This window comes from Tamandua tetradactyla, chromosome 8 (assembly GCF_023851605.1).
Source record: "Tamandua tetradactyla isolate mTamTet1 chromosome 8, mTamTet1.pri, whole genome shotgun sequence".
NCBI lineage: Eukaryota > Metazoa > Chordata > Mammalia > Pilosa > Myrmecophagidae > Tamandua > Tamandua tetradactyla.
This window is the reverse complement of record NC_135334.1, coordinates 103,004,292-103,126,187: the sequence shown is the minus strand read 5'-3', so window position 1 is coordinate 103,126,187 and position 121,896 is coordinate 103,004,292. Positions and strand designations below refer to the sequence as shown.

Below are 121,896 nucleotides of genomic sequence, written 5' to 3'. Positions count from 1 at the left end.
GTTGGTGGGAGTATAAATTGAGAGCGCCATTTGGAACATGATTTATCATTACCTAGGAAAGTTAAAAATGCACTTGCTCCACAATCACACAATTTCACAACTAGGTATATATTCTAAAGCAGTGTTTGCTTTTCTCTCTTTTTAGCTAATGAACTACAACAGGATATGATAGAATTGAACAGAACAGAATAGAAATAGAAAATATCAGAGTGTTTTGCTGATACTTAAGTTTATATATATTGTTGTATTAGTCTTTTTGGATAAGAATGTCTATAATATTGCTTACAATAACAAAAAAAACTGAAAAATGACTCAAATACCCAACAATAGTAACATGAGAAATAGATTGTGAATTAGTCAAATAATGGAATAGTTTACAGAAATAAAAATGAAAGAAGTTTGTAGATTAGTCCCAAAATGGAAAACTGAATAAGAAGTGACAATAAAGGAACTACTGCTACACACACACAAAAATGAGTAAATATCAAAAGTATAACATTAAGTAAAAGAAATGAGTTGCAGAATACAATTGGTATGATTCCCTTTACACAAAATGTAAAACTAAGCAAAACTAAACAATGTATTGTTTAGGTCTACATATATAGGTGTTAAACTATAAAGAAAGGTCAGAGGTTTTCCCCAAGTGGGAGGGAAAGAGAGGGAATGGGAAGGTGTACAATGCATGTTTCAAGGTACCAGTGGTAATGTGTTATTAACCTGGGTGATGGGAACACACATGATTTTTTCTTAAATTTTTTCATTTCGGTAATACATATGTATCACAGATTTTCCCATTTTATCCACTTTCATGAGTACAATTCATTGATATAGTAATTATATTCACAATAGTTTACTACCATCACCACCATCCATTACCAGAACTTTTTCATCATCCCAAACAAAAACTCTGTACCAGATAAATAATAACTTGTCATTCTTCCCCCTCACTGTTCCTTTCTTCCCAGTGCTGGTAACCTACAATCTACTTTTCTCTCTATGAATTTGCATTTTCTAGAGATTTCATAGTAGGAGAATCTTTTATGTCTAATTCACTCAATATGCTGTCTTCAGGTCTCATCCATGTTGTAGCTTATATCAGAACTTCATTCCTTTTAACGGCTGAATGATACTCTGTTGTATATAAATACCACATTTTGTTGACCCATCCATCTGTGAATGGACATTGGGGTTGTATCCCTGTCTTCTGTCACATGGCAATGTCTTCTTTGTGACTTCTGTGTCTTCCAGTTCTCTTTATAAGGCCTCCAGTAATATGGATTAAGACCCATCCTGATTCAGTTGGCCACCTTAACTAAAAATAACAACTTCAAAAGATCTTATTTACAATGGATTCACACCCACAGGGGCATGGATTAAGATTAAGCACATATGTTTGTTAGGATGCCAACTTCAATTTACCACTGAATTCAAGTCTGATAAAACTCTTTTTTTTTTCCATCTCAAAAATTACCTTTATTTTTTCAGTTTAGGAGAATAAATACATATAAACAGTTTCTGTACTTAGAGAAAAGGACTTTTAAAGAATCAGTCTTGATATACCGAAGTAATTGGTCAATGACAAGCACTAATTCTGATCTCTTCAAAACAAAATAGTAGCCAACAAAGAAAGAATATGATTTATTACAGAATCTTCTGGGATTCTGCTGGCAAAATGTGATTGTGGGAAGCTTGGAGATTTCATTCTGGTACACTTATGTACAAATGTATTCATAATTTTGATAAATTCAGTAATTCCATCACAACATGCATCTTAGATAACATTTTCCATAATAATAGTCTCCTTTCTTCCATAATTTGCAATCTGTAAGGCCTGAAATATAACAATATAGTAAATATAAGAACACAACTATTTGTTAAAACTTCCTAGCATTTATCAATTTGTTAAAACTTTTATTAAGAGTTCACACAATTTTCTGCAAGTGGTACATGCTACACAATCAAAAGCATCATTTACTAGCAACCAGATGAAACTGTTCTATAACATAAACACAGCGCTTCAGTACTTAATGATAAAGAAGTACAGAATCACCAAACAAATGTTAGTATTCTCATTTCCATGTATTAACTATAGAAAAACTCTTTCTTTTCAAAAATATAGGAGGTGAAGTGGTCTACTGAGAATGAAGGGGTAGTTTGGGTAGAAAGAATTAGAAAAGTAGCAAAGGCTCAGAAAATTATTCACAAAGAGGAGGAAGTATATCGGTGATGGTACCTGAGGCAATTTTCATGGGCATGTAGGTGTTTCAGTTTGCTAAAGCTGCTGGAATGCAATATACCAGAAATGGTTGGATTTTACATTGAAGATTTATTGGCTTATAAATTTACAGTTCTAAGGCCATGAAAATGTCCCAGTTAAGGTATCAACAGGGCGATACCTTCTCTGAAGAAAGGCTTCTGGCATCTGGGTTCCTCTTCAGATAGTAAGGCACATAGCCAGCATCTGCTGGTCCTTTGCTCCTGGGTTTTGTTGCTTTCAGCTCTTGTTTTCTGTAGGCTCTCTCTGGGAGTGTCTCTCCCTTTTTTCCTCATAAAGAACTCCAGTAAAGGATTAAGTCCCACCTTGAATTGGGCGGGTCACATTTCAAATTGAAATAACCTAACCAAAAGATCCTATCCACAATAGGTCAGCATCCACAGGAATGGATTAGAATATGGCATATTCTGCGGTATGTAACAGCTTCAAACCAGCACAGTTGGCAAAGTTGTTTTTTCTTTTAATGAGCTTATTTTAATGAACTTTTAAAATTTTAATAGTTTTGTATTTGTTTTAATTATATGAGAAAAAATAAACTAGCACATCAAACCTAATATTTCATGGTTATTACTTAAAGCAAAAAGTGATACTTAAAAATTAAAGATATTCAGTAAATATTAACTCAGGTGCTACTTGGATATGGCAAAAATCATTAAGGTGATACTCAAATACCTTACTGATATTTGCAAAGTTTTTATTTAAATAAAGTAGCCAAAGTACGATTTGGAAAATGGGAGCACTATGAGGTAAAAAGCATTGTGGGTGGTGCAGAGATCCCAACTGTGCTTGAAATCCTAGCTTTCTAGCAGCTCAGACCTTAATTTTTCATTGAGAAGCCCCTGTGTTTTCATGTAGAAGTAGCCAAAAATGATGAAAGAAGCAGATTTTCCTGAATAAGCAAAATAAACTAGAAAGTGAGAGCTAAAGTGAATTATTTTTAGAACTCTTAAAAAAAATTGTGGCAACATATATAATGTAAAATCTACCATTGTAACCATTTTAAGTGTATAATTCAGTGGCATTAATTAATTTTATATCAACACCTTACATTACTAAAACTTTCTTGTCACCCCAAACAGAAACTCTGTACCTAGTAAGCAGGAACTCCCCATTTGCTCTTCCCCCAACTCCTTGTTAACCATAATCTACTTTCTTTCCTATGACTATGCTTTTCCTAGATATTTTATGAGCAGAATCATACAACATTTGTCCTTTTCTGTATTTGGCTTATTTAACTTAGCACAATGTTTTCAAGGCTTATCCATGTTGTAGCATGTTCAGAACTTCATTCCTGTTCATGGATGAACTGTATTTCATTATATGAATAGATCACATTTTGTTTATCCATTCATCTGTGAGGGACATTTGTGTTGCTTCCATCTTTGGGCTGTTGTGAACTGTGTTGCTGTGAACATTGGTGTACCATTATCTGTTTGAGTCCCTGCTTTCAGTTCTTTGTGGTATATACATCTAAGAAAATTGCTGGGTCATAGTATTTCTATATTTAACTTTTTGAGGAACCTGTAGTTAATTCTTGAACTCAGCAAGCAATTCCTGCCACTCTTGTTGGGCTTACTGCTTATAGAAAGAAGACCAAAACATTCATAATCACAATAACTTCATAGGTGCAATTATAAAGGTGTGAACTCCATTATGAGAAGAGTTGGGAGTTGCTAGCCAGCAGAGCTGAGAAGACACAAGCGATGATCCTTCAGTTTGCTAATATTTCCAGAATGCAATATACCAGAAGCGGATTGACTTTTTTTGTAAAGGGGATTTATTAGGTTACAAATTTACAATTCTAAGTCCATGAAAATGTCCAAATTAAGGCATCAATAAGAAGATACCTTCTCTGAAGAAAATTTGATTCAGTCCGGAGTTGCTCTGTCACATGGGAAGTTACATGACAATGTCAGCTGTTCTTTCTTGGCTTCTGTGTTCTAGTGACTCTGTCAGTTCCTTCCGCATCCCCAGACATCTGTGTCTTAATTTCATCTCTCTGACCTCCATGTCAGCTCTGAGCTTTCTCTGTTTTCTACCTTTTATTCACTTTATACAGGTCTCCAATAAAAGGATTAAGACCCACCTTGAATGGATGGGGTCACATCTCCATTAATCAAAAGGTCCCATCCACAATTGGGGTAGGTTTCATCTGCATGGAAACAATCTAATCAAAAGGTCCCACCCAAACAATAGACCTGCCCCCCACAAGATTGGTTTAGGATTAAAAGAACATGGCTTTTCTGGGGTACATAAAAGTTTCAAACCAGCACAGGTGATAATACTTCACTTGGTGGGCGGAAATGAGAAGCAGAGGGAAGTTACAAAAGGTACAGGAAGTCATAAAGAGTTTAACGTGTGTGAGATGATCAAAAAAGGCCTTACTAACTCTGATGAACCCATAGCAGTTGATTAGGATGCCTGAATTTTCATAGAAGTAGTCAGAGTCCCTCTTTTTCACTCAAATTTTAGAAGATTCTTTTTAAATTGTGATATCCTCTGGGAGGCATGAGTCAGGAAGAGGTTTTCATTCCTCAAATTTGTTTATCATCCAACATAGACTCTGGGACTGGGTCATAGAATAAAGAACAGATTTATTTTCATAAGGGCAGCCAAATATCCAGAGCCTGAGGTTGCCAGGAGTATTCTAGGGGAATGTCCCAGGTAACAGGGGACACTGATTAATTAGAGTGGAAGTGACCAGTTTCCCAGAAGGGCTGACTCAATGAGGACCATACATGCATTCATTCAACAAGTATTTGTTGAGTGTACACTATTGCCAGGAGCTGTGCTGGGTGTTGGGAATGCAACTGAACAATATAGACATGGTCTCTACCCTCAGGGAACTTACACTAAAGAGACTTATATAAGTTAGTAATCCCATAAGAACCCACTGGAAATGTCAGGATGAAAATAACAAAGACTTTAGAGACAGTACTGGTTTTGGCTCACTGAAAAAATGTTCTTATATTCTCACTATGTTGTTTCTTTAGGCTCTCCACAGAGCCAGGCAGTGAGGCTGCTATGCCCTCACATTTGAAAAAATGCTTCCAAATTGCTGCTTTCCTAGAAATATCTCTGATTGCCACTAATCCCAGGCATGACTGTGGGAATGCAAGAATGCCTTGATGATAATATCCACAGGCTTTTTCTTAAATTTTAGCAAATATATACTAATTTGTTCAATCTTTTGAATACTCTGAATAATGGGCTGAAAAAGTAACTGGATAGGCATGCAAAACTCCAGAGTTCATATTCGTTCAGATTTTGATATCAGAATTAAATCTAGCAGATATCAGTGTGTTCTAAACTTGGGTTCCAGAGTCCTCCAGGTCAGTAGATACCATTTCTTCAAGATTGTCCATATTAGTGAACGGAAAATTTGTAAGTATGGGCCCATCAGATAAATCTCACCAGATTCTCTCATTGAAAGTTAAGGGATCTATAGATCCTTTGAAAATTCTTCCACAAGGGATAAAAAAAAGACAGTAAGGACCGTAAGAGTATTTATGGATGACTTTGTGTAATTATCATAGAATCTGATGCAGTATGACATAAAAACACTGGCCTAGGGGTCAGAAGATTTGTTCCCTTGTTACCAGCTACATGATGATCATGTACATGACTCAGCCCCATATGAGCCTCAGTTTACCTATTTATTAAATGGGAGAGAGGATCCTTCTAATTCCTACTTCATATGGTTTTGTGTTAAATGATAAGATGTGTGTGAAAATGTTTTAGAAATTGCAAGATGTTATGTAAAAGCAAGAGTATGAAGGGCTGACTTTCAGCACCCATAGTAGGTGTGCGTTCTTGGTCACTAGATGGAGCTTTAGGATTCAAGGGAAAGATAAGCCAGTGATAGTTGCACTACCTCAAGACCTCTAGGAGGATTTACTTCTTTGAAACCAAACAAACAAACAAAACAAAACAAAAAAACTGTTGCATTTCACGAACATCCACTTAGTTTTTCTTTGTTTTTTATTCAGATAAAGGCTCAAAAAAGAGTTACGGCCATCCATGGTTTCTTATGACAAATTTTCCACCCGTGAATCCATGGGATATTTCCTTTTCATTTTCTTTATGGTAAATTCAATTTGTGGAAAATCCTAGTATTATGTATAATCAATTATATATATTAATTGAGAAAATAAAACTTTCCAGGAGGACATAAGGAAGAAATTACTTTTGTGTTATTAAAAACAATCCATTGTCAATTCTATGGCACGTGGCAATGTTGTTAGAGGATTTTTTTATACACAGGCAGGGTGAGGAAACACATTGTCTAACTTTGGTATGCACTTAGGATTCCTGCTTTGGATTTCCTAACAGCATGCTCTGCAGTTCTTAACCGGTGCCCTTTTTTCATTCTAGGGCTACGAAGGGAAGAATCTGATTCATTTAAAAGAGCCTGATCCTTACTCCAGAGTACCCCAGAATGGTTTGCAGGAGGAGGAATGATAAATGGAAAGACACGCTGCACTTGCAGGTTAGAGGATCAGAGTTTCACTGACTCATGATGTGTTTGAAGGGACAATTTTTGTCCCTTTTGCAGGCCTCAGTTTCTTTCTCTAATTTTGACCTATAGCCCCATCCTCCCCACCCCGCGCAAATACACAGAAGGTTAAATGGTCTTTTGTTATGAAGCTTGAATACCAAGTGACCAAACACAGGTCCTAGATCCTGAAAGGCAAAGTTTTGCAGGAGCACAAACTCTCAGATATATTAGATTTTCAACCAAAATTTATTTGGACAAGATGGAATCTTGATATTTCTCTCTACTGGAGCCCTCCAGCTTGTGTTTAAGTCCTGCAGCAAAACATGCCTTCAGAAAACAATGAACATGATTTTTCTGCCTACAGTTTCAGAGAGCAATATAAATGCTAAGACCCATTGTCAAAACTGGCCAATTCAATTGTCAAGTACTGTTCTGCCAAATTTCCTTGATTCTATGATACTCCCACAAACCCACTGTCCTCATTCTTACTTTAAAAAAAAATAAGGACGTGTATGTCTTATTTAAAGAAGTGTTGACATTCCCCTGTTACTTGACAAAGACCGTATATTCTTTTGCCCGATGCACTCAATAACCAATTTCTGAGACATGGGTTTCAAAGGGATAGTTTCTTACTAGGTGCATAATAGGAGAGCAGATGGCCTAGTGGCCCAAACTCTGTCTCCTGGAACTGCAGTAATTCAGAGAGTTTTATTAGAGAAAAAATAGCAGGGTTTAGGATAATGAGCACAGTGGCCCCAGATGATATAATTAGAGGTGATCTGATTATTAAGCATGTGCAGATCGAGTACATGCTTAGTCATAGACTGTATGAAAGAAAATGGCGGAATGAGGTATAGGTGACTTGTAGATTAAAGTCTAAGCTACTGAACATGTCAGGTGGGACCACTTTGGTTAGATCCAGTCTCAGTTATCAAGATAACTTTAGATTTGGGTGGGTTAGTTCTGGGCTCACCCAAAACCCTTCATTAATAAACATTAAGGGCTGTCTTTAGTGATTACAAGACTCTAGAGTTGAAAAACTGGATAATTGGGTAAAAATGAAGGTTAGTAACAATGTTTGTACAATTAATTACAGGGGCAGAAGATAAGGGCTATACAATCATTATCAGAGATCAAGGCAGCTGGATTACAATTTAGAGATTTCTATTCCAATATACTAGAAAGCAAAAAAGATATCTATAAAATGATTCAATAATCAAAATTATCCCTTAAATCCTGATTTTTCAGTTACACCCTCACCCCCCGAAAAAGCTATTACTAAATTAAATGGTACTTCCTGCAATCAGTGGTCTTTTTTTAATTGAAGAAGTTATCTAGGAAAGTTTTGTTTTGTGTATTTTTCACACCTGGATGCTCAAAAAGCACCCCACCCCCACCCCATTACTGGGTTATTGGTGTCTCAGATGCCAACCCCCGACCCCCGCACCTCTACAGGAAGGCATTTCTTCAAATATGCTGACAGAGAGACGGAAGATTGCAGGTTATAAAGGATGAAGCCCTGCTAGGTTCCTTCACTGCAGTTTATGAGAAACAGCTGCCTTTCCTTGTAGAGGCACTTGTATAAGACTTTCCTCTCCCTTCCCCTGAGTCTAATAACTAACCAGGCCTATTCACCTGATTCAAGTCATAGCAAGATGGAGCCTCTGCCAGCCCACTTTAAGTATGGCTGTCCCATACTAGTAATGGGATATTTTCCAAAACAATGCAAACAAGCTCCATTGCTGATTTCATTAATGATCACAATCCAGATAATTTTCTCCTCTCTTTGTTTTCCAGAAGCTGCTGTTTCTTCTTAAAGCTTTCAGGTAGTGAAGTCAGAAACTGAGCAATAGACTCCCTGCTGCCCAGTTCAAAGCTTCTCAAATTTTAATGTATAGACGAATCACCAGGGGACCCTGTTAAAATGCAGATTCTCACTCAGTAGTTCTTGGGGGTGTGGCTAGGAGTAGGAGGGGCAAATACTTTGTATTTCTAAGAAACTCCCAGGTGATGCCCTAACTGCTGGTCCTTGGACCTAGCTGAGAGAAAAGCCTTAGTTCATTTTTATCTCTATTTCCTGTTTCAAGCTGCCACAAGTAGGATGAGGAATACCTTTTCTAATGTGATCCTCAGACACTGTCAGACATGAAGAATAAGTAATGATTTCAAAGTCCATGGAAAATCATAAGGTCACATATTCTATCTTCTGAGTCAACAGTTCAGTTTGGTAAGCCATAACTCTGAATTCTAATTTATTGCAAGCAAAAGTATTGAGAATAGACCTTTAGTGTGCACACACACATAAAACAGAATTCAAGCAGACCTGCTTTTTCTTATCTCATGGCAAAGCCACTGTCTCAAGTTGTTTTTTGGCTGTTGCTGTTGGCAACTGCACTCCATTTAAGTAGGAACCTGGTTGGGACTGGATTAGAGTCTGTGTACCAATTTCTCTGTCTTTCAGTCCTCTATGTTCTTCATCTTTATCCTTGCCACCAGGAAAGCAGGTCAATCATTTCTCTGAAATGAAACTCTTTTAGATCTGGAAAAATTCCAGGCTATTCTTAAATATTGTGAGGAGAACTGCTTTTTAGAATTGCTTTACTGAATTTTTAGACCAATAAGTCGGTTCATTATATGTTGCTTTGGATCTGCTATTTTGATAATTTCTGTTTTCTTGGTTAAACTGTCAATTCATCATAGTTGGAAATCATATCTTCTATCTTATGAAGTGACAAGGTTGCACATGATCTTTAAAGTCTTTGAGCCCAATTTCCTCTTTAATATTTGAATTGCTGCAAGCCAGTCTCTGCTTGAAACCCTTTTTGGTGATAAGGATCTCACTACTTTACATTCTATCCTTAGCAAAGCTCTGACTGTTGGACAGACTTTCATCACACTGGACCAAGAGTTTTCTTCTGTGGCTTTTGTCCATTAGCCCAATTTTAGTCACTGGGGACAATTTCATTGTTTTGTATAGAATATAGACAACTAATGCATTTTATTAAGTAACTGTCTTTTCAGGTTCAGGACTTGGGGGCTCTCTGTGCCTCTGAAAATTCCTCACAGGGCAAAATAACCTTCAACTCCTGTCTTGGGGATAAACCAGGGCTAAGATCCAGAGCTACGTTTGCCAGAAATGCATGAGCCAACGTGAAGTAGGGAAGTTGTTGGTCATAAGGACTTTACCCTGCTTCGTTACAAGGGCATAGGATTTCCTGCATTGCTTTCTTAAATTCAGTCTGACTTAAGCTTTAAATGAAATGCAGGATGAGGATTCATGATTACTCATGGATTTTCACATAACTAGATCATTGGATAGGAATCTTAGAAATGGCTCCAATTAACAAAATACTTTTTTTCTTTAGTTCTCACCTATATTAAAATTTTTAAATTGGCAAAGTTGGGCTTTAGTTCTCTTCTCCTATCCCCTATATGTAACTTTCTACCCTCCCTATTTTATGCTCCATGGATGGCCTGGTTTTCCAAGACTTTCCCCTCTCAATATTGCCTATCCTTCTAAGCTTTAGACCATTTATGACGTCTTTCCTCATCAAAATTTATATGTCCTCTGTTTGATTCTCTCAAATCTGCTTAATACAACTTCACATCAGACATCTTCCTCATTATATGGTACTAGCTCTATTTTTTTTGAACAATAATAATAATAATAGCTCTTGCTGTGTGTGATTACTAATTATAACTACTTATTTTGAACCAGGCATGGTGCTAAGGGCTTAAGAGACATCTCATTTTAATGTTCACAACAACCCCATGATGTGGGAATTATTATTCTCATTTTACCAATGAGCAAGCTGATCTTCAGAGAGGTTAAGTAGTATGTCTAGTACTGCATAGCTATTACATTGGAGAGACAAAGTTCAAACCAAGGTCTCTATGACTGAAGCCCATGCTCTTAACCAGGCAGTCTTCTTTTCTTTGATCAACCAATAGAGCAGTAGCTTATCAGTGAGATTCCTCAGACAAGACCTGATGTGTTCACCTTGAACATAACCTTCCTACCTCACCAAACCACCTTGCTTATCTCTAAACTGTCAGCTCTCACTTCTTCCACTCTTCTGTGCTGAGAACTTCTGGCTTCTGCAAGCACAAGAATAACAAGTATTTGTTATTTAATTACAAGGAATTATTATGGAATGGGAGGAGGGATACTAACAAATCCCATCTGGGGCCAATTAAAAAGAAATATGTTCCTGAGTGTATGTGGTTTTCTTTTCTCAGGAAAGGAACAATTCCAACAACTCTTTGGCACATGAAGCATGGCATAGTTTAATAGAAGCCAGGTGACTGAGAGATCTCTATGCTATTTCTGAGAGAGCAAGATGGTTCATCACTGTTAATGAAGGGGAAATGAAATTTCCCTCAGTGTTGGCCTTGGGCAAGCCGGGTAGATGCACTGTAGCTGTGTCTGGATTTGCTATATTTCTTTTTTATAGGACATTTTCATGAAAGTCTTTTGGAGCAAATGAAATAAAAAAATGCCAAAATTCCACTTTCATGATAAATGCATCAGTTTGCGAAAATTCATAGGGTTTCCCAGAGTGGCCAACCACAGCGGGGAGCAACATCTGGTTGTCACACTGTCACAAGAGGAGAGAGCAGTGCTTGGGCAAAAGACAACATAGAATGTTCCTCAAAACTGGATGGAAGACATGCAGTTAGATTGGAGCTGTGAGGTAACAGAACTCTCAAAGCCCAGGAAAACACTGAGCTGCATAAGGTCATTGAACTGTAACGTGTTCTTACTTTTCCTGTGTTACCTTAGCAATTTTGAAACAAATATATGCATCAATCAGAAAAATATGAACTTTCAGAGAGATTGTTCCATGTTTTCAGGATACATTAATACTTTTTAAGAAAAATAAATAAACATCTCTGTTTAGGTTGGCTAATGCTGCCAGAATGCAGTATACCAGAAATTGATTGGCTTTTACAAAAGGAGTTTATTAGGTTACAAATTTTACAGTTCTAAGGCCATGAAAATGTCCAAATTAAGGCATCAACAAGAGGGTACTTTCACTCAAGAAAAGTCGATCATGTCTGGGGTTTCTCTGTTACATGGAAAGACACATGGTGATATCTGCTACCCCTTTGCATCCGGGTTTCATTGATTTCAACTCCTGGTACCAGCGGCCTCCTCTCTGAGCTTCTGTCTGTCTCCAAGCATCTCTTAATGTCTGTCCTTGCCAAAATGTCCCTCTCTTAAAAGACTCCAGTAAGTGGATTAAGACCCACCTTGAATGGGCTGGGTCACATCTTCACAGAAACAGCCTAACCAAAAGATCCCACCCATAAAATGTATGCATTCACAAGATTGGATTAAAATAGCATGGCTTTTCTGGGGGGTACATAAGAATTTCAAGCAAACACAATCTCCATCCTTCAAAATATATTTAGCTTAAGCCCTGTTATGCATGAAAGACATTTTCTATTCATTCATTTATCCATTCATTCATTTGGCAAATGTTCCCACTGTGCCAGGATCTGGGCTGTGTGCAAGAGATATGAAGAACAACAAGACACTCTCTACCATCATGAAGGTCAGAGTCAAGCAGAAGAGATTCATAAATAATTGTGGTCCAGTGTGCTTACAGCAGGGACCTGAGGAAGGACACCTAACCAGCCTACAGGCATCCATTAAAGCCTCATGGCAGAGGTATTCCCTGAGCTGGCTCTTGCAGCATAGTCAGCAGATGTCCTTCAGAAATCTGTATTTGCACAATATCCTCTTGCCATGTAATAAGAGAAGAATTGAAAAGACTAAGTAGATATCGTGAAGGTGGAAGAAGAAGGAGGAGAGGAGAAGGAGCAGGAGGAGAAAGAAGAGAAGGAGGAGGAGGAGGAGGAGCAGGGGAAAAAGAAGGCCATGAAAAGCAAAGAAGAGGATGAGCTGATGCTATGACTACTCATGGGGATGAGAGATGAGCCTCGAGTCCACCTGAGATGAAGAGTTGGAACTGAAACCCCTTTATAAAGCTGGAACCATCAAAGAACTATGACCTCACTTAGGGTAAAGTAGAAAAAAATATCTACCTACCAGTACAGGAAGATGACAAAGAAAATAGGTCTCTCTGACATAAGTTTGGGATATGAATTTGGGTTACAGGCAGGCCTGTAACTGCCTGCCTCACTACCCCAGTTGAGAAATTAACAAAATGTGATGAGGCCAGTGATTTCTCAAGCAATAATATCCCTGAGCACCTGACAGAAGCAACCACTCTGACAAAAAGACAAATGCATTATTAGAGATGAAGAGGGTCACCTTCTGGTCTGAAATAAACAATTCATTAATTGCATCTAATTAATGACACGGCCTTAAATGTATTTACTATATAAAAGTTCAATTGAGTTATTAAATACAACTGTAAAAATCAGGGTCCATGGGTGGTTCAGTGGTTGAATGCTTGCCTTCCATGCGGGAGACCTGGGTTCAATTTCCAAACCGTGCAGCACCCCTCCCCCCAAAAAATCTATACATAGTAGATTTATAAAAAGCACATCTCTCAGTAACAGATAGCTTAAGGGGTCAAAATTATAATAATATTGAAGATTTAAACAATCCAATTAGCAAGTTTGATCAAATATGAAACCTTGTACCCAACAATTGACTACTTGCCAGGTCACAAAGGAAATCTCATCAAATATCAAAGAATCAGTAACATGAAGAACATGCTCTCTGACCACAATGTTATAAAAACTTGAAAATAAAAGAAAATACTGAAATTTCCCTATACATTTTGAAATTAGAAAGAGAGAAGGAAAAATGCTTCTAAAACAATGCAACAGCCAGAATAGGGTAAGTTATGCTGCAGTAATGTACAGACATAAAATATCTTAATATCCTAAAACAGTGAAGGATTATTTCCCCCTGATGGTACATTTTTAATGGTAAGTTAACAGGGAGCTGCGTTCCATATTTTCTGTACGCTGAGGCCCAGGCTGACAGAGCCTCTATCACCTGGCATACTGCCAATGCAGTGGTGAAAGAAAGGAGATGTGACTTGAAGTTTTCTGCCCCAAATTGACTGGGATATATTGAGTTATACACACCCACTAAACCACCCATGCACCCTGATTTTTACAGTTGTATTTAATAACTCGATTGAATTTTTATATATTAAATACATTTAAGACCATGTCATTAATTAGATGCAATTAAAGAATTGTTTATTTCAGACCAGGAGGTGACCCTCTTCATCCCTAATAATGCATTTTGTCTTTTTGTCAGAGTGGTTGCTTCTGTCAGGTGCTCAGGGATATTATTGCTTGAGAAATCACAGGCCTCAGATCACGTTTTGTTAATTTCTCAACTGGGGTAGTAAGGCAGGAAGTTATAGGACCATGCACATAGCCCAAAAGACATGTTCTTAATTTTAACCCATTTTCCTGTGTGTTGTGAACCCATTTGTAAATAGGACCTTTTGAAGATATACTATCAACTAAGGTGTGGACTCATTTGTGAATAGCGTCTTCTAAGATCCTATGTATGTTTGACCAAACTGAATCAAACTGAGCCTTAATCTCTATTTCTGAAGTCCTTTATAAGCAGAAGAAATTCAGAAACAGTTAGTCAGAGAAGGCCACACAGGAAGTAGCCAGAAGTTAGCAGAAACTGATAATGCAGACACAAGGAGAGAGAGAGATCATCATGTGACATGAAACAGAGATGAAAGCCAAGGCACTCCAAAGATTGCAGCAAGCCAGCATGAGAATGTTATAGACTTAGGGGAGAAATCATGATCGTACTGATGCCCTGATTTTGGATGTCTGGTTCTTAAGAACATGAGACAATAAATTCCTGTTATTAAGCTTTCCAGTGTGTGGTAGTTTTCAGAGTAGCTCTGGCAAACTGAGACAGTGATATACAACACTTCCACTCATAATCTATTGGCCAAAGTACATTCATTGCAATGGCTGACTTCAAAAGGGTAGGATCCTGATCAGAAGGAGAACTGAACACATCAGTGATTAGCATTAAGGATTACTGCAAAGAGCAAATAATAGTGAAAATTAGGAAATAGTTTTACTTTAAAAATTATGAAAATATACCATATTAAAGCTTGAGGGATGTAGCTAAAGAGGTACTTAAAGTGAAATTTTTTTTTATTAATTAAAAAAATTAACAAAACATTTAGAAATCATTCCATTCTACATGTACAATCAGTAATTCTTAATATCATCACATAGTTGCATATTCATCTTTTCTTAGTACGTTTGCATTGATTTAGAAAAAGAAATAAAAAGACAACAGAATAAGAATTAAAACGATAATAGAGAGAAGAAAAAAAAAACCTATACCTCACATGCAGCTTCATTCAATGTTTTAACATAATTGCATTACAATTAGGTAGTATTGTGCTGTCCATTTCTGAGTTTTTATATCCAGTCCTGTTGCACAGTCTGTATCCCTTCAGCTCCAATTACCCCTTCTCTTTTTTTTTTTTTTAATTAACGGAAAAAAAGAAATTAACCCAACATTTAGAAGTCATACCATTCTACATATGCAATCAGTAATTCTTAACATCATCACATAGATGCATGATCATCGTTTCTTAGTACATTTGCATCGGTTTAGAAGAACTAGCAACACAACCGAAAAAGATATAGAATGTTAATATAGAGAAAAAAATAAAAGTAATAATAGTAAAAACAAAACAAAACAAAACAAAACAAAAACCTATAGCTCAGATGCAGCTTCATTCAGTGTTTTAACATGATTGCTTTACAATTAGGTATTATTGTGCTGTCCATTTTTGAGTTTTTGTATCTAGTCCTGTTACACCATCTGTATCCCTTCAACTCCAATTGACCATTATCTTACCCTGTTTCTACCTCCTGCTGGACTCTGTTACCAATGACATATTCCAAATTTATTCTCGAATGTCCGTTCACATCAGTGGGACCATACAGTATTTGTCCTTTAGTTTTTGGCTAGACTCACTCAGCATAATGTTCTCTAGGTCCATCCATGTTATTACATGCTTCATAAGTTTATCCTGTCTTAAAGCTGCATAATATTCCATCGTATGTATATACCACAGTTTGTTTAGCCACTCTTCTGTTCATGGAGATTTTGGCTGTTTCCATCTCTTTGCAATTGTAAATAACGCTGCTATAAACATTGGTGTGCAAATGTCCGTTTGTGTCTTTGCCCTTAAGTGCTTTGAGTAGATTCCCAGCAATGGTATTGCTGGGTCGTATGGCAATTCTATATTCAGCTTTTTGAGGAACCGCCAAACTGCCTTCCACAGTGGTTGCACCATTTGACATTCCCACCAACAGTGGATAAGTGTGCCTCTTTCTCCGCATCCTCTCCAGCACTTGTCATTTTCTGTTTTGTTGATAATGGCCATTCTGGTGGGTGTGAGATGATATCTCATTGTGGTTTTGATTTGCATTTCTCTAATGGCCAGGGACATTGAGCATCTCTTCATGTGCCTTTTGGCCATTTGTATTTCCTCTTCTGATAGGTGTCTGTACAAGTGTTTTTCCCATTTTGCAATTGGGTTGGCTGTCTTTTTGTTGTTGAGTTGAACAATCTCTTTATAAATTCTGGATACTAGACCTTTATCTGATATGTCATTTCCAAATATTTTCTCCCATTGTGTAAGCTGTCTTTCTACTTTCTTGATGAAGTTCTTTGATGCACAAAAGTGTTTAATTTTGAGGAGCTCCCATTTATTGATTTCCTTCTTCAGTGTTCTTGCTTTAGGTTTAAGGTCCATAAAACCGCCTCCAGTTGTAAGATTCATAAGATATCTCCCTACATTTTCCTCTAACTGTTTTATGGTCTTAGACCTAATGTTTAGATCTTTGATCCATTTTGAGTTAACTTTTGTATAGGGTGTGAGACATGGGTCTTCTTTCATTCTTTTGCATATGGATATCCAGTTCTCTAGGCACCATTTATCGAAGAGACTGTTCTGTCCCAGGTGAGTTGGCTTGACTGCCTTATCAAAGATCAAATGTCCATAGATGAGAAGGTCTATATCTGAGCACTCTATTCGATTCCATTGGTCGATATATCTATCTTTATGCCAATACCATGCTGTTTTGACCACTGTGCTTTCATAATATGCCTTAAAGTCAGGCAGCGCGAGACCTCCAGCTTCGTTTTTTTTCCTCAAGATGTTTTTAGCAATTCGGGGCACCCTGCCCTTCCAGATAAATTTGCTTATTGGTTTTTCTATTTCTGAAAAATAAGTTGTTGGGATTTTGATTGGTATTGCATTGAATCTGTAAATCAATTTAGGTAGGATTGACATCTTAACTATATTTAGTCTTCCAATCCATGAACACGGTATGCCCTTCCATCTATTTAGGTCTTCTGTGATTTCTTTTAACAGTTTTTTGTAGTTTTCTTTATATAGGTTTTTTGTCTCTTTAGTTAAATTTATTCCTAGGTATTTTATTCTTTTAGTTGCAATTGTAAATGGGATTCATTTCTTGATTTCCCCCTCAGCTTGTTCATTACTAGTGTATAGAAATGCTACAGATTTTTGAATGTTGATCTTGTAACTTGCTACTTTGCTGTACTCATTTATTAGCTCTAGTAGTTTTGTTGTGGATTTTTCCGGGTTTTCGACGTATAGTATCATATCGTCTGCAAACAGTGATAGTTTTACTTCTTCCTTTCCAATTTTGATGCCTTGCATTTCTTTTTCTTGTCTAATTGCTCTGGCTAGAACCTCCAACACAATGTTGAATAACAGTGGTGATAGTGGACATCCTTGTCTTGTTCTTGATCTTAGGGGGAAAGTTTTCAATTTTTCCCCATTGAGGATGATATTAGCTGTGGGCTTTTCATATATTCCCTCTATCATTTTAAGGAAGTTCCCTTGTATTCCTATCTTTTGAAGTGTTTTCAACAGGAAAGGATGTTGAATCTTGTCAAATGCCTTCTCTGCATCAATTGAGATGATCATGTGATTTTTCTGCTTTGATTTGTTGATATGGTGTATTACATTAATTGATTTTCTTATGTTGAACCATCCTTGCATACCTGGGATGAATCCTACTTGGTCATGATGTATAATTCTTTTAATGTGTTGTTGGATACGATTTGCTAGAATTTTATTGAGGATTTTTGCATCTATATTCATTAGAGAGATTGGTCTGTAGTTTTCTTTTTTTGTAGTATCTTTGCCTGGTTTTGGTATGAGGGTGAGGTTGGCTTTATAGAATGAATTAGGTAGTTTTCCCTCCACTTTGATTTTTTTGAAGAGTTTGAGGAGAGTTGGTACTAATTCTTTCTGGAATGTTTGGTAGAATTCACATGTGAAGCCATCTGGTCCTGGACTTTTCTTTTTAGGAAGCTTTTGAATGACTAATTCAATTTCTTTACTTGTGATTGGTTTGTTGAGGTCATCTATTTCTTCTTGAGTCAAAGTTGGTTGTTCATGTCTTTCCAGGAACCCGTCCATTTCATCTAAATTGTTGTATTTATTAGCGTAAAATGTTCATAGTATCCTGTTATTACCTCCTTTATTTCTGTGAGGTCAGTAGTTATGTCTCCTCTTCCATTTCTGATCTTATTTATTTGACTCCTCTCTCTTCTTCTTTTTGTCAATCTTGATAAGGGCCCATCAATCTTATTGATTTTCTCATAGAACCAACTTCTGGTCTTATTGATTTTCTCTATTGTTTTCATGTTTTCAATTTCATTTATTTCTGCTCTGATCTTTGTTACTTCTTTCCTTTTGCTTGCTTTGGGATTAGTTTGCTGTTCTTTCTCCAGTTCTTCCAAGTGAACAGTTAATTCCTGCATTTTTGCCTTTTCTTCTTTTCTGATATAGGCATTTAGGGCAATAAATTTCCCTCTTAGCACTGCCTTTGCTGCATCCCATAAGTTTTGATATGTTGTGTTTTCATTTTCATTCACCTCGAGGTATTTACTAATTTCTCTTGCAATTTCTTCTTTGACCCACTCGTTGTTTAAGAGTGTGTTGTTGAGCCTCCACGTATTTGTGAATTTTCTGGCACTCCGCCTATTATTGATTTCCAACATCATTCCTTTATGATCCGAGAAAGTGTTGTGTATGATTTCAATCTTTTTAAATTTGTTAAGACTTGCTTTGTGACCCAGCATATGGTCTATCTTTGAGAATGATCCATGAGCACTTGAGAAAAAGGTGTATCCTGCTGTTGTGGGATGTAATGTCCTATAAATGTCTGTTAAGTCTAGCTCCTTTATAGTAATATTCAGATTCTCTATTTCTTTATTGATCCTCTGTCTAGATGTTCTGTCCATTGATGAGAGTGGGGAATTGAAGTCTCCAACTATTATGGTATTTGTGTCTATTTCCCTTTTCAGTGTTTGCAGTGTATTCCTCACGAATTTTGGGGCATTCTGGTTCGGTGCATAAATATTTATGATTGTTATGTCTTCTTGTTTAATTGTTCCTTTTATTAGTAGATAGTGTCCTTCTTTGTCTCTTTTAACTGTTTTACATTTGAAGTCTAACTTGTTGGATATTAGTATAGCCACTCCTGCTCTTTTCTGGTTGTTATTTGCATGAAATATCTTTTCCCAACCTTTCACTTTCAAACTATGTTTATCTTTGGGTCTAAGATGTGTTTGCTGTAGACAGCATATAGAAGGATCCTGTTTTTTAATTCATTCTGCCAATCTATGTCTTTTGATTGGGGAATTCAGTCCATTAACATTTAGTGTTATTACTGTTTGGATAATATTTTCCTCTACCATTTTGCCTTTTGTATTACATATATCATATCTGACTTTCCTTCTTTCTACACTCTTCTCCATACCTCTCTCTTCTGTCTTTTCATTTCTGACTCTAGTGCTCCCTTTAGTATTTCTTGCAGAGCTGGTCTCTTGGTCACAAATTCTCTCAGTGACTTTTTGTCTGAGAATGTTTTAATTTCTCCCTCATTTTTGAAGGACAATTTTGCTGGATATAGGAGTCTTGGTTGGCAGTTTTTCTCTTTTAGTAATTTAAATATATCATCCCACTGTCTTCTAGCTTCCATGGTTTCTGCTGAGAAATCTACACATAGTCTTATTGGGTTTCCCTTGTATGTGACGGATTGTTTTTCTCTTGTTGCTTTCAAGATCCTCTCTTTCTCTTTGACCTCTGACATTCTAACTAGTAAGTGTCTTGGAGAACGCCTATTTGGGTCTATTCTCTATTGGGTGCGCTGCACTTCTTGGATCTGTAATTTTAGGTCTTTCATAAGAGTTGGGAAATTTTCAGTGATGATTTCTTCCATTAGTTTTTCTCCTCCTTTTCCCTTCTCTTCTCCTTCTGGGACACCCACAACACGTATATTTGTGCGCTTCATATTGTCCTTGAGTTCCCTGATACCCTGTTCAAATTTTTCCATTCTTTTCCCAGTAGTTTCTGTTTGCTTTTGGAATTCAGATGTTCTATCCTCCAAATCACTAATTCTATCTTCTGTCTCTTTGAATCTATCATTGTAGGTATCCATTGTTTTTTCTATCTTTTCTACTTTGTCCTTCACTTCCATAAGTTCTGTGATTTGTTTTTTCAGTTTTTCTGTTTCTTCTTTATGTTCAGCCCATGTCTTCTTCATGTCCTCCCTCAATTTATCGATTTCGTTTTTGAAGAGGTTTTCCATTTCTGTTCGTATATTCAGCATTAGTTGTCTCAGCTCCTGTATCTCATTTGAACTATTGGTTTGTTCCTTTGACTGGGCCATATTTTCAATTTTTTGAGCGTGATCCGTTATCTTCTGCTGGTGTCTGCGCATTTAGACAGATTTCCCTGGGTGTTGGATCGAAAAGTTTGGAAGATTTTTCTGTGAAATCTCTGGGTTCTGTTTTTCTTATCCTGCCCAGTAGGTGGCGCTCGTGGCACACGTTTGTCTGCGGGTCCCACCAGTAAAAGGTGCTGTGGGTCCTTAACTTTGGAAAACTCTCGCAGTCCGGGAGGTTCGCTCGCCGAAGCGGCTTGGAAGAGTGCGAGCCGGCCCGGAGTCCGAATGCGGGGAGGGTCGCTGGCCGCCGCCGTCCGGGAAAGCGCCCATCCGAATTTCCTAGTCGGCCCGGGGCGACAAGTGTGGTGGGAGGGCGCCAGCGGCAGCGGCCCGCCCGGAAGAGTGCACGTTCCCGGGGAGTCACGGGTTTGGAACGGCCCCCCCCCCGTCACCGTTCTCCGCGGCCTGGGGATTTCCGATCCGATTCTCTCAGTTGGTCCGGGGGGCCGTGCGTTGTGTGGGTGCCAGCCACCGCAGTTTGAGGGGACCGCCTGTCCAATTCTCCCAGCCGTCCCCGGAAGGGGGAAGGGAGTGACTCCGGCCGCTTGCCGCCCCGCCCGGTGAAGCCCGCGCCCCTCGGCGATCTCACCGGAGTGGGTTCTCTCAGCCAGCCAGCCGTTCCAGGATGGGGTACGCTGTCTTTTTTATCTCTGTCATGGCTTTGGGAACTGTTCTGTATCGTTTCTACTCCCCTAGTAGCTGTCCTGGAGGAGAAACTAAGATCCGCGCGTCTTACTAAGCCGCCATCTTCTCCAGAAGTCCCCTAGGCAACTCTTAAAGTGAAATTTTTAGCATTAAATGATTATAGGAGGAGTGCTGAAAAGTAAGGTGCTAACCATCTAATGTAAAAAAAAATAAGGTAAAATAGAGTAAATTCCTGAAAATAGTGGAAAAAGAAAATAATAAAATAAGTAATATGTTAATAATGTAGTCATAGAAAACACACACAATGTAAAGTATCCAAAAGGTAAATCTGCTTGTTGGGTTCCTCAGAAGTAGACTCCTATATGAGTTGTTGCATGCTGATAATTTAGAGAAATGTTTCCTGTAAAAGCAGGTTAAGAGGGTAGTGAAAACAAGTCAGGGAAAAAGAAGAGTTGAGAAAATCTAATTAGTTGACACAAGCTATGCTAAAGGTCTAGAGAAGTTGTACCAAGCATCAAAGAAGAGGCTTAACACAAAGTCAATCAGCAATAAAACCCTAGACAAAAGGAGAAAATGACCTTCAGAGTTAACCTGTCAAGATAATCAGATGCCTAGGCATCAGCGAAAAATTACAGGTAATACTTTTAACACTTGTAAACAGGAAGATATGGCTCAAGGGAAGAAATTAAATCTTCAAAGGAGACACAGAAATTGGAACAACTAATTTAGGAAGTTCAAACAAATCTCCTAAATCAATTCAAGATGAAAGACACATGCATAAAAAGATAAAGGATATTAAGAAGACAATGTGTGGGCATGAAGAAAATTGAAAAGTATAAAAAGAAACATAAATTATGAGAATGAAAGGCACAATAGCAGAGATTTAGAATACACTAGAGGCATACAGCCGCAGATTTTAACAGGTGGGAGAAAGAATCAGCAAATGAGAAGCAAGACAATTCAAATAATGCAGTCACAAGAACAGATAAAGGAATAGAAAAAAATGAACAGTGTCTCAAGGATTTGAGTGACAGCATGAAGTACACAAACATATGTGACATGGGTGTTCCAGATGGTGAAGGAAAGGGAAAAGGGAAAGAAAGCATATTTGAGGAAATAATGGCCCCAAATTTCCTAAATTGTCTAATGAAAGACAAGTATACATGTCCGAAAAGTGAAACATACTCCAAACAAAATAAATCCTAAAAGAACCACTCTGCGACACATACTAATCAGAATGTCAATTGTTAAAGATAAAGAGAGCATCCTGAAAGCATCAAGAAAAAAGCAATTCGTCATGTACAAAGGAATAGCAATAAGATTAAGTGTAGATTCTCAACAGAACCCATGGATGTGAGAAGGCAGTGGTATGGCATATTTAAGGTTATGAAAGAGAAAAACTGCCATCCAAGAATTCTTTATCTGGCAAAACAGCCTTCAAAAATGAGGAAGACTTTAAAAATATACACAAGTAAAAAGAAATTGAGAGAGTTCATCAACAAGGGACCAGCCTTACAAGAAATACTAAAGAGATTTCTCAGCTGAAAGGAAAAGAAAAGAGAAGCATGGATGAGAGTATAGAAATGAAGATTATCAGTAATGGTAACTAAAGTGGTAAAAAGAGAGGTAAAAATAAGATACGACATATAAAAATAAATGGTAAAATAATTGAAGTAAAAACTACCTTTGTAGTAATTACATTGAAGATTGGCAGAATGGATAAAATAGTATGATCAATATATATGTTGCCTACAAGAGACTCACCATAGACCCAAGACCACAAATATTTTGAAGGTGAAAGGTTGGAAAAAGATATTCCACACAAACAATAATCAAAAAAGAGCTTGGGAAGCTATATCAATATGGGGCAAAATAGACTTTAAATACAAAACTGTTATAAGAGACAAAGAAAGACACTACATATTAATAAAATGAACAATCCACCAAGAAGAAATAACACTCATAAATATTTACACACCTAACCAGGGTTTCTCAAAATACATGAGGCAAATATTGGCAAAACTGAAAGGAGAAATAGACATCTCTACATTAATAGTCGGAGACTTTACACACCATTCTCATCAATAGATTAACTGGATGGAGGATCAATAAGGAAACAGAATTTGAAGAATATGATAAATGAACTAGAGCTAACAGACATGTACAGGACACTGTACCCCCAAAAAGCAGGAAATACACTCTTCTCAAGTACCCATGGATCATTTTCCAGGATAGGCCACATATTAGGTCACAAAATAAGTCTCAATAAATTTTAAAAGATTGAAATTATACAAAGCATCTTCTCTAACCACAATAGAATGAAGGTGGAAATCAATAGCAGACAGAGAACTGAAAAATCCCCAAATATATAGAATTTAAATAAACACACTATTAAACAAGCAGTGAGGCAAAGAAGAAATTGCAAGGGAAATCATTATCTTGAGATGAATGAGAACTAGAATGCAACATCAAAACTTATGGGATGCAGTGAAGGCAGTTCTGAGAGGGAAATTTATATCCCTAAATACTCATTTAAAAAGAAAGAAAGAGCTAAAATCAAAGACCTAAGTGCATACCTTCACAAACTAGATAAAGAACAGCAAACTATTCCAAAGCAAACAGAAAGAATTAACAAATATTAGAGTAGAAATAAATGAAATTGAGAATAAAAAATCAATAGAGAGAATGAACAAAACCAAAAATTTGTTCTTTAAAAATACCAATAAAATTGACAAACTCTTAGCTAGACTGACAAAAAAGGAGACACAAATAAATAAAATCAGAAATGATAGAGGAACATTACTGCTGATCTCACAGAAATAGAAAGGCTCATAAGAGGATACTAGGAATAACTGTATGCCAAGAAATTTGGCAAGCTAGATGAAATGGACACGTTCCTATAATGCACGAACAACGTTCACTGACTAGAAGAAATGGAGGACCTCAACAGACCAATTACAAGTTAAGAGATTGAATCAGTCCTCAAGAATCTCCCAACAGAGAAAAGTCCAGGACCAGGTGGTTTCACAGGTGAATTCAACCAATAATTCCTAGAATTAATACCAATCCTGCTCAAACTATCCCAAAAATTTGAAGAGGAGACAATGCTACTTATTTCATTCTATGAGTATGACATCACACTAATACTGAGGCCAGATGAAGATACTGCAAGAAAAGTATATTATTATAGACCAATTTCTCTTGGATTGTAGACGCAAAAAAATCTTAACAAATACCTGCAAATTTGAATCCAGCAGCACATTTAAAGAATGATACACCATGATTCAGTGGGTTTGTTCCAGATTTGCAAGGGTGACTCAACATAAGATGACCAATCAATGTAATCTACCACATTAACACAATGAAAAGAAAAAGGACATGATCATCTCTATTGATGGAGCAAATGCATTTAACAAATGAAGCATGATTTCTTGATAAAAACATTTAGTAAAACAGAAATAGAAAGAAACTTTACCCACAGTAAAAATCATTCTCAATGGCAAAAGACCAAAAGCTTTCCCACTAAGATCTGGAACAAGACAAGAATGTCTACTGTCACCACTGTTATTCAGCATTGTCCTGGAAGTTCTAACCTGAGCAGTTAGGCAACGTAAAAAGATGAAAGTCATCCAATTTGGAAAAGAGATACTAAAACTTTCATTATTTGTAGATACCATGATCCTATATATATAGTCATGAAAAATCTACAACAAAGTTACTCGAACTAATAAACAAATTCAACAACATGGCAAGGTAAAGGTCAACACCATCAACACAACATCAATAGTGTTTCTATACACTAAAAATGAGCAATTTCAACAGAAAATCAAGAAAAATTCCACTTACAATAGCAGCTAAAAGCATCAAATATCTAATAATAAGTTTAACCAAAGATAAAAGGATTGTACACAGAAAACTACAAAACATTGCTAAAAGAAATTAAAGAAGATCTAAATGAATGGAAGGACATTCCATGTTCAAGTATTACAAGACTAAATATCATTAAGACATTTACCTAAATTGATTTACAGATTCAATGCAATTCCAAATTACAATTCCAACAGCCTATTTTGCAGAAATGAAAAGGCCAATTACCAAATTCATATGGAATGGTAAGGGTCCCTGAATAGCCAAAAATATCTTGAAAAAGAAAAACAAAGTTGGAGGTCTCACACATCTTGACCTTAAAACATATTACAAAGCCAAAGAGGTCAAAAAGCATGGGTAGTGGTACAAGTATAGATATATTGACCAACAGAATTGAATTGAGTGATCTGAAAAGACCCTCAGTCTATGGCCAATTAATTTTTGACAAGGCTACCTAGTTCACTCATTGGGAAAGAATAGTCTCTTGAAAAAACTGGTACTGGGAGAACTGGCTATCATATGCAAAAGAATGAAAGAGGACCCTATCTCACAGCATATACAAAAGTTAACTCAAAATGGGTCAAAGACCTAAGTATAAGAACCAGGAGTGCAAAACTCATAGAAGAAAGTGTAGAGAAGCATCTTTAGGATCGTGTGTTAAACCATGGTTTCTTAGACTTGACATCCAAAGTACATGCAAGTAAAGAAAAAATAGATAAATGGGACCTCCTCAAAATTAAAAAAAATTGTGCATCAAAAGGCTGTTTCAAAAAAGAAAAGACAACCTACTTAATGGGAGAAAATATTTGGAAACCATGTATCCTCTAAGGGTTTAATATCCAGAATATCATAAGGACATCCTACAACTCAATAATAAATGGACAAACAATCCATTTTAAAAATTGGCAAAACTTGAATAGACATTTCTCCAAAGAAGCTATACAAATGGCTAAAAAGCAAATGAAAAGATGCTCAATATCATTAGCTATTAGGAAAATGCAAATAAGAATCAAAATGAGATATCATTTCACACCCACCAGAATGGCTGCTGTTAAAAAAACAGAAAGCTACAAGTATTGGAGAGGATGTGGAGAAATAGGAATACTCATTCATTGGTGGTGGGAATGGAAAATGGTGTCGCCACCATGGAAGACAGTTCCGCCATTCCTCAGGAAGCTAAATATGGAAGTACCATATAACCCAGAAATCCTGCTACTAGGTGTATACCCAAGAGAAATGAAAGCAGGGACTTAAACATATATTTACACACTTATGTTCATAGCATCATTATTCACAGTTGCCAAAGAGAGGAAGCAACCCAAGTGTCCATCAACCAATGAATGGATAAACAAAATGTATTATATACATACAATGGAATATTATTCAGCCATAAAAAGGAATGAAGTCCTAATGCATGTGACAACATGGATGAACCTTGAGGACATTTGTTGAGTGAAATAAGCCAGACACAAATATTGTATAATCTCACTGATATTGACTATTATAATAAGCAAACTCATAGAGTCAGAATCTAGAATATAAGGTTAGGGGAGAGATGAGGGTTCGAGAATGGGGTGTGGATGCTTAATTTGTATAGAATTTCCATTTAGGTTGATTGTAAAGGTTTGGAAATGGATGATGATAATGGTAGTGCATTACTGTGAGTGTGATTAACAGCATTGAATTATATATGTGCATGTGCTTAAAAGGAGAAAATTTAGGTCTATGTGTTACTAGACTAAACATTAAATAGTAAAATATAGGACTGTATAACAAAGTGAACCTATTGTAGTTGATGGACTATAGTTAATAATATAAATACAAGAATGATCTTTCATGAATTATAACAAATGTATGGACTAATACAAGGTATTAATAATAGGGTGATATATGGGAAAGGTACACCAAATGTAAAGTATGGGCAATGGTTAATAGTACTATTTTAATAATCTTTCCTCAATGATAACCAAGGTAACTACTGTTAAAAAAAAAAGGTACAATTACAGAATAGTGCTATCATCAATTGTAACAAATGTTCCAAACCAATACAAGGAGTTGGTGGTGGGGTGGTATATGGAAATCCTGAGTTTTATTCATGATTGTTCTGTAAACCCACAACTTCTCTAATAAAAAAATTTTAAAGAAAATATGGAATAACATTTTTATGATTTGGTGAATCTTTTAAATTCTTAAGCCATTAAAAAATTCCCTTGGCTTATACATTTGTTGATTTTTATTCACAATCTCTTTTTCAATAAATTTACAACCTCATCCCTATTTCCAGTCTGATTGTACAAATTTGAATTGGCAGAAAGTTCTGGAATAAATATTTCAAAAGGGAAAATAAATAAAGCTGTGAAATGAAGTGAATGAAACAGGTTTTATGAAGGTGGAGCAAAGTGGGAAATGATTTGGAGTAAGCTAAAACTTTTAGCTGAAGTTCTTTCCATTTTCCTTGGGCTTTGCTCCATGTTTAAGGGTGCACTTAAACTGTGTGTAGTTGAAGTTCCCATTTTTGTCCATGAGGGCTTCTCTATGCAGCTTATCCACCTCTTTGTAAACTAGTTCCCCATGGTTGTCAATAGCTCTTTCAGATAATCCTCCTGCATGGTGCCTGTTGCTTTTTCATCAAAGTAAGCAAAACTATTTCCTATATCATCTTCTGGGTCTATTCCATCTAACTTCTCACCCAACATGGTGAGAAACATTGTGAAATTTATGGCACCCAGAGCCTCATTCATCATAGCATCAAGGTCTACATTAGTTGGATTCTTCTCCAGAGAAACAAGTATACATATTTTCCCTGTTAATGAACCCATCTCTGTTATGATCGACCATGTTGAAGGCCTCCTGAAGGAACTCCTTAATCTGTGACTGGTCAAGCATGCAAGCACGCTGGATGTTGCATACTGAGGGTGCTTCTTGGTTGTCTTGGTCTTTGCCTTTTTACTTGATGTGCTTGGTGGCTGTTTAATTCCACCCCAGACTCAGGAAGTAGGTTGCCTTGTGCAAAATGAACAGAGGTGGTGGTGGTGACCTAAGGAGCACCCCTTAAACCATTTTTTGCTTCTTCAATTCTTAAACAGAGAAAGAACAGAAGAAAAGATTAATAAATATGACTCCATTTAAAAGCAAACTTCTTTACAAAAATAACAGCACTGTGTGTGAAGATGAAATATTTTTATACATGTGAAGCAGTAAAGCTTTCCTGTGCCTGACACCTATTAAGTACTACTAGATATTTGCTATTATTATTTCATTTCTAGGGTATTTTCTCCCCACAATAATAACAATAAATTTATTTTTATAATGTTTTTAAAATTTCCTCTTTCCAACTAAGATATTATGCATGAAATGATGTAATAAATGAAGACTGTTTATCTTCTGAAAAATACAATGTGAAAGTGAGTATTTCATTCTTAGCCCAAGATGGCAATTATTTTAATGCTGGAGTCTCTTCCATGGGAACTAGTCTTCATTTGCATGAACTCTGTAGCTTGTGGTCTTTTCTTGGTAATGTTAACATGGAGCAAATTCCTTCTGGTGACTTATCTTGTGTGCCCAAGAATGCAGCTACTGGCGTCTCATAGGAATGTAACTATTTGTCTGGCATTACCATGCTGCTGGAAGCTGAACTGGTTACTGTGAAAACCAGGAGCTTTCCCTCTATTCACTTTTGACCCTGGGTCAACACTTTACTTTTCCATCTGGGCCCTGCCATATTTATCCCTTGCAGCCGCTGAAATAAACAAGTGAACTAGTATTCTGGCTTCTATGTTCAACTTCACCAAAATATTGGTGTAATCAGAAGAGAAACATTTGTAGAAACTCTGGAGATCTTAGCTATTCATCATTTGACAGATAACAATCAGATGATTCTGGCTTTGAGTGGATCAAGGAGGTGAAGGACTTTTTTTTTTCTTAATGCCATTCCTCAAAATGCTATTATTTCTGGCTGCTTGGCTGAGACCCTACAGTTTTAAAAGTTCATTTCTCTAAACTCAACCTCTCCGGATTACAAATAAACTATTACCATGCACTCCTTAAGCAGCAGCAAAAGCTGTTTTTGCTTCAACCCATAGCACAGTTCAGAAGGTCAGACGTGACCACAGCATCTCCTGTTATTTCAGGGCTTGCATGTGTTTGCCTTGGCTCCATTTCCCTGGCATTTGGTTTCCGTTATTTTTTCATGGGTTTGGCTTGCAGGAATCAAAGAAACATATTTTTTAAAGTAAGTGAAATTCGCAAAAATGAAGTGTTCTGAACTGGGAAGGAAGGCGTGCATCCCAGGTTAAGTTCAGTAGCATGCCCCTGAGCTGCTTGCGGCCGGAGGGCGTCCCACGCTGCAAGGCTGGCCAGCATGGTCCTCCTTACTCCGCAGCCAGTTTCCAGCGCGGCGCAGCTCAGCTGTCTTGGTATCTACTGAGGCCAAAGCGAAACACCCAGGAGAGCTGAGGGCCTCCCTTGATGAAACGTTCCCATTTCAGCCTCAGTTGCAGCAGGTTGTTTTCAATTGGAAGATCCTGAGATTGGCCCAATACTGTGGTTTGTTTTGGTTCCTGCTGTAAGCTCTGGGCAGAATTTGTGTCTGGGAAATAGGCACTGACTGTGTGAAACCTGATTAAAGTTGCTACTGTGGGGTTAAACTGGCAGCAAAGAACTCAGGGCCAGATTTTATCAGCCTGCCCATGTGACACAATAAAATCTACAGTAGGTTGTGTTGGGAAAGGGTTGGAGTGTAATATAGTGAGTGGCTCCCAAGCTTTTCTGCACCTTGGAATCCCCTGGAGAACTGCAAAAATTAGTGATTCTTGTCTCCCATCTGACATGCTTGTGATTTAAGTGATCTGGAGGGTGACCTGGACTTCGCTGTTTTAAGAGATCCCTAATTTGAGAATTGCGGATGTAGGGGCCAAGAGTCCGAACTTTGAAGTTCACAGCCCTGGTTTGAATTCCAACCTCAACACTGAGCTGTGTGACTTTGACTGAATCATTAAACCTTTCTGAGCCTCAGTTTTCTCATCTCTTATAAGGAGATGATATTTTCTCCCTTATGTGGTTGTTTTAGAGAGTCAGTATAAACATGCCACATTTTTTAACACTAAAAACGTTGCATCAACAGTCAGCTGGGTAGCAGTGCCAACTCTGCACTTTGTGGTCATGTATTAGAGGAACCCTGTGGGATAGACCTTACTAGTCTGGATTTTGGAGTTGTACTGACCCGGGTTTGAATCCTGACTCCACTATTTGACCTTGGGCAAATGTTTTGTTGTGTTCTCCTTGTGATAAAATGGGAATGTGTTCTTACCTATAGACTTGATACAAGGATTAAACAAGACAATGCACTTCTCATTCAAGTTGAATGATATGGAATTAATTTTTTTGGTAGGTCAAAAATGGTTGAATATTGGGGGTGTGATGGTGGCTCAGTGGCAGAATTCTTGTTTGCCATGGCAGAGACCCGGGTTCGATTCCCTGTGCCTGCCCACACCAAAAAAAAAAGACTGAATATTAGCAACTTAATGTCTTCAACCTAATATTAAGTCTTCAAAAACATTATTATTAGTAACTATTGTTATTATTTTTACTATTGATCAGTATGACCTTGAGGAAATTAGTCAACCTCAGTTTCCCCATCCATAAAATGAACACAGGTTTTGCCTTCTTCATAGAATTGTCATGAGGTTTACATGAGATGTTGTTTGTGAAGTCTCTGAAGATTATAAAATATGAGAACATTATTATAATTTAGAAAATGTTCTTGGAAACTGGGCAGCTCTCGTACATAATGGTAAATATTCTTAAAGAGCTAGAGGGGTCTGTTTATTGGGCAAGCCACTGCGGCTCAGCAGGCAGAGTTCTCCCCTGCCATGCTGGAGACCCGGGTTCAATTCCCGGTGCAAGTTAGAGGGGTCTGTCTGTCATAGTGTGAAATTTAGAAAGGGAACTGAGCCATATGGAGTTCACTCTTCAGGATTCAGACAAAAAATCGTTTTAAAAACCTACTCTATGTTCAGCACAATTGTAATATCGAGTAGAATAGAAGAGGAGTGAAGTCTGTGTCTCCAGCCCAGAGCAAATTCGCACTGGGATTCAGGAGCTCTATCTCACTGACTGTGTAGAGAATAATAACTGACGCATATCATACTTATCATGTCCCAGATTCTGCTAAAGTTCCCTATCTGCATTGTCTCATTTCATCTTCACAAAGTCCTATTATTATCCTATTTTTTCACAGGTGAAGAAGCTGAGGCACAGAGAGGTTCAATGATGTGTCCACATCAAGGCATAATAGTAAAAGACATTCGATAAATGATGAGTACAAAAAATGCTTGTGGTAAGTGAACATGTATGACTCTCTTTAAAATTATAACCAATAATACAATATTTCATCTAGACCTCTTTTGTGCTTTTTACCATTCACTTTTAATACAGAACTTTTAACTAGTGCTTAAACATTTCTTGTGTAAAATGTCTAATGGCTTTTGCTGATGACAGATTACCCGTATATTTTGGTTCCTAACCTCATTTTCATCCCTGACACTTTGGGTGGTCTTGGGTAAGCAAAATAACTTCCCCATGTCTATACTTTCTCTACCTTTAACAAGGATCTAATAATACCTCCCTTGAAAGCATACTGTGGGGGCTAATTATCATCAAACATTTTTTTTTTTTTAATTCTGATGCAAACTAGAAACCCAAAAGGCCACCCAGACTCCAGCCCTGTGGTGAAATCTCAGATTCTTTTGGAGAGAGACAAGAATATTGCTTCTTGGTGGGCCTCCAAACCCTCTTGCCATCTGTTCTTTGCATAGGGCAGTGCTGAGACTCTTTTTTCACTTGCAGCATTATTTGGGATAAGTTGCCATAAACACCCTGTGGTCAAGGAGTAAGTGATATCATTTATTATAAAGGTTTTTGGGAAATACTTTCCACTAATAGAGATCATTAAGGCAGTGATGATGTCACTTAATATGCTCATGGTCCATAGGGAGAATACTATTCTGCATAGGAAAAACTTACAAAGAATTTATGTTTTTTAAGGGTAGAGACAATGACTTCTGTGGATTCTAGAGCCTTGCCTCTCAAAGTATGGGCCACAGTCTAGCAGCAAAGGCATCACCTGAGAACTGACTGCTGAATCAGACCCTGCATTTTAACAAGATCCACAGGTGATTGGTAAAAGCATTAAAGTTTGAGAAGCACCACTGTACTTCTAAGTAACAGTGATAGCACAGTAAGTGGTAGGTGGGAATCCAATTGAGGTTGATCAGACGTTCCTTCCTCTTTGCTACAAGGTCTCCTCTGTAGATAATGCAGAGAGTGTCTGATTTATTGCTCAAGTACAATCTGACTGTCCTATAAGCATTCTGACCATTGCCACTGCAGAGGGGTACTAAACTTCAGTTCAGGAAACTTCTGGATAAAGGCAACTTGTAATTTAGTGTTTGTGATTGTGATGCATTTTGATTTGCTGCCTTCATGTTTTTTTTTTAAAGCCTAAGATATTTCCTTATCTGAAAAAAGGAGCATGTGTGAGAGAGAGAGAAAAGGAAAAAGGAAAAAGGGAAGGAAAGAAAGAAAAGCAAACATTTGAGGAAACCAAATACTTATTTTAATACTTCAGTCACTCATCCTGGTTGTAGGGTAAAAAAAGAAATTGTTAACCTTTAAGGGTCGATGCTTTTTTCTCACTGTTTTGTTTTTAATGAAAATCCTTCTGAAATGATCGAACAATATCATGCAAAGTGTCTGTCAAAACAGAGTTATTTCTTTTTGAGATAGTTTGTACTATAGCCAGAATGATCTTTGGAAACAGCAAACTTGAACTCCTGATGAATTACTTTATTTAGGCAATGATCATCCATGACTGCTAACATCACAGAAAGGAAAAATGACAATAAATAATTCGCCTACCAATGGAAGTACACAATACCACCTAGGAAATAGTCTTACCAACAAATAGAACCTGAATCTCATTAAGATTCTATAACCCTTTATCAATGTACAAGAAACATGGTGTCATGGTTAGGTTCATGTGTCAACTTGGCCAAGTGGTGGTACCTGTTTATCTGGTTGGGCAAGTGCTGGCCTATCTGTTGCAATGAGGACATTTCATAGAATTAAATCATGATAATGTCAGCTACATCCACAGCTTATTACATTTGTAATCAGCCAAAGGTCTTCTGCAATGAGTAATGCTTAATCTGATCACTGGAAGCCTTTTAAGGTGGATGCAGGAGAGACAGGCTCTCTTCCTGTCTCAGATGGTGAGCCTTTCCTGTGGAGTTCATCCAGACCCTCCATTGGAATCATCAGCTTCATAACCTGCCCTGTGGATTTTGGACTCTGCGTTCCCGCAGTCATGTGAGACACTTTTATAAATTTTGTACTTGCGAGTGTTCCTGTTGATTCTGTTTCTCTAGAGAACCCTAACTAATACATCTTGGTACCAGGAATTGTTCTTAAGAAACAGGATCTTAAAAATGGGTTTTTATGAATGGTTTTCTACTCTGATTGGACTCAAAGACACTAAGGACTCTGATTCCCACAATCAGAATGACACTCCCAATCCATGGAGTGAGTTGGCAAAAGAGATAGTCAAAATATCACCATTCGATTCTCCTAATGCTTCGCTTGTATGAAGCCAGGCTCTGGGGGATAATGTTTTTGACACCTTTACAGAGTTTTGTAGAAATACGAGGTATAGAAATGTTGGTTGGTTGTTGTTAGATACACTGGCTACATTAAGGAGTGAAAGGGATGGGCTTAAGGCTTCAAATGAGAAGCTTAAGCACTGTCTGACAGAAGTAGATATTTCTATGAGTATCCTGAAGGAAAATCTTATTTTCTGTAGCTGTAAACTTGAGATCTCTGAATATCAGACTCAGAATCTTATTGTTAGAGTAACAACTTTACAACATAAACTGAAATCTCAATCTTGCATGATGTCTGCCATTAAAGTAAGGGCATTGATTGGAAAGGAGTGGGACCCTGAAAAATGGGATGGTGACGTATGGATTGATAATGATGTCGGGGATGAGATTGAAACCCTAGATCATGCTGAGTCTTCCCTAGATAATTCTGTAATAGTCTGCCCTGAGGACATAACTGCCCCACCTCCAGCCTGCCTTGAGGAGCTGGCCACCCAACCTCCTCCTGAAGGGATTAGCCCTAGAGTGATTAATCCTGTTTCACCAGATGAAACTGCAAATGAAGGCCCTGAAGCAAATGGCTTGGAAGATATTTCTAATTCTTTTCATGACCCACCCCCGTCACCCCTCATTTCCCCAGACCTATAACTAGACTAAAGTCCGAACAGGCCCCTAAAGGTGAGGTACAAAGTATCACACATGAGGAGGTACATTATACTCCAAAAGAACTGTGTGAGTTTTCCAATTTATATAGACAGAAATCAGGGGAATATGTGTGGCAATGGATTTTAAGGGTGTGGGATAATGGTGGGAGGAATATAAGGCTGGATCAGACTGAATTTATTGATATGGGCCCACTAAGCAGATTCTACATTCAATGTTATAGCTCGAGGGGTTAGAAAAGATATTAACAGTCTGTTTGGATGGTTGGTTGAAACATGAATCAAAAGGTGGCCAATATTACCTGAGGTTGAAATGCCAGAACTGCCCTGGTATAATGTAGATGAGGGGATCCAGAGGCTTAGAGAGATTTGAATGTTAGAGTGGATTTATCATGCAAAGCCTGCTCTTATACCCCAGGAATGTCTGGAGGATGCACCTTTTACCAGAACAGTGAGAAATTAATTTGTGAGACTAGCACCATCATCCCTCAAGAGCTCTGTGGTTGCACTTTTCTGTAGGTCAGATATTACCGTAGGAACTGCTGTTACTGAGCTGGAATCCTTAAAGACAATGGGGATGACAGGATCCCAAGTTGGCAGAAGCCAGGTGGCAGCTCTTAATCACCAAAGACAGAGTAGACGTGGCTATTATAAGAGACAGCAAACTCAAAGCAGGCATCAAAATTTTATGACTCGCAGAGATTTGTGGCATTGACTAGTAAATCATGGGGTACCTAGAAATACAGTAGAAGGGCAGTCTATGAAATTCTTGTTAGAGCTGTATAAAAAAAAAGAGTTCTAGGTCAAGTGAACAGAAGTCTAACCTGAATTACAAAAACACAGAGTCACGGCCCCTTAATCAATTTCCAGACTTGAAATAGTTTACAGACCCAGAGCCTCTTGAATGAAGGAGAGGCCAGGTCCCTTTGGGGGAGAACCCTGTTACACTGCCATGGTTAATCTTCCTCCAAGCCTTTCCCAAGGAGACCAACAGCCTTTTACCAGGGTAACTGTTCATTGGAGAAAAGGAAATGATCAGATAATTCAGGGATTATTAGACATTGGTTCAGAAGTGACATTAATTCCAGGGGACCCAAAACGTCACTCTGGTCCACCAGTCAGAGTGGGGCTTATGGATGCCAGGTGATCAATGGAATTTTAGCTCAAGTCTGTCTCACAGTGGGTCCATTGGGCCCCTGGGCCCATTCTGTACTTATTTCCCCAGTTCCAGAATGTATAATTGGTATAGACATACTGAGCAACTGGCAGAATCCCCACATTGGCTCTCTAACTTGTGCAGTGAGGGCTATTATGGTGGGAAAGGCCAAGTGGAAGCCACTAGAACTGCTCCTACTGAGCAAAATAGTAAAGCAGAAGCAATACCATATTCCTGGAGGGATTGCAGGGATTACTGCCACTCTTAAGGACTTGAAGGGTGCAAGGGTGGTGATTCCCACCACATCCCTATTCAACTCTCTTGTTTGGCCTGTGCAGAAAACAGATGGATCTTGGAGGATGACAGTGAATTATCATAAGCTCAACCAGGTGGTAACTCCAATTGCAGCTGCTGTTCCAGATGTGGTATCATTGTTTGAGAAAATCAGTACATCCCTTGGTACCTGGTATGCAGTTATTGATCTGGCAAATGCTTTTTTCTCAATAGCTATTAGTAAGGACCATCAGAAACAGTTTGCTTTCAGCTGCCAAGATCAGCAATATACTTTTATTGTCCTACCTCAGGGGTATATCAACTCTCCATCCCTGTGTCATAATCTTGTCTGCAGGGAACTTCATCATTTCTCCCTCCCACAAGACATCACACCGGTCCATTATATTGATGATATCATGTTGATTGGACCTAGGAGCAAGAAGTAGCAACTACTCTAGACTTACTGGGAAGGCATTTGTGTGTCAGAGGATGGGAGATAAATCCAACAAAAATACAGGGGCCTTCCACCTCAGTGAAATTTCTAGGTGTCCAGTGGTGTGGGGCATGTCGAGATATCCCTTCTAAGGTGAAGGATCAGTTGCTGCATCTGGCCCCTCCTATGACCAAAAAAAAGGCACAACACCTAGTTGGTCTTTTTGGATTTGAGCGACAACATATTCTTCATTTGAGTGTGTTACTCTGGCGCATTTATTGAGTGACCAGAAAAGCTGCTAATTTTGAGTGGGGACCTGAACAAGAGGAGGCTCTGCAAAAGGCCCAGGTTGCTGTACAAGCTGCTATTACACTTGGGCTGTATGATCCAGCAGATCCAATGGTGCTGGAAGTGTCAGTGGCAAATAGAGATGCTGTCTGGAGCCTTTGGCAGGCCCCTATAGGAGAATCACAATGCAGACCCTTAGGATTATGGAGCAAAGCCTTACTATCTGTTGCAGATAACTACTCTCCTTTTGAGAAGCAGCTTTTGGCCTGCTACTGGGCCTTAATAGAGACTGAACACTTAACCATGGGCCACCAAGTTACCATGAGACCTGAGTTGCCTATCATGAGTTGGGTGTTGTCTGACCCACCAAGCCATAAAGTTGGGCATGCACAGCAGCACTCTGTTGTGAAATGGAAATGATATATATGAGATAGGACCAGAGCAGGTCCTGAAGGGACAAGTAAGTTACATGAAGAAGTGGCACAAATGCACATGCTCTCCACTCCTGCCACATTACCTTCTCTTTCCCAGACCAGAGCTCTGGCCTCTTGGGGAGTTCCTTACAGTGAATAGACTGAGGAAGAGAAAACTCAGACCTGGTTTACAGATGGTTCAGCACGATATGCAGGTACCACCCAAAAGTGGACAGCTGCAGCATTACAACCCCTTTCTGGGTTGTCCTTGAAGGACAGTGGTGAGGGGAAATCTTCCCAGTGGGCAGAACTTTGAGCAGTGTACCTGGTTGTTTATTTTGCTTGGAAGGAAAACTGGCCAGAGGTGCGTTTGTATACTGACTCATGGGCTGTTGCTAATGGTTTGGCTGGATGGTCAGGGACTTGGAAAGCCCATAATTGGAAAATTGGTGACAAAGAAGTCTGGGGAAGAAGTATGTGGATAGACCTCTCTGAGTGGGCTAAAAACATGAACATATTTGTGTCCCATGTGAATGTGCACCAGAGGGTGGCTTCAGCAGAGGAAGGTTTTAATAATCAAGTGGATAAGATGACCTGTTCTTTGGATTCCAGTCAGCATCTTTCTCCAGCAACTCCTGTCATTGCCCAATGGGCTCATGAGCAAAGTGGTCATGGTGGTAGGGATGGAAGTTATGCATGGGCTCAGCAACATGGACTTCCACTCACCAAGGTTGACTTGGCTACAGCCACTGCTGAGTGCCCAACCTGACAGCAGCAGAGATCCACACTCAGCCCCTGATATGGCACCATTCCCCGAGGTGACCAGCCAGCTACATGGTGGCAGGTTGATTACATTGGACCACTCCCTTCATGGAAGGGGCAGCAATTTGTTCTAACTGGAATAGACACATACTCTGGATATGGGTTTGCTTTCCCTGCACGCAATGCTTCTGCCAAAACTACCATCCGTGGGCTTACAGAATGCCTTATCCATAGTCATGGTATTCCACATAGCATTGCTTCTGATCAAGGGACACACTTCACAGCAAATGAAGTGCGGGAATGGGCACATGCTTATGGAATTCTCTGGTCTTACCATGTTCCCCATCATCCAGAAGCAACTGGATTGATAGAACGGTGGAATGGCCTTTTGAAAACTCAATTGTGGTGCCAACTAGGTGGCAATCCTTGAAAGGCTGGGGTAATGTTCTCCAGGAAGCTGTACATGCTCTGAATCAGTGTCCGATGTGTGGTGCTGTTTCTCCCATAGCCAGGATCCATGGGTGCAGGAACCAAGGGATGGAAATGGGAGTGGTACCACTCACTATTACCCCTAGTTATCCACTAGGAAAATTTCTGCTTCCTGTCCCTGCGACTCTGAGCTCTGCTGGTATACAGGTTTTAGTTCCAAAATGGGAAGTGCTTCCTCTGGGAGAAACAACAATGATTCCATTGAACTGGAAGTTAAGACTGCCACCTGGTCACTTTGGGCTACTTATGCCACTGGATCAACAAGCCAAGAAGGGGATTACATTACTGGCTGGGGTTATTGACCCTGACTATCAGGGGGAAGTAGGACTGCAATTACATAATGGGAGTAAAGAAGAGTTTTCTTGGAATATAGGAGATCCCCTAGGGCGTCTTTTAGTACTACCATGCCCTGTGATTAAAATCAATGGAAAACTGCAACAATCCAATCCAGGCAGGACTACCAATGGCTCTGAAACTTCAGGAATGAAGGTTTGGGTCACCCCACCAGGCAAAGAACCACAGCCAGCTGAAGTGCTTGCTGAGGGTAAAGGGAACATGGAATGGGTAGTGGAAGAAGGTAGTGATAAATATGAACTTCGACCATGTGATCAGTTACAGAAACGAGGACTGTAATGCTGTTTTGACTATTTAAGTTGTAAGATATCAAGTGTAAGGATGAACATTACCCAAGGATTTGCACCCTATTCTGGAGAGATTTAATGTGTTTCCAGCTATATGCAGGACAGTTGAGTATTGTTAGGTGAAAGAAAAAAATGTGTGTTTTATTGTTTTTTTATTTAGAAATTTGGTATGGTTTAAGGTGGAATGTATAGCTGCAAGGTTGACAAGGGGTGGACTGTCATGGTTAGCTTCATGTGTCAACTTGGCCAAGTGGTGGTATCTGTTTGTCTGGTTGGACAAGTGTTGGCCTGTCTGTTGCAATGAGGACATTTCATAGAATTAAATTATGATCCTGTCAGCTACATCCACAGCTGATTACATTTGTAAATACATTTGTAATCAGCCAAAGGGGAGTGTCTTCTGCAATGAGTAATGCTTAATCTGATCACTGGAAGCCTTTTAAGGAAGATTCAGAAGAGACAGGCTCTCTTCCTGTCTCAGCTGGTGAGCCTCTCCTGTGGAGTTCGTCCAGACCTTCCATCGGAATTGTCAGCTTCACAGCCTGCCTTGTGGATTTTGGACTCTGCGTTCCTGCGGTCACGTGAGATACTTTTATAAATTTTGTATTTACGCGTGTTTCCTATTGATTCTGTTTTTCTAGAGAACCCTAACTAAAACACATGGGGTCATATAAGTGTCCTCTGGGTCTGTTGGAATGCTTTCTCTTGGGTCCTTTCAGACTCCAGCTGCCATGTTTTGAGAAGCCCAAGTCACACAGAGAAGCTAAGAATAGATACTGTGGTTGAGAGGTCTGCCTGCGTTCCTGACTGGCAGCTTGTGAGTGAGCCATCTTGGATGTTCAGTTAACTCATGACTGCTACGTGAGAAACCTCAAGTGAGAAGGGCCTGGCTGATCCCAGCCAATCCACAGAACAAAGAGAGTCAATAATAAATGCTGGGATGATTTTCTGAGTATTATCCAATAATCAGATCAGTATGTACTGCCCCAATGGCTATAAGAGGACACAGCAAGGAGATTAAATGACCCCTGGTTTTGGACCTGGAAGAGAATGTGGATGAGGGTGCTATTAATAGAGTTAGGAAACCTAGGTAGAGGAGGGGGGCAGGAAGAGATAACTTAAATGTTTTCCTGATGATCCTATTAATATATTGTAATTTTAGAAAACTTGGAACATACAAAAAAAGTTAAAGGAAGAAAATAGAAATCACCTGTAATTCTACTACACAGAGCTAACCACTCATTATTTGTTGTAGTTATTTCCAGTGTGCGTGTTTGCCCTTTGTTTTATTCCCAAACTATCTTAAAACTTACCAGTTTGGCAACCCTTTTGGAGAGGACTTACTTAATTCAAGATCTTGGACAGAAAAATGCATCGTGAACCGCTGGCTGCATTTCTGGCTTCCTTCCATAAAAATTTCAATAAAAATAAATGAAATAAACATTGCTGTTGGAAATTCTTTGTTTTGGAAAAACAGCTTGTTGTTTTCCACTAGGGTTAAATCTTCAGGGAAATCCTGGACATTCATCTCTGTGACGGAATCTCTGGTCTGACTAAAGGAGCAGATGAGGTCATGCTTTCAGTGCTTGCAAGAAACAAAATTCACTAGATAATTATTAGCCTATACAATTTAAATGGAAAACATAAAATGAACTTGTAAGCATTCATGGAAATGATATGGATCCCTGGTTCTGCTTTGGCTCATTAATTCATTCATTTATCCATTCATTTATTCTTTCTTCAAGAAATATTTATTGAGCATCAACCATGAACCAGGTCCTATGGTAAGTGCTGGAGGTCAAATGGTGAGAAAACAGTCATTAATTCCATCCTATCTAGTAGGAAAGACAATTATTAATCAAATTGTTTCATAAATAAATGCATAAATACTATTACAACAAGTTCATGAACAAGTAAGTTTCAAGTGCCTGCTTCTGTATAGTCCTATGTTTAGTGCTTGAGGGACTACCAAAAATGCTAAGAGGGCTTTTGTGTTAAAGGTCATCATTCAACCGAAGAATCATATGCTCTCTAAAGGGATGAAGGCCTGTAAGTGCACATTTGTGTAGTGCAGTCTTAGTTTGAATAGGAATGCAGAAAAAAAAGAAATCAATGCGTGGAACAAAGGAAAAATTTAAATTGAAAAAGCAATGTGTAACACATGGTAAAACAAATTCAAATAGCATATAAATAATAAGTCTCCTCTTACCCCAACCTCTAGACACAAAAAATGTTAACAGTTTCTTGTGTGTTCTTTTAGAAATTTTCCATGAATTTTTGATAATACACATTGTGATGGTTAATATCATGTATCAACTTAGCTAGTTTATCATGTTCAGCTGTTTTGTCAAGTGAGCACTGTCCTGATTGTTACATGGGTAGATGGCTTTACGTATTACTCAGTTGATTGCATCTATGGCTGATTGCATCTACAATCAACAAAAAAGGTTTTCCTCAGCAATGAAGGGAGTGTCTTCATCCAATCAGTTAAGGTCTTAAAGCAGAATTGAGGATTTCAGCAGTTAGAAAGAATTTCTGCCTCTTTTTCAGCCAGACAACTTCTCCTAGAGAAAAAAAAATTGATTTTCATTGGGTTTCTAGTTTGTGGCCTGGCTAAGGGGATTTAGACTTGCCAAATTTCATGGTCATGTGAACCAATTTGTATAATAAATCTATATATCCTCTTGGTTATGTTTTTCTGGAGAATGCTAATATTCACACGCACATATGCACAAATGTACACATTCTTTTGTTTTAAATAGAATAATGAATTTCTAGTACTTATGTTCCATTGCCAAGTTAGCCACAGGAGATATTTTAAAAATATATAAACCTAGTATGCATACAGATTTAGAAAATACAAACTATATGTAAAAATACTCAGTGAAAGAAAAAGCCTCTTCTAAGAAGTAACTACTGTTGAGAAGTACTCCTCAGAATTAATAGTTAAGTAATTGTTCATTGTATTTCTTTCTGGAAAAAAATGTATCCATATATATCCTATAAATAGAAAAAGAGACTCTTGGTTTACCAACTCAGATGATTAAGACATAAAACCTTCTCAGGTGGCACTCAGTATTTCAATTATTTTTTCTGGGCTACCAATTGGCTTGAGGGATAGAAATTAAATCTTAGCCAATGGGAGGACATACCACTTTCTTCAGTATTGTGCCTAAATTCTGAGCAAGCCTACAAGTGCCAAGGTGCTGGAGCCTTCATCTGGTGCCTGTTGGGGCTTGGTGGATCTTCCCTGCGGCTTGACTATTGCTGAGGCATTATCTTTTCCTACTTTTGCATGCTTCTTTGGGCCACAGGGTAAGGTTGGAAGTGGCCCACCTGCCTGGACACATGCCGTAGCCCTTCTTGCAAAGTCTCCCTTAAGAAGTGTCTGGGGCACTTCCTGGAAGATGGCGGCTTAGTAAGACGCGCGGATCTTAGTTTCTTCTCCAGGGCAGCTACTAGGGGACTAGAAACGATACAGAAAGCGCCCAAAGCCACAACAGAGATAAAAAAAGACAGCATACCCCATCCTGGAACAGCTGGCTGGCTGAGAGAAGCCGCTGGGGTGAGATCGCCGAGGCGCGTGGGTGGCGCTCCCTTCCCCCTTCCCGGGCCAGCTGGGAGAATTGGAGAGGCGGTCCCCTGAAACCGCGGGGGCTGGTGGCCACACCACGCGCGGCCCCCTGGACCAACTGAGAGAATTGGATCGGAAATCCCCAGGCCGGGGAGAACGGTGACGGGCAGGGGAGGCCCCTTCCAAACCCGTGACTCCCTGGGAAAGTGCACTCTCCCGGGCGGGCCGCTGCCGCTGGTGCCCTCCCGCCACGCTTGTCGCCCGGGCCGACTAGGAAATTCGGACGGGCGCTTTCCCGGGCTGCAGCGACCAGCAACCCTCCCTGCGTTCGGACTCCGGGCCGGCTCAAGCCGCTTCGGCTAGCGAACCCCCCGGACGGCGAGAGTTTTCCAAAGTTTAAGGTCCCACAGCACCTTTTACTGGTGGGACCCGCAGACAAACGTGTGCCACAAGCGCCACCTACTGGGCAGGATAAGAAAAACAGAACCCAGAGATTTCACAGGAAAATCTTCCAAATTTTTGGATCCAATACCCAGGGAAATCTGTCTAAATGCGCAGACGCCAACAGAAGATAACGGATCACGCTCAAATAATTGAAAATATGGCCCAGTCAAAGGAACAAACCAATAGTTCAAATGAGATACAGGAGCTGAGACAACTAATGCTGAATATACGAACAGAAATGGAAAACCTCTTCAAAAACGAAATCGATAAATTGAGGGAGGACATGAAGAAGACATGGGCTGAAAATAAAGAAGAAATAGAAAAACTGAAAAAACAAATCACAGAACTTATGGAAGTGAAGGACAAAGTAGAAAAAATAGAAAAAACAATGGATACCTACAATGATAGATTCAAAGAGACAGAAGATAGAATTAGTGATTTGGAGGATGGAACATCTGAATTCCAAAAACAAACAGAAACTATCGGGAAAAGAATGGAAAAATTTGAACAGGGTATCAGGGAACTCAAGGACAATATGAAGCGCACAAATATACATGTTGTGGGTGTCCCAGAAGGAGAAGAGAAGGGAAAAGGAGGAGAAAAACTAATGGAAGAAATTTTCACTGAAAATTTCCCAACTATTATGAAAGACCTAAAATTACAGATCCAAGAAGTGCAGCGCACCCCAAAGAGATTAGACCCAAATAGGCGTTCTCCAAGACACTTACTAGTTAGAATGTCAGAGGTCAAAGAGAAAAAGAGGATCTTGAAAGCAACAAGAGAAAAACAATCCATCACATACAAGGGAAATCCAATAAGACTATGTGTAGATTTCTCAGCAGAAACCATGGAGGCTAGAAGACAGTGGGATGATATATTTAAATTACTAAAAGAGAAAAACTGCCAACCAAGACTCCTATATCCAGCAAAATTGTCCTTCAAAAATGAGGGAGTAATTAAAACATTCTCAGACAAAAAGTCACTGAGAGAATTTGTGACCAAGAGACCAGCTCTGCAAGAAATATTAAAGGGAGCACTAGAGTCAGAACCGAAAAGACAGAAGAGAGAGGTATGGAGAAGAGTGTAGAAAGAAGGAAAGTCAGATATGATATATATAATACAAAAGGCAAAATGTTAGAGGAAAATATTATCCAAACAGTAATAACACTAAATGTTAATGGACTGAATTCCCCAATCAAAAGACATAGATTGGCAGAATGGATTAAAAAACAGGATCCTTCTATATGCTGTCTACAGGAAACACATCTTAGACCCAAAGATAAACATAGGTTGAAAGTGAAAGGTTGGGAAAAGATATTTCATGCAAATAACAACCAGAAAATAGCAGGAGTGGCTATACTAATATCCAACAAGTTAGACTTCAAATGTAAAACAGTTAAAAGAGACAAAGAAGGACACTATATACTAATAAAAGGAACAATTAAACAAGAAGACATAACAATCATAAATATTTATGCACCGAACCAGAATGCCCCAAAATACGTGAGGAATACACTGCAAACACTGAAAAGGGAAATAGACACAAATACCATAATAGTTGGAGACTTCAATTCCCCACTCTCATCAATGGACAGAACATCTAGACAGAGGATCAATAAAGAAATAGAGAATCTGAATATTACTATAAATGAACTAGACTTAATAGACATTTATAGGACATTACATCCCACAACAGCAGGATACACCTTTTTCTCAAGTGCTCATGGATCATTCTCAAAGATAGACCATATGCTGGGTCACAAAGCAAGTCTTAACAAATTTAAAAAGATTGAAATCATACACAACACTTTCTCGGATCATAAAGGAATGAAGTTGGAAATCAATAAGAGGCGGAATGCCAGAAAATTCACAAATACCTGGAGGCTCAACAACACACTCTTAAACAACGAGTGGGTCAAAGAAGAAATTGCAAGAGAAATTAGTAAATACCTCGAGGCAAATGAAAATGAAAACACAACATATCAAAACTTATGGGATGCAGCAAAGGCAGTGCTAAGAGGGAAATTTATTGCCCTAAATGCCTATATCAGAAAAGAAGAAAAGGCAAAAATGCAGGAATTAACTGTTCAATTGGAAGAACTGGAGAAAGAACAGCAAACTAATCCCAAAGCAAGCAAAAGGAAAGAAATAACAAAGATTAGAGCAGAAATAAATGAAATTGAAAATATGAAAACAGTAGAGAAAATCAATAAGACCAGAAGTTGGTTCTATGAGAAAATCAATAAGATTGATAGGCCCTTATCAAGATTGACAAAAAGAAGAAGAGAGAGGATGCAAATAAATAAGATCAGAAATGGAAGAGGAGACATAACTACTAACCTCACAGAAATAAAGGAGGTAATAACAGGATACTATGAACAACTTTACGCTAATAAATACAACAATTTAGATGAAATGGACGGGTTCCTGGAAAGACATGAACAACCAACTTTGACTCAAGAAGACATAGATGACCTCAACAAACCAATCACAAGTAAAGAAATTGAATTAGTCATTCAAAAGCTTCCTAAAAAGAAAAGTCCAGGACCAGATGGCTTCACATGTGAATTCTACCAAACGTTCCAGAAAGAATTAGTACCAATTCTCCTCAAACTCTTCAAAAAAATCGAAGTGGAGGGAAAACTGCCGAATTCATTCTATGAAGCCAACATCACCCTCATACCAAAACCAGGCAAAGATATTACAAAAAAAGAAAACTACAGACCAATCTCTCTAATGAATACAGATGCAAAAATCCTCAATAAAATTCTAGCAAATCGTATCCAACAACACATTAAAAGAATTATACATCATGACCAAGTAGGATTCATCCCAGGTATGCAAGGATGGTTCAACATAAGAAAATCAATTAATGTAATACACCATATCAACAAATCAAAGCAGAAAAATCACATGATCATCTCAATTGATGCAGAGAAGGCATTCGACAAGATTCAACATCCTTTCCTGTTGAAAACACTTCAAAAGATAGGAATACAAGGGAACTTCCTTAAAATGATAGAGGGAATATATGAAAAACCCACAGCTAATATCATCCTCAATGGGGAAAAATTGAAAACTTTCCCCCTAAGATCAGGAACAAGACAAGGATGTCCACTATCACCACTATTATTCAACATTGTGTTGGAGGTTCTAGCCAGAGCAATTAGACAAGAAAAAGAAATACAAGGCATCAAAATTGGAAAGGAAGAAGTAAAACTATCACTGTTTGCAGACGATATGATACTATACGTCGAAAACCCAGAAAAATCCACAACAAAACTACTAGAGCTAATAAATGAGTACAGCAAAGTAGCAGGTTACAAGATCAACATTCAAAAATCTGTATCATTTCTATACACTAGTAATGAACAAGCTGAGGGGGAAATCAAGAAACGAATCCCATTTACAATTGCAACTAAAAGAATAAAATACCTAGGAATAAATTTAACTAAAGAGACAAAAAAACTATATAAAGAAAACTACAAAAAACTGCTAAAAGAAATCACAGAAGACCTAAATAGATGGAAGGGCATACCGTGTTCATGGATTGGAAGACTAAATATAGTTAAGATGTCAATCCTACCTAAATTGATTTACAGATTCAATGCACTACCAATCAAAATCCCAACAACTTATTTTTCAGAAATAGAAAAACCAATAAGCAAATTTATCTGGAAGGGCAGGGTGCCCCGAATTGCTAAAAGCATCTTGAGGAAAAAAAATGAAGCTGGAGGTCTCGCGCTGCCTGACTTTAAGGCATATTATGAAGCCACAGTGGTCAAAACAGCATGGTATTGGCATAAAGATAGATATATCGACCAATGGAATCGAATAGAGTGCTCAGATATAGACCCTCTCATCTATGGACATTTGATCTTTGATAAGGCAGTCAAGCCAACTCACCTGGGACAGAGCAGTCTCTTCAATAAATGGTGCCTAGAGAACTGGATATCCATATGCAAAAGAATGAAAGAAGATCCATCTCTCACACCCTATACAAAAGTTAACTCAAAATGGATCAAAGATCTAAACATTAGGTCTAAGACCATAAAACAGTTAGAGGAAAATGTTGGGAGATATCTTATGGATCTTACAACTGGAGGCGGTTTTATGGACCTTAAACCTAAAGCAAGAGCACTGAAGAAGGAAATAAATAAATGGGAACTCCTCAAAATTAAACACTTTTGTGCATCAAAGAACTTCATCAAGAAAGTAGAAAGACAGCCTTCACAATGGGAGACAATATTTGGAAATGATATATCAGATAAAGGTCTAGTATCCAGAATTTATAAAGAGATTGTTCATCTCAACAACAAAAAGACAGCCAACCCAATTACAAAATGGGAAAAAGACTTGAACAGACACCTATCAGAAGAGGAAATACAAATGGCCAAAAGGCACATGAAGAGATGCTCAATGTCCCTGGCCATTAGAGAAATGCAAATCAAAACCACAATGAGATATCATCTCACACCCACCAGAATGGCCATTATCAACAAAACAGAAAATGACAAGTGCTGGAGAGGATGCGGAGAAAGAGGCACACTTATCCACTGTTGGTGGGAATGTCAAATGGTGCAACCACTGTGGAAGGCAGTTTGGCGGTTCCTCAAAAAGCTGAATATAGAATTGCCATACGACCCAGCAATACCATTGCTGGGAATCTACTCAAAGGACTTAAGGGCAAAGACACAAACGGACATTTGCACACCAATGTTTATAGCAGCGTTATTTACAATTGCAAAGAGATGGAAACAGCCGAAATCTCCATCAACAGAAGAGTGGCTAAACAAACTGTGGTATATACATACGATGGAATACTATGCAGCTTTAAGACAGGATAAACTTATGAAGCATGTAATAACATGGATGGACCTAGAGAACATTATGCTGAGTGAGTCTAGCCAAAAACTAAAGGACAAATACTGTATGGTCCCACTGATGTGAACAGACATTCGAGAATAAATTTGGAATATGTCCTTGATAACAGAGTCCAGCAGGAGGTAGAAACAGGGTAAGATAATGGCCAATTGGAGTTGAAGGGATACAGATGGTGTAACAGGACTAGATACAAAAACTAAAAAATGGACAGCACAATAATACCTAATTGTAAAGTAATCATGTTAAAACACTGAATGAAGCTGCATCTGAGATATAGGTTTTTGTTTTGTTTTGTTTTGATTTTACTATTATTACTTTTATTTTTTTCTCTATATTAACATTCTATATCTTTTTCGGTTATGTTGCTAGTTCTTCTAAACCAATGCATATGTACTAAGAAATGATGATCATGCATCTATGTGATGATGTTAAGAATTAATGATTGCATATGTAGAATGGTATGATCTCTAAATGTTGGGTTAATTTCTTTTTTTCCGTTAATTAAAAAAAAAAAAAAAGAGAAGGGATAATTGGAGCTGAAGGGATACAGACTGTACAACGGGACTGGATATAAAAACTCAGAAATGGACAGCACAATACTACCCAATTGTAATGCAATTATGTTAAAACACTGAATGAAGCTGCATGTGAGGTATAGGTTTTTTGTTTTTGTTTTTGTTTTTTTTTTCTTTCTATTGTTTTAATTCTTATTCTGTTGTCTTTTTATTTCTTTTTCTAAATCGATGCAAATGTACTAAGAAATGATGAATATGCAACTATGTGATGTTATTAAGAATTACTGATTGTACATGTAGATTGGAATGATTTCTAATTGCTTTGTTAATTCTTTTTTTAATTAATAAAAAAAAGACAAAAAAAAAAAAAAAGAAGTGTCTGGGGTTTGGATGCTGCCTTCAGGCCTTATACAGGAAAGAGGGTACAGACTTCTCTCTGGAATCCATTGGACCCTTCCTATCACTGCCTTCTTTTTCTCTCTCATCCCCTCATTTCACCTTCACCTGACCCATCTTTTTCAAACCTGTGTGTGGGCTGGTCTCTGTTTGATGATGATTTCTACATTTTCGCACTATCTTATCTGTTCTTGGAGACAGTGTTCATGGAAATCACTATTGCTTGAATGCTGAGGTCTAGAGTAATGGAGCATAAAATAATAAGAGAGGGGATGTTATTTGTATTTTTAAAACTCTTATCCCAACACAGTTCAACCCTCAACTTGATAACTTGCCTTTAAATCCACTTTTGATATCTCAGAGTTTGTGTTGTCAAGTGATCTCATGCAAGGCTCAGTGGCTGTGTGGTGGATGGAGAATGAGGTTGTAGTCCTAGGTTCTGATCTTGACCTGCTATGACCTTAGGCAAGTGCCTTACCTTATCTGGGTGAATGTCTAATCCACTGGAAATGAGTAGTTTAGAGTAGGGCATTGAATTGAGTAGAAAATAAGCACATAGTAAAGGTAAGCAGTATTCTGTAAGACATTTATAGTGTATTTGTGTGTGTGTACTGAGTTACAGTATAAAACATATTTCTCTGGTGGAATATAGTGAAAAAGTTTGAAAGTCATTGGATTAGAGAACTCTACTTTTTGGTCCTGTGATTGATAAACAACTGTGAAAATGAAGGAACTTGAGATTTCTATTGCAATGGACTGCTTCGGAATGCAGTCAACTTCCTGCTGTTGCTATAAGCAATGGTGATGAAATTGCTTCTTTCCACTTGTGCCAATTAATTAATTATCTTAATTGGTTAAAAGACTTAATTAATGATTTTCTTCTCTAGTCTAACTTAATGTAGCACAAGGTATTTTTTTATTTCCCCTTCTCTACTCTTTCTTCCTATCTTTGTTTTCCCTTTCTTCCTTTTTTCTTTCCTTTTCCACATCCCTCTCTACTCATCCCCTTATTTTTCTCCTCTATTCTCTTACCCCCACACCGTTCCCCCCACTTCCTCCTGCAATGTTACTTTCTGGGTACAGATTTAGTTGCAATACTTTCCCTCATATTATTCAACACTAAAGACATCTAGGATATTAAGCTTTTGAACTAAATATGGTAGACCCTTCCTACACAAAGTGTACCTCATGGGTCAGAGCATCAGCATCACTTGGAAGCTTCTTGGCCAGAATCTCAGGCCCTGCCCCAGACTTACTGAATCAGAATCTACATTTTTACAAGATTCCATATGATTCTTATAAACATTCAAGTGTGAGAAGCACTGCTATAGGCATTGAGCATCTTCTTAATCAGATAACCTTTTGAAAATTTGTCATCAAACCCTTAAACCCAATTATCCACAGATGCTTCCCATCAGCTTGATTATGGAGGGCGCAGCATTCCCTTGGGAAATATATGGGCTTAGAGGTGGGGCAGGTTTGAGATATGGGGGTTTTGATGCCTTAGATGGAGAGGTTGTGGTTTTCCCTGAGACTCTGGACAAAGGACGTTTAGTCATGGAGGCAAATGTCTGGGCATCCTGATAAATATCAGGTCTCTTCTTGTTTGTCAAGGGATGGTGGTTTGTGGTTTCAGGACCTGTTGTATGTTGTCAGATGCCAGCCTGAGGATGTGTTGGTTTCAGTTGGCTCAGAAAGGGCCATCATTCTACTTGTTTTCCTTCCCTGGGAAAGAATGAGTTGGAGGTCCATCCATTGAGAATGCATCTGACTGTAAGCCCTGGATTTCCTGAGACAGTCCCAAGTTAACACATTTCCCAGAAAAAAAATTATTAATAATGCCCACTTTCCAAAAGTGTCTCAATTTGAACAATGAATTGTGGTCACAGACTGGTTATCATAGAGCTCTCTAACAAGTTAGAGAAATAAATACCCCTGTTTCTATTTGTTTCCTGGTCAAGGACAGGAAAAGGATTATTTCTCCTCAATCTGTGGCTCTGACACAGATTTTTGGGGACATCTTGGTCACCTGGCATGTTTTGGGCATTTTCCATTGGTGCCAACTCTAAAATCATATCCTGATATCTTTGTCTAACCTCTCACTTCTCTAGCCCTGATTGTCTTTTTCATTATGCTGCCTCCACCCAGAGCCAGGTGGTGTTTTTTATTTCCTTGAACATCTATTGCCATCAGTGACACAATAAAGAATGCATTTCTGTGACTCTTATATAGTTTCTTTAGTGTTTGTGACTCCTGGTCTCTAACAGGGGTGGTTGTGCTCCAAATAGCTGAAATGTCTTGCATCTAGGTTGGAAGTAGAAGGCTACTTTAAAAGTTCTGGCAAGGAGGCAAAACATTTTGGGATCGATTTATTGCAGATTTGCCCCCAAATTTAAGAGTGGGAAGATTGGGAAGATGGAGAGTCCTCAACACAAAAGCTTACCAGGACCCCAACATATTCATTCTCAATTCTTCCAGGTGCCGTGCAAGGACCATGAAGCAGGTCACAAAATCCAAGCCTCTGTAGCTCTTCCCTTGGAGAGATGAGGCTTTGAAAATACTTTTACTCCTCCTGCCACACCCGGTGGCTGCTGGGCAAACCTTCTGGTGGTACTAATGGGATTTCAGAGCTTAGTTTTGTTTGTCAATAGTGGGGTAGGCCCTGGCAGGTTTGTAGTGACAGAGGATGAACAGGTGGGCTCTGAAATTGTGTACGTTTGGCCAGAACACATTGTGGTGCCATCCCAGGGAATTTGTATTTATTTTTCCAGTCTTGCTCAGTCCTGAGGCGTCAGATTTCTCTATAGCCTTCATGACTCATGACCCCATGAGCACTCAGATTCCACTTCCTTACCTCTTCAATTCCATTTGCCCTGCTCTCCAAAAAATGCAAACAGCAAAATCTCTTAGAGTGGACTGTTGTTGTATAGGGCATCTCTGGTCAATTCTGGGAAATCATTTTACAAACTCAAAATCACCACATAGTTGGGAGGTAGGATTGTCATTCCAAGGAATTTGTTTCTGGAGGTTGATTTTTCACAAATGTTTTTACATGACCAGGTGACGCTTATCTTTCAGAACGGTCACATTGGAGGCCTGTTTCCTTCTTCCATATTTGTGCCAGGGCTCCAAATGTGTTTGGAATTATCTTCAGAGTCAGTGTTAATGAAACACATGAGAAATTTAGTTTCTTAAAGTTTTACCTCATGTTTGACTAGTGTTCTAGGTGAAGGGGAGAGGAGTGTAAGACCAGGCAGGAGAGATGATGGGGTGTTGGAGGAACAGAAAGGAGTTCAACAAGGCTGCTGCTCAAAGCATGGTGGACCTTGTAGGTGGAGTGACCACATAATTCATCAGCCAAGCTGGGGCACTTCTGACAGTAAAACGAGGGTCTATTAATAAGCACCAAAGTAGGCATAATCCCCTAACTACATTGGGAAAATTCAGACCCTAGACTCACCCTACTTATAGACCATGTTAAGGATTTAGGTCTTCATTTGTAACTGGTGCCATGCTGGCAATGGTGCAGGCTGAGCCCCAATCCAGGTTCGTCAGTTTAACTACTAAAGGAATGTAGACAAATGAGAGGGCCAGCAGGAATAAGTAGGAAAGTTTATTAAAGAGAAGGAGAGAGAATACACGATAAAGAGGTTAATGTGATGCGCCCAAAGGAGGGACATGGAACACGTGCTGAGTGGAGTGAGTTAGTTTGTTTTATAGGAAAGCTTTACTGGTGGCAGGTTTCCATAGTAACTTTCAATACTAGGTGTCTTCTTTGTTCCAGGAAGAGATAACTAGTAGAATTCGTGATTTGTTGTTGCATACCTTAAATTTGTCTTTGCGCAGATGGTTAACAATCCTTATGACCTTATGCTTTCTATCATTAACTAAGAATTTGTTTTGGACCCAGAATTTTATAAGTTTTTATGATTTGGGGAGGTTTCTATGGTTTGGGGGCTTTAGGGTAAGTTTTTGTCCCAGGAAGTTTGCAGTTTGCATTGGTTCCTTTGAAATTAGATGAGAAACAAGGGGACTTGCAGTTTTGGTTTTTTTTTTAAACTGTTTTAGAACTGAATAGGAAACCAGGGACTTACAGTTGTCCTATTTTATATTTCTTCAATCCTTTTTTAAAAAACAATGCTAAGTCATTATGATTTTGAAGATTAAGGATGGGGATGCGGATGTGCTCACATTTACATTTTGAAAAGATCTTTCTGGTTACACTGTGGAGTAAGGAATGGTGGTTTCTTGAAATGCCAAAAGGTCTCATTTGGTTTGCATAAATCTTCATTATGCTGCAATCTCCTTTCTCTCTGCATTCTGCTCCCACCCCAATGCTCAGTACATATCTCTGCAGCAGCTCAGAACTGGAACTCCAGCGGCCCTGGCTAATTTGTTAGAATGATGGGAAAGGTGCCTGGCATGGAGTACTCGCAGTAGCACCACTCATGTACACATCGTAAGTTCATGTTCACATTGTAAGCTCGATGGCATCAATGTATTTCCATTTTATCCTGATCCTCCCGGGTCTAGGCCAGTAATGAACTCTTGGGAGGAATTTGGCCCAATCTAGTCTTTCATTGTTAAAAATTTCAGAAAAACAGGGTCTTTGTAGGTAAATCAAAAGGAACAATGTCTTGAATCCACAAAGGGCTTTGCTCACATCATGTCTCGTCTAGATTCCTAGAGTAAGGAAGTTAGCGGGGACTTTAAGAGAGCTGAACCCCTTCTGTGGCCTATTGATGTGTGGTCGTCCCAGTTCAGATTGAGCTCTCCTAGCACCACAGAGCACACTCCCTCCCGGAGTTCTATCTTATATTTGCTCCCTTCTTTCTATCCTCATTGCCATCATTCTGGTGCAAGCCACCATCATCTGTCACATGAGCACTGCAATAGCCTCCTGAATGGTCTTCCTGCTTCTATGTGAGCCTCTCTCTAATCCATTTTTCACATGGCAGCAGAGTGAGCTGTATCAAAAACAATCGGTCAAGTTCGCTCCCTACTTCACTTTCTTCAACAGCTTTTGTTTGCATTTGTAATAAATCCATAATCCTTATTAGGCCCAGGCCTTCTGCCTGTTACTCCAACCTCTCACCACCATTCTCTTCCTTACAACTATGCTCCAATTACACTTGCCTTCTTTTGTTTTTTCAGACACAAACTCTATTTTGCCTCAGCACAGTTGCCTGGAACACTCTTTCCATTACTATTTAAGTAATTGGGTCCTTCTCATTCTATGGGTCTCAGTTGAAGTGTCACCTACACAGAGAGTTTTGCCAGTCTGTCTATTTAAAGTGGGTCCCTCTTACTAATCTCTTACTAAGAGGTCTTTTTATTGTTTCCTTTATAACACATATCTTGCATTTTTATTATTTGTCTATTTTCTTATGTGTTTTGTTTTGTCTGTCTCTCTGGCTAAAATGTGGACACACTGGGGGCAGGGGCCATGTTTGCCTCGTTCGCTGCTGTATCCCTAGCACCCAGCTCAGGGTTTGGCACATAGTAGAGGCACTCAATAAATGTTTAGGAAATACACAAACAAACGAAAGCAGGCTGCTTTTCAGTTTAATAGCTCTATTTGTTACGAAGTAATTTCTTAGTTTGAGTCTTACAGTCATGTTTATCTTTTGCTACAGTTCTGCCCTCTGGAATTCCCTTTCATAATGATTTTTGAAGCCCATTCGTTACCTTGTCCATCCTAAGCCTTTTTCGCTCAAATTGAAACACCCCTAGTTTTTTTTCCCCTCTTACCCCATGGAATGCTATCTCGTTTGATTCGTCCTATTGTTCTTTCAACCTATTGAATTACTTTTGCATTCAGTATCTGTCATCTACCACAGCGGTTATGCCTCCTGTCTCCTGGGCCATTTACTAATTTGATAAATATGTTAGCTATGCCCTCATCCAATTCACAAGCAAATATGTTGAATTCCCCTAGAGCGAGGCCTTTTTTCAGGGATTGATAACTTAATTAGCCTATGAAAATAGCTACTGAGGGAAACTTGCATTAAATTGAAAGCAAGGAGCTTTTGAATGCTTCAGCCAGGACATGATTTTATATAGCTGCCTAGATGTCATTTCCATTTGGATGTCTTACCTGCTTTGTACATTCAACATATTCAAAAGGATACATATTTTGATACATAATAGTAGGTGGCTATGAAGGTGATGTAGCAACATGAAATAATGACCCTGCTATATGATAGGTAGGTGGTAGAAGGATAAAGTGGACTGCAAAACAATGTTATGGGCAGCTTTTCTTCTTTATTTTTGAAATATGTGGTTGTCAACATTTATAATGAAAAACCTACATTCATAAGAAAACTTTTCTTGCATTCCTTATCTAAAACTCAATACTTTCTATTAAAGAACCTTGCTTTGCTGCAGAAAGGGGGGTTAGGAGATGGTCTGTAGGTAACAGAAGGCATACAATCTCTTTTATAATTGTATCAACCCCTTTCTGTTCTAATCACTCAGGGTGCTAAAATTTTTTTTACATCCCATTTTCTAAGTCTATAGTTTCTTTTGAATGGTACTGACCCCCATTTTTCTATAAAGCTATTTTTTAGAAACAAAATGTGAAGTGAATAATTTGTTTTGAAATTTCCCTTCTCTCTCTACCTTTTCTTTGCTCTCAGGTACTATGCTTTCAGTCTGTCCCCACTATAGTCACACTTTCAATTACAGACCTCCCTTTTAACATGGCTGGCTTGCACCAAATCTTACTGATCCAGATTACTATTGCCTCACAGCATCCATCTCTATCTCATTACGGATGTTTCCTTGACTCTAAAGGTAGTACTGATCATTGCAAACAATCTCTATATAAAGAAGAATGAAAACATCTCTCATTATCCATTGAGGATCCCTCTGTTTTTAAACATTAAACATTTCTTTGTTTTGATGAGTTTATGGGTGGTAATGCCTTAGTGTCTCCTTCCTCTCTACCTTAACAGTGGTTTTAAACTTCTGAATTCAAAGGAGTGACTTATTGGTGGATATTTTATTTGCTGTAAAGGGGCTGTAAGAACATTTTCTTAGGAAGACCAGGAAGAAGCGGCTGTACTGCATTATACAATTGACATTCCATATTCGCAGAAATGCATTCCTTCTCTTCAAGATCACATGTGAAGAAGATGCAACTTAATACTCTTCCTCTATTTTTTCATTAAAATTATGAATCTCAGTCTTCACTCCCCATGCCTTAGGCAGCTCTCCAACTCCCACTTATGTTTATTAGGGACAGGCCACCCAGCAAGACTATGTCTTCTCAGACTTCCTATTGTACTTTATTGTTTCTTCTACTTGATTCTTTCAGCCTTATATTTTGCTTTAGTTGTTTTTTTATAAAAAAGGTCTGCTTTTCAATTAGTTATGACTCCAAGGGCCAAATGTATGCCTTACACAGATTCTCATTTAATCAGAATGCTTGAGGACATTCGGGCTGCAGCATTTTATTGCAAATGTGTACTCAGAAAAATAACCAGATTTTCTTTTCAGAATATATCCAAGGTAACTGAGTCTTTTTTCATGTATCAGTAATAAAGTCTGAGAACGTCATGAAATTTTCTGTAATTTGTGAAGTACTTGCAGGTTCAGCAGTCTGGACAGGGGTTTGCATTGCCAAATCGTGACTGCTCAGTTGAGAAAATAGGATCCAAGATTTCATTGTCTCTTTCAGTCTTTATCCTGAAATCTTGACCTTCAGTCATCATCAACACTTGCAATGTCCAGTTCAATAGCAGTGAAGATGAAATATTATTTTCAGTGGAGCAACAGAAAACTCAAAGGTATGGCAAAGCCTATTCATGTGGTCAGGGGGGACTTCAAGGCAGCAGTGGCCCAAGATCAGGGTGGTCAGTGCTTTGAGCTTCTAAGGAGAAATGTAATGATCTTAAGGAATAGTGTCAGTCATGTGTGACTTTTCATGGGTCCAGGGTAGGGCGATGTTTTGCGGTGCTGAGTCCCAGACACTCAACCCTTGACTAGGGACAGAAATATATTTCGCTGTAGGTTTTCTTTAGCATCTATTTATCCATTCTTTTTTAAATTGCTCCAGGCATATCACCAAGAAGCTGCTATTGAGCATGTAGTGGTGAAAATATAGAATAATGATTCAGAGTCTGGAACATAAAAGGCATTCAGTAAATAGCTGGTGGCTGGATAATTAGTACACAGATATGAGTTGTGCTTTTGCCCCTAATTTCTTGAGTGACCTTGGAATGTTGGGTAGCTCCTCTGAACCTCACTTTTCTCATCCACAAAATGGTGATGCCAGAACCTTTCTTATTGAATTGCTGTGAGGATTAAATGAAGTAATACATATAAAATACATGGTATAGTGGCTTTAAAAATGTAAGTAGCAGTAACAGTAGCAGTAATCTTAATAATTATTATTATTATTAGTAGTATGTAATCAAGACTCCCTTTAGTTATAGTTTGTTGTGTTGAAGTTTTTATCATACTTCTCTCATATTGCCACAGTCTAGTTGCCCAGCACAGATCTGGGAGTACTGTATGGGCTCAGTATATATTTGTTGCTTTACTCTGCCAGAGACAAAATTTAAATCCATTCCTTTGAATCTTCTCTTAGCCCTTTAGACTATATAGCCTACTCATTATTTACTGGATAATTAAAAAAATATTTTTATTCAGATATCTTCATGCAATATGCAATTCATCCAAAGTATACAATCAATGGCTCACAATATTGTCACATAATTGTGTATTCACCACCATGATCATTTTTTGAACATTTGTATCACTTCAGGAAAAGAGATAAAAAGAAAAAAGAAGAAACACACATATCTCATTCCCTTTACCCCTCCCTCTCATTGATTTCCCTCTACCTATTTTTTACCCTTATTCCCCCACTTTTATTTAATTTTTGTCATAATTTTTTCACTCATCTGCCCATAGTTTAGATAAAGGGAGTGTAAGCCACAAGGTTTTCACAATCACATGTTCACATTGTAAAAGCTATTCAATTATACAGTCATCTTCAAGAATCAAGGCTACGGAATACAGTTCAACAGTTTCAGGTACTTCCTTCTCACCACTCCAATACACCATAAACTAAAAGGGAATATCTATATAATGCATAAGAATAATCTCCAAGATAACCTCTTGACTCTGTTTGAAATATCTCAGCCACTGAAACTTTGTTTTGTCTCATTTCTCTATTCCCCCTGTTGTTCAAGAACACTTTCTCAATCCCATGATGCTGGGTCCCAGCTCATTTCCAGGTATTAACTGGATTATTGCAATGAATCTAATTAGGGGTGGCAAAAATACTCACTAACATAAAGGTCAGATAAGTGCTATAATGCTTAAAATGCCAGTTATGTCACGGGTATATTTCGGTGGGGAGGGAGGAAATCCTTAATGATTTCAAGAGACTGATTTATCCCAGCCAGAAGCAATGACCTCCTGTGACCTGGTAGAATCTGGAGAGGATTCCTTGGGAGAAAATGGGCAAGCTTAATCTTAATCAGTAAAGTCCCGTCTCTATTCTGCACTTCCTGCTCTTAAACTGAGCGATGCCTCCTGGTATTCACGCCCTTGTGTGATCCCTACTTCCCCAACCTTGATTCTGGGCTTGGCCATGAGACTTGCTTTGGCCAGTGGGACATTACTAAGTATGATGCAAGCAGAGGCTTCATTAGTACTTGTACACTGAAGCATGTTCTCTTGGAACACCTGCTCTTGGAATCCAGGCACCAGGCTGTAAAGAAGCTCAGAGTAGACCACTGAATGATGAGAGACCATGTGGAGAGACCCAGGAGGCTGAGTCAACTTGGATGTTCCCATCCAGCTGAGCTTCCTGATGAATGCAGTGCCTGAGTGAACTCAGCTGCACATATGAAGCAGAAGAACCAAGTTAAGCCCTGACAACCAAGACTTGTGAAATATAATTAGTCATCATTATTTTAAATCATTAAGTTTTGGGGTCATTTGTTTATGTAGTAATAGATAATGGATACATAGTTTCTCCCCTCCCTTCCTCCAGGATCCATGGACAGAACAAATGGAAATATTCCCTTGATATATATATATATAATATTTTGGTGTTCACAATAGGCACAGATCATGTTAGACTGAGAAGACAGCATTCATCTTCTCAAATGCCTTCATTTTATGCATTACTGAGGTTCAGAAAGAGTAATTAACTTGTTCAAAGTCACTTGTCTATGTGTCCTGGTTCACCATCCATGGTCTCTCCATGGAGGGTCATTAAAAAAACCTTTACTTTCGAGAATGATTTGAAACCAAAATCATGTTATAATGTTCAACTTACATGTAGCAGCAGTTTTCTTCTGCTCACATGACATTCTTCTTGACCGGACAGGATCTTTTGTAATTTAGAATAATAATCTATATAGCCTAACAAGAGTCATGTTGGCCATGGAAATTAACACCTAATTTAGCCCAGGGAGTGCAAATAAGGTGTGAGCAACAGTATAGATGGCTATCTTCAAAAGGAACAGAGAAATAATTCATACTGATTCTTGCTAAAAGTTACAATAGCCCTTTAAAAAGCACAAATTATGTGGTTTGTTTGCAAGTTGTATAGGATGAGTCACCTTGTTTTGCAAACCTACTCTTTCAGCATGTATTTACTGGCCACTTCCTTTTTTTGCCAGGCACAGAGTTGGATGCTAGGGATCTACAGTAAATGAAACACAGTGTTTGCCCTTAAGTGAATTTGATACAAAGGTTAAGTGATGTCTTTAGGCTCACACAGCTGGTTAGTGATAGATCTGGGGCTATCACCTGAGTGCTGGTCACTTGAATGGCTGTTAAACAAATGCCCAGTTGCTCTCTGTAGTTGTCAGCCATGCTTAATAAATAATTATGGCTTCAATAGCTGGCATTCTGTTTAGAATGTCTCCTTTTGAGATTGTAGTTATGAGTTCTGAGAGCTTTACCATCATTTAGGCTTTCTAAGATACCCCTTGACATGTCAAGGAAAGCTTTCTTATAGATCAGCTTCGGCTCTTCTCTCTTGCATTCATTGGGGCAGGAGTATGATCTGTGCTTTAGTGTCACAATTGCATTCCTAAGAAGCCTCTTTATATATATCACTTCAAAAATAATTATTTCAAAGAGAAAAAAGGGATTTTGGACTGGAGCATTTAAGAACACACAATCATAGAGTAATTTTGCTGGCAGGCATTTCAATAATACTGATGTTTGTACAGCTCTAAGTCTGTAGCTATAAAGCTAAACATCCCGGGCGAAGTCAGCCTTGATTACATCTAGCTTTTGATCAAGAGTAATTGTCTTGTTTTCCTATACTTATTAGCTCTGAGCTTCTTAACCATTTTTTTGTCACATTTATCAGCCATTGTTGGATAAACATATCACAAAGCCACTCAAACAAAGCAGCTGTGAACAAGTTTTATTTTCCTCTCTTTCTCTGGTGTAATGTTAGTTCTAGCATTCTTATCATGGACATAATGAAAATCATGTGTCACACTCATTCATTCAACAGATATTTCTTGATGCCTTCTTTGGACCAGGCCCTGTGCAAGGCACTGGGGATATAAATAAGATAGAAAAGTACCTGCTGTCATGGACTTGCGTGCCTATAGAGGAGATGGTCCATAAAGAGATAATTACACAATAAAATGTCATGTTGTGGTAAATACTATGGAGAAAAATAAAAGAGGGTCAGAAAGGAAGTTGGTGCCTGGATCATGCCGAACCTTGGGAATAACTGAAGGGCCTTGGGGTTGTATTCTAAGTTTGATGGAAGCCTTTAGCCATCTTTGAGAAGTGGAATGGCACGGTATTCGTCATAATTTAGAAGACCTACTTTGGTTGCTATAGAACAGACTGCAGAAGGTTAAAGGTGATAACTGGAGAAACAGTTAGGAAGCTATCTTAGCCTGGTTTCCTCCAAAGAGCTGAACCTGAGACAACTGGTATGTAGGTAGTTTATTTGGGGGTATGATCCAAGGGAGAGAAAGGGAAGATGGGGAATTGTTAAAGAAAGAAGACAAAGTCGAATCAGTACTGTGGAAGATGCTAATAAATTCAGCAGACATCTGAGGCACCATTCCACTGGGGACCCTCTAAGGGGCCATGTAGAAATCTACCTCCCACTAACTGCCTCTTGTGCCCTCCTTGGTCCAGGGTTGCCCACTGGGGTGTTAACTCCCTTGCACTTCCAGATTTGTGCATGAGGCAAAATGATTAAACATATCACATCAAATGACAGAAGTGAGAAGTCTGTGGAGCAGCCAAGATGTGGCAAGGGGATGTTATACTCGAGATGTCTGGCACAGAAGCTAGTGCAGTGAGAGATGATGGGGGTGGTGAGAAGTGGACAGATCCACAGCTTATATCCAAATTGCTCAGTAAAGATTTGCATTGGAATTGAAATCTCTCTACTTCCGCAGTGAGAACAGATCACTACATTCACATACACACACACACACATACACACACACACTCCACCCCGCCTCTGTGATATTATCTCTGCTATATAATCCTGCTCTCATTACCACTCACATGACCACCTGTTTCCTAGGAGTCAAAGTTTATCATTGAAAGCAAGGGGATTGATGAATGAAGGTTTAATAACCTGCAAACAAGACTCTTTAGCCTTAGATGTCTTTTGTGTTTAACATATTTGATAGATTGTAGAGGCAAATGAGGGTGAAGTAATGGGAATAAGCTCAAACTTGCTATATATTTGGACAGGAAAATGCATTTTGGTTTAGATAAATGTCTGAAAGGGTAAGAGACTTACGGGAAATGTCAAGAATGTCTGTTTAAAAGCTAAAAAACAAAGAACGATCCCTCCATTGGTCATGGTTATTCAAATTCCTTATATCATGCTAACCCAAGGCCAGGAATACAAGGTTCATGGCGTGAAACTCAACATTTTGAAAAATAATATGCATTGGGGTGCTTTACAGGAAAAGAAGAACATCTGCAACACATCAAAAAAAATCTTGTAGATGAAGGTACCTAGGAGAGTGATTCTGGAGAAAAGCGGTGCAAAGAATGTTGCCAAAAGCCACAGTGAAGAGGCTAAGTAGAAACGCATTATGGTATCAGGGGTGGCTGTGCATCTTCTGGGAAGTGTCTCTGGATGTTCCCATGCAAGTATTGTCTTGCTTCACCTAGAGTTTGGCCCTTCTGCATTTTTGTCATTCTCTACAGTCACTGTGAGCTTTCTGTTTAATCTCACTCAGGCAAAGTGATAATACTTATTTCCGTTTAATGAATCTTTTTTACACAGCCCTATGCCAAGTCCTTTACATATGCATGATAAAGAACATATGCTTTTTTTGTAGATGATGTGAGAATCTTTTGTGGAGAGAGATCTCCTTAGCAGAAAAATTGCTTTCTCCAATCCACTGAGGTATGGAAGCAACCCTCTGAGGCCTGAGGGTAAGACAGTGCTCAGGTTTAAAAAATAAGTCCTTTTGTGTTAGAAAGTGGGCAAAGGGAGATAGAGAGGACTCCAGAACTGCTGTATGCAAAGGGTCAGGGGAGAAGAGACACTTGGGGCTTGAATTAGGAGGAAAGACATGGGAATAAATCCTGTCCAGTGGGGACTCTTTCGAGGAAATCTCTGTGGTCCTTGTGTGGTGAGCCCCTCCGGTAACAAATATTTTCACAAGTTATGAAAGTCATGATTGTCAGTGAAATGGCTGTTTGGTTTCAAGGTGGGCATGGAGTTGTGGCACTCAGCCTTTGCGGATAACGAGGAGAAAAGCCAATAACCAGTAACCCTTAAGAAGCCACAGAATGAGAGGTTAAGAGTGTGGGTTTGAATCCTAGCTCACTACATTTTAGTTGTTCTCCATTTGCCCCTCCTGATCTAGCCCTCTTCTGTGCCCTAATAAGTGACTTCTGTGGTCTATGTCACCTGGGCTCCCTTGTCCTCAGGATCCCACTTGGGTTTAATCAATGGAAGGTGCTGGCTGGAGATCAGAGGATGGGAGAAAAGAAAGGTCAGAAGATTGATCCACCAGCTCCCTTCCTGCCTCGTTGTGGTTTTAGAAATGGCTAAGTTTTGCCTTCTATGGCTGACTTTCCTATACTTACGCCTCTCACTTGTTACACCTCTAACCTCGTTTCACTGTCCCCTCCTGTCCTTTCAGTCTTTTTTGTTGGGTTGTCCCTGCATGCAGCACTCTCCGTATTCCCATAGCTCTGTTCACACCTTCATTAAATATTGTCCGTTTCCCCTTGAACAGGCCTCCCTCCCTCACTCATACAGGGAGTAACTTTGAGCAAGTTGCCTAACTGTTGTGCCTGTTTTGTGGGTGGTAATAGGTACTTCACGGGATTGTTGGAAGATTAAATAAATCAACATATGTAAAGTGCTTTATATATCATGTGTTAGCTACTATTATAAATACAGTTTTGCATTTAACCCCTACGACAGTCCTAGAATGTTGATATTATTTTCCTCATTTATGTATCCAGCAAACTTTAGGTAACAGAGTTGTGATTAATAAAACCGGGTCTGATTTGGAAGCCTAGGTCTCATTGCACACAATAGGACTTCCCACCCAGTTAAACGGGAGAGAACAAGTGGTAAGATTAGCAACCGGCCAAAAGATACTGACATACCCTAGTGATGGTGGAACGCTGAGTAGTTTTTTTTTTTTTTTAAAGAAACCAATCTCTTAGAAGTGGCTTCAAACAGTAAAAGAACATTTTTCAAAGCCATGCCAATAATGTTATGAAATATGACTTTTTTTTCTCCTTAACGAAACTTGTCACTGAGTTGTTCTTTTAAAGACAATTTTTCCCCCCTTTGGCCTCAAGGACCCTTCACTTTTACTTTTAGTGTGCTTTTGTGTCTTCAAGCTTTGATTCTGGAAAAGGAATATCTTTGTTTTCCCTCTGGCCTATTTGAAAGATCTGAAAGTCTGTGATTAAACGAACAATTCTCACTCTCATTTTCCAAGGAAGGGTTTTGTACTGAAGGTAGGATGTAAAAATGAAACTAGAAGGGCTCAGGTTCACGTGAAACTTTCATTTAAAAGCCTGACTGTTGTGTGAGGGAGAAAATGAGACAATAATGTAATCATGCTGGATTTGTCTAAACCAGTGATATTGTATCTCCTGATACTTCTTTTGAAGGAAATAAATTATTTTTGGCTTCTGTAACTTGGGAGAGGCATTATATTTCAGTCCAAAAATAAGATGATGGGCCCTATACTACGATAACCTGTGGATCTGTCAGTGCTAAATTCTATTCAAGGCCCTCCTCAGAGGCAGCCAGATCTGAAGGAAGGAAGTGCTGAGTAACTATTCAAAAGGAGCCTGACCAGATGTATGGGGAGTGCTGTTTCTTTCCAAAAGACGCATTGAGAGTAGAAAATTAGAAAATTACATATAGGAATAGGGAAAAAGATCATATAAATGCATGTATACACACACACACATATATAATATCTCCCAGGGAGAAAAGAATTCATTTTGAAGACCTTTTAGGGCATGTGAGAAAAGTCAAGCAGAAAGCATTTGATTTTATTAGATTTTATTCACTTGTCTCCTTATGTCTCATATCCAATTTACCAATCAATCTTCCAAGGCTATGTGTTAGCTATTATATTGGCTGGTTTGTAGCAGTGCTTGTATTAGCAGAGATAGTCTAACTGCCATAAGAAGCAATGCCCTCATCTCAGTGACACAATGAAGTTTATTTCTTCCTCACATCATGGGCCAGTGAAGGTAAGCAGAGCAGATTTGCAAGATTCGTTTTCTTTTCTGTGTCTTAAAAATCTGTCAAGCCATTCTTTTTCCCCCCTCTCCTAAATACTGGAGCTCTACACACTGGAGTAGTCATTGTCAGCGCAGCCAACAGCAGCATCTTCATCAACCACAGTTGGATGTTACAATGTATCAGTTGCCAGGCCAAACATTTCACATAGTTGATCCTTTATAAGGGATAATCATCATAAGGAAATACATTGTTTATTCCCATTTAATAGATTAGGAAACTGAGGTTTAGAATCACAGAGCCGGTAAAGTGGAGCTAGAATTTATATCCATATCTGTTTATAGTCCAAATTTGTATTCTTCACCACTTCTCCATAGTGCCCTAATATGTCTTAAACATAGAGAAGAAAATTGAAAAATGTAGAAGGCTTATTAATCCAATTTACTTTCCACGTAGAAACAGCAGAGAAAACACTGGAAAATTTAATCAATTCTTAGGGCCGAGCCCAGAGTCACCCTGTTGTGTAAATGTAGTTGTAACCAACTGAAAGCAGATAGAAATCCAGAGTAAACTTAAAGCAGATCCCATATGACTGAAGCTTGAATGCTCAGTGCAATTTATTTGTTTGCTTAATTGCAGCTTCTGATATGACCAATGCACAATAACCAGGTCAGAGCACACAAAACATGTAAAGGTGGAGGATATCAGAACCCTTAAGTCCTTCGCCTGGAGAGCTGCTGGACAATAGGTGAATACCTTTTAAAAATAGACTCAGGAGGCACGACCCTCATGTTATCAGTGGAGGATCTGAAGCCAAAGGTGGGAGGTTCTGGTTCCAGGGTGTCAGCGAGAATGGGCAGTAAATCTCACCCCAGGGCCGGGTAGCCTGGATTCAGAGATGTGATGTTTCTCTGTCTCAACCTAATGCTCACCAAGGCAATGTATGCACTGGATCTTTCTAAGAGGTGCCAATCTGGCAGGCATTAAGTGAGTCCCTATAATTTCTTTGCAGAAAGATTTGATTATCACTTATTACAAAAATAGGTTTTCCTCAATTTGTTTATTTTTAATTGTAATTAACATGTTTACCAGTTTTTGGAATTCAAGATCATTAATATTATTTCAATACACCACACGCCCCCACCCCAACCCCTGAACCCTGAGTTTGCCAACACAAAGAGCTATTACTTTTCTGTACCAACCCAGAAGTAAAGTTAGGATTTCTCCGGATCTTCCTAGTAGCCCCACTCAGACAAAGCTATATATGTATTTACTAAAATTTTGTGGTGTTATTAAGGAATAGAGGAGCAGTTTCTATTGTTAAAAGGCAAAGAACTCTAAATTGAACATAAGGCAACTTGGTCCCCAGATCCTCCAGGAGGACTTTGCACTGGGGGCTTCCTCTGAGCCTCAGGCCACTTTCTCTTCTGTCCTGTTTCATCTTCTATCCTTGATTGCCCCATGAATTCCAATTTTTTCTAATTTCACTAAGTAGAGCCATTCCTTTTCTTGGGCTTCACACCATGCTTCACGCCTACCTTTGTGTCTCCAAACCCAGAGTGCTCAATAGGATAAAAGGTCTTTCTGTATAGCATGTTTCACCTGCCTTAAAAGACAGCTGGTAGAGATTTCCTGTCCTACCCTCTTTAGAACCACTGCACTGGAGAGACTGGGCCCATTCTGACAAGAACGTAGCAGAGCCTGCAATTGGAGCTAATGATGGCTGCAGCATCCCATACCTATCACGACATACTGAATTGAGAGATTCCTTGAAAATTGCTTTGGCTGGGTCCATATCTCCAACTCCTGCAGTTCTGTGCTAAACTGGGTTTCTAGAACCCAGGAGAGTGCTTTGGTCTTCTGGGCTCCTTAAAGGGCATTTGGCATCCTGTAAAAGCTACTTGTTAGAGAAAACAGTAGGACTGCTTCCCTTTGATACTCTAGCTATGGGAAGACTGACCCACTTGGATAAGTTGGAAATGGAAGGCTGCAGGGGACTTTGAGATGGTGGGTTGAGCCTATTTGGCAAGGCAGTAACAAGACTACAGAGGGATCCTGTAAGTAGAGGAGATCCCTGTAGCAAGACTACATGACCCTGGACCTCTAAGGACTTGCTCCTGATGGTCAGAAGGCCCAGTTAAGTCTCTATATATATTTAAAAAAAAAATGACAGCAGTTAAACCATTCAAGGGTCCAGCTTTGGACCAGATTTTGCTTTTTTTGTTCCTGGCTCTTGAAGTTTGGCTCATTGCTTTTTCCCCTCTCCTGAGGTCTTGTTAACACATGAGTGCTATTAAGGCTTCCAGAGGGTGGGGTGAAGGGTGGCCATATCACAAAAGAAACTAATTGGCTGGAACTCCCCACTCTACCCTCTCCAGCTGGCCTGAGTCTCTTTAATTTTGAGTTCTTCCTAAAGGGTCTTGGCATTGGTGGCCTGCCTCTCTTTTCAAATTAATTAAAACCAAAGAAATTCAAATTATGTCCTTTCCTGCTGTCATTACTGTTTTTCTCTTATTTGCCATGGGGCAGGCGGAAGCAGGGGTGCCAGTGGACAGTTTGGTTCCCTAACTGGAGCTGACCTATTAGCTGCTTCTGCAGAATAAGTCTAGGTTGCAGAATCCCCTAAAGCAGGAATGGCAAATTCTGAGCCTCTGTGCAGCACCTTCTACTTCCAAACTCATGGCAGATATTCCTAATGGACCAAGGACATTTGTTTTTCCAGTTGAACCTGGGTAGAGCCCCATAATTCTTCCTTAAATCAGCTCTCCAAGCAGCTACCACCAGTAATCATGGTTGGCTCAGGGGTTAGTCTATTTAGCATCTTTACCCTGGTCCTAAATTGCTCTGAAGCTCAGAATACATTGACTTATTGCTAGGGACTAGTCCAAAGTCAATATTAATTTGGCTTGCTTTCAAATCCAAAGAAGCTCCTTCCTAGTCCTTCAGGCTGCTTGTACCTTCCCTCTCCTTTCCCTCATCTGCCTCTACACTCTCTTCTTTGAAATATGCCAAGCTTCCCAGGGATGGTTCTCTGTATTCTATGGTGTCTTCTACCAAGAATCCCAACATGAACAAGGAAAGGTCTCACCTAATCCAACTGAGACTTCATCCAGGGATTTATACCATGTGGAGCCACTTTTTTTGGTTAGGCCCTCAGTTAAAACCAAAAAAAAATATGTTACTTAGAGGAAATAGAGCTAAATGTGGAGTTCCTGTGATATTGAGTAGATTCAGTAAGGGCTCTAGGGCAGATAGAGCTGGACTCAAATTTCCCCTGGACCATTTACTTGCTGAGTGACCCTCTAGCAAGTAAATTGAACTCTGAACATCCATTTCCTCATCAGTACAATGGAGAAAATAATAAGTCCTTATGTGGTGTTATGTGGCGAGGATAAAATTAATTCATGCCTATAAGTACTTAGCAGTTTGCATATAGTAAACACTCAATAAAGTTGTGCTGATTTTATCAGCTACTTATTCGGCTAAGAGGTTACATAGCTAACAAATGGGAAGAATTAGGTGTTGATTCTAGATCTGCTGGACTTCAAAGCTCATGTTCTTAACTGTTCTGATACATCTACTCTGATCTTCGGGTTTTGAAGGGAGAAGCAGTTTCCTCAACTGTAAAATGGAGATAATATAATGTATCTCATTGAGTTATCGTGGAGAGTAAATGAGTAGGTGCCTGTAGCATTTACAAACACATACTACATAAGTGTTACCATCATCGTTACTATGATTTTTCCCCTGAATCCCGTCCCTCCTCCCCAGCACCTAGCATTGCCGTTGTCACAGAACAGGTGTTCAGTATGTGAATAGCTCTGTTGGAACAATACATAGTATTTTTACTGTAGTAAGGGAGGAGGAAAGAATGCCTGTTTGGGGCTGAGTCTCTGATTGACTTTCTGGGATTCGCATAAACAATTCCAGGAAAACTCTCTCTGACTACCTTGGGGGAAGCCTGGAAAAGGAGCTTAGTTGAGCAAGGATCAGAATCATTTCCCCAATCCCACAAGGTCTCTGCTGTTTGTGTCTACTTGTTGGGGTTAGCTTTCTGAATGGTCAGTGATGTAGGACTGTTCTCATGTTCCTGAGGGAGTAGCACCTGGCCTCGTGTGTGGAAAGGACAGAAGATTGGACCACATAGGGAAGATTTCATTAACTGTGCTACCTCTGTCTTTAACACCCATTGCCTGGAATACATAGCTCTTGTTGAGATTGTCTAGTACATTTCTCACCCACAACTCTAAGAAAGCTAGAATTCCATGAACTTGGCCTGAACTGTACCCAGACAAATGCTAATGTAGGATTTATTACCTGGATTCTTATATTCGCCCATCTCCATTAGGGAATCACTATGATTTGGGCAATCTTGCTTAAGCTCTGGATAGTCCTTTCCTTACAAACATGTTTATTCCAGTAATGGAAATTTCATATCTCTACTGGGCAAATGACAGAGGTATTCCTTGCTTCTAGTCTGAAAATCTCTGTTATCCCACATGGTTCACCCATTTTTTGAAAATATTTTTTTAAGTGTTCTATTTCTGAATAATTGTATGTTATAGTAAAATTGTAAAGTATAGACGGTCCCCACCTTTCTCTAACATCTCACACAAGCATTGTACATTTGTCAAAACTGAGAAGTTAACAGTGGTATATTACTATTAACTAAACTACAGATTTTATTCGGTGTTCACCAGATTTTCATTTGTGTCCTTTTTTTTGGTTCCAAGCTTCAATCCAGGATATCACTTTGTATTTAGTTTTCGTATTTCCTTAGTTCCCTTTGATCTGTGACAATTTCTAAGTTTTTCTTTGTTTTCATAACCTTGACAGTCAAATATTTTCTAGAGTGTCTATTTGGGCTCATCTAATGAACCTATTTGTTTATTTCAATAAAATTTTAATTTTGTAATATTTTTAGATTTACATAAAGTTATAGAAATATACCCACACCTAGTTTTATGTACTAACATCTTATATTAATATCGTATATTTTTCACAATTAGTGAACCACCACTGGTACATTATGAATAATTAAAATCCATAGTTCAGATTTCCTTAGTTTTAACCTAATGTCCTTTTCGTGCTTTAGGATCCAATCCAGGATGCCACATTACATTTAGTTGTCTTATCTCTTTCGTTTCCTTTTGGCTATGACATTTTCTCAGACCTTCTTTTTTTTGATGACCTTGACAGCTTTGAGGAATACTGGTCAAGTGTTTTGTAAAATGTCCCTTAGTTGGGATCTGTTTGATGTTTTTATCATTATTACATAGGAGTCAATTTTTTTTTCTTTTGGAGGAAGACTACAAAGGTAAAGTGCCATTCTCATCACATCTTATCAAGGGTATCTGATATCAACATGATTTATGACATTGTTGTAGATTTTGAACACCTGGCTACGGTAGTTTTTGTCAGGTTTCTCCACTTTCCATACTTCCACAGAAGAAATTCATTATACACAGCCCACACTTAAGGAATGGAAAGTTAGGATCCACCTTTGTGAGGGCAGAATATCTATATAAGTTATTTGGATTTATGGAAATCTTCATGGAAGACTTGTCTATTCGCTCCCATTTATGTATGTATTCAACTATTTACTTATAACCGTAAGGACTCATGAATATTTATTTTATATTTTGGTTTATTATCTAATACTATCTTACTTATTTTGTTGCTCAAATTATTTCAGCTTTGGCCATTGGGAGTTCTTTAATTTGGTTCTTATATCCCTTTGACATACCCCCATAATCGTGGGCTTATTATTAGTTTTTGAGCACTCCTTTACTTTCTGGTACTTCAACCATGTTTCAGGCTTATCTTATGGGTTTTCCTGCCCCAATCCAGAATCAGCCATTTCTCCAAGAGGCCCTAGTTCATTTTAATGAGGAATGATCTTAGGAACCAAGATCTGGGTGCTCAGTGGACTCATTACTACCAGGCTGTCATTGCTTTTAGGTCTCTCAGTTGACTAAGGAAGAAAATATTTACGTGTATACTAACATGTGATTCTAATATTTTTATGTGTAAATATATGTATCTATATTAGGCTAAACATGAGCTCATACTGACATCTTCAACTCTAATCCATTACTACATTGATAATTCTAGCCTCCTCCCCTTGCTTATTTGTACACACCATCTCCCAACAGTGAGAACCCTGGACCCTACATCTGCCATCCATTTTCTTGTCAGTTCCAGTATACATGTACAGCAGTTGTAGAATTGTTAATACAAACTCCTTGTGGGAAAGAGCTTTATCAGCTAGAGTGCAGTACTTTTGCATGTTCATTTTGCCTTTAGTCTTACAGACTCCACTCAGCATCATTTCCCCTACCTCCTTCAGTAAAGTTGTTTCAGACATTTGTAATACAGTTAGATTCTTTTGTTATATTCTCCATTCCACCCTGAGATCCCCCTGAATTCCTAAATGATTTTTTTAAATTTGCAGACATAAAGTTTCAGTCTTTGTATTGTAAATTTCAGTGGATTTTGACAAACACATGATGTTGCCTATTTATTTTTTTGTGTTAAAATACGCATTTCAAAAATTTTTAAAAATTACTTTCATAGAAAAATAATATGTCAAAGATTTTAATTGTCATTATTTACTGAAGGAAAGTGTAAGATACTAAAAACAGTACAAAGAGCATTTGGTAAATTAATATTTATAGACAGTGTTAGGATAAGAATGCTACATTAGGTACAAAACTGGTTACTGTCCAACAGGTTATAAACCATAGACTCTGAGATTATTTCTTCCACAGGAAAGAAATTATTGCCTTTTCTACCTAACAAAAATCTCCAAATTAACCTCTGCCCCTATAGGTTGTTAAGCCTGGCATTGCATTGGAAAATGCAGTAAATACCCTTCAACTTTTACATAATTTTTCCAATAGTGAGAACTCAGGAATGTATACCTGAAAATTTTACACAATTACTAGGGGTGGGTGGCAAATTCAGCTGGGATTTCTAGCTCTCAAAGCAAGACAGAGCTAGGCGACTTCCAAGATTTGTTACATCCATAGATGGTTCTGAAACACAAACTTTGGATCTGATTTTTATCGAGACATTAAAAAAAAAAAGTCACTGGTCAAATTATTAGCAGAAATGTCTGTAGCTTTCAGAAGCTGCGAAATCTACGGGACTAGAAAAGACCCCAGATAAAGCTTAAAGTTTCCTTTTTGTCAAACCACATTTCCTTTTTGGGTGCTTCTAGCCATGGAATTCAGGAGACATTAGCCCTTTGCTAATCAGACCACGCCATGTGTCAGAATCTGCTATAAGCCAAACAAAGAAGAGATGATTTTTGACATTCCTCACTATAATGTGTCTGAGTGGCTTAATTTTCTAGAAATATCATTTGAAGAAGTTGTATTCATGGGGAGAGGCCTGGAATTTTCTGACAAACTGTGAAGCTGGTCTCCCAACCCCAGCTCCCCCACTGTCACCACATACACAACAAAGGGCTGGAGGACTAAGAATTGTAAAGGGAGATCTTCAGACCAGGAACACGGTTTAGGACAGAAGAGAACAGAAGATCAACCATGGAGGAATCAGAAGCTTGCTTTCTGTCTACTGTTGCTTCTAGGTTGTTTTGACATTTTCTTGATTTACCTTCCCGTTGTTTCCACATTTTAGGGTAAAGTTCCTTTCAAAATGCCCAACTTTTGTTCCATTGTCTGTACTTAGGCTGTCGAGACAGGGCACACTGAATGTGGCATCAGGTGTATCATGAGAGAAATCCTAGCAGAGGAGGAACTGTCAGAGGCCGAGGGTTGAGATTACTTGTGTGACTGGTTCCTCTTTAGAACTGCATGTCCCAGGAGCACATCTCTCCTCTGATTTTTGAAGGAAATCCTTATTATTGGTTCTTTTAAGGGGTGATTCCCTTACTGTATCTTTATGTAGAGATGAAGTTGAGGAGACTCATTTTGCTTGAATCATGACCTCTTATTCAAGAAATGCTGAGCAATTCTACCCCATCCCAACCACCCACCCACAGGATTAACAGAAAATGACTTTTCTCTTTGAGAGGATGTTGAAAATATAATCCCTTCACTGGTCTCACATTTGGGCAGATCATTTCCAAGATAAATTTTCTCTATTGAACCATCTTCATTTTCCCAGTGAGGTCACCACTCTGCTCCCTGGGAGGCCTCCCACGCAGGAACATCGTGCCATCTTGCTCAGCCTGAGAGATCCTATCTGATTACCCAGCAGGTTTGGAGCCTGAGACATTTGGAGAGCAGATATGGCTCCTCCCTGTCTCTTGGGTGCAAAGATGTGAATTTCAGCAGTTTGAGTGATGGCTTTGTGGTTTGCAGATGGTAAGAAGTGCTGGTGGAACTGAAGGAGCAATTGTTTTATCTGAGGCTGCTGCTGAAACCTCAAACTTTGGGTTTAAGGCTGCAGTAATCTTGAGGAATTTTCCATTTTCATCAGTATTTCTATTTCATAAATTATCATAATCATTAGCATCTGGGACATGCTGGAGGCCAGGGTAGCCATGACTTTCAAAGTAGAGAAATTCTAAATATCACAAGAATGCAGTCACATCTATACCCAAATACTGCTTTTTTTTTTCATTATTTATACTACCAACATAAAAAACATATCAAAAACTGCCTAAAGCTGTTTAAAACGTCTCCTTCACATTTCCTGGGATTTTACTTGCAGAAGATTCATCTGCGTTAAGAAAGCTTTTCTATTAAATTCTAAGTTACCCTCCAAATTGAGGATATAATTCATTCTTACTTTGGTGTTATTTGATATGACTTGCTTTTTTTCTTATATCCTACTGACAATTAGCCCCTAAGGAAAAGGAGACTTTTTTTGGAAAGGAGTGGAAATAGGGATGGAAAGGACTTAAATTGGAGAACATTATACCCTATCTAAGGATCTCTTTTTACCTAAGATTTTTCCCTTACTCTAAATATTCTTTTCTTCAAAAGTTTATGTCCCATTTGTAATATGATATATGGCCTATATTAATACACACCTTAGGATAGTCACCTAATATAAACACACAGTCAGGGTCTCAAAATTCAATTTAGGCAATAATAAGGGAGCAGTTCTAAATGAATGGATTATTGTTCCATGTCTGGCTCTTAAAGAGATTTCAAGCTATTGGTGGCTGTGACTATTCAGTCAGTCAGAAAGGAGAATAAGCAGGTAGTCTCCCAACCTCTGAGATGCTCGCAGGCAATCAGCATATAGCACATTCTGCACTTCCCTCACCCTCTTCTACCAACATTACCTCCTTTAACACTCTCCTTGGATGGAGTTTGACCCATTGAAATATGTGCTTATTCATCCGTCCATCCATTTATTCATTCATCCAAGCAAGTGTCAGTTAGGGTTTTTAAGTTAAAAACAACATAAGCAGACTTTGAGCAATTTTAATTAAAAAGGGACTTATTAGAAGATTAATTAACTGGGAGGTGAATAACAAAGCTGTGGTAGTTGCAAATGTGACCCCAATTCTCCACCGCTCTCGGTCTCCACACCTTTTGCTCTCTGACTTTGCAGTTCTTTCCCATCAAGGAGTAGAGCCTAGCCCCCACCTCCTTGAATCTGTAATAGTCCTATGACTTGCTCTGGTCAATAAAATGCAGTAGAAATGATGATGTGCCAATTCTGAGTTTAGGCCTTAACAAGCCTTTTGTGCTTCCACATCCCTCTTTCTTGGAACTCTGCATAGCTGCTATGTGAACAATTTTCATGCTAGACCGTGGGAGGAAGAGACACCATGTAGAACAAATATAATTCCAGCTGAGACCACCTGAGATCAGCTAACGGCTAGTTCACCAACAGCTGCACACAGATATATGCATGAACTTCTCAAAGACCAGAGAATTTCCCAGCTTAGCTCAGCTTAAATTGCTGACTCCCAGAGCTTTAAGATAAATAAATTGATGTTCTTCTATGCCACAGTTTTGGGACTATTTGTTACCTAGCAAAAGTTACTCCTATAAAAGCCTTCAAAAGAATAGGATCTAAGAACCAAGGCACTGGTGTCCTCTAGATAGCTGCCACCAGATGAGATAGCTCCAGCTGCTTTTCATTCTTTTTGCACCTTGCCCATTCCTGGGTAAAAGAACTTGTATGGGCCAGCTTGCTCATGTGCCCTCCCTGGGATGGGTTAATAACCTTGCTTAAGCCATGAGGAACAGAGAGAGGAAAGTTCTTTAAAGGAGGGCGTAGTAGCTGCTATTTCCAGGGGAAGTGAAGAGGAGATCCTATGTAGACAAAGCATATGTCCACTATAAAAATTTACTTTCTGTATTTACTCAAGAAGGAGTGAGATTCACTTTTATCAAGAAGTCTTGGTTTTATGGTAGAGTCAGGCAAGCAAACAGAGTATCCACACAATGTGCTTCAGGCTACGGCAAAGGGGCCATAGATGAGTTTGAGAGCCTGGAGGAGGGCCACTGTTCTAGTTTGCTAGCTGCCAAAATGCAACACACCAGAGACTGATTGGCTTTCAATAAAAGGGGATTTATTTAGTTAACGTATAGTTCTTCAGAGGAAAGGCAGCTAACTTTCGACTGAGGTTTTTTCTTATGTGGGAAAGCACAAAGCGATCTCTGCTGGCCTTCTCTCCAGGTCTCTGGGTTCCAACATCTTTCCCTGGGGTGATTTCTTTTTGCATCTCCAAAGCCCTGGGCTGAGCCGCAAGTGGCAAGTGCCGAGCTGAGGTATGCTGAGCTGCTTGGGCTGTGCTATGTTGAGCCCTCTCATTTAAGCACCAGCCAATTAACTCAAACGTCATTCATTGCAGGGGGCATGCCTCCTAGCTGACTGCAGATGTAATCAGAAACAGATGAGGTTCACATGCCATCAGCTCATGTCCAAAGCATCACTAGGCATCTTCACCTGGCCAAGTTGACAACTGAATCTACCACAGTCACCTAACACAGATCTGCCACCAGGAAAGGATTCTTGGAGAAAATAGCATTAAAACAGAATTCTGTGAGATAAATAATAAGCTGAGAAAAGGAATAGCAGGGTTGAAGAGTACTGGAGACGCTTTCAGGTGGTAGTATGAGTGAAAACCTGGAGTGAGAGTGTTAGACTTCCACCATGGGCCAAATTTATATCATGCTTAGGTTTTATTTGGCCCAAATTCTTAAAAAAAAAAAATGAAGTTCTCTTGTCTTATACTCCACCAGTTCTCACGTTTGTTATCTGCTTGGCCTTGTAGGCACTTGAGTTTGCCACACAGCTTAGGTTACCAGAGAGCTTCACTTGGTAAGAGTGGCATAAGAGTGTGAGGAGGTTAGGGGTGGGGCTTGAGGCTGGAGAGGTAAACGGAGCTATGGAGAGCCTTCTACACTTGCTACAAAACTTGTATTGTCTTCTATGAGCAATGGGGAGATCTTGAAGATATTTATCAGGGGGTCATGCTCAGATCTGAAGATATTTGATCAGGGGGTCCTGCTCATTCAGGCAGCAGGGTAAAGGAAAATGGAAAGAGCAAGAATGACCCTCAGAAGCAGAAAGACTGATTAGGGGAAGCTATGGCTGTTTTCTAGATAAGAAGTGAGGGCCTCAATTAAGTAAAGGGAGCGGATGGAAGGGATGGTGAGAGTGAGGTGAATCTTTGTTTTCTCAAAGAGATACAGAGATACCAGTTGCTTCCATCTTTAAAACCATGGTTGTTCCCTTAGAGCAAAATCCCAATTTAAAAGAGATTTGTGTCTGGTAACAGATCTCCCCTGCTGCCTAATAAAGACACACCTGTTCTGCAGAAATTAGGGATAAACTTAAGTCTACATAATGCCAAGACACAAAATCTCTCCTGTACTTGCTTGGAAAAATAAAGAGCTCTCCTCTGACTCACTCAGCTTGCCAGAGCCCCACACACTGGGGTGGCAGTGTGAGACAAAGAACCATCACAGGCCAGCCCTGAGCTGGAACCAGATGGGGGGCAATTCCTGCCAGAGACCATCATCCTAGTTTTCTCTTGCCCTGGTCCATTGCTCGCAGTGACCAGGCTGGAATATTCAGGGAAAGTGCCTCTGATGCTTTAGTCACAACTGGATCAACTGAAATAACAGTGTAAGGACGTATCTCCCTCATGAGGGATAAAGGAGCAGCTGCCAGGAGATCCATGCTCACTTTCTGGGGGCTTGGAGTGGTTTCTTTACTCAAAAGTATTGGGATAGAAAGCAAAAAAAAAAGTTTGACATGAGGTTTCCTCCTTCTGCCTGATAGAGTATGGTGGAGAATAGATGGCAGGTCTCTAGGATATGTACAAGTTAGGACGGTGAGGAAAAGATACAGATTTATGATAGAAAAAAGTACATTTTTTTTTTTTTTTGCAAAATATAAGCAATTAAATCAAATGTTACATGCCTGTTTTTCTTTTTTTTCGGTGGGGTGTGTGTGCATGATCCGGGAATCGAACCTGGGTCTCCTGCATGAAAGGCAGGCATTCTACCACTCAACCACCCATGCACCTCGCGTTCCTGTTTTAAGCAAGAAAAGTCACAGCTAAGTATATGACTCTTTCAGTCTAGGTGGGAATCCCGGACATATTTGGGAAAATGCCAATATTATTACAAGGAAAAAGGCTAATAGTGCAATCAGGAGTGATCAGTAGTGATGAGGGAAGGAGGTATCTATGGAAGGCAATTTGGTAAGGACTTGGGTTTCCAATGAAACTCAATTTTAGAATTTTGTTGTTATCTCCAAATTAAACCAGGGCATCCCTAAGTTTCACTGACATGACTGAAAGAAGACTTTGTACGCTGTAGAACTTTATACTTCAGTTCCTTTACCAGGCCACATTTCCTGTAGCTCACAATGTATTGTTTGCTTTTCATACATTAAAATTTTATTATCACTTGCACAATTCTGATACATTGTGGTTTTGTGTGTATATGTATGTTTAAAGCATTGACTTATTAAACTAAATATTTCAAATATACCACATGATTTAAAATCTTTTTTTTCCATTCTTGTATTAATTTTTTTAATTTGCTATACTAGGCAGCTCCAAAAAAAAATATGGAAATGAATCTGTCTTCTCTTGACCTTAAGAGCTCTTGATTGTGATGTACAAAGTGTTAGCACTCCATCTGATTAATTGCCAAATAATAGTGATTATTTATTATGTTTAAGTTTACTTCTTTTTTTTTTGTATGCTGTGTGGCAGGGTCACATTTCATTCTTTTTCCGTGTAAGTATCCCATTTTATTGCAGCACCATTTGTTGAATTTTGTTCTTGTTGTTTGTTTGTTTTTGTTGGTTTCTTTTGTTTGTTTTTTGGAAGGTGGATGGGCTGGAAATCAAACCCGGGTCTCCTGTATGGCAGGTGAGAATTCTACCACTGAATTACCCTTGCACACCCATGTATAAGTTACTTTGCATAAATCCTTTTAAACATTTAAAACATTAAATACATTTATAGCATAAACTATAGAAAATCAGACAGAGATCAAAGCAAATTCCCGTAACAGTGTGGGAAATCCCGTCACTGAAGACTTCAGTTAAAAGGCAAACCATATTACCTGGGAGTTCTCACGCATAAAAGCAGATAGGGGGCTAACACTGCCTAGCTCTGGTGAGGAGGGTGGAGGGAATGGGAGAAAGGTGAGGAAGATACTTGAGGAAAGAATGAAGTCGAGAGAGTTTTGTGATGCGGGGTGTTGCTTGCTGGCAAGAGGGTGCCATCCTGAGGTACCAGTGAGGGTAATATCTGCCCAGAGCAGAGGCGTGTTGACTGTTTTGCTTCAGGCTGGCCCGTCTCTAGAAAGCATACTTCAGTCTTTTCCTTCACACTTTCTTTTTCCCTAGTGAAATGCTACCAGCCTTCCCGTGCCCATGCAGGGCCATGAGGGCCTGGGAGTGAGAGCTAGGCTCTCTCCTCCTCAGAAGGCCATGGCGGGGTGCCCCTGCCCACACCTAAAGAACAGAAGAGTGTCTGGCCTCTCCTTCCTGTGATTTTGTTGCTCTTTGGACTGGTTTATTTGTTTGTTTGTTTGGTTGTTTTTGCATGGGCAGGCTCCTGGAATTGAACCCGGGTCTCTGGCACGGCAGGCGAGAATTCTGCCACTAAGCCACCATTGCACTGCCCTGGCTTATTGCATTTTGATTATGAATGTCTCTCCCCAAGTTCTACCAAATGTTAGGGGAAGTGTTCCACCTGAAGACATCTCCTTTGCCTGGTGAAGAGATCTCCTTTCATAGAAGCGTTTCTCAGGAGGGGTTTAATTTAAATGAACTGGAATGCTGTGTTTAAAGCTGAACTTCCTGAGCCCTAGATATTATAACTTTTGGAGGCCCCACCTTATAGCATATCAAACACACTAACTGTACCCATAGCCCACATTAAGCATACTTTTTATCGTAAAAATTTTTGCAAGGATTTTTTTATATTTGTGCTTTAGAAATTTTTTGGCTGTATATAACTCATCTAATTATGATTGGCCTTGAGTTCCCGATATTCACTGTGTAAATTTAGGGGATTGTGTGAAGTGAGAAAATTGAACTTATAACTTGGATTAGATATAATGGAATCTTTGTGGATTCTAATTTTAACAGTTAATGAAGTTGGCATGTTGGTGCATTTTGTAGACATTTAATTAAATATTTATGAATTTTTATTTTATGGTTTTCTTTCTGTACTTTTGGAGCCTTTTTTTTTCCTACATGGGTCTCATATTTTCTAGGCCCATGAAAAGCAAATCTTAGCTCTGGAATCTCATTGCACTGGTGAGATTCTAATATAATAGAGATTCGCAAACATTTTGGCCTTAGGATCATTTCATACTCATAAAAATTATTGAGGACCCCAAATAACTTTTTTTTAAATGCAGGTTATATCCATCCATATTTTTTATATTAGAAAATACGACTGAGAAGTGCAAAAATTACTTATTTACTAATTTTTTTAAAATAAGAAAATGGAATTCATTACATGTTACATAATTAACATTTTAAGTAAAACATGACTATATTTTCCAGAAAAAATTAGTGAGAAAAGGGCCATTTTTGCAAATTTTTGAAATGTGTGATGTGATGCAAGATAGCAGGACTCACATAATCTTTTCTACATATCTGTTGCCATATAGTGTGCTGTTTGTAAAATAAGAAAAACAATTAGCCTTATACAGATATGTAATTGCAAGTGGGAGGCATATATTAAAAGCTCTTTTTGATAGTCTGCCAAGACTCAATTACCGATAGTTTCTTAAAAGTTAATTGTAATGGAGAATCTGAAATCATACCAGTGAATTTTTCACACTCTGCGACATTAAAATCCATTGGTTATTTTGCACTTTGAGTCAATGTTTCACCTGTGCATGATTTTGTAACATCTATTGGACATTTGGAAAATATCAGTTTACTGAGTTATGCAGGCCTTTCAAATATTGACGTTTCAATATACAGCGTCAAATATCACAATTGTTAATGCCACCACAGACTTCATCTGAAAATCCTAAAGTGTTGGAAAACCATCAAGCTAATGTTGACAGATGTGCTTTTCAAAAATCTGATTTTACTTGAACATTTGAATGTCATCATTGGCAATAAACAATGCCAGTTGTTTTCCTTGGAGTGACAGGTTCACTTAGTTAATTTTTGAGAATGTATCTGACAGATATCCAAGTCTGAATACCCAAAGTTTGTCCTTTGTTCTTTCAAGTAAAATGGTGATCCATGAAAAAAGGTGAGTTGAGCTGAGATTGCAACTCAGTCACTTTGGAGCTCTTCCCTGAAACAGCTGTGGTACTTGGACATGCACAGAAAGTGCATTATGTGATCTTCCTGTATCATCATATAGAATCTTAAAAAGTTGTATGCTTAAGACAAGATTAGGAAATTTAATAATTCTTCTGCTTCATCAAAGACACCCTTCAGTGAACTGTCATTTCTTTTTTCTACTGTGAGTGGCAGCAGTGAAGAAAATAATGACCACTTCAGTGCCACTGCCTTGCTTCATGGTGTGGTGCAGGCGATTCCCCCACCATTTGTTTTTGCACTATCAGTGCAAATGCGAACACACTGGAAAAGGAAAATCAAGTCTTGGTGTTTTGCTATGGGTTGACTTGGGCACCTCCCTCCATCTCCCAAAGATATGTTCAAGTCCCAACTCCTAATCCTGTGCATATGGCCTTATCAGGAATAGGGTCTTTGAAGAAGTGATTAGTTATGATGAGACCATACTGAATTAGGGTGGGCCCTAATCCAATACAAGGTGTCCTTATAACACAAGACAGGCATGGGGGAGAAGGCCATTTGAAGATGGAGGCAATAGAGATTGAGGTGATGGAACAAACCAAGGAACACAAAGGATTACTGGCAAACACCAGAAGCCAGAAGGGACAAAGTGGGAATCTCTCCTACAGATTTCAGAGGAACATGGCTCCACTGACACCTTGATTTCAGATTTCTAGCCCCCAGAACCAGGAGACAATATGCTTCTGTTGTTTTAAACCACCGAATTGCTGGTACTTTGTTATAGCAGCCCTACACAACTATGAGAATGCTATTATGAAGATTGTTTTGACCTCAAGGATTTCTTGCAAGAACCCTGGGGACACAAATCACACTTTGAGAACCACTGTGCTACAAAGATTTAATATAAGCAAATAAGATTGTGCCAAGCATGTTATAAATGTCCAATCAATTGCAGCTAAAACCATGTTTGTTTTGCCTTTGGAAGCATCAGTTTTCTCTTTTAAAAAAATAGGGTTAAGATTATTCACCCCAGAGGGTTGTTGTGGAGATTAAATGCAACAAAAATACACAAAATGCTCAACACAGCATCCAGCATATAATAAATGTGCAATCAATATGAACTACCATTATTAATATTGCTAATAATAAGTCATTTGCATTTTTTTCCTGGAGTGCACCAGTAGGATCCCTTCATATCTCCTCTGCCACTGCCTGAGTGAATTCTTTCCTATTGAGATTTTAAAAGGAGGTACCTCTTTTTCACTTTTTATCTTCATTCATCAAACTGAGGCTGCTGCTGCTTCTGGGGATTTGCTCCTGAGTATTCAGGGAAAAGAGCCTCAGGAAGGAATTTCCACTTGTTCAAGGGCCTCAGAACACTGCAGTCTTTTTTTTTTTTTTTTTTTTTTTTTTACCTCCAGCTCTTGCAATCCAGTCTAGACACTCTGAGGAGGTGGAGGATATAATTACAGCTTGAAACACTTTACATGCCCCAGGAACACAGCTCCTCCTGCATGTGTGTGGCTTAAGCCCCAAGAGGCCAGTGAAATCTGATGATTCTCCCTCTCAGATAAGCTGGATGTGAAACTCTAGAGGTCTGGGGTCCAGTTGTCTTCACCATACAGCACCCTCTATTCACAACCAGTTTCTCCACTCAGTTCAATTCCCTTCAAAGCAACACATGTGTCTTGGGCTCTTAAAAGAAGCACACCCTCTGTAACCAAAGAAGAACAGGGCTGCAACAGATCTTGCTCTCCTAAACTCTGCTCTGCACCAGCGAGGCTGACCTTTATGGACATCCTGGCATCACCAGGCTCTTTGGCCTTCTGGCTTCTATTCGGGTTCTGTCAATGGCAGCCACTGGTAGGAAGAAGATTGGAGAGCCAGAGGACAAACAGGCTGGTCCTCCCCACTCAGAGCTGGTTTCTATTAGGTGATCTTTCTTTCAGTGTCACAGCTGACTCCAACCCTCACCATAATCTGTTAATACCACTTTCTCGACTTGTTCCTTCTGGGTTGATAACAGCCACCCTCTGTGGGCTAGTCCCTGATACATCATCTCTTGTTGTTCCCTTATCCTGCCCACAACCCTGCAAATAGTATTTTCATTATACTCATCAACTGAGTTTTTGAGTGTGGCCTTCTGTTCCCTGCCTGGATCCTGATTGACATAGACAGGAGCCTGTTCTTGAGAAGCTCAGGGTCTAGTTAGGTGTATCTATCCCTAACATCAGCTGGGTGCATACCATCCTGATGTAGTTTTATTTTTTTTTTTCAACTTTTTTTAATTGTAAAATTTAACATACATACAAAAAAGTTGTAAATTTCTAAGTACATTTTAACAAGTAGTTATACAACAGATTTTAAAGTTAGGTATAGGTTACAGTTCCACGATTTTTTGTTTTTTCTTCTACCTGCTCCAAGACACTAGAAACCAACAGAAATATCAGTATAATCATTTAGCCATCATACTCGTTTGATAAATTCTCTCTTCTCTGATATACTCCTCCTTCTCTTTAAATAACATATATACATAAAAACAGTAAATTTCAAAGTACATTGCAACAATTAGTTGTAGAACAGATTTCAGAGTTTGGCGTGGGCCACAATTCCAGGTTTTTATTTTTAGCTGCTTCAAGGCACTGGAGGCCAAAGGAAGTATCAGTATAATGATTCAGCACTCATACTCATTTGTTAAACTTGAACTTCTCTGTCTACCACCACCATCACCTTTGACCTTTCTCCCACTCTTTAGGGGTATTTAGGCCATGCCCATTCTAACCTTTTCATTTTGGAAGGGGCTGTTGATAATATGGGATGGGGGATGAAACTAGTTGATGCTCTGAAAGGGCTGGCCCCTCTACATTTCAGGAATTTTTTTTAACTTTTTTTTTCATAATGAAATATAACATATATACAAAAAGGCAACCATCCTGATGAAGTTTTAAATCTAAGGATCCTACTAGTATACACTTAATATTTCTGCTTAAATTGCCTCACTATCTGCCATATATTAATGTAAAAAAGAATTTTTATCACCAGGTAATTGAAAACAACTTTATATCCCAAAATTAGAAGATGAAAATAAAAATAAATCAAATGAAAACAAAGTAGTATTCTTAGATTCTATCTCAGTATCACTGTGGTTAAGAGCACAAACTCTGGACTCTGCCTGTGTTGCAATCCTATTCCTCCCCCTTTCTGGTTGTGTGACTGTGAGCAAGGCATTTGACTTCCCTGTGCCTCAGTTTCTTCATCTGTGATATGGGGAATAATGATTGAATCTACTTCACAGGTTTGTGAAGACTAGGTGAATTGATGTGCACAAATGTATGTAAAGCCCTTCGAAGACTGCCAGGCATGCAGAGAGCACCATATGAGTTCAGGCATTGTTTTGGTGATGGTGATAATGATGAAGATGCCAATGCTAACAGCATTGCTTGACCCAGGCTCTAAGCTGGAGGAAAATTAGCAAAAGGGGTAAAGACACAGTCTTAGGTTTTCCCTGTGATGTAATCAGTAGAGTTTGGAGAGAACTGAACATAATAGCTTCTTTACCATGTGGAACCCCTCAAAATTCATCTTAGGAACCACGAGTGAACATCTCCTTTATGCTGGCAAACATGAACAGGGATACAAACAACTGCTGGGTGACTACAGCAGCTAATTAAGAGTCATCCAGAGAAAGAAGTAAGGAACTCCAGGATGAGGAGTTGGAGGGACTCTATCAGTCAGGCTTAATAGAGTCTGAATTAAGGTTGGAAGACTGGTAGGTAAAGGGAGCTCTTGGGAGAACAAGATTGGTAGGTAAAGGGAGATTTTGGGGGAATGAAATAGTCTGTTCAGAGGCAGGGGGGTACGTTAGCATGCTGTGTTCATAAAAGGACAGCATTGCCAAAGAAATTAACATCTCCCCAGCAAAAATAGAAGCGATGGCTTACAAAGAGGTGCCTAGAGCAGTAGGTCTCAAAGTGTGAACTCCAGAACTACTGCCTAAACAAGAGGACTGGGACCCTGTTAGAAATGCTAATTATCAGGCTCTGCCCCAGACCTACTTAGTCAGTAACTTTGGAGACAGTTTCCGGCAACCTGGAGTTTAATAAACTCCCCAAGGGACTTTTATGCTTGCTGAAATTTGAGAACCAATGGCTCAAGGATTGGGGAGCATTAGCAATAACTGAGCACAAAATTTTGCACACAATAACAGTAAGAGCCATTTATTGAGTACTTTCTATGCGTCAGATATTGTGCTAACCAATTTACCCATGCTATGTCCTGTAATCTCACACAACCCTGACAAATAAATACATTATTGTTCTGATTTTACAGATGAGGAAACTGAGTCTTAGATTAAAGTTTGATAACTATTTGTTCACAATGCAAAGGAGCCTAGAATAATTAGGTCTTGGATGGTGAAAAGAAAGGTTAAGGATGGATTTGAACAGATTGGCAAATGATCAACTACAGAAATATTATGCAATAGAACTTTTTATGTTAGTGAAAATGGTCTCTATTTGCATGATCCAATACGATAATTACTAGTCACATATTGTCATGGTTAGGGACAGGTGTCAACTTGGCCATGTTGTGGTACCTGTTCGTCTGATTGGGTAAGCACTGGCCTGTCTGTTGCAATGAGGACATTTCATAGGATTAGGTTATGATCACGTTAGCTACATCCACAGCTGATTCCATTTGTGATCAGCCAAAGGGGAGTGTCTTCTGCAATTAGTGATGCTAAATGCAATCATGGGAAGCCTTTTAAGGAGGACTCAGAGGAGATAAGTTGCATTCCTGCTTTGGCTGGCGAGCCTCTCCTGTGGAGTTCATCCAGGCCATCCATTGGAGTCATCAGCTTCGCAGCCTGCCCTGTGGTTTTGGACTCTGCGTTCCTACGGTCACGTGAGACACTTTTATAAATTTTATATTTGCAAGTGTTCCCTGTTGATTCTGTTTCTCTAGAGAACCCTAACTAATACACATATAATTGTTGACTTGGAATGTGTCTACTGCAAGTGAGGAACAGAATTTTAAATTTCATTTGCTTTTTTTTCCTTCATTTTTAAGTGTAAAATATAACATATATATAAAAAAGCAATAAATCTCTAAGTACATTTTAACAAGTAGTTATAGAACAAATTTTAGAATTTGGTATGGGTTATAGTTCCATGATTTTTTTTTTTTTTCTTCTAGCTGCTCCCAGACACTGGAGACCAACAAAAACATCAGTATAATGATTCAGCAGTCATAGTGTTTGTTAAATCCTTTCTTCTCGGTTATACTCCTCCTCTTTAAATAACATATATACATAAAAGCAATAAATTTCAAAGTGCATCACAACAATTAGTCATAGAACAGATTTCAGAGTTTGGTATGGGTTACAATTCTGCAAGTTTATGCTTTATTTCTAGCTGCTTTAATGTACTAGAGACTAAAAGAAATATCAGTATAATGATTCAGCATTCAACAGGTTTAACACATTTGTTGAACCTATCCTCTCTGTATAACTCCACCATCACCTTTGATCTTTCTCCCACTCTTTAGGGGAATTTGAGTTATGCCCATTCTAACTTTCTCATGTTGGAAGGGGCTATCGATAATATGGGCTAGGGGAATAGAACTATTTGATGTTCTGGAGATGCTGGCCCCTCTGTGTTTCAGAACTTATCTGATCCGTGGACCCATTTGGAGGTTGTAGGTTTCTCAAAAGTTACCCTAATGCATGGAACCTTTGTAGAATCTTATATAATGCTCTGGGTATTCTTTGGGATTGGAAGGAATGATTTTGGTTGGGGTTTGGCAAATTATGGTAGGTGGCAATGTAGTGTGTAAGAGTGACCTCCAGTGAAGCCTCTTGACTCTATTTGAACTCTCTCAGCCATGGATACCTTATTTGTTATACTACTTTTTTCCCTTTTTGTCGGGTTGACATTGTTGATCACACAGTACCAGGGCCACGTTCATCCCTGGGAGTCATCTCCCATGCCGCCAGGGAGACTTTCATCCCTGGATGTCATGTCCCATGTTGGGGAGGTCAATGGTTTCACTTGCAGAGGTGGGCTTAGACAGAGAGAGAGACCACATCTGAGCAACAAAAGAGGTCCTCCAGATGCGACTCTTAGGCATACCTATATGTGGGCTAAGCTCCTCCGCTACATACATAAGCATCACAAGAGCAATCCTCAAGATTGAGGGCTTGGCCTATTGATTTTGGTGTCCCTGATGTTTGGCACAGTAGCTGGGGTTTCCCCAGTGGTAAAGTTTAATAGTTCCATAATTTTTCTCCAATCCCTCCAGAGTCGTAGCCAATACTCTTTCCGTTTTTTTTTTTTTTTTTTTTTTTTTGCATGGACAGGCACCAGGATTGAACTTGGGTCTCTGGCACGGCAGGTGAGAATTCTGCCACTGGGCCACTGCTGTCCTACCGCCCTCCAATACTTTTTATTAGCTGCTTAATATACTCTGGGATGTATCCAGGCATTACATTAAGCTGTATAGGTTTAAAGGCTCTTATTCTTATTTTGAGCTCCCTGTGTTTGGATTGTTTAAATGATCTATCCTGACAGATTGAGTTAGATTATTTGCTACAGAAAATTTAGGTTCTGGTCATAATAAATGAGAGTCGGTGAAGTTTTAAAATACAGGCAATGTCTTCCTTACTCCTGTATTCTGAATTACCTTAATCCTGACCCAATCAGTTTCATTCTTATCTCTAAATACCAAGTTATACATATATAAAGCAGCCCCCCTCAAAATCCAGAAATAACAATTACCACTCCAGACTAAATGTGACTATAAGAGCTTACAATCTAGGCCCTAGCTTTCCTATAAGTTATTTCTAAATAAGATCATACAATATTTGCTCTTTTACTTCTGGCTTATTTTGCCTCACCAAAGGTCCCACAGCTTCATTCACGTTTTTGCATGCCTCACAACTTCATTCCTTTGTGTAGCAGTATTGTATTTGATTATGTGTTTACACCATCATTCACCAATCTACTTCTCAGTCAGTGTATCTTTCAGCCACCTCCATCGACTGGGCCTCATATATAACGTCCAAAGTCAACATTCCATCAACACTCTCAATTTTAGATAATTTCATTGTCTCCAAGAGAAGGACAGCCAACAAACACACCCACATCAAATAGAAAATCCAAACCTCCCCCTAAATCTTGTCCTTCCCCTCACTATGCACCCCTATAATTGCTGCAATACTTTTGATGGTTTCCTGTTAAACAAAGCCCATAGCGTGCAATAAAATTTTTCCTCCTATACTTCAAACTTACACATTCTTTTTACAAGGTTAACATCTTTGTAGTAGTTCATGCAAGAATTTATTTATATTTGTAATATTAATTGGTGGGACACATGAGTCTATACAATCCCTTTCTTTCATGTCACCTTCAATATGATAATATTATTTACAGACCTACTAGTGAACTCCCTTTACATTTATCTACTCCCTTACAATTAAGTTCAACTTCATTAGTTAGCCATTCACCCATCTCTAGCTTCTGTATATCTTTAGGTCCTCTATAGTCTATATTACAAGCCTCTGATTTTACCTTTACCATGGTCATAAAAGTGGAGTCATACAGTATCTAACCTTTGTGTCTGGCTTATTTTACTCATCATTATGTGCTCAAGGCTCATATATCTTGTCATGTACTTCAGGATGTCGTTTCATCTTATTGCAGCATAATATCCCATCATATGCATATACCACTTTTTTTGTTTTTAAAGCAATTTTATTAGATATTCACATACCATATAATCCATCCAAAGTATACAATCAGTGGCTCTTGGTATCATCACATCGTTGTGCATACATCACCACAATTTTAGAACATTCTCATTACTCCAAAATAATAATAAAAAATTGAAATAAATAAATAAGAAAAACCCAAAACATCTCATATCCCTTATCCTGCTCCCCCCTATTATTGACCCCTAATGTTGGTGTGGCATATTTGTTACTGTTGATGAGGGAATATTAAGTTATTACTGTTAACTATAGTTCATAGTTTGCAATAAGTACATTTTTCCCCATATACCTATTATTATTAACTCTTTATAATAATGTCATACATTTGCTCTAGTTCATGAAAGAACTTTTTAATGTTTGTACCATTAATCACAGTCATCGTCCACTGCAAGATTCACTGATTTATACATTCCCATGTTTTAAACTCTAGGTTTCCTTCTGCTGATACACATGACTCTAAACTTCCCCTTTCAGCCATACTGACACATAATTCAGAACTGTTAATTACAGTCACAATACCGTTCTACCATCACTTCTATTCATTTCCAAACCTTCAAATTCAACATAGTTAAAAATTCTGTACATCATAAGCCACCTCTCCCCATTTTCTAGCCTCATTCTATCTTTTTTCCTTTTAAGTTTTTTTATTTTTATTAATAGAACCAATCAACATACAATATGAGCACACTTTTTTTTTTTAATCACATAGTTCATATACCACTTTTTTTAATCCACTTGTCTGTTGATGGGGACTTGGATTGTTTCCATCTTTTGGTGATTGTGAATAGTGCTGCTATGAACATCGGGGTACAAATCTCTGTTTGTGTCATTGCTTTCAACTCTTCTGGGTATATACCAAATAGTAGTATTGTTGGGTCAAAGGGCAACTCGATATTTAGTTTTCTGAGGAACCATCAGACTGTCTTCCATAATAGCTGTACCATTATACATTCCAACCATCAGTGCATAAATGTCCCAATTTCTCCAAATCCTCTCCAACATTTGTAGTTTCCTGTTTGTTTAACAGCAGCTATTCTTATAGGTATGAGGTGGTATCTCATTGTAGTCTTGATCTGCATATCCCTTATAGCCAATGAAAATGAACATCTCTTCATGTGCTTTTGAACCATTGTATTTGCTCTTCAGAAAAATGTCTATTCATATCTTCAGCCTGTTTTAAAATTGGGTTGCTTGTACTTTTGTTGTTGAGTTGTATGATTTCTTTGTGTATACAGGATATTGTTTATTCTTTTGTTGTTGAGTTGCATGATTTCTTTGTGTATACAGGATATCAAACCTTTGTCCAATATGTGATTTCCAAATATTTTCTCCCATTGAATCGGCTGCCTCTTCACTTTTTTGACAAAGTCTTTTGAGGCACAAAAGCATTTGATTTTGAGGAGTTCCCATTTATCTATTTTTTTCTTTTATTGCTTGTGCTTTGGGTATAAAGTTTAGGAAGCTACCTTCTATTACTAGGTCTTGAAGATATTTCCCTACATTTTCCCTCAGGAGCTTTATGATACTGTTTCTTATAGTTAGCTGTTTTGATCCGATTTGAGTTAATTTTTGTACTGGGTGTAAGGTAAGGGCCCTCTTTCATTATTCTGGCTATTGATATCCAGTTCTCCCATGCCCATTTATTGAAAAGACTATTTTGTCCCAGTTCAGTGGATTTGGGGGCTTTGTCGAAGATCAGTTGACCATAGATTTGGTGGTATATTTCTGCATCCTTGATTTGATTCCATTGGTCAATACTTCTTTATTTGAGCCAGTACCATGCTATTTTGACCACTGTGGCTTTATAAGTTTTAAAATCAGGATGTGTTAATCCTCCCACTTCATTCTTATTTTTTTTAGGATGCTTTTAGCTATTTGGGGTCTCTTTTCCTTTCAGATGAATTTGGTAACTAACTTTTCCAAATTTTCAAAGTAGGTTATTGGAATTTTGATTGGTACTGTGTTGAATCTGAAGATCAATTTGGGTAGAATTGACATCTTAACTACATTTAACCTTCCTATCCATGAACATAGAATATTTTCCCACCTATTTAGATCTTCTTTGATTTTTTAAACAATGTTATGTAGTTCTCTGTGTATAAGTCTTTTATGTCCTTAGTTAAGTTTGGTCCTAGATACTTGATTTTTTTAGTTGCTATTTTGAATGGAATCTTTTCCTTGTCTCCTCAATTAGGTCATTACTGATTCTTGCATATTTATTTTATAACCTGCCACTTGCTGAATTTGTTTATTAGCTCAAGTAACTTTATTGTAAATTTCTCAGGATTTTCCAAGTATAGTGTCATATCATCTGCAAATAATGAAAGTTTTACTTCTTCCTTTCCAATTTGGATGCCTTTTTATTTCTTTTTCATGCCTGATGCTCTCACTAGAAATTCTAGTACAATGTTGAATAATAGTGGTAACAGAGGGTAACCTTGTCTTGTTCTCAGTCTTAAAAGGATTAAAAGGATTTTAGCCTCTCACCATTGTGTACAATGCTGGTTATAGGTTTTTCATATATGCCTTCTTTCATGTTGGAGAAACAAAGTTACCTTTGATGATTCCAGCTTTTGAAATGTTTTTTTATAAGAAAAGGACATTGATTTTATCAAATGCTTTTTCAGCATCAATCAAGATGATCATGTGAGTTTCCCTTTTGATTTGTTAATGGATTTTCTTGTATTGAACCATCCTTGCATTCCCAGAATAAACCCCACTTGGTTGTGGTATATAATTATTTTTATGTGCTGTTGGATTCAATTTGCTAATATTTTGTTGAGAATTTTTGCATCTATATTCATTAGGGAGATTGGGTTGTAGTTTTTATTTCTTGTAACATCTTTACCCGGTTTTGGTATTAAAGAGATGTTAGTTTTATAGAATGAGTTAGGTAGTGTTCCCTTTTCCTTAATTTTTTGGAGAAGTTTCAGCAGGATTGGTTTTAGTTCTTTTTCAGATGTTTGATAAAATTCCCCTATGAAGCCATATGGCCCTGGGCTTTTCCTTGTAAGAAAATTTTTGATGACCATTTGTATCTCTTTACTTGTGATTGGTTTGTTGAGATCTTCTGTTTCTTCTTGAGTCAGTGTAGCTTGCTTGAGCACTTCTAGGAATTTATCCATTTCATCTAAGTTGTCTAGTTTTTTTGGTGTATGGTTGGTAATAGTGTCCTCTTATGATTTTTTTTCTATTTCTTTAGGTTTTGTGGTAATGACCCCTTCTCATTTCTGATTTTATTTATTTATATCCCCTCTCTTTTTTCTTTGTTAGCCTTGCTAGTGGCCTATTACTTTTATTGATTTTCTCAAAGAACCAACTTTTGGTTTTATTGATTCTTTCTATTGTTCTTTTGTTCTCCCATTCATTTAACTCTGCTTTAATCTTTGTTATTTCTCTTCTTCTATTTACTTTGGGGTTAGTTTGCTGCTCTTTCTCAAGTTCTTCTAAGTGAGCAGTTAAGTCCTCAATTTTTGTGTTTTCTTCTTTTTTTCGTTTTCTAAAAAAATATTTTTATTTGATAAAACAACATACACATACAAACATTCTTAACAGACAAACATCCTCTTTCTTGTTTTTTTTTTTTTTTTTTACATGGGCAGGCACCGGGAATCGAACACAGGTGTTCTGGCATGGCAGGAGAGCATTCTTGCCTGCTGAGCCACCACGGCCCATCTTTCTTATTTTTTAATATAAGCATTTAGAGCAACAAATTTCCCTCTCAGCACAGCCTTTGCCGCATCCCATGAGCGCTGATATATGTATTCTCATTGTCATTCATCTCCAGATAGCTACTGATTTCTCTAGCAATTTCTTCTTTGACCCACTCATTGTTTAAGAGTGTGCAATTTAATCTATATATTTTGAAAGTTTTTATTCTTTTGTGGTTATTGATTTCCAGCTTCACTCTATAGTGATCAGAGAAAGTGCTTTGAATAATTTCTGTGTTTTTAAATTTATAAAGACCTGTTTTGTACCCTAGCATATGATCTATCTTGGAGAATGTTCCAGGAGTACTAGAGAAGAATGTATATCCTGGTTTTGGGGGGTGTAATGACCTGTATATGCCTGTGAGATCTAATTTACTTATCAAATTGTTTAAGTTCTCTATTTCCTTGTGATTCTTTGTGTGGTTGTTCTGTCGATAGAGGAAAGTGGTGTATTGAAGTCTCCTACTATTATTGTTGAAACTTCCATTGCTCCCTTCAGTTTTGTCAATGTACTTTGGAGTGCCTTGATTGGGAGCATAGACATTTGTGATTGTTATTTTTTTTTGTTTAATTGTCCTTTTTACTAAAACATAGTGCCCTTCTTTGTCTCTTATGATGTCTTTACATTTAAAGTCTATTTCGTCTGATATTAGCATAGTTACATGTGGTTTCTTTTGGTTATAGCTTGCACGGAACATCTTTCCCCATCCTTTCACTTTCAACCTATTTGTATCCTTGTGTCTAAAATGAATCTCTTTTAAAGCAGCATAAAGATGGATTATATTTCTTAATCCACTCTGCCAATCCGTATCTTTTAATTGGTAGGTTTAGTCTGTTAATATTCAAAGTTATTACTATAAAGGCATTTCTTGAATCCACAATCTATCCTTTGGATTATATTTGTCAGATCTATATGTTTTTTTCTGTCTTTCTCTTTTTATCCTTTAGGTTACCCTACTGGTACTCTTCAATTCTGTGCCCTCTTCCAGACCTCCCCTCCTGTTTTTGTTTTGTTTTTTTTTCAGTCTAAATCCCTTTAGTATTTCTTGTAGAGCTGGGTCCTTGTTGACATATTCCCTCAGCCTTTTTTTTTTTTTTTTGCAAGGGCAGGCCCCGGGAATCGAACCCCTCAGCTTTTTTTTTGTCAGTGGAAATTTTAATCTCTCCCTTGGTTTTGAAGAACAATTTGGCTGGGTGCAGAATTTTTGACTGAAAGTCTTTCTCTTTCAAGATCTTAAATATATCATACTACTGCCTTCTTGACACCATAGTGCCAGTTGAGTAGTCTGAACTCAGTCTTATGTGGTTTTCCTTGTATGTAGTAGATTGCTTTTTCTCTTGCCACTTTCAGTATTTTCTGCTTCTCTTCAATATTTGACAGACAGATTAGTATGTGACTTGGGGTAGGCCTGTTCAGATTTATTCTACTTGGAATTCATTGGGCTTCTTTGATATGCGTATTCATGTCTTTAATAAAGGTTGGGAAGTTTTCCCCCATTATATCATCCACTTATCTTCCTAGTCCTTTACTCTTCTCTTCTCCTTCTGGGACACCAAATGATTCTGATATTTGTGCACTTTGTTTTGTCCATCATTTTTCTAAGCTCCAATTCAAAGTTTTCCATCATTTTTTGTTATTTACACTTTCGTGTGTTCAAAATCACTTTCCTGCCCTCTAGTTTGCTTATTCTTTCTTCTGCCTCTTCAAATCTGCTATTGTGTGAATCTAGTGTATTTTTTATTTGGTCTACAGCATCTTTAATCTCTGTGATATCTGCTATTTTTCTATTTATTCTTTCAAATTGCTCTTTATGCTCTTCTTGTGTCTTCTTGATCTCTTTTATGTTATTAGCCATCCCACTGATTTTATTTAGTAAAATTATATGAATGTCTTTGATTAGTTGTTCCAAAATCTGTGTCTCCTCCAGTGTTTTAATTTGGTCATAAGACTGGGCTGTATCTGTCTACATCTTCATATGGTTCGTTATATTCTGTTATCTTCATGGCATGTATATATTTTGATAGGGTTACTCTGGCTATTGATTTCCTTCAGTAGTTTAGCTTTTGTTTTTTTGGCATGGTCAGTGTGCTGGTTTGAAAGGAAGTATGCCCCCTAAGAAAAGCCATGCTTTAATATAAATCCCATTTCATAAAGGTAGAATCATCCCTATTCAATACTGTATATTTGAAACTGTAATGAGATCATCTCCCTGGCTGATGTGATTTAGTTAAGAATGGTTGTTAAACTGGATTAGGGGATGACATGTCTCCACCCATTTGAGTGGGTCTTGATTGGTTTATTGGAGTCCTATAAAGAGGAAATATTTTGGAGAATGAGAGACTCAGAGAGAGCAGAGAATGCTGCAGCACCACGAAGCAGAGAGTCCACCAGCCAGCGACCTTTGGAGATGAAGAAGGGAAATGCCTCCCGGGGAGCTTTATGAAACCAGAAGCCAGGAGAGTAAGCTAGCAGATGACGCCGTGTCTGCCATGTGCCCTTCCAACCGAGAGAGAAGCCCTGACTGTGTTCGCCATGTGCCTTTCCAGATGAGAGAGAAACCCTGAACTTCATCGGCCTTCTTGAACCAAGGTATCTTTCCCTGGATGCCTTTGATTGGACTTTTCTATAGACTTGTTTTAATTCTCGGCCTTAGAACTGTAAACTAGCAACTCATTAAATTCCCCTTGTTAAAAGCCATTCCGTTTCTGGTATATTGCATTCCAGCAGCTAGCAAACTAGAACAGTCAGGCACAGGGAATCGAACCTGCGTCTCCGGCATGGCAGGCGAGAACTCTGCCTGCTGAGCCACCATAGCCTGCTCAGTCTAAAGCTTTTCATTTGTGGGATGGGTGTGGAGCAGAATGAGGGGCATGGGGAGGGACACACAGTGCAGTTGCGGGTTGTGGTGCAGATACATGCACGTGTCTGGGACTCTACATTGGTGCCTGGGAGTGTGGGGTGTGGGTCACAGGGTTGTGGACATGTGGTTCAGGGGCTGTGGAGGCAAGGTGCAGCTCAGGCAGGATTTGGAGTGCAGGAACAATGTGTGGCTTGGGGGACACAGAGGTAGGGTGTGGCAGGAGGTGGATGGGGTTGCTGAGTAGAAGGGTGGGCAGGATGTGGGTGGGTGCATGAAGCGTGTGGGCCATTTGTGTCAGGTTGTGGGGTACAGGACACAGAAGATGTGGCTGTGTGAGTGTGTATGGGTGGGGCACAGCTCATGGAGGTTGTGGGGTGTGTCAGGGGTGAATGATGACATGTGGGCAGGGCCCTGGCATGTGTGTGGGATGGGGGTGGGGTCAGAGTTCCTGCTTGTGCAGGGCAGAGGCTATGTGGCACAAATGTGCCAAGGGTAGGGGAAGGGCACTTGTGTCATAGGGTGGGACAAGGTTGTACACATATATGGAGCAAGGGAAATGGGGTTCAGAAGTTAAGAGGTCCGTGCTGGGATATGTGTGCCCAGCAGGGAGCATGTGGCTGTGCTACTGCATGGATCTTGGGGACAGGGCCCCGGTGTGCACGTGGGCAGAGTTCAGGTGCAGTGGGTGGGATTGTGCCTGCATGGGCTGGGGGTGGGTGGGGCCTGGATGCTCAGGTCAGGGCTTGTCCAGAGCTGAGGGGGCGTGCATGAGTGGGTGCATGTGTGTGTGCACTTGTCTGGGGGACAGATGCTGATGTGCACATGCACAGAGCTGAAGGAGGGGTGCAGAGGTGCTGGGCAGGGTTGAGCGATTGTATGGGCTGGGTGCGGGTATGGCCCAGGTTTGAAGGTGAGCACCTGCAGCTGAGATGCACAGATGACTGCCTGCAGTGGGCAGAGAGGATGAGATGGGGGTCGAGGAGCTGGCCATGGGGTATATGGGTCTCAGAGATGTGGGTCAGGCTTGCATGCATGTGGGGGGTGAGGATGTGGGACAGGGATGTTTGGAGCATGGTAGGAGTGGGGTGACAGGGTTTGGGTGATGGGGTTCAGGTGCATGGGGTGTTGGGTAAGTCAAAGGGGAAGGGGTGGGGGCGGCACGCATGAGGGTAGCTCATTTAAGGAAAGCAGCTTGGCTTACTTCCTTGTCCTGGTCTCCCTGTCCGTGCACTCTTGATGGCTCTGGGCCTCCATCTGGAAATGGCTGTGCTAGGATACTTGTGCCGTTCATTTACTTTTAATTAATTAAAATGTAAATAGCCGTATGTGGCTGAGGGCTACCTTCTTGGACCGTACAGGTCTAAAGGTGTAGAGTAAATAATCAAGTTCAGGGACAGATTCGCTCTTAGGGCTGCCTGATTCCCAAAGGTCTGGCCTTGCCCACTATTATTACTAACCTAAAGACTCTCATGCTTACTGTCTGGAAAAGACTGGGATCTCTTTCTGGTCAAGTCTCTGGGAAATTATGTCTGATCCAAGGTGTCTCCCTGAACACCCAGCTTCTATGAGTTGTCCTACCTGGAGATTCCTTAGCTGGTGAGTTTGCAGAGTAGTTGCAGGAAAGGCATAGAAAGGAGCCACACACAGTAGACCAGCCTCAGAATGTTCCCTACAATGGGGAGGTAGAGGAAGGGGGGTAAGATCTGATGGGTGGCTTTCAGGGCAAAGAGGGTGTGTGATGATGTTGATCTTGTCATTGCTGAGCCTTTATTGGACCCCAGCTGGCCCTTATGTCACTATCAGACATTGGGTGAACCAGACAGAGACCCCTGGAAAAGATGTTTTGTTAAATTTCAGAACCTGAGCACATTTTATTTTTTTTTCATTTGCTTATTTCTCCATGTAGCTGATAGAGCATTGAAAACTTCTTCTCCCAGGAAATCTTGACCCCATCATCCCTACAAAATTTCAAATCCATCCCCTGCCTCTCTTTCTGCCATCCAACGGCCTCATTGTTCTAGGCCAGGGGTTGGGAAACGTTTTCTATAAAGAGCCAGATTGTAAATATTTTAGGCTCTGTGGGCCATGTAAAGTCTCTGTTGCATAGTCTTCTTTGTGTGTGGTTCTATTGTTTTCAACCACCCTCTAAAAATGTAAAAGCCATTCTTACTCTCCTGGCAGGATTTGGCCTATGAGCCATAATTTATTTCCTGTTCTAGGCTTTATTGCCGTGGGAACAAATGCTTATCAAACTTCATTGGCACATAGATCTTCTGGGTGAGCTTGTTTAAAACGTAGATTCCTGTTCTTCCAGGAGATAATAATAAAGTGTACGTGGGTGTAGGAAATGCATGTTTTAACGAACATTCTAGATGACCATTCTAATGTAGATGACCTGTGGTCCACATTTTGAGAAACATTGTTAGAGGTTGAAGGGTTCTTACAGGTCATTTAGTGACTGACCCCCCAACAGAGGAGGAAGTTGAGTCCAGGGAAGGGAAACGATTTATCCTGAGTCTCTGAGTTAGAGCCACTGAGGAGCTAGCTGTGGGAGTAAGATGATACTGCCCAAAGCAGAGCAAGGAGATGGAGAGAAATTGGATCTTTAGGGATTTAATTTAGCCTCTGGAACAAGCTTTCCTTGAAGGTGGCCCTACTTACTGCATTTTCAGTTATGGGCAAAGGAGCTGACAAAATCTCCTTTATTACTTAAGCCAGTTTGAGTCACATTTTCTCTTACTGCCAGTTAAGAGTACTCTAAATTGATACAGGCCCCTCTTTCCATCAGCCTTCTTTGATCCACCTCTTTTGAGAGAACCGACTTTGAAGGAATACTCCCAAGGCATCATCCAAATGTTTAATCCTTTAAACGTCGAGCCCTTTGTAACGAGCTGGGTAGGCCACACACACTTCCCCGCACCTGAAGGCATAGTGTGCAGAGTCGCAAGTGGGCTGGGCCAGGAATTAGGAAATTTGGCTTGTAATCTTAGTTCTATCATCACGTAACTGTTTGAAATGGACAGATTACTTAACTTCTCTGGGCCTAGCTTTCTCATCAGAAAAATGAGGGGATGGAAAGAGCTATTTTTTAAGGCTCCTTTTGTCCTAGATACTATCATTGCATTCTAATAGTCAACACTACTCTTCTTAGTTTTCACAATTCCCTCCCTTCCTCCTTTTTTCCTTCCTTCCTTCCTTTCTCATTCCCTCCATATTTCTTTCCTTCTTTTCTTCCTTTCTCTTCTCTCTCTCTGTCTTTCTTTTTACCTCTTTTCCAAAGAAGAAACACAAAAATGAAAAATGAGGGCATTGACTTTGGCCCAGTCCTACTCTTTCCTGGCAGAAATTATATTCCTGAGGAGCTCCATTATCTTCACATTTGAATCAACAGCCCTCTATAGTGTCTCAAGGGAACTAGGACTTTTCCTTCTTGGCTAGAAGAATGGAGTTAATTGACACAATGTGAATTTTGATCACATGAAAACAATTTGTTTTTGTTTTTTTCCCCCGCTTTGGTAAAAATAATCAGGCTAGTCAGTTGATAGCAACAACAATTAAAAAAAATGAACTCATCTTTCAGTTTGGTGGTGCCAGTGGAATGAATTACCTGTGCCTGATACTCCTGGGAGAGCAGCCACCTCCTCTTGGCAGGTTTTCCTCTTCATTGAAGGAGGACATTACCTAATTCCACCTTCAACATGTTGTGACAGGAGTCTGGGGATCCCAGGTAGCCAGAGCTCACACTTACATGAAATTGTTCTTGTTTGAGTTTTAATAGCATTTGTTCTTTTTTCTTCTACCTCCGAAGACATTACAGTTTAAAACAGAAAATGGAGTAAAACAGAAAACACAAAAGAAAAAAGTGGCCCCACAAACCACTAGTAAATCCCACAACCCAGAAATGACAACATGCATCTTTTAATTGTTTACTTTTTTTTTTTCTTTTTGCGTGGGCAGGCTTCGGGAATTGAACCCAGGTCTTTGGCACAGGAGAGAATTCTGCCACTGAGCCACTGGTGCACCTCCCTAACTGCTTACTTTTAACAGCTTTGTTTCTAATCGCCGCAGGAATATGTGCTCACTGCTAAAGAAAAACATTAAAAAGGAAAATTAATCACTGCAAATCCTACAGTCGATGTTGATTACATGGAGTCTTTGTCTCTACCACGCCCTGGCCGCCAGCCCCCTGCCTCTCCCCACGTTTGTGCTGTTCCCAGGCTCGGGGATTCCAGGTTCTGTGACCTGCAGGCAGTGGCCTTGGCATAAAGATACAAACGTGTTTACTTTAGTGCTTTGGAATGGTGCGTCCCTGAGGACTGGCCCTAGGGAGGGTCTGTGCATAGAAAAACCACCTCTGCAAAAACACAATGCCACCAATACTCGCCTTCTCTCCCCTCAACAGAATTTGAACAGCTTGTCTGAAAAGCTCCTCAAAGGGGTTTTCAAGCTGGTTTGAATGCCAGAGGTACTCACAGGCGGAAATATGGCCCTAAACACTATTGTTTTATTTGCCCGAGTTAGCTTCTTGTGACATTATGTAATTGACCATCTTTCCCCAGAAACCAGTTCCCTTTTTCTGTCTTTATTACTTCTGCCTGAGATACCATCACTCTCCCTAAGGCCCAAGCTCAACTTTCTTTAGCCCTGTTTTTTCTTTTTTTTTCTGACTAGAAAAGTCTTGAATATTTTCTTACCAGGTAAGTGATAAAGAGAAGTAGAACAAACATTCCATAGGCTTTGGAGTTAAATTCACTTGGCTTTACATTCTGCTTCTGCTGCTGACCAGCTGATGTGGCCTTGGATGAATTGATTAACCTCTTTGATCCTCTCTTTCAGTCTTTGTAAAATATGAGTAGCCATTTTTTATTGAGTGTTTGCTATGTGCCTTACTGATTTCTTCTTAGTGCTTTATATTTATTAACTTATTTAATCCTCATACCACTTTATGAGCTAAGTATAGTAATTCCCATTTTACTGGACAAGGTGACTAGCCCAGAGAGGTTAAGCCAATTGCCTTACGTCACACAGGTAGTAAGTGGCCAAGTCAAGGCTCTTAATCAGCTAGAATATTCTCAATCATTCTGCTACACTGCCCCTCCAGTGAGGGAAATATTTACTCCCAAGGGTATTATGAAGGTTAGAGGAGAATTTAGGGATAGTACCCAGAGCAGGTCCTGACCAGTCCCTAGGGGTGGAATGTGTGTGCAAAAATCAGAGCTCTTTTCAGAATGCAAATGATCTATACATTTTAATGGCCAGGTCATAAGATCCCAGGTACTGTGTTAAATATTTTAAATGAATGATCTCAAGCAATCCTACAGTAGCCCTATGAGGTACGTACCAGTAGCAACCTCATTTCATGGATGGCGTGATTCTGCTTGGTGTGGTTAGGTGACTCTGCCAACGTCACACAGGAAAGGGACAGAGACAAGGTCCAAACCAGGAGCTTCACTTCAGAGCCTAAACTCTTACTCACTTTGCTAAAGGATGTCATCCTCCGTGGTGCTCACATCTCTCTTGGGTGGAGCTGGTGTCCTCTTTGAGAGAATGCAGAGCGGTCTCTGCAGACTGACATTGGTGAGAATCGCTCTGACATCAGGAAGCTTCACTGCAGAGCCTCAAATCAGCAAGAGGGCTGATGGGCAACAGCCCTGGCAGGGACTGGGCAGTGCGACCTCCCAGCCTTCTCCTGTAGACCTTATGTGCTACCTTGGCAGACTTTCACACATTTTCTTAGTGTGGGGATCAGGGTTTGGGAATTTGGGGCGCAAGTGCTGGGATTAGCAAATGAAAGTGGAATAACTGTACATTTTGTGCAAAACAGTTTGGGTTGCAAGGGGTGTGTGTGAGTGTGTTTCTTCCATTAATGTGATGTTTCCTTTGTCTGGTGTGAGAAGGGGGAAAGGACGAAATTTGAGTAGCTACTATGTGCTAGATGCTTTCTGCAAACATTATCTTTTTTGAGTCTTATTACAATTTTTCAAGGTTGGTGGTACCTCCTTTTGTAGAAGAGAAAGCCAAGGCCCAGGAGCCTTAGGCAACTTGTTAGGATCTTGAGGAAATAAAATGGCTGCACTGGTCATTGGAACCAGACCTGTGTGACCCCAAAGCCCAGTGTCTCTCCTGGGCCTAGGACTGAGACTTCACCAGTATGGCTTAAGGCCAACGACTGTGCAGAGTGATTTATAGATCTATCAGTGTACAGTGGGGAAGAAATGCAGTGGCCAGTGCTGTGGGGGTCAAGAGTGATCATCCCACAAGTAAGAAATGGAGCCCTTGGCTTGCCCACACTATTTGTGAAAGTGACTATATTTGTGTTTTTCTTCCAAATATTACTTTTTTTTTTTTTAATTTTGGTTGAAAGAGTGAAGAAGGTGCTGAACTACAATTAGAAACCATTTTCAAGGCGTGAAGTAGTTAACGCGACGTGATGACCTTGGTTGTAGTGGGTGCCCTCACAGAAGGGCAGTTTATCGGAAGATTCTTTCCGTTCGAACTCTGCTGCCCCTGGATGGTTGCTCCGAGAACCACCACGCCATGGCAGCTCTCCCTTATTTGCCTGCTGGATACCTTTCCTCTGGACAGCAAGAACTCCCTCACCCTTCCTTCAGACAGCTATGGCAATTCAGCCTGGACATTAATGAGCTTTGTGGCTGGGCCAGTGAGAACTGCCTCAGTGTGCCCGTCAGTGACTTAATGACCTCTCGCTGTGAGACAAACAGCCCCTGGGCCTTTTTGCCTTTCATGCCCCTTCCTGGAAAAGTGAGCTCCTTCAGGCTGGGGCTGCTTCCTAGAGTTGCTAAGCTTACTTTGGGGGTGGGGTGGGGTGGGGAGAGGAGGCAGCCTCTAGTTTATCCTGGGGCGAGGGAACTCCTTTCACCATAGGCAGCAGCTCCTGGCATTTTCCCTGATGTGTGTGAGGGTCTCGGGTGTTCCGGCTGAGCACATGGAGTTGGCTTTTTAGCTCAGAGAAACTATTCTGAACTGTTAGGCAGACAGTTTAGCTTTGGGGCTTTGACCAAGTAAACAAGGGGGACCCCTCCCCGAACTGGATCAGTTCATTTTCAAAGGCAGGCCTTCCAACTGGTGTCGTCACTGAAGCTAACAGCAAGGACTCTGGACGGTGGTAAGCTGGAGGGCCCCACTCTTTCCAGCCCGTTTAAATCACATTATGATTGATGGTTCCCACAGCAAAAAACAACTGCAGATGAGCAGTTGGGGGGCAAGTAAATAACCACAGTTTGTATTCCTGGCCTCCTCCCTTGCCTGAAGTTGAGGATGTACTGTGAATGGTATAGGGATTTGGTCAGATAAATCCTGGTTCAAATCCCAGCAGCATCAGTTACTGGCTGGGTGGCCTTGGGTAAATTTGCATCACTATTCTGAGTCTCAATTTCCTGGAAGCCAGGGTGGGATAAGGATACTGGTACTGTCCCTTAGGGTTGTTCTGAGGACTAAATAAGATACTACACAGGAGAACTACTTACAGCAGAGCCTGGAAACTAGTCAATGCCTGGCCAACATTAGCTACAATTCTTTTGTGATTGTGTAAAATATTTGGTACAGTCCCTGGCCCTGAGCAAATACTCAATAAATGGTCGTTGTCCCATAGGATCATGAAATGCCAGTGTTGTAAGGGATCTTGCCATAAGTCAAATTAATTTAGCCTTCTCCTTTTGCAGATGAGTTTGCTGGGGGCCAGAGAGAGAGAGAGACAGACTGGTCCAGGATCACACTCCCAGCTGGTAGCAGAGAGAAGACTGATTCATCAGGCTTCCTGCCTTCTCTCTCTTGGAAGAACACCCAACCACCTTCTTTACTCTTTAAACTTAGTTCGGGAGTTATAAAGGTGGGTTTGCTGGAGGAAATGCCATTTTGCAGTGTCGTTCTGAAGAATACAGGCTGCCAGTTTGGTTTGGTTTGGGACTCAGTGTCATGGTGAGAAAACAAAACAAAACACAAAAGCACTGGCCTTGGATCTGCAGAACTAGATTCAAATTTAACCTGCAGCTCACCAGTTCTGTGGCCTCGGGCCAGCAAGTAAACTCCCTGAGACTCAAGTTTCTTCTTTTGATAGACGGGGACATAAACAGCACCCAACGCAAAAGATGGCTGGAACAATTAAGCGAGTTCATTTAAGCTGCTTGGGACAATGCCTGGCATACAGTGTTCAGTAAATGCTGCTGCTATTATATAAGGTTGGCTACAAGGACTGAATACTTGGGCACTCTTTCCTTGACCCTGGCCAATTTTGCCCCTCAATGATCAGGAGAAAGGGGCTTGGGTGAGCTGCAGCCAGGTGGAAGGAGTCACTGAGGATTCCTGGGGCCGTGAGGGAATGCAGAGAGTTGGTCTGTAATCCTGGCATGGATTCAGGGTAGAGATGTGGAAGCCTGGTCTTTCTCTGTGGCTAGTGACCTTGAGAGACACATATCTGCGTCACTCTTCTTCTTTGTTGTCATGGGAGCAGAGGCTTTTCAGGGTTCAATCAGGAGTCACGGGCAAGGCCAAACAGAGAAGCAGGGCAGCTGTCTGGAGAATTCAGGCTGGTGTGGGCTCGGGGCCCAGGCCTTGCTGCCTGTGATAGGGAGGATCACAGCAAAACGTGTCATCTTCTGCCCTGTCTCCCCCTCCCCCTCCACACCCACTCCTCTCCTGCCCAGCTGCTTAGGAGAAGGAAGGAAACTAGGATTTCCCCACTGCCATTGTATACCTGACAGCTTCATCAATCTTAGCTCACCTCATCCTCATGACTCTCAGGGTCTTTTAGGGAAGAGGAAGAGGAGATTGAGAAGCACCCAAGGGCACTTAGAAGGGTGGAGTCAATGTTCAGGTCCCCATCTCTGACTGCAAAAACCCTGATACTGCCACTGTCTGGTGGTCCTTGCTAATCCAGCCAGGATATCACTGGCAGCATCTGGTCTATCAAGAATCAGGTTAGTGCGAAGCCAGAGGAGTCAGAAATACACCTAGAGGCAGGTGACTCCTGGCATTGGTGGCCTGAAGAAGATCTGATGGAGCTTAAAACTCCCTCCTGGGCTAAGCATGCCTCCCTGGCCCCCTGCCCCGTCACCTTCCTGCCCTCAGTGCCCTGGATGGACCCTTGGCCTGGAGGGGCAGCTTGTCCCGGTGCTAGCTCAGCAGGCTTGGCCCTTCGACAATAGCTGGAAGGGCCTCTTAGAGCAAGTACTTCCTGAAGTGCCCAGAACAGCCGCTGTCCTGCAGCTTAGGAACAATCACAGTGGACGCCTGCTTCCGTGTTCCCCCTCGGAGCCTCCTGGGCTTTCCCTATCACCTCTTGACTTGCTTCTGTGGGCTCCAACCTCTAGGAGGGACAGGCAGATGTTAATTGCATGAGGCCACTGCTCAGATGGCTCCTATGCCTAATGGTTTGGGACAGACCTCAGGATTTGTTTTGTTTTCCCAATTCTAGCTGTAATAAAATTCTGGATCCTGACTTTTCTTTATGCTCCCTGTCAACTAACAGTCTCATTCTTGAGTTATGTTCTTCAGACATTTTTCTTTGGGTTTTATAAACAAAAAGTCTTGAGAAAAACAAAAACACAAACAAAAAAAACACAGAAGGGAAAAATTCATCTGTTCATTTAGCGACTTTGAATGATGCCTGGTAGTTCAAGTATAAAAAAGAATTATCCAGTGTTTATTCACTTATTCATGTGTTTATTTACTCATTTCATAATAATGATGGAGCCCTACCATGCACCAGACATTGTGGATATGACAATGTCTGTGCAGCTTAAACCTTGCCTTTTACACCTTCAAATCAAGTGTGTGTGGTGGATGAGTACATCAGAAGTTGAAATACGTAGTTTATGTGGTGTGTGCTGGGATAGGGGAAGTACAGGGCTTTAAGGGGCACTCACCCAGAGCAAGTATCCCAGAGGATGGAAAAGTGGGAGCTCATAAAAAATGAAGTTAGGGGTAGGAAGGAAGGATATATGGGAAGGAACTTTGACATTTGGTGAGTTTTCCAAGAAGTGTAAAGGTGGTCTGTGTGGCTGGATTGTGAGAGGAATAATAGGATACAGTTGTTACAAGTCCAACCTCTGGACCCAGCCTGCCTGGGTTAGAATCCTTATGGGACTACTTATGACTGGGTGCCATTGGCCAAACTACTTTTCTGTAACTCTACTTCCTCATCTATAAAAGGGAAATGAGGAAAATAATAGTATCTCCTTTATAGTTTGTGGTAAAGAGTGAAATGTGCTTATACACATAACATGCTGGAATCATAACAGGCATGTAGTGAGTGGTATGGAAATGTCAGGTATGGTGAAGTGGGGAGGGATGGACTAGAGGCTTGGAGAAGTGAACAGGTCAATGCCACACACCTGTACTGAGTTCCAACATGGGCCAGCACTGGCAAACCAAGCAGAATCAGAAAGACCATGCATGCTTTTGCCCTCAGGGAATTTGCAGTATTGAATTGCTCCTAAAAACTTAGACTTTGGAGTCAGAGAGATCTGGAATCCAATCTTGTCTCATCTGTATGACCTTGAGCAAATTATTTGCCCTTTTTGAGCATCACTCTTCTCATCTATAAGATGGGCATAATGATACAGGGTTGGGGTGAAGATCGGCTGAGATAATATACACAATGTAAATAGTAAAGAAGACACGGTGCTAGAAAATTGATCACTATTGTGACAGTTGAAATTAAAGAGAAATAACCACAATACAAGGAAGAATATCTTAATAGTAACCAAGTCGATGATGACTTTAATATAGTGGCTACAACCTCTTAAAGGTTCTCATTGCCCTTACAATTAAGATGGGTCTAGCACACTTATGTCATCTCCTGTCTTCCCATACCCACTCTCTTTCTACGTCAGTCACCCTGCTTTGTACATGCACTGCCTACAAGGTTCCATCCCCCAAACCTTCAGATTGCAGCTGAAACATTTACTAGGGGAAGCCTTCCTGACTCCCAGATGCAGTCAAGTTCATGTCCCCCTGTTCTACACTCTCATCACGTCTGGCTAGCCCTTGAAGCCTGGGTTCACATCTTTTTTACTCATTATTATACTCCTGGCACTTAGCAGGTCCCCGTAGTGAGAACCCACTAAATATTTATTAAATGAATGAATAATTGTGAAGGCAGCTGAAGACCGAACTCTTAGAAAGGGAGAAACTGGAACCCATTCCTAAGGTGCTTGCAACCCTCCCAAAGCACAATTTTCAAAGGCACCTCTGCATTTTCTAAGGCAAAACATCATCTGAAACCCTGTTCCTGGGCCCAACAAGCAGTGTAATTGATATGTCACACTGTAAGGAACTGGAAGGATGAATTAAGAGCTTATGTAAATGTTGAAACCTTTGGCAGCATTTGTTTTCCTTGGATTTTGCCATGACTCAATCATGGGAATTTTTCAAAAGAGAAAGAGCTTTTAGAGAATACCTACACCCGATTGTGGAAACCTTAGAAGAACGGAGAGCAGAGGAGAGTCCCTAGGCGAGGGAACCGGGGATTCTGAACAGGTTTTCAAAGGCATCTGGAGACAAGACGTCATGTGAATGTGTTTTGCTGACACAATCTGAAATGCTTTTAACCAGCAAGTTTCCAAGAGGCTTTTAAGTGAAGAGGTTAATGTTGTAGGTTTATAAATAAATGGATGTTTGTGGTGACTTCATTGTGGTTCATGTGACAGGGTGAACTTTGGAGAGAGGATTATGCCTTGCATCAACAGTTTAATTGCTGCTTCTGCCTCTTGGTTGAGTGAGCAAGAGGAGAGAGAAACCTGGATTAGAACTCGGGGACCTTTTTTCTCTAATCTTAGGCTTGCCTCTGATGAGTTGTGTGACCCTGGGCAAAGTATTAACCATTCTCTGCCTTAGTTTTCTCATCTGCCCAGTGAGTTGTAAAAACCTCATCAAAGGGTTGTGAAAATGACTTGTAATAGGAGTTAAAACTCACCAAACACTTAATATGTGTCAGTACTTGTATGAACTCTTTCGGTCTCCACAACCATCTATGAGGTAGGTTACCACTATTACCTCCATTTTATAGGTGGGGAAACTGAGGTATAGAAAGGCTAAACACTTTGCCCAAAAGTCTTACAGTGGTAATGGGTTGGGTCAGGTTTGGACTCAGGTTGTCTGGTTCTGGAGCCGGTTTTAGTTACTGTGACTATACTATACTGCCTTTTTAGGTAGGGGATGAATGTGGACAAAAGGGCCTTCAGCAGAATAAAGTCCAATTGCTTACTGGCTGGTTAGGGTCTTAACAGAGACACCTCAGTGGGAAAAGGGAAGGGTAAAATGGCTGCCAAGGAAAGACATTATGTCTCTTGGTAACTGCTACCTCCAGAAGGTGAGGCTTGCATTTTTATGGTTAGTATTAGGGAAGGAGAGTGCTGAGGTCTTGGGATTTGGAGACAGAGATGGGCTTGAGTCCAGACTTGGCTGCTGTGTTGATGTTTGGCTGTTGGGGTAAATTACTAACCTGAACTGTGTCTTACAGCTCACCGAAAAATGCCACAGTCAAGGTTATAGGATGTCACGTGGATTGCACAAGAAAATAACTGGCAAATGTTGGGAGCTCGAGAAGTTTCTTCCCTCCCTTTTTTATCATGGTCCCAAGAAAAATAATTTAATTGGTGGCAACCATTCCCTGAAACTTGTTAACGATATGTTCTCTGGGTTCTTGGGGTATTCTGCATTTCAGATTGAAAGTGTTTTTCAGGTCAGGGTGATTGATAGTTTTTAGGCTCATTTCCACACTTATACTTGTTTACCAAGGAATATTTTTCCTTGTCCTTTGGCCTGAAGCAGATGACTATTTCCCATGAGCTTTTGGCCTGGTTGGGGGTAAGGGCCCAACCCCATTCCAGTGATGGTAATGGACATGAAACCTGAGACCATTGGATTCCACCCATGTTTCCTGTGCCAGGTTTCTGTGCCAGGTGTTTGAACCCAGAAGGTTTGGTTGTTCAATCAGGAAGCCAGCTGACTGGGTTGGCTGTGACCTTGGATGTGGGACCTGGAAACCTGAAAAGATTTCTTATCAAGGAAGTAGGAAGCCAGCAGAGTCAGCAGGCAAACCCAAGCCAGAGTTTATGAAGGATTCTTGGAGTCAAGGGCCAGAGAGAACAGATGCAAAATCCAGTAGGTTCAGGATGGATGGGGATTTTAAATAAAACATAAAATCTGGATTGGATATGGAGAAGGTCAAGAGATAAGTGAGGAAGGTTCTGGATAGGTTTAGGTAGAAACGTATGACCTGAATTTATGGATAAGGTGGTACGGTTGTGTGAGAGGGTCAGGTGTTTTAAAGATAGAAGATAGAGATGGGCATCAAGTGGTGTTTTAGGCACTGGAAGATGGCTGATAAAACTTGGAATTCCCTGGCCTTGCCAGCCTGGGAGCAAACATTCAAGCCAGTGGGTCTCATTGTAACATTGTAACCTGGCCTGGGTGGTGAAAATAACATTTGTATGTATTAAAAACTTATGGGCCAGGGACTATAAATTTGCAATTTAATTCCTACAGCAAACCTGTAACACTTGAGCCTATTTTTTCCCCATCCTATGGCTGAAGAACCTATTGTTTAGGAACCTATGTTTAGGAGTTACTAACTGTTGGCTAAATAGCCAGGAAAATGGAAAGCTGGACCAGTTATGTCTGACTTAGGCTTCTTTTCAGCATTTTTGCTCAGCTCCTAAACTTCCCACATCCTTTATTTTTTTACTGGAAGTATTCTGGTAGGCTCCTGTGGTTTAATTGAGGACCAGAAAATTTTGCTGGTTGTTGCCTTTTATCCCACTTGAAGGTCTTTAACAAGTAGCTGGTGTCTCTCCTCTCCCTCTGTTGACCTTGGCTACCCGCTCCTAAGGAAGGCTTCCTCCTCCAGTGTTAGAATTTCAAGGCAAAGTATGGTAGGTTGAATTATGTACCCCACAAACCATGTTCTTTATTCATTCCTGCAAATGTGAACCTATTACAAATTGGACCTTCTGAAGAGGTTATTTTTATTTAAGGTGTGGCCATCTGAAACAGGATGGGTCTTAATCAGAGTTACTGAAGTTCTTTATAAGTAGAAGAAATTCAGTAATTGCAAGAGAAAGCCACGGGAAAGAGAAGAAACGAAGTCAAAGGAACTTAGAATAGAAAGGAAAAGACACTGCTTTACGCACTACTGTGTGATAGGAAAGCCAAGGACCCAAGGATGGCAGGCAGCCAATCCCAGAATGCAATCTTCTGGAAGAAATCATTGCCTTGCTGATACCTGGATTTGGATTTTTAGCCTCGAAGCCATGAGCTGATAAATTCCTGTTGTTTAAACCAACCTATTTTGTGGTATTTGGGTTTGCAGCTGGGAAATTAAGACCAAGCACAAGTTTTCTGAGGTTCTACCAGAGTAGTACCATGCAGGATCTATCACAAACATGGCCCACCCATTGATAATAAGTGATATTCTGGGACAGATTGCTGGATCTTTAACTTTCTCCTACTCTTGAATGATGTTCTAGCCCGTTGAGAAGTCTTTTGCTTTGACTCCATCTCCCCCATATTCTACAGCATTTATCCTAGGGCCCTAAATGCAGCCTGTCTGTCCCAATGTCCTCCTCCACATTTTTCTCATGGTCTTGTGGGCTGCATGCAAACAGCATCTCAGGTTCTGCTCTAATGGCCATTTAGAGCTAGTAGGGAAGATTAGATTTCCCTGTACCAAACAGAAAAGTGTGAGCCTTTGTCCATGCTCTCATGTATTGATATTGTCATGACTATCGATTGATAGTATACCAGAAACACCCACTGGGTCAGTCTTGTCCCCATTCCTCTTTCAAATTTAGACCAAATTGAGGGGTCTGAAGACTAGTTTTAGGATGGGCTTAGTTGTAGAAATTGTAGAAGGTGGTCTCTTCTCTTTACCTCATCATTCAATATATATTATTTGAAGTGCCTACTATGTGTCAGGAAATGTTCTGGATACTGGTAACATGAAAGATAGAACCTAGCTTCATAGCCCTTGCAATTTCATGGGATGACTGACATGAGAACAGGTAATTGCCAGGATGATAAGTGCTATCACAGAGGAAGTATAGGGTCTTGGAGGGACTTGTAAATGGAGCATCTAACACTTAATTAGGGATTAGGAAAGACATTCTGAGAGAAATTAACAATTAAACTATATCCACACTTGTGAGTATTAAGGAGCAAAGCTTTCCATGAATTCTATTATTACTACTTGGGAATTTTTCCACTCCAAAAGGAATTGTCATATTCTTGTATAATTTGGGACTGAGTAGAACTATACAACAAATACAGAAAATTCTAATTAAAAAACTCAACACACTAAATAAGAGGAGCTCTTGTCCTATATCTGCTTTACCCTCAGCACTGGGAAGATCCCACCTGGCTATGGTTTAGTTCTTTGAGTCCTAACTGACACTGACCAATAAAGGGAAGTTAAAAGAGGGGGTCACCAAGAGAGAGCAGGACTTGAAACCTTGACATAGAATGAGTGGGTTATATTTTGAAGGGGGATACAGCAAGGCAGAGGCATAGCAAGGAGAAGTATACTATTGTGTCTAGGACACAGTAGGCCTTCATCTTCCTTCTCCTCTTTACACACAAACACATTTACACACATAAACACACACACTCCAGAAGGAATGCCCTAAATGATGACTCAGAGTCATTAACAACATGACCACTTGTGCAGTCCAAAGATTAGACAGCCAAAAGTCAAGAGTCTGTGGTGTTGAAGTGGTACTGGGTGGGAAGCTCTCTCCCCAGAGACTGGGACAGGGTACAACTTGTTTGGGGAGGGTTCAGAGGCTATTTAGACTGTGACTCATAAAGGTCTTAAATGAATAAATAGTTCTCTCTCTGCTGTGACTGTTGACAGAGCTGGTGACAGCTTACCTTTGCAGTTGCCAAGGAGAATCTGTCCCTGATTTTTGACAAGTTCAACTTTCCTAAATAGTCAGGCCCTCTAGAGGGACCACCGTGAGGAAAAGCCTGACCAAATGCAAAGGGTAATGAAGCGCTGTGGGTGATATTTAGAGACATAAAATTAGAAGAGAAAATATCTCCTCCCAGCCAAAGAAGAATCAACATTGGGTTGTGAGGATTGAAGGAAAAGGTTTTCTGATTCTAAGATTGGGGAAATGTTATCTTGGGTCTTCATTTGGCTAACTGGCCATAGACTACCACCTTGTTATTAGTCTTAGAGCTTCAAACTTCTGGTGAGAAGAAAGATCATTCTCTTTCAGGAAACAACTGCATAATTTAGAATTGTTTGGATACCAGTAACAAAAATCCTAACTGATAGTGGCCTAAGTCATAAAGATGTTTGGTTATCACATATAACCAGGAGTCTGGAGGTAGGTAGCTAAGGGGAAGCAGCAACTTGAAAGTGTCATCAAGATGCCAGGCACCTTTCCAATGTTCACATGTAGATATTGGAACCTTTGGCTGCTTGCCTCATGATTTCAAAATGGCTGTCACATCTCCAGATATCACAATAGCATCTAAAGGTAGGAAGGTGGCAGGGGATGGAGGTATGCAATGGTAAAGGAACATTTTCCTGGAATGACTATGCAATCTTATCAAGAAGAAAAAAAATATCCTAGGAGCCTTCCCAGCAAACTTTTATATCTAATTGATACAAACTGGGTGTGTGGCCATCCTTAGCTGCAAGGGAGCCTGGGAATATAAGTATCTGGCCAGTGTTATTGGGACAACCATGGATGACATAGACCAATCATGATTCAACCCTCAAGGGCTGGGTACCTTGCCATCTTGAATACACTGGACATTCTGTTAGCAAGGAATAAGGTTGTTGGGGCAGGTGGATTGTTTTTGCCACATATGCTTAGAAAACTAGTCAAACATTAACTTTTGAAGACCCATCATTTATACAGAATGAAAAATCAGGGTTAGAAATGTGAATTTTCAAAGCAGGAAATCCAAAGACTCTCAGTGTGTGTCAATATAGAATTGCAGAGAAAAACAAGACTGCCAATCTCAGGTCACCCAACATGCCCTTTCCTGTACTTACCCTTCAAGGCCCAGGTCAGTTCACCTGCCTTATTAAGCCTTTCCATCCCTTCCAGGCAGAGCTAGCCAACCCTTTCTCTGTGCTCCCATTGCAATTTATATCCTCCTTGATTACGAGAATCACTACATTGAGATTTAGGGTCAACATTATTCATCATGCCTTACTCTGGCCTTGCCCTGGGCTTAGCGTTTCTCTGCATCAGTTCAGGGGAAACATTCTCCTTCCTCCATCGTCAAAGCCAGCAAAGTGGCATCTCTCTCTGACCTTTTCTCCATTGTCAGATCTCTCTCTTACCATAGACAGGAAAGGTTTTCCATTTTTCGGGACATATGCAATTAGATTGGACCCACTCAATCTAATTGGACCCACCCTGGATAATCCAGGATAATCACCTCATTTCAAAGTCCTTGACTTAATCGCATCTGAAAAAGTCCCATTTGACATGTAAGGTAACACATTCTCAGGTTCTGGGGATTAGGACCTTCAGAGGTTTGGGCAACTGTTATTCCATTATTCTGCCTGCCACAAGGGGAAAGGACAGCAGGATGGGTAGAGAGCTGGGATCTCCCCTTCTTGGCCAGCCCATTGCCCTCTCAGTGGCCCCTGGAGTCGAAGAGTAAAGTATGAGACCTCAATGATCTCTGAGGTCCTTTCTGGCTTTAATAACTGGGTGGAATAGCTGGAAAACTATTTATCTCCCGTCCCTTAGTTCTTGCATCTGTTAAAAAAAGAATTACATATCTCTCTACCTGATAGAATTGTGTTGAAGTTAAAGAATACCATCTGTGAAAACCACGTAGCCCATTGTCTTGTAACATAGTAAGTGTTCAGCAAATGTTAGCTATTTTCATCATGAAAATCAATTCATCTCTAACCATTCTAATATTTTGATTCCATCATCCTATAGCAATGACCTTCAGCAGATAGGATGAGAAGCTTGTTTTTCTGGGTTATTTAGCCATCACATTGAATTTTTTAAAAAAGCTTTAGTCAGTTTACCTTGAAAACAAAGCATGTTTTTGTGACATTGGGGCTAGAGATGTTTGTGGGTTTTTTGAACATCTGGAGAAAGTGGGGATGATGGCAGGTATCATGAGGATGAAGCAGCTGGCAATGGCAGGGGTCTGCTCACACCAGAAGGCAGTGTGCAGGCCCTGGTGTTTATTTAGGAACATAAAAAAGGGCTGAGGCTACGGCTGTGAGACACCTTATGAAACACAAACACTAGGAAAGTTTACCAAATATTAAGCTCGAATTTTATAGCTTCTGGAAGAAGTACTCCATTCCAGATGACAATAAAAACCCGGCCTTCTAAAGGTAAATAGCTCTTCAAATCCCTTTTGGAGAAATCAACCCACAGGAATGTTCAAGGGAGGGGCCATTCCTATTCCAGAGAGACATGTCTTCCTTGCCTTGTTTCTGAGTCGTAGTGGCAGCTTTGAGCTAGAGCTGTCCCTCCCTGGACATGAAGAGTGAGTGGCCTTATGTGCACTTTTGTTCTCTGATTCAGTAATACCAGTTGGGGATTCTACCTAATGTGGAAACTCAAATTGTGGAGAAACCTTACATACAATACCTTATTGCAACTTTATTCATAGAGCCCTAAATAGAAACCATCCTAAATTGTCTGATATTAGAGGAGGGGCTTGGTACACATTGGCACACCCAGATACTGAAGTATAAGGCATCCAATGCCTACAAGGAGCTTTGAGTAACATGAAAACTGCTTATAGCATGTTAGCTGAAAAAGCAAAGATGCAGGATACACATTTGTATATGTTGTCTAATCTCTGTTATTAGGAAATGTAACAAAGGTATTCATGGTTGCTCCCACGTGTTTGCATTATGGGAAAGTGTTTTTTTTCCACCCCCTCTTCTTATTATCCCCCCCCATCTTTTATATCTGAATAAACATTATAATGGTTAAGTACCTTGGGTATGGAGCCAGACGACTGGTGTTTGAACCCTGGCTCCTGCTGGCCCATCACTTAACCTCTTGAATCTCAGCTTTCTCACCTATCACATGGGAATAATAATCATTCCTGCCTTGTAGGATGGCTATGAGCATTAACGAGATAAATCAGGTGAAATCCTTGGCACAGCACCTAGCATGCAGAAAGTGCCCAAGAGATGCCAGCTGCTATTGTTATTTTCAGATTTCAAAATGATCTCAAACAAATCTAAAAACTTTAACAGGAGGGATATATCACCTTGATTTCCTACTTGCAGATCAAAGACATAATTACCCCCAAAGCGTGGCTATTTAACAAACTTTCTTTATTTCTAGTCACCTATGACGCTTTGGGAGGCAGCTAACTAGTTAATGCTATTTGAATAAGAACATTCAGTTCTTCTGTTGGGAGGCAAATCTAAAAGCTCAGCTTTTTCTTCAACTACGAACACCCTCCTGCTCTTCTCCCTTCTCTCAGAGTCAATTCCCATCCCTCAGCAATTTGGGGAGGAATCCCTAGGTACTTATCTTTGTATCCGCCAGTTGTATATCAGTTTGGCTATATATGATGGAAAGCTGACCAGAGGGGCATAAACAAATGTATTAGTGATCTACTGCTGTATAATAAATCGCCACAAAATCAGTCTTTTTAAACAATACTCATTTATTCCTCCCCCAGTATCTATGGGTCAGAAGTCTGAGCCCAGCTTAAGCAGGTCTTATGCTCAGGATTTCACATGGCTGGGCTGTTTTCTTGTCTGGAGGTTTCATTGGGGATGAAAATCCGCTTCCAAGTCCACTCAGGTTGTTGGTAATATTTATTTTCCTCGGTCCTGTAGAACTGAGAGCTCTGGCTTCTTGCTGGCTAGAGAGAAACCTTCAGCTTCTAGAAGCTACCCGCCATTCCTAGAGGCTGCCTGCAGTTCCTTACCACATGGACTTTCCCACCATGGCTGCTTACTTCAGCAGGCCACAGAGAACGTCTCTAGAGTAAGTCTGCTGGTGAGGAGTTGTCTTATATAACATTACACAATCCTGGGAATGATATCCCAACACCATTGCCATATTCTGTTGGCCAGAAATAACTCATGGCTCCTGCCCATACTCAAGGGAAGCGGATTATACAGAGATGTGACCAACAGGAGAGAAGGATCATGGGAGGCCTGACAGTCTGCCTCTTATGGTATGAAGAAAGCAGGGCTCAGGCAGATCAGGGCGATGGGGCCACTCACCTCCTCGGCTTGTTTCACCATCTGAAGATCATCCTTTTGATCTTAAGATGCATGAGGTTCCTCTAGGCATCTAGAAGAAGAAGGGAGAATGGACAAATGACTCAATGCCAGCCAAGTCTGACTCTTTGACATCAGTAAAGCAGATTCCCAGACTTACCATCCATACACATGTCCAATTGCTTCTATTGAGCTGATCCATATTAGCTGGACATGGCTACTGCAAAGGCCATTGGGAATTTTTGTTGTTTGTTTGTTTTAAAACAGGATTCATTGTGATCCCAACAAAATTAGCAATCTCTGCCACAAACATTTTCAATACATGGGCACACGGGCTAAAGCTTCCATTGACAGCTGGCCTATGAATAAGTAACAAAGCTGTATGAGAAAATTAATGAAAAACCCTTTGCATGGTGCCTGGCACATAAAAGCTCCTCAAACAATGTTGCCTCTATTCTTCCTTTCTCCCTTTTTCAGTGTTGTCCCTACCTCTGGGTTTGAATGGTCCAAGTACACCAGAGTTAAGCACCCTGACGAGCAGACAAGTCTGCTTTTGGAGCCTCAGAGGAAAGTTTATGAGAGAGGAATGTAATAGCCCCAGCTGGGCCCATGCCAGGGGCCTAGCAACTGCAGCACCCTTATTTGCTCTGGGGAGGAGCAGCTTGGAAACTTTTTATGAGATTCCAGAAGCAGCAAGGTCATCAGTTTTACTACCATCCCACTTCGTTTGTAAATATAGTCTTTAAATGATAATGTTTGGGTTCCTCCCCAAGAACAAGGCTGATGTTAGTGCCTCTGGATCAGGGGACAATAAAATAAATAAAAAAAGATATTCTGTTCCACTGACTATAAGAATTTCTGAGTAATTTTAGGCTCCAGCAAACAACAACAGCAAATCAGTTAACATTCAGAGAGCTTAATTTCCAGGTTGCCTCTCTGTAAAGACCCCCCGTGTGTGTCTGAGGCAGGTAATCTGATTTGCCAGGTCACAAGAGAAGCAACACGTGTTTATCATCACATGCATTTTCCAGCCAGCTGCAGTGTCTGGAGGAAAGCTCTTGGTTTGGCCTGTTTGCTGTGATAAAGTCAAGGCCTGCGAGGAGGACTGTGTCCTAGCCAAGCTCCGTGTGTTCCTGTAAATCGGAATCACTTTCTCCAGTGATGTCTGGGCCTCTTTCTCTAATTGCTCACTGTACCGTGGCTTTTATTTCAGCTGAATAGTAGGCTGGACCCAGGAACATTTAGCTTCCCTTGTCTGGCCAGCTGCCAGGGTCTGCAGGCCACGGGTACAGAGCTGCGCTATTTTGGGTTCCTTTGCTTTGGTCAGCCACAGGGCGGCAAAGGCAGTAAGCCAGCCTGTGAGAGGAGGGTGAGGAGTGGAGGCTGGAAGTGGCAGAAGGGCAGGAAGATACATTCCGAAAAAGGAGAAAATTCTCTTTTATAGTACAATTCTTGGCACCTGGTAAACTTTGGATGAATAGTTGTTGAACGAACAAATGTGTGGTTTCATTCATTTATTCAATATTTATTGAATGCCTATTATTGGCTAGGTGCCTACATTCTGATGACACAATGGAGAGCTTGACAGACAAGATTTGAATTCACTTGGAAATTAAATTCTGATGGGGGAGGGGATAAAGATAATAAATCAATGAGGAATACAGTTATAGACCACGATAAAATGCCATATGAGGAATAAAAGGCAGGGGGCTGCAGTGGAGGGCGTTGGAGACTGAGAACTACTTTAGATAGGGGAGCCTTCCTAAGGAGATGATAAGAAGGCGAAGCCATGAACCCTCTGGGAATGAGCATTCCTGCAGGGCTAGGAGCGCCTTTCTTGGAAGATGCAAGAGAGTGAAGCCCAGACTCTTCCGCTGAGGGGAGGACTCGTCTTTCTTGAAAACAAGTTGCTTACTGGAAGGTCTATATTCAGAGCAGCTGGCTTTCACTTTTATACTGGGATACCTGGCTGCTAGGCATCTATCCCCTAGGCCAGCAAGCTTCAGGGCTGTTCTCTAACTGAATTGCATAGCCCTAGAGCAATGGCATCTCTCTTTAGGAATTTAGGGGATCTCTCAGCTTGATAATACCTCCCGGTCTGATGACTCTAAAGAGTCTGGTGGGTTCCAGCCTCACCAAGGTACAAAGCATCCAAGGAGCCTAGTTTCTTTTTTTTTTTTTTTTTTTACCTTATCCATACATATGGGCATTTAAGCTACATTAGACATGCAAACCACACTTGTAGCATAAAATGAATGAATACCATTTCTACTAGGTAAATTCCTGGCTTGTCAAAGTCTTGCTCAGCATTGGGGGTGCTTTGGGAACCAGGGAGGTCATTTAGCTTTGAGCCTTAGTGTCCAAAGGATTTCGCAGGGCCTCACAGTGCCCCAAAATTAGGCTAGTTAGACTTCTGACATTATCTAGAATGCACATACAGAATTCAAAGATGTTCTTTATACAGCTTTAAATGTGTGTGCCATTATTGAACCACAATACTGAAATACCCTGTGAATTAATATATTTCACAAATAAAGCAATTAACCTTTGAAGAGCATAAATTTATATTGCATTGCATTTATAAGCATTAAAAGTGTTACAGTTAATTATAAACATTGAACACATATCATAATTTAAAAAATCCTGCTATGGGATATTTGTTTTCTTTAATGTGCCATGACCCTCAAGAAATGGCCTGGATACCTGAATCATCTGGCTGGAGATTTGTGTGGACCCAGATCCTTCATTATACATTTGCAGTGTTTTCTTATTCTCTCTCACATATGGCTAGTAACACTTGCATGTGAATTTTATTCGTTTACCACTCAGAAGAAGTTCTCCTAGCTGAGTCATGGGAAGTCCTCATGTTGGTCAGAGCAAACAGTTTGGACAATGTTATCAGCCCACCCAGGAGGGATTTTCAGCATCATAAGAGGAGTCCTAGATAATGAAGACATGGAATAAAAGCTCTATGAAAATGTAGGAAATGAGAAGCCTAGAGAGTCAATGAGGTGGTGATTGGAAGAATATTGCAAACCATGAGAAGCCTTGACACTTACTGAAGCTCAATGCCAGCTTTATGTCATATGCCTTCTGAAAAATTGTCTAAATGAGTTTTGCAGAATTCCCTTTCATTACTGCTAGTCAAAGCCCTACCTATTCATCAAGGTCCAATTAAACACATCATTCTCGGTGAAGCGTTTTTTGAATGCTGGCTGGAAGCAATGACACCTTTTCCTATTTTTTCATGGTGCACTCAGTCATTCCATTTCTATCTATCTGTTATGAATTGAGTCATGCCCCCCACAAAGATGCTTTCAAGTCCTAACTCCACATCCTGTAGATGTGAACCCATTTGAAAATAGTATCTTGGAAGACGTTTTTAGTTCTGGTGAGCCAAACTGAATATAGGTGGGCTTTAATTCAATATGACTGGAGTCCTTATAATAGGAGAGGAAATTTGGACACAATCAGGAGTGGTAGACAGACAGGGAGAGAGATAGAAGGCCATGCAATGGAAGCAGATATTGAGTTAGGGATTGCCAGCAACCTCAGCCAGAACACTATAGACTGCAGACAAAGCATGATCCTGCTGGCACCTTGATTTTGGACATACAGCTTCCAAAACTGTGAGACAATGCGTTAATAAGTTCCTGTTGTTTAAGTCAACCAGTCTGTCATATTTTATTACAGCAGTCTTAGAAAGCTAAGTTTATCCATCTATTGATATATATAATCATATTATATAAATAATATACATAAATTATCTATCACCTACTATGTATATGATAGGTCTATAAGTACATTATATAAATAATAAACGTATCTATCTGCCCTGTTATTTGCTTTGCTGTCTTCTAGACACTAATATTTATGCTTGTATCCAGTTCACAAAATGACTTACCTGTGCATTTTCTCATAAATTCCCAGAGCAACTCTGTGACATTAAGGATAAGGATGCAGAGGTCCAGAGACCTGACTGACTTCATAAATTGTAACCAAAAGTCAGACAAGGTTATGTGAGATAGCCAAAATTCAGAAGCTGAGGAATGCGAGGTTCCATTAAGCTTAAAGGAGTTAGGCAGAAGGACTTTCATATATCTTGGGATTTTATTACATTCAAAAGTCTATGATATGGGGAGATATTGCTGAATAGGTATAGAGTTTCTGTTCAGGGTCAAGAAAAGTCTTGGGAATGGATGGTGGGGGCAGCACAATATTGTGAATGTAATTAAAACCATCGAAGTGTACACTTACAAATGGTGAAGAGGGGAAATTTTGTATTTTTTATATATGTTGTCACAATTTAAAAAAAGGCCATAACATTGGTTGGAAGAGGCATTTAAGAGCCAAAGAAAAAACATAGTCTAATCAAAAGATCAAACTGGAGTTGCAGACATCTCTGAGGAAATGGAAAATTCAAGGGATATGCATAACTCAAATCCTGGGATGTCAGCCCTGTGAACACGCTCCTTTGAAATTACAAAATCATTGACATAACTACTAAAAATTGGGTTTAGTGTGTGTTTCAGTTTGTAAAGCTGCTGGAATGCACTGTACCAGAAATGGGTTGGTTTTTTCAAAGGAGATTTATTGGGTTACAAATCCATAGTTCTAAGGCCAAATTAAGACATCACAAGGAAGATACCTTGACTCTGAAGAAAGTTCCTCTGTTACATGGGAAGGCACATGGCAACGTCTGCTGCTCCCTTGCTCCTGGGCTCCGTGGCTCTCAGCTTCTGCTTCCAGGGGTTTTCTCTCTGAGTGTCTGTGGGTCCTTGCTGGCTTCTCAGGGGACACCTCTCTGAGCTCTCTGTGTCCTATGGGTCTCCTCTCAGTGCCTCTGGAGTGTCTCTCTCCTTCAAAGGACTCCAGTAAGTGGATTAAAGACCCATCTTGAATGGGCAGGGTCACATCTCAATGGAAACAACCTAATTAAAGTTCCCACACAACAACAGGTCTGCTGCCCCCACAAGACTGAATTATAAGAACACAGGCTTTTCTGGGGTACATAACTGATTCAAATCAGCACAACATGTTACATCAACATCACCAGAATCTCTGATCAGTAGAAACTCCAAGAATACTAAGACAGCAACTCTCCACAATTCTTGGGATGACTTAATAGCTTTCTTAGTTTTTATAAAAGGCATCATAAAGTAGCTGGAATCTCCTGATCTCATGCCCAACTAAATAGCTCTTTGCAAGGTTATTTTAGTTATCAGGGATGATGCTTCTCTCTCTCTTAAGGGTAAGCACTTTACATTCCCTGGAAGTTGTAGATTGTATATGCTACCATTTTAAAATAATCAAAAGCATAATATAAAAAATCATAAAATAAATATATCCATATTAAGAAAGAATCAGATCATATTTGGTATTTCTGTGTACTTATAATGTTTAAAAGGATTTGGCCTGTTAGAGCTAGATTCTTGTAATTTTAGTCTAAAATGTGTAATTGAAAAATTACTGAAGCTTTTGATGTTAAGTGGAAATCAATGTCAACACATTTATAAGCAGAGTTTTTTATGCTTAGGAACATTCATTGATGAGACAATTGATGTGCTTAAAATGAATTTAAAAATACAGTGTAAACTATTTGAAGGAATTCAATTACCCAATTTGCAAATGGGACCAAGCATTTTGGTTAAAGTTCTTTTAAAATTGATGAATAAAATGTGATGGCTAAAATTTGTTCTACTTATAAGTAGGCAAATAAAATTTGTAAATTGAATATAAAACCCAAGGAGGAAATAGGTTTTTAAATTTATAACTTTAGTAAGATGAATATTATGATAGATTGAGTTTGTACGCCAGAAAAAAACATATTCCTAATCCATTCCTATGAATGGGAACCCACTGTAAATAGGACCTTTTGAAAATGTTAATTTTAGTTAAGGTGTGGTGAAGTGAATCAGGCTGGTTCTTAATCCCGTTACTGGAGGCTTTAAAAAGTGAAAGCCACAGGGAGAAGCTGGAAGCCCCAAGTCAGTGGGAACCCAAAAGAGAAAGGAGAGGACATCGCCATGTGACGGGAAAGCCAAGGAACCTGAGGATTGCGAATCAGCCAGAATTCTAAAGACCCCAAGAGGAAGCAAGCCTTCCAGTCTACAAAACCTTGAGCCTATATATTCCTGTTGTTTAAGGCAGCCTATTGTATAGCAATTGTCTTAGCGGTCTGGAAACTAAGACAAGAATGAATTAGAAATCCAATTAAACTTCTCAGTAGTCTTTTCAGTGCACAGAATTCACTTTCTGGGCATCAAAATAACTTATATTAATAGAGGCCCAGCCCAAGGTCACCCAGTTAATGAGTGGCAAAGTCTCAACTTGATTTATACACTGTATCTTTCACCAAACCCTACTGCCCTCTTGGCTGTGTTTTCAATACCTCTTTAAAGCACATGTAACATTTTGCCCTGCATGTGGGTTACTTCGCTGTGTTTTATTTTGACTGCTTGCTTCTTCCTGGCTGCCAACACAGGGGCAGGGGCATGAATATATGGGGGAGTGGAAGACTCCATAAGTGTATCAAGATTCAATTTGTTCTAGCCCATGAACAGCTTCTGAGAAAGAGTGGCTGGATGGGGGATGCATACAGAATATTAATTCTCTGTGACACTCTTCTAACTTTAAGGGGTCTGTCTGAGTCTACTGCCCTGGACTCCAGAAACCCTGGCTCTGATGAAGTGAATGTCAGCTAACCCTGTGCTGTGTCTTATTTTGAGTTTTAATTCTAGGGAATTCTTCAGTGCCTTTCTATAAAGCTTAGGATAAAGACCAAAATCCTTTCTATACCCAACATGACCATCATCATCTAGCCCCTGCCAGCCTTTCTAGACTCTTGCTCCATTTGTCTGAACACACTGGCCTTCATTTAGATCCTTGAACAAACCAAGGTCTTCCCTAGATGAGGTCGGGACTCCACATTGTACACTCTTAGAACTCTCTGAACACTCCCTTGCAGCATTTGCTAGGGGTTGTAAGTATATATTTTTATCTGCAGTTGTTTATTTAATATCTTCCTTCAATGGAAAGTTTTTATCTCCATATACCTTGTCTATTTTGTTCACCATTTTGCTTGGTGCATAGTAGCGAATGAATAAATGTAAGTTTTTATTATCATTAGCATTTAATAAATATCTGGGATGAAAGAATGAATGAATGAATGAGTATGGGGGTAGGATCGACTCTATGGTGATCTGTTAGACTGGCCTGGTCTCCACTCAACCGGGAAGGATTTTAGATGAAATCTTATCAGACATATAAGGGACATGTTGTTTGAGATTCCTTTCAGTCCAATGAGCCTTGTACTCTGAGAAGGCTGTCACTTTGCTTGAATC

The 121,896-nt window shown here is 39.7% G+C and overlaps 2 long non-coding RNA genes and 1 pseudogene across 3 annotated transcripts; 1 reads left to right on the top strand and 2 right to left on the bottom strand.

Annotated features, from left to right (window-relative positions):
- The first annotated feature begins 6,519 nt into the window (after positions 1-6,519).
- On the top strand, positions 6,520-103,765 carry LOC143643710 (uncharacterized). Of its 2 annotated transcripts, none has more exons than XR_013156339.1 (3): positions 6,520-6,764; positions 31,279-31,377; positions 102,030-103,765. It is a non-coding gene; the product is annotated as an uncharacterized LOC143643710 (long non-coding RNA). The 2 variants fall into 2 exon arrangements; XR_013156340.1 differs by lacking the exon at positions 6,520-6,764 and adding an exon at positions 8,889-9,000.
- Positions 27,471-31,181, bottom strand: LOC143643948 (myosin regulatory light chain 12B pseudogene; annotated as a pseudogene).
- Positions 103,766-114,315: 10,550 nt separating the features above from the next.
- Positions 114,316-115,109, bottom strand: LOC143643709 (uncharacterized). Its single transcript, XR_013156338.1, has 3 exons — positions 115,043-115,109; positions 114,714-114,912; positions 114,316-114,626 (listed from the first exon to the last, which is right to left on the bottom strand). It is a non-coding gene; the product is annotated as an uncharacterized LOC143643709 (long non-coding RNA).
- Between the last annotated feature and the right edge of the window lie 6,787 nt (positions 115,110-121,896).